General features: G+C 42.5%; 1 protein-coding gene and 1 non-coding gene across 4 annotated transcripts; one reads left to right on the plus strand and one right to left on the minus strand.

The window, feature by feature from the left end:
• Positions 1 to 18,961: 18,961 nt before the first annotated feature.
• On the plus strand, positions 18,962 to 100,129 carry NGF (nerve growth factor). 3 transcript variants are annotated; one of them, XM_055139365.1, is made up of 3 exons: positions 18,962 to 18,995; positions 71,725 to 72,420; positions 99,196 to 100,129. In XM_055139365.1, the coding sequence occupies exons 2-3, from the start codon at positions 71,737 to 71,739 to the stop codon at positions 99,256 to 99,258; spliced, it is 747 nt and encodes a 248-aa protein (XP_054995340.1). In that variant the 5' UTR covers positions 18,962 to 18,995; positions 71,725 to 71,736; the 3' UTR covers positions 99,259 to 100,129. The 3 variants fall into 3 exon arrangements, with proteins under 3 accessions (XP_054995340.1, XP_054995341.1, XP_004616292.1); XM_004616235.2 differs by lacking the exon at positions 99,196 to 100,129 and adding an exon at positions 63,691 to 63,814 and having other exon boundaries at positions 18,975 to 18,995; positions 71,725 to 72,616; XM_055139366.1 differs by lacking the exon at positions 99,196 to 100,129 and having other exon boundaries at positions 71,725 to 72,616.
• A 33,023-nt stretch (positions 100,130 to 133,152) lies between these two features.
• Positions 133,153 to 133,315, minus strand: LOC129405347 (U1 spliceosomal RNA). Its single transcript, XR_008630511.1, has one exon. It is a non-coding gene; the product is annotated as a U1 spliceosomal RNA (small nuclear RNA).
• Positions 133,316 to 144,179: the final 10,864 nt, after the last annotated feature.

The raw sequence follows: 144,179 nt of genomic DNA on the forward strand, positions 1-144,179 counted from the left end.
TGACTTGGAGTCAGTGGGCTTCAGAACTGGTTGCTTCATTCATTCCATAAGCCTCTATTGAGATACAGCTGTGTGCCTGGTCAGAGGCTTGCTGAGGGCCTTTGGGAGTGAGTGCCCCATGCTCTCATTTTTGATGGATTCAGACTATGGCTAGATACCCATTAGCAACAAGAACATGCCTGCTGGTACAGTGGGAGCAGAATGCAAGGTTCGGGCTATGATGAGGCTATCCTGCCAGGTGAAGTGTTTGCCATGAAGGAGCAGTTCTGGTTTCATCTGTACCCTGAGATACATTATTATGCTTGGCCTCAAATTGCAGTCAGATGGGTCCTGATCAAATGAGACTACACCACCTTTACATATCATTGCTTCCAATGGAACTTCGAGCAGGAGTGGAGGCAGGTGCTTCAAGGACCCTGAGTAGGTGCAACCTGGCCTAGGTGGGGAGCTGAATGCTTCTGCAACCTCCCCCTGCTGAGATCTGGGGAACTTGGGGATCAGGAGGGGTCCAGAATAGAGACAGGGTTGGCTTGCTCAGCTGCCACACCTGAGTTCAAGCCAACCCTCCCTGATGCATGCCGCTCAAGTTTATGCTGTGCCCAGTATTACCAGGCACTTCTCTGGGAATCAAGCGCAAAGATGGACAAAGTCACTGTACCCTGGAGCTGACAGCCCCTAGTAGCCAGTCAAACAGCCAAAAGAACATGGAGTCCATTAGCATGTGCCAGTTTTCATTCTGTGTACTTTACCTGCTCACCTTCTCTCATTCTGTGTACTTTACCTGCTCACCTTCTCCACTGCCCAGGAGCTAGGCATTGACACCAAGGTACAGATCAGGAATTAGATACCAGGAAGTCAAGCACTTCCCTGATGTCACCAGCTAGAAACTGGAGAAAACCTGCATTTGAAGTTAAGTAATGCAGAGCCTGTGCTTTCTATAGCTATGCTATGCCACCAAATAAACAGTCAGTTAGAGGTTATATTTGAGGTGACAATATCAGGAGGAAAATACCTGGGTATGTGCAACAGGTGCACTCAGCAGCCTGTGTGGAAAGGAATGTCTTCTTATTTATTTTCTTTTTTGGAGATTTTGGGGTCACATCCAGCAATGCTTAGACCTTATACCTGGCTCTATTCTTAGGTATCAGTCCTGGTGGGATTCTGGACCATGTGGGTGTCAGTGATCAAACCCAGGTCAGCCATGTGCAAGATAAGTGCCTTACCCACTGTGCTATTGCTCTGCCCCCAGTTTCTATTTTTATCACTATGGTTATGGTCAGGAAAATGGTTGATAGGAAGCTTGGAGGAAGTGAGGAAGTGAACTCTGCAAACTTCTGGGGAAAGAATGTTCCAGGAGTAAAGAGCAAGTGCAAAGGGCATGGTAAAGGTCAGAGGCAGCCTGGAGTAGGCACTATAGAAATGAGAGAGGAGTAGAATGAAATGAGACCCAGGAGGTCAGACACAGGGTCATGGAAGGCATGTTGGGTACACCAGAGACTTCTAGGGGAAGTAGGGAGCTGGGGGAGCTATTATGTTCTGCTTTCAGAGTACTTCCAGACTTCCCCCTTCTGAGCACAAGATAAGATTACCCTTTCCCTCTGGAGCTGTGTGTGGCTTCCTCAGTCAACAGAACAAAAAGAAGTATGGGGGCTGGAGTGATAACACAGCTGGTAGGGCATTTGCCTTGTACGTGCCCGACCTGGGTTCAATTCCCAGCATCCTATATGGTCCCCTGAGCACCGCCATGGGTAATTCCTGAGTGCAGAGCCAGGAGTGACCCCTGTGCATCGCCTGGTGTGACCCAAAAAGAAAAAAAAAAGAAGTATGAGGCCTCTTTCAGTGTGGAACTCTGAATGAGAAATAAGCTTGGCTGGAGCAAGCCAGTGAGATTTTGGTGGTGTCTGTTACCACCTCACTGGTCATATTCCTAGAGAAGATTTTGGGGAGAGGAGTCCTGCAGTACTGATGTTCAGAACAGACTGGAGCCAGGCTGAAAGCAAAGAGAAAACAGTTAAGAGAATGTTGCTATAGTCTAAGTGAGAGATAAGGAAAATGCTCTATTGGGCCACCATTGAAAGTGGAGGTCATGAAAAGTGATCACATTCCAGATACATTAAATTGAAACGTTAGTGTTTAGCAATGAACTGAACATCACATAGGAAAGAAGTCAATGATGATCTCAGGATTTTTGGGTCGGCAATAATAGAAGAATGAAACCATATGTAACTCTCCAAACCACTGCCTCTGAGCAACACACACACGCACATCACACACACTTCGAAAAAAGAATTTTGTTTTTGTTTTCATTCAGCAGGCAAAATGCCTAAAAATTCACCATTAAAAAGTCATTCCTCTCGAATAAGTATTGCCCTTTTTGGGCAGCTTATTTCAAAATGGAAATACCTATCATAGAAGTTGCTTAATGTGAATTGATTTATTTGAACAACTTGCAACTCAAAGACACCCTTGAAATCATTAACCCAAGTTTCTTGTTTCACTTGGAGAAACCCAGTACAGGAAACAAAATGATCTTGTCCAAGTCAAGTAGAAAATCAGTCAAGATGAAGAGGCTGGAGAGATTGAACCCTGGATAGAGTGCTTGCTTTGCACACAGCCAATCAGGATCTATCCCTGACACTGCGTACAATCCACCATATCTTGCCAGGAGTGAGCAAGCACAGAGGCAAGAGTAAACCACACTGAGCACACTTGAGTGTGCCTGTCACCCTGCAAAAAGAAAAATTTGTCAAGATGAGATCTAAAGACAAAGACATCACTGGAGTCAGAGAGAAGGTTCAGTGTGTGGAATCATGTATTGTGTGCAGGGAGACTGTCTTTTTTTAATTGCTTAATTTTTTATTGAATCACCATGAAAAAAGTTACAAAGCTTTCAGGTTTAAGTCTCAGTCACACAATGATCAAACCCCATATCTTCATCAATGCACATGTTCCACCACCAAGAACTCCACTATACCTCCCATCCCACCACCCCCACCCTCACCTGTGTAGCTAATGATCTTCACTTTACTCTCTCTATACTTTGCTTACATTCAAAATTTCAACAGAAAACTCACTATTATTATTTGGAATTTTCTCCAACAATCAGACCTGCTGAAAAGGCATCATTTGATAATCTGTTTTCCAGTGCTGAAAATGAAGAATATATGAGGTTGCGAGGCTGTGACAGAAGCTGCGTGGTTTTGGATTTCTGGTATTTTAGTAATTAAGTCCAGAGAAATTTCTGTCAGAAGTTGCATCACTGCAAGCTTGCACCTCCGGTTAGTGGGCTTTATAAGATGGCGGTCACCATGTGGCCACCGCTGCCACTGCCACCGCCACCACTGTGGAAAGGAAAAGCCGAGAGAGAAAAACCCTTCCCAGGGTGGCATGGGCTCACAGCTCAGTTCAGTCTAGAGGCATTTCTGTAAGAAGCCGCTGGGTGCCGAAAGTAGTTAGTAGGCCTCTGGGATCATGGTCTTTTAGGAGCAGAGGAGCCATTCATGTGCGACCCCTCTGGGTCTCTTCTGGTCGGAGAGCGTGCGGGTAACGCCCCCCATCCCCCCATCCCCAGATCTCCTGCTCGCCAGTCACTGCCGAGACTGGGTTTTTTGTTTGTTTGTTTGTTTTACTGTATAGGTTTCTGGCTGGCAACTCTGGACGTCTCTATCAGAACTGACCCACAAATATGAGTGATGATTCCTTCGGTGGGCATCAGCACACAGCTGTTGACTTGCCATCAGTTTAATTTGGTAACTTTTTTATTGACTCACTGTGAGATAGGCCCTTACAAAACTGTTCATGATTGGGTTTCAGTAATACAGTGTTCCAATATGCATTTCTCCACCAGTGTACATTTCCCAGCACCAGTGTCCTCAAGATCCCTCCATCAAACCCACCCCTGCCCCACACTGCCTGCCTCTTTGGCAGGTGCTTTTATTCTCTCTCTCTCTCTCTCTCTCCTTTTGGGCATTGTGAGGGACTGGGTTTAATACCTATACCAGATGGCCTCCTAAGCACTACTGGACCTGGGAGCAATCTCTGAGCACTGAACTGAGATAGTCCCTGAGACTTCTGTGTATGGTCCTAAAACCACACAAACACACACGTACATACACACAAATCTCTCTCTCATACATGCAAGTAAATAAAATATCAAATAGAGAAATCCTATTCCCATTGAATTTCTTTTTGTGTGCGTGTGTGTGTTTAAATTTTATTGAACCACTATGAGATAGTTACAAGCTTTCATGTTTGGGTTACAATCACACAATAATAAAACACCCATCCCTCCACCAGTGCACATTCCCCACCACCAATATCCCCAGTATATCCCCCCTTTCCCACCCTCCCCCTGCCTCCATGGTGGACAATATTCCCCATACTTTCTCTCTACTTTTGGGCATCATGACTTACAACACAGACACTGAGAGGCAATCATCATATTTGGTCCATTATCTACTTTTGGCATACATCTCCAATCCTGCTGATTCTTCCAGCCATCATTTTCTTAGTGATCACTTCTGTATTCCATCTGCCTTCTCCCCTTCACTAATGAATAAGGCTTCCAGCTATGGGGCAATCCTCCTGGCCCTTGTATCTACTGTCCTTGGGTGTCAGCCTCATGTGATGTTATTCTATATTCCGCAAATGAGTGCAGTCCTTCTATGTCTGTCCCTCTCTTTCTGACTCATTTCACTTAGCATGATACTCTCCATGTCTATCCATTTATAAGCAAGTTTCATGACTTCATCTCTCCTAACAGCTGCATAGTACCCCATTGTGTAGATGTACCAAAGTTTCTTTAACTGGTCATCTGTTCTAGGGCACTTTGGTTGTTTCCATATTTTGGCTATTGTGAACAGTGCTGCAATTAACATATATGTACAGATGTCATTTCTACTGTGCTTTTTTGCATCCTCGGAATATATTCCCAGAAGTGGTATTGTGGGGTCATATGGAAGCTCAATTTCTCATTTTTGAAGGACTGCCAATATTGTTTTCCCATGGAATTTCTTTCCCTGCCTCTTGTTCACTACAGTCAGGGGGATCCTGGCTGGCCCGGGTCCTTTAGGAAAAGCCATTTATTTTCTCTCTCATTATTTCATATGGAGTCATTCTGAGTGGGACTCAAGGATATCTTCCTACAAGGTTGCAAATCTTCTCAACTCATTGATCTTAGTTGGTTTCAATCAAAATGTCAGAAGTTAAATGATTTAAAGAATCTGGAAAACAATAGTCTGTTCAGTGTTGTCTTCGTGTTTGACACCTCCCAAGCAAGGAACATCTTCAGTTCTTTCCTCCCACGTGTTGTGTTGATATTTTCCTGCCCTGCCACTTGTGTTCATGTGACAAAGCATTCTTTGGAGTTTCTGTTCACATGCTGCCCCTACTGAAAGAGAGTGCCAACATGCCTTTTTGTATCTTAGCACATTGTATCCAAGCACACCAACTAGAACATTTGTATAAGCATTTATATGTCATGATTTATTTGTGAAGCTGCCTATAATTTTTACAAAGTTTTTATTATTAGTTGTGCCTTTTAAAACAACAATCTGAAACTATAAACACAGAAACACCTCTCCAACCTTTACAAATCTTGGCCAATAACCATTTTTGAGTCACTATTTTTCTCAGACCTACTAGAGCCATCCTTTTAGGTACTGGGTGATCAAAAAATGTTCCCTGAGTGGCAGAGTAGTGAGAAGCAACAAGAAATTTTGGCTCAAACCTTCTCTTCTGAAAGAAGAAAAAACACTGCGAAAGAGATTCACAGTCTTCAAGGTCAAATAGCAACTCTCAGCGTTGAGAGACAAGTTCTTAATGTTTACCGGGACCCAGTGTTGGAAAAATGCATAGAATAAACTGAAATCATGTTACATTTTCCTTCTGAAGTCTAAATGAATATCTGTATTGCATAAAAGTATGTATCAAAAGCTATAAAAATGTTAACTTAGACAGAGCGTTTCCAATGATTTTGCTTTCATTGGAAAAGAAATGTCCTCATAAAAAGGCATACTTTGTGCCTCATTCCTCTGTTGAGAGCTTAGCAAATACTGCACTTGATGTCCTGGGGAAACCTCCTTTTCTTCCAGTGCAAACCTATTTTGTCTTTCCCCACATGAGTATAAGACATTTAGAAACATGGCTAAAGTCACATTTGGAACAATGTGACATCGTGCGCAGCTTTTGGATACCCGATCTAGTTTGTAGATTAACTGCATTTTAAGTTCCACTAACAACAATGCCATATTTACCCTTCTGACTTGTTTACCCCCATTTATACTTTTGGCCCCCTCCTCAAAAGATCCCAGCTGCTTTTAAAGAGTACACTTTTAGTTCCATGAGACCGAAGATTTTGTTATAACAGATTTGATTCAATTCAATGGAATCACTATTATCAAGGAACAATTTTGTTAGGTACTCTCATAGCTGCTCTATGCTGGGGCAGAGGGACCAAAGAAAAAAGTTACATGTCTTCTTCTTTCTTCTTTTTCTTCTTCATTTTCTTCTTCTTCTTCTTCTTCTTCTTCTTCTTCTTCTTCTTCTTCTTCTTCTTCTTCTTCTTCTTCTTCTTCTTCTTCTTCTTCTTCTTCTTCTTCTTCTTCTTCTTCTTCTTCTTCTTCTTCTTCTTCTTCTTCTTCTTCTTCTTCTTCTTCTTCTTCTTCTTCTTCTTCTTCTTCTTCTTCTTCTTCTTCTTCTTCTTCATCTCCTTCTTCTTCTTCTTCCTCTTCCTCTTCCTCCTCCTCCTCCTCCTCCTTTCTCTTCTTCTTCTTCTTCCTCTTCCTCCTCCTCCTCCTTCTTCCTATTCCTCTTCCTCTTCCTCCTCCCCCTCCTCGTCCTCGTCCTCCTCCTCCTCCTCCTCCTCTTCCTCCTCCTCCTCCTCCTCCTCCTCCTCCTCCTCCTCCTCCTCCTCCTCCTCCTTCTTCTTCTTCTTCTTCTTCTTCTTCTTCTTCTTCTTCTTCTTCTTCTTCTTCTTCTTCTTCTTCTTCTTCTTCTTCTTCTTCTTTCTCCTGCTCTTCCTCCTCATCCTCTTTGTTTCATCCCTGCAGCTTCTTGATTGAGGACCCAATATCTCATAGATATTACAACAGGGTTAAGAGCGTTTCAGCAAGTGCTGTGCTCCTGAGACCACATGGGACTCATTTCACAGAGGCATCTATTGCCCCATCCATGGGGGATGAAATGGGTATTGACCCATGCCTCCATCACTCACAGGCGCTTGTCCTCTCAGGCCTCTAGTGAAAGCACTTTGCCCCTCACCACAGAATGTTTTTCTTTTAAAAAATAAATTTGTTTCCCAAACTGACTTGGGACCTGGCACTGGATCCAAAACTTGAGGGAAAAGGTGAAGGTGAACCATGTTTCTGGATTCTGCAGTTTCAGAGTAGCTGCTCTCTACAAGCTGAGACAGACCCTTTGCTGAATTGCCCAGTGGGCCATGCCAGCCTCGATTCCCTCTCAGAGGGAGAAAAATGTATTCCAATCCTCAGGGATCACATTCCTGTCCTTTCCCAGAGCACTCAGAGTGAGCCAAAAAACAGCCCAAAGGGTCTTAACTCTGTTGTGTCTTCAAAACACCCCACATTTCCACAGATTATCAGATACTCAGAGATGTTAAAAAAACTTTCCTAAAGTCACACAGGCATTTAGTGGCCAAGACAAGCTGGGCTCAAACCTTGAGTACAAGAATTATCACTGTCACAAGTCCAGCTTCTATGTCTGTACTGTCATTGGTCAAATATCAGTCATAATCCTTATGCTGCCCTATACAAACCCATGTTCTTTTGTTAAGGGAAAATTCTCGGAAAAACAGTCAACTTGGCCTCAACAAGGAACTCCACCATGATCTGTAAGCCCAAATCTTTTCTCCCCTCCCATCCATGTCCCAATGAGCTCCCTGAGGGGGCTTCTCCCATGGCAGGTACTGGGGGTAATTCCCAGCTTGTTGGAGCTGGTGAAGCCTGTCTGTCAAGAAAATGCTTCCGCCAAGTGCACTTCCTTCTTAATTAAAAGAGCATTTTGAAAGTAAAATTATACGGTGTGTAGAATAAACAGTACAACAATAGCTGTGATTAATCTGTCAGAGGTTGTATAATGTGATGCTAATAGGAAGAAATAAACTCCTGCTGAAGATCAAAGTCATATCTAAACATAGAGAACTTTTTAAAATTAGAATCCATTAAATGAATCTCCATGGGGGGGAGGAAGAAGAATCTCTTGCAGCCCACCAGGAAGAGGAAGGAAAACAGTCTAGAGTTTCAGAAGAAGCAGCACTCCTATTCTGCTTGGAGTTGTCCTCACGCCGCTGGCAGCTCCTTTTTCTTGAACTTTGTGATAATCATGCCAGATCTCCAAGTTAATCTGTGTCCTAGACCTGTGATTTGTTCAGCTCAGCTCATAACAGGCAGTGGCGAGGTAGTGTGCATACATGGTGTGGGGACAATGAAGAGAAATGCTTCCCAGTCTCTGAAGAACACCTGCTAGAGAAACCCCCCTCTCATTTTTATTTGCAGGTGCTGGGCTCAATAAGCCAAGAAAAAAAAGTAGAGTAAGATAATGCAGATATTTCTGATTCTAAGCCTTGAGATTCTTTTTGTCCTTTTTGTTTGTTGGTTTGGTGAAAGGTTTGGCTTAGAGAGCAACAATAATTTCATATGTTTTACATATGTGCACGTTCTTTTACTTACATTCACAAAAAGATTAAAAAACAGTCCAGTGATATGACTCTGGTGAACAGACTAATAGGCAATAGCTAAGAATGTAAAAATTAGGGGCTGGAGATATAGTACAGCAAGAAGGGTGATTTCCTTGCATATGACCAACCTCGGTTTGATCCCCAGAACTATATAGTTGCCAAAGTTCCACCAGGAGTGAGCCCTGAATGCAGAGCCAAGAGTGAGCCCTGAGCACTGCTGGTTGTGGTCCCAAAACAAACAAAGGAAAATTGTATAATTGTATAATCGGGGTACATACACTAGAAGTGTCTCTTGGCTTACTTCCCCCAGTCAAAAAAATAAAAAGAAGAGAATGAAGCACCTAGTGGATGCATGCAGGGGAAGGGTCTCTGTCATGGCACACAGAGTCAAGCCAGAGGCCAAGACCCTAGCCCAGAATCCTGGCAGAGAGGAGGTTGGTGAAGGGAAAGCAGGCAATATATCCCAGGAAGAGGAAGGAACATGCCAGAAAGCCCAGAGACAGACAGGAAGACAGACAAACAGGCTGACAGTAGAGAGCAATCCACAGACCTTCTAAAATTCCCCATGAATAAGCTAGAAATAATTCCAGTACAGCCTCCATCCCCCAGACCAACCCGCCGTTCTCTTAAATGTCTTCCAAATTAGTGCTCCCAGATTTTGAGGCAGCTCTGTTGCCCACGAACACGCAGACCATGAGCAAACGAGGGGATTTCAGTTGGTCTCATCTCAGGGCCTGTGAGTTCCAGGGTCATTTTCTGAATATAGGGGTGAGTCCCCAGGGTGGCAGTCACTCCCTCTAGGGAGTCAGGTTGTTGGATGCACAGGTGAGTCTTGGGGTGCAGTGCTGTGGGAGGGGCTGTCCAACCTGTCCCCCAAGGCAGTTTGCTTTCCTGTGCCGAAGCACACCTCTGTTACCTGTTTGGGTCCTTTAAGTCCCTAGTGGTCCCTGCTGCTGTTTGCTTAGCAGGCTACAGTTAGGGGCGGCTGAGCTAAAGGAGCAGGAGCAAGGCCGCCGAGGGGTGAAACCAGTCAGCGCACCTGAGTGGTCAACTTAGTATCTACCTTACTAACCCAGAGTGACTTTAGTATCTGAAGATTGTACTCTTTAAAATTTTCTCCAAAAGATATAAGTAATATACAGTAGGAGGAAATACTGAGGGCATGGGTTTTGCAGCCAACAGGCTAGGTGAGTCATTAAGCTGGGTGGTCTAAGGCTGGTTATTCACTCTCTGAGCTTCAATCTATTCATTGTTGTATTAAACATGTATGGGGATCTATTATCATCCAGGTGTTAGGATAGACACTTTGTAGAATTTTATTATTTGTACTAGTGTGGGGGCATGGGGAGAGTTTGGACTTCACCCTGCAGTGCTCAGAGCTCTTGGTAGTGCTCAGAGAACCATAGTGGTGCCAGGGATACAAGCTGGGGTCGATTGCATGCAAGAAAAGTGCTGCAACTCCTGTAATATCTCTCAGATTCCCCCAAATTTTATGGTTTATTGGGCTCAAGACCAATTTTATGGTTTATTGGTCTGGAAACAATAGCACAGCAGGTAGGGCGTTTGCCATGCACGCTGCCAACCCGGGTTGGCCCACAAGTCCCTCAATGGAGAAGTTACTGGTGCCGGCTGGAGCAAATTGATGAACAATGGGATGACAGTGCTACAGTGCTACAGTATTGGGCTCAAGAAACTACTGCCCAGTGTGATATCATCTCCAGATGTGATAAGGACACACACACATATTCTCTTCCACTTCCCCCAGTTTTTTACTCTCTTCATTCTGCCAGGGGTCTGTGGTTGTTATATGAGACTGTGGGATTGCTGCAGCTGGGATACAAGGGAAAAGCATCAATAGGCCACTTTCCTAGAATAGGATTTTGAATTCATGGCAAGAGGACATTTCTGAAGGCCACACATTCTCTTGGGAAAGAATGAATCTTCTGGCTTCTGATCCAGCTTATATGCAGTATTTAGAATAACTGGACAATGAATGCAGTGTTTCTAAGGGAGATACCCAGATCACCCTTGGTTCTGGAGCATAGGGAGAAGGACAGAAAAGTAAGGAAATTGAGGTGGGGTGGTGGATAAGAGACAGACAGGAAACAATGGGGGACAGGGGGCAAGGGGATTCAGGTACACAAGTGGTGTAAAGGAATGGTAGAGCTAAATATCCAAACCATAGATCAACAACACTGAAATCATGAGACCCAAACTATAACAATCAAACCTAGAAAGGTACCTGTCAAGATGGCAGGCAGAAGTGGTGGCATCTCTGGGAGCACTGGTGGAGGAAGGTGACACTGGTGATGGAATCGATGCTGAAACACTGCATGTCTAAAACCCAATTTTAAACAACTTTGTAAATCATGGTGTTTTAATAAAAAGAAATTTTAAATCTCAAAAAATAATCCAAAGATAGACTTAGAGGATAAAGGAAAGAGATAAAGGCAGGTAAACCGCATTACCATGAATCTTGGACTATGAAATTGGAGCAGTGGGTACTATGATGGACACAGGACTCAGACCTGCTCATGACTTGTTTTATGCTGGCCTGCTGGAAGGCCACAAGCACGGAATTGATGGAAAATAAGTCCTCAGAAGAGACTGATCTAATGCCAGGTCTCCAAGAGACCACTAGCCCAGACATAGCTCCTCACCTGCAGACTTTTGCATCCCTTGAATGTTCCCCCAGGCCCCATATGACCCCAAGCTGAAGATCTGTAGCTGATCATATATATACAGCATCATACCTCCATCTTCAGTACCACCTGAGCAAGATCAGGAATCCAGGGGGCATCCAGGAGACAATTCCTTTCTTCTCCTTTGACTAATTTACCTGTTGGATGTATCTTAAATGGCTCTCCTTTCTTCACTTAGTTTCTCTTGCCTTCACTCAAACTTTCACAATTATCATCCCCTGGGTCTGAACTTTCTTTCAACCCAAGTGGAGCAAACTAGGAAGAAATAATGAAAAAAAAATTGGTGCACCTGGCTGCGAGTACATATTTAAGGTACTGGCTTCAACAACCATATCCGCTCCTATCTCATCATTGCCATGCACACTGAAGTCTTCTTTCTACAGGCACCTGGGGTTTTCTTTGGCTGAAAGAAAACTTTCAATGAGCATAGGAGGTAAACTAGAAATGCTAAAGGATTATTCTTCTCTTCCACAAAATGGCTTTTCAACTCATTTTGAATGAGGCTTGGAGGAAACATATTTCTGCTCCCTTGATTTTTGTGAGAGATTATGCTTAAGAATCACCATTCTGCCTGAAGTTCTCATATCACAGAAAACGTTTCCTCTAGATTGTTCTTTCCTTGCATTAACACAGATTCTGTAACCCGCTCAAAATCAGAGGGACTGCATTAAGTCAAACTGTTGAAGTGACAAAAAGTTAGCCAAGATGGGGGTGATTATAAACCCCAGGGTCTCCCTATGCTAGGTTCTGCCCTCTTATTTTAGGTCTACCTTGACTTCATCATGATTGTGCCACTTAAATCTGCCCCTCCATGTTCCATTAACTGGCTGTGGTTCACATATGAGTGCAACCTGTTCTCTGGGTCTGAAATAATAATGCCTCTCCCAACCTCCCCTCATGGTTCTTGCCTTCTCCATGGCTTCTAATGACTTTAATTTCTTCCATAGCTTCTATGTCCAGCATGGCCACTACTATTTCATTTTCATATATCTTTTGAGCATTTGCTCTGAGCAAAAGTCCTTTACAGAAGTACATAGGAAAGAACACCCTATCTTCACTTGAGAGGTCAGGATAGCACCCTATGAGAAACATTATCCAAGACTATCAGAGACACAGAGGAGTAATAAGCTAGATAAAGAAGGAGGCTAGCAGTGGGAAGATAACACTGGGAATGGAATGTAGGGTGCCAATTCAACTTAATGAAGGACGAAAAAACATTTTTTCTTCTCAAGGCTGGAACTACAGTAAAAGTACTGACTGGATAAAATAAAGGGGAATAAGGGCCAGAGGATACAAATTTTATAAGTTACTGTAAGAAACTTGGAATTCATGCTATGTACAGTGGGACAACAACAAAGAGATCCAGATGCTTCAAGTGTGCAAAATGATCCCCACCCCCGCAACTTGCATATCTTCCCTGATACGTCTGATGAGTTTATGGTATTATTTCCTGCTGGATATCAAGGATAGCAAGTTCCTATCTAATAGGAGTCATATCCTCTAGATTAACACAGATTCTGCACCATAACAGAAACAGGATTGTCAGAAAGACATCAAGCCATTTACTGGGAGGGGACAGAGAATCACCCCGATGCAGAAGAGCTCACCTACCCCTACCCACCCTCTCCCCCAGCTCTGACAGCTTATAAAGTGTCCCACAGGCCCCCTGGAGTGGGAGATGGTGCCAAGTAAGACGCAGAATGCCAGGGTTTAAAGGGGGGATGCATAGATTACCCTTACTCCAGAATATAGGGAGGGAAGAAAAGAAGTAAGGTGGCAGGGACAGAAGAGACAGTTGAGTAGCAACAGGGACAAGGGGATTCAGATACATCCATAGTATTAGGAAATGATAGAATCAAATAGCCAAACCAGAGAGTCAACAACACTGAAATCATAAAATCCAAATGATAACAGCCACACTTGGAAAGGCGCTTGTCAAGATGGCTGGATGCGGGGGTGTAGGTTAAGAGAGGAAACCTGGGAACACTGGTGCAGGGAAACCGACCCTAGTGGTAGAATCAGTGTTGAAACGTTTTATGTCTAAAACTCAATTATGAATAATCTTGTAATCACACAGTGCTTTAATAAAATAAATAATTTTTGTAAAAGAAAAAGACTCTGGAGCAGCATATCTGCTGCAGAGGCTCATGGGGTGCCACATGGATGGGCTCTAGTGACAGAGGGAGAATCTTCTATGATATGCTAAAGAATGTCCATGAAACAAATATAAACAAATGGGACTACATTAAACTAACAAACTTCTCACCTTAAAAGAAACAGTGACCAAAATACAGAGAAAGTCCAAGGAATGGGAAAGAATATTTACCCAATACCCTCTGATAAAGGGTTAATATCCAGGATATACAAGACATTAGTAGAATTGTACAAGAAAAAACATCCATCAAAAAATGGGGAGAAGAAATGAACAGAAACTTCCACAAAAAAAGAAATACAAATGGCAAAAGGCACATGAAAAAAATGTTCTACATCCCTAATCACCATGAATATGCAAATCAAAACAACAATGAGATATCATCACACCACAGAGACTGGTACACATCAGAAAGAACAAGAACAACCAGTGCTGGTGTGGATGTGAGAAGAAAGGGTCTCTCATTGTTGGTGGAAATGCCCACTGGTCCAGCCATTTTGGAAAACAATACAGGCATTCCTTCAAAAACTAGAAATTGAACTTTCAAATGACCCCACAATACCTCTTCTGGGAATATAACCCAATAGTGCAAAGAAGAACAGTAGAAATGACATCTGCACCTGTATGTTGCAGCACTATTTACAAAAGTCAGTATCTATAAACAACCCAAGTGCCTGAGAACAGATGACTGGTTAAAGAAACTTTGGTACAGCTACACATCGGAATACTATGCAGCTGTTAGGAGACATAAAGTAATGAAATTTTCCTATAAATGGATGGACATGTAGAGTATCATGCTAAGTGAAATGAGTCAGAGAGAGTGGGACAGGCATAGAATAACTGCACTCATTTGTGGAATATAAAATAACATAATATGAGATTGAAACCCAAGGACAGTAGACACAAGGGCCAGGAATATTGTCCCATAGTTAGAAGCCTGCCTCATAAGCTGGAGAGAAGGTAACTAGAATAGAGAAGGGATAACTGAGTCAATGATGGTTGGAGGGATTGCTTGGGATTGGAAATGTGTGCTTAAAGTAGACAAAGGACAAAACATGATAGCCTCTTATTATCTGAGTTTGCAAACCATAAGAGAGTATGGAGAAAATTATCTGCCATAAATTCAGGTGGATGGTTGTGATGATGGGCAGGGGAGGGGGACATTGGGGACATTGGTGGTAGAAAATGTGCACTGGTGGAGGGATGGGTGTTCGATCATTGTATGACTGAAACTCATACATGAAAGCTTTGTAACTGTATCTCATGGTGATTCAATATAAAATAAATAAAATAAAGAGTGTCCATGGAGTCCTTACCTGGGCTAAGAGGAGGCCCAGATGACAGTCAGGCCAGGCTGAGAGCCGAAACTCATGACTACTTGGGCCAGGAGTCCTGGGGCAGCCTCAAGTCCTTAGAAACCACATTTCTTGCCCTGAAGGAGATCATTGCCTAAGTTTAATTCTCTTCTTCATGTCAAGCTCTCCCAAACCACACTTTTCTTTTTATGCCCCTTCTCTATAATGCATATGTCAATGAAATAAATATTAATTAGATGGGTGACGCAACCATCCACAATTGAAGTTCCATGTTGCTATGGGCTGTTTCCTTCACTGGCTGAATCCCCAGCACCTAGACTGAGACTGGCATAGCACAGGTGCTCAGGAGCCACTTGTTTAAAGCATTTAGAGCTATAATTAGCCATAATTATAGTCATCAAGGCTCCAAAAGGGATGGAACTTTCTCCCAAGGTCGTACCACCTTGAAAGAGATCTGGGGTAAACAGCTCAACCCTCCCAGTTACAAACTGGTGGCTTCTCTGGGCTGCAGTGCCCCTGCTGGACAAAAGCTCTGGAGTAACCCTGGGCCCAAGTGGATTTCAGAACTTACGCTTGTTCTCTAACTAAAACTAAAACAAGGACATTGCTAGCACTATACTGTCCAGATAGGAAGCTGGGGGGCATGCAGGGTTTGAGCTGAGAGGGTCTTTCATACAGGAAAGTCTCAGGAGAAGATACACAGGACTAAAAAAATCCATTGAATTTGGCTGGGAGAGGGAAAGGAGGAGGATTAAGGGCCTTGGCTGTTGACAGGCTTGCCTGGCTGTGGTTTGGTGTTTCGAATCTCCACTCAGCCACTGATTGGGCTTCCAGTGATGATGCTGAGCAAGATTTACCTCTCAGATCTGTTACTTCCTTATTAACACCTGAATGGTCTCTCCTCAGAGAAGAGAACAAGAGCTTGGTGAGGATGTTGGTGGCAGTATTGTTATTATAAGAAGAGACCTTTAAGAAGAAATTAAGTGTGGAAGAAGGAAGGGAAAAAGAGAAGATGGGAGTCATCAGGGGAGCTAGAAAACAGTAGTGTAGATGAGGAGCTGGTGGAGGAATTGTGTAGTGGAGAAAGTCAAGAAATCTAGTGGCTGAGAATCCTCCTCTCCAAGCAGTCTAGGAGAGGAAGGGCAGAGAATGTTGGCAAGGGAAAGTGGGCACAAGAGAGATAATGGGTCACAGGAGCTATCCCAGATGGGGGAGAGCCATCATGAGGTGGGGAGGGTGAGTCTATGATGATGTGAGCATGGTATTCCATGATGTGTTAGGAAGCATTTTCTCTTCTGAAGTTTTCCTCCCCTCTTACTAGAAGGAAGGAAGAAGGGAGAAATCTTGGAGTTGAAACTTACTTCTTCCAGCCATCATACGAGATACCTGCTTCACACACTGCTTGCTAAACCAACAGTTCCCTGAATCCTGGCAAATTGCTGCCGAGATGCTGGTGTTTTAGATAGCATGTACACTCTGTCCTGGGCTTCTGGAATTAATCAGGAGAGGCAGGAGCTAGGTGTTGGCTGAGAGTCACTGTTGATGTGGCTCCCCATGGCTGTGGCTTCTGAATCCTCAGAAATAACAATTACGGTGCATGCCACAATCTGTCCTCCAAAGCAGCAAAGGCATCAGCTGCTGGTTATTTTGATACCCTGGATAAAAAACTCCTTTGAGAAAATCTAGTACAGAATAAACAGTTTTACCCTCTGCTTGTCGGCACCATTCCTATAGCCTGCTTGTCCTCTCAGCTGTTTTCCTTCCTATGAATGTGGTTGGCCCAGCCCAGAAAGTCTTTCTCTCAGTGACCCAGGAGAAGGTTTTCTTTTGGAATCTTTTCTGAAAGTATAAAATGCCAGAGCAGAAATGCCTAACTGTGGTCCCTGTGGCAAGACTGGCCTGATGCAGAACCTGCCTGACCAATCCAGTGGACGGTGTATTCTGAGCCAGAAATGACTCTGATCATTCATTGCTAGAGGCAGCAAATATCTTCTTTATGCCAAAACCTGTGAGAGTCATGATGGGGGCTTAATCATTTAGACCTCATTAGATCTCTAGAGTTCTCTGAGAGTTGAGGGTTCAGCTTTCCTGGCACATAGTAAATGCTCAATAATTCATCTTTGGTGTCTGTTTTGTTTGCTGCTGACACATTCTTCTTTCTCCAGCTCTTTTAAAGTTCAGGGACAGAAACAAGCTCATCAGTGGTGGAAAGGAGCTCTTATTAAACCAACATGTGCCATCAGAACACAGTCAACAGCTTGGGGGGTGGGGGCATCCAGACTTATTTTTTGCTTACATCATTTTTTTAAAAAAATTTCCCTCTCACACACCACATGAAAAAGAGCCACAAGTGTCCCAAATCTTTTTGTCCTCCGGATGATGCCACAAGGACATATATAAAATGCCTGCCTCCACAAACCCAATTCTTTGCTCTTATAAAATTGTCAACTTCATTCCTCAACTCTCAGGCAACTGTTATATGAGGCTTAGGAATACTGGTGCTTTTAAACAAGTTCAAACATGACATGATTGATGCATAACTGGTCCTATTGTCTGGAAATTTGGTATGTTTAATTGACAGTGATAAATTTCCTAGTGGGTCATTCTCTGAGTCTGCTTCTGCAGAAAGGGCCATGGATAGTGACACCCCCAGATGCTTACACCCATCTCCAAAATATATTCATCCCCCAGTCTTTCTGAACAACTCAGAGGTAGTTTCGCAGGGCCTTGCTGGGAAATAATGGGTTCAGATCAAGACGAAAGTCTTTCAAGGAAAGACTGAAAGATGAACTTCCAGTTCTGGGATTTCTTCATGCTTTCATCTCTGAGCATGTATAAATATGGTGAATTTAGGAATGGTGAAAGTGAAAATGGAACTGAGACTTCAAACCTATTGATTTCAAGGCAATGGGAAGTGCTAAGCTTTACCCATACCAAGTGCCCTCCACTGGGGGGTGTGAAGGGCCGTTCCAAACTTATATCTGGAACCCCTGTGCCCTTCTTCACTGTCATCCCTTGAGGCATCAGGCACAGACTAAGGGAGAGCTGATGGACTCAACATTGGAGAGTTGGCACATGCATTTTCAAAGATCCTTGAATCCCCCCTGAACACTGTTATGGTTAGTGAGGTGTATTAGGTAGGAAATCTGACTCTAGAGAGACTCATCTCTACCTTATAGGCATGGGCAGGCCATGGGGGAAGGAAACTCTGGGTCCCCGAAGTCACAGAATCCAAAGATGTCTAAGTCAGCTTGAGCACTTTACTAGGGAGTAAGACAAGTTTGGGTCAATCCTGGGAGTGAGGCAAAAAGTCCGATGAAAAGGTTACTTTAGAGTCTCAGGCCTCTTGCAAAACTTTGAAAAGCTGCAAAGCCTCTACCCTGACAGCTTCATGTTCTGCACATAGGCATGTAAATTTGCCTGACATTTCAGAGTGGTCAAGGATCCCAGGAAGCCTGGACAGCACAGGATTTTGAGGCCATGCATCTAGGGCCTGAGACTTGAGTCCACTATGCCCTGGCCCTTGCTGGGTGTACCACTGCCCAAGCCTTCTAGGTAGCTCTGGTACCCCGAGCCGGTGGTTTCCTTCCTTCTGTTCAGAAGCGCCCCCAAGGGACCGTGGCTAGCTCCCCTGGGTGCTGACATGTGGCGTGAGGAGTGAAAATTTTTCTGATTGCCCGAAACAGCTAGAACCACAGACCCTGGCAGGCTAAAGCAGGGCAGAGTGGGAGGAGCTGGAAGTTCTGGGCTATACCAGCCACCCCAGTCTATAGGACTCCACTGGTGTTGATACCAGCCTCTCCCCACCCCCACCAACTCCGTAAGTCATACTGACTTCGGAAAATCCCTTCCAGCTTTTAAGAGCACCACTGACCCCGTGCTGAAGGGCTGCGCGTCCAGGTTGAATGAATCTAGTCCTGCTGGGAATGGTCCGTCTGGAGGTCGCAGGATCCCCCCTCTGACCGGGCACCTATGCGCAGCCTGAGCAGGTGCGGGCTGGGGTTGACAGGGTAGGGGTGCTGGGGGGAGGATCTGGTGAGTCAGATTCGAAGGAGGGGCTAAGCCTGTTTTAGATCAGCTCCGGCTCCCGCAAGCAGAGAGCGCCGGGAGGAGCCGAGGGGAGCGCAGCGGTGAGTCAGGCGACCCGAGAGGGGCGCGGGCCGGCGCGCTCCGGGCTCCCCGGGAGAAGGCGCGGTGGCACTGCCCGGTGCTGTGTGCGGGCGAGTGTCTCGCGTGGGTGCGGAGCGCGGGGCTCCGGGGGGATTCCGGTGCCCGGACGGCCCGAGTCTCACGGCAGCCCGGACTGGAGGGGACCGCGCACGGGCGAGGGCGCGCGGGACGCGGGGAGAGGGATGCGCGGGCTGGGGCGCGCGGGCTGGGGGTCGGCTGGGCTGTGAGCGGCCCCAGGTAGGAGACCCGCGGTCCGGGCGCTGCGGGAGGAGCCGGGCTCCGGTCCCCCTGATGCCGCGAGAGGAGCCAGGGCTGGTGCTGAAGCCGGCGCCCCGCACCTCAGAGAACCGCGCTGGCCCAAGGTCGCCAGGGCTTTCTCTGTCCACCCTCACCTACTACAGTCAGCTGCCGGGAGTACAGAAGCTGCATAGAAGGGTAGGACCCCCCATGGCTAAAAGCAAAGGTGGAGGGAGAAAGAAAACAGAGGTTGGGGAGCGGGAAGTTTGCACGAATAGAAACATGAGACTGCTCTGTCGGACGATTTTCCCTCCCAACATCTCCCCGATTGTCCGGATTGTCGGAAGGTGTTTTGCTGCTTGAACTTTCTCTTCTCTGGTGACTGGAGAGATTAAAAAAAGAGGCTCTTGCCAGGCTGGTTTTTCCAAGTAGTTCCAGGCTGGAAGTTGCAACCGTTTGAAGGATAATTTATGGGTGTTTCATACATTAAAAGTGTATCACAGCAGAGCCGTTTGGGTGCTGAGGGTATTAAGAAAAACTTAGAGCATGCTCCCAGCTAGAAACCAAAATTGTGCTCTCCTGGGTGCCTCTGCCTCATCTGTCATCCGAGGCCCATGGAAATCCAGGAGCAAAGGCACTTGATTAATCGTCCTCACTCCAGCTCACGGGCCGGCACACCCTCTGCCAGTGTCAGCCCCCTTCCCAGGAACTCATCACCAGCTGCATTCTGCAAATTCAAAAATGGCCGAAGTGGGCCAGCATACTTCCCCAGGGCTTGCAGGGTAGAAGCTGTCTGTCTGTCTGTCTGTCTGTCTGTCTGTCTGTCTGTTGAGGCTGCTGGGAGAGGCAGCTCAGCCTCTCAGGCTAGGCAGAGAGGGCAGCAGCCAGCATTCTAGCTTGGTGTTTATGGTTTCTTACAGTGTCTGAAACTTTCTGGATGGGAAAGGTTGAGCTCCACTTGGGAGGGGTCTCTTTTAGGTAATGAGTAAACTGCCAAATGTGGCTGCCCACTGTCCAGTGCCCAGAGGGCTGGGTTCAGGCCAGAGAGGAACTGGAATTTGGGGAGACAAGACAGGCCTCTCAAAAAACAACCCCAGAATCAATGATGCCCCTCAGGCCAGGGCCCTTAGGCCCTAGGAGGGAACTAAGTTTCACTAGGCACTAAGAACTAGGGTGCCCAGTTCCAGCCCCTGCTCCCCACAGTCTTCTTAGGCAGGTGAATAAGAAAGAAACCCTAGGGCCTGGAGAGATAGTACAAGGTGTAGGGTGCTTGCCTTGCATGCAGCTGACCCGGGTTCCATCCCAGGCATCCTGTGGGGCTCTCTGAGCATCGCCAGGAGTGATTCCTGAGTGCAGAGCCAGGAGTAAGCCCTGAGCACAGCTGGGTGTGGTCAAAAAACAAAATTGGGGGAAAAAAAACAAAATCCCAACCAGGAGAGAGGAGATATGAGGAGTTCTGGGAACACCTTATGAACAGTAAGGACAAGATCTCAGATCCCCAGGAACCTAAGTTTTCATGGAGTTATAGGGGGGAGGCTACAGGAAGGGGCAGTCTTAAACCAGCTTTAGGACCTGGGTGGAACCTAAAGCTCCTGGGCTCCCTAGGGAATTGGAACTTAGGGCTAGTCATCCTGGTCTACATCCATCATGGCCCACCCCACCTCCTATCTCCAGAGCAGGTCCAGGCTTCACACTCCCATTTCCTTTCCTTCCATGAAGAAATCTTTGGCCCCAGCAGCCAATGTCATCAGGGAGGCAAGGCAGGGCCACGCTGGAGCCCCAGGGAAGTTTCTCATCACTCCTAAGAGAGCACTGATGAAAGAGTTGTTCCACTTCACTTTCAGTGAGCACAGCGGTGGCACATTCGTGGGATGTCTGGTTGTAGCAGGAACTACATGGTGACTCAAGTGAAACTCCTGGCCATCCCCAGGGGCCCAGACATAAAGGTCAGAGCAGAGACCAAGACACCCAGACAATTTCTCTTGTACCAGTAAGAACAAGCAGGAAACTCAGGCCTCAGAAAGGACTTTGGGGATGTTGGCGACAGATAACTTCCTGAGCTGAGGAGGCCATAGAAGAGTCTTTGAGGAATGACATCAATTTTCTGGATAATTTTAAGTAATAACCCATATTCCTGAAGGCTTTCTTTTTCTTTGACTGATATCTTGCAAAGCAACAATATCATCTATCGGGCTTGGCAATTTTGAGACATCCCCTAGTGATAGAGAAGTTTCATAGAGCATCTCCAAGCCTCTAATGGAGTGAGAGAGAGCCAACTCATCCTGGGACCCTATCTCCAGGAGGTGGGGAGATAGTTAACATTCTAATAGCATCCAAATATAGATCAAACTAGTGGCACCCTGAGACTGAAATGTGGCAAGACAAATTGAAGCTCTGGGGTGGGGGTGGGGTGGTCAATGGCCCTTGGGTTGTGAGTATATGGCATAGGACAGCTACTGTGTGCACAAGGAAAGAACTTAAAGCTGCAGAGACTGGAATAATGCAGACAGATAATAAAGGGAGTCTCTCAGCTTCCTGAGGTTTTGGTTATTAAGCTCTAAGAGACTGGGCATGTTTTTAAAGTCTCTGGATGCTATTGGTTTCAAATAGTGGCATGGAAGAAGACAGTGGAAACATTGAGATGAGCCCTTGATAGTTTCTTTCCTGTATTTTGTTGCTTTCCTGAGTTGGAAAGCAACAGAAAAGAAAGTGCCTGGAAGGAAAGTGCCATAATAACCTTGAGCCTGTCTATCACTAATCTGTAAGAGGTGTCTCCTGGCTCTGTTGTGTCTATCAACGGGGCTGTAGCACTCTTGGCTGAATAGGGCCTGTTTACATAATCCAGGAAGTCCATGTTCCTGTTTCATGTACTAAGTACCAGAAGTCACAGTGACAACCAGAACTGGCCTCATCTTCCCCACTCACCATATGGATGGCTATGAACTTGTAAAAGAAGGTAATGCTGGAAACAAACTGATGGGACAGCAGGAGGGGAATTTGACTTGTATGTGGTAGACCCAGGTTCGATCCCTGGCACAGCATACACTCTCCTGAGCCCCGCCAGGAGTGATCCCTGAGCAGAGAGCCAGACATAAGACCTTGAGCATAATCAGGTGTGGCCACAAAACAAAAATAAAATAAAAAGTGTGATGCTGCTTTCTGCTAGGGCCTGCCATCAGGCCATCTATTTTATCAACTGAACTTGGGCTTCTGAAACAAACCCTAGGCTTGCCTTCCGGGATCCAGCAGATCAGGTCACAGGGGCCACTGACCAAACCTGAATGCTGTGTTTCTACCAGGCATCATCGTTTGATTTTGACAGTGGGGTACAAGTACAAACGAACACCATGTAAAGGGAACCAGGAAAAACAGAAGGTAGGGATGTGGGGGAGGGCAGGCAGGTGGTATTGGAGCATCGCTGCCTCCTCCCCCACCATCTGCTATGACAAGCACAAGCAGACTGCTCCTCTGGGGGCTCTACCCTTTACTAAGTGCATCACACTTGGGTTCCAGCAGTTCGCTGCCCTCCTCTTCTAGATAGGAGGCAGCAGACCCTTCCCCAGTCCTTGGTGTGGCCTAGATGTGTAAAGAGAGCAGCCGAGCATACCTGTGCCCAAGTTGCGGAACAAATGGGAATCAATAATGTGGCAACAGACTGAGAAACAAACTGAAACAGGGGCCAACAGTTCTTTGCTGCCAGGCAAGTCTAGCAAGTCATGGTTTCCTCTCTTCTGCTCACAAGGTCCTGTCCCAAGACACAGAATAGAATCATTTGTAATTCAAATCCAAGCCACTGGTCATCAAGAAAGGGGATAAAGTGAGCAATGTCTTTGGAGAGGAGCATAGACACAATGGCCAGCTGCTTAGCCCAAGCGGTAGCACAGAGGAAACTACTTCAGGGGCAGAGTTTGGAACTTGAAGTCCGAACCATAACAGACATGGGTGACACTGAGATCCTCCATGTGTAATGCTGTAGGGCCTAGGAGGTGGCTGCTGGCATATATTATGTCCTGAGTTCAAGTTCCAGCCCCTAAGTACCCACCAGTGGAAAGTAGCCTCTTCCATCCCTGTCGAATAACAATAATGTGGGGCAGGGAAGGGGAAATTCATGTGTGATGTGTAGCCATGTTTTTTGAGTCATTCAGGGATTTGGCTAACTTCTTTACCAGGCATAAAATCCATTTGCAATCATTGAATTCATCATAGACAAGGGTTATCCCTGAAAATTTCTGTCGGGGGAGCAATGGTGAAGGTGGCCTGGGCAGCTGTGGACTCAGTGAGTGGAAGGAGCTGCTGGGATGTCAGTGAGATTCTCACAATCACAAAGACCCCATCTGTCCTCTCCTGCTTCCTCCTATGCTAGGACTGGCCAAGGCTGCATCTTGTCTGCACCTAGAGCCCAGGAAGGACCTGAGAGTTTGTCCTGAGACCTCAGCCCAGATGCTGGATGCAGGGGACTCTTCTTCCAATCCTTCTCGCTGTGGTTATGGGGGTGCTTGTGGGGTTTGCATCTTGCCCCTCTGCTCCTGACCTGGCATTGAGCAGAGCAGGCTGAGAGGTGACCAGACTTTGGTACCCCTCACCCTCGGCCATGGCTGTGTATTGATTCCTTGGGAGTATGTGGGTGCCCAGGAGGGTGGGACCCCTCTAGGCTGTGGTTTCTAGAGGATTTGCTGCCATGCGGGGCTCTCGCCGCAGGGAGGAGATGGTGAAACACGTAGGGACATCTCTTGTATATCAGTTTCCCTTTTGTACAGCAGAGCGACCAAAAGTCTCTTTGCCCCTCAAGGACATGGGAAATAGGTTATGTGGGCAGGACACCAGCCTGGCCCACAGACAGCATGCACTCAACTAAAACTAGATCCCTCCCTTTCTGTCTATGCTTTTCTGTTTGAGGATGTACAAGGTAAGCTTTGCCTTTCTGTTTTTGGACCACAGCCAACGGTGCTTTGGGATTACTCCTGGCTCTGTGCTCAGAGCTCATTCCTGATAGGGCTCAGGCAACCGATGTGGTGGCCAGGATTAAACCCAGGATCTGCCTTTCTCTGTCTCTGTGTTATAAAGCTTTGGAGCATCAAGAGAAGAAATCAGGGTTAAGTAACACCAATGCCTTCTCTGGGAACTTAACTCTATGTCGACCTTGGGTCATTAACATTCTCACTTTGATGAAATTTTAACCAAACATGTCATCTTCTAAATTTTTTTGTTCCATTATATCCAGGTCAAAGGAGGCTGGTGAATATTGTCCTATAATTTTCTCTCCGAGGCAAACTTCTCTGACTTTTATTTCAAAAATGTGCTACGATGTTCTCTATATAAGGCATTCCTTGAGCATGGTCATTTGTACTGGCAGCTTCCAAGATATTCGAGTTCCTTAACCCCACATAACAACATCTCCTCCTCCTCTTCTTGAAACCGATGTCCCTGGGATCTTTTGTGTCTCGTCACTTTTACAAGGGAAAGAGAGGAAACCTTCTTGTGGCCTTTTCACCCTCCCATGAAAGAGCTGGTGTTTTGAGGCTCACCACTTCTGAATTACATGGAACAGTGGTTAGTTGGGAGATGGTCCCTAGCCTACTCAGAGGATAAGACCCTCCACCCTGGATATCAGGCTACAGGGCTGATTTGCTAACCAGGATCCTGGATACACTTGGGGATTCAGAACCCAATAAATCCTGGTCCAAGCATAAGCTTGCTCGGGACTCCAACTTACAAGGATTCAATGCTTCAGCAGACAAGGTCACTGAGGTCAGGGCACATAGGCTAGGGGCAGGGGCCATAGCAAACTAAGAGAGGGTTTAACTCTCGAAAGGGGACAGGTCACCTGCTGCTTGACAGGACAGGAGGGGGAACATGGCCATGTCTTAAAGCTTTCAAAAAGCGTCAAAATGTTTGAATTTCTTTTCTTCCAAATCATTTATGTTTACCAAAACAAAAACAAAAAACAACAACAACAAGAAAAAAAAACTCCTTTAGATTACCACAATTAACCTAGAGCAATTAAGAGCAGTGTCAAAGGGGAAGTAATGAAAATCATGCAGTTGCCCCCATGCATATCCTGGATTTAGAGTCTGCCACTCCGATGTGAATTTCCATCTGTACCAGAAAGATGAAATCAAAACAGTGCTGGAAATGTGTTTTTTCATATAATGTTTTTTTCCTTCCTTCCTTCCTTCCTTCCTTCCTTCCTTCCTTCCTTCCTTCCTTCCTTCCTTCCTTCCTTCCTTCCTTCCTTCCTTCCTTCCTTCCTTCCTTTCCTCCTTCCTATTTTTCTTTATCCCTTTCTCTTTCTTTCCTTTTTCTTTCTTTCTCTCTTTCTTCTTTCTTTCTACCCTTCTTACTTTCTTTCTTTCTCCCTTTTTTGGGGAAGGACCACACCCAACAATGCTCAGAGCCTACTCTGGCTCTGTACTCAGGGATCACTCCTGGTGGTGCTCAAAGGACCAGTGCCAGGGATCGAACACAGTTGAATGTGAGCAAGGCAAATACCCTTCCTGCTGTACTATCACTCTGGCCATTTCTGATGATTTTCTGAATGACATTTTCTTTTCACTAGCTTGCTTTAAGAATATATGTCCATCCACTGCTTGTTCTTATCCAGACTTCTAGGAAACAGCAGGCTTTCTTTCAGTACTCAGGTTTGGGAGAGTCAGAAGTCACACATGCATTTTTGAAGTTGAAGAGGCCAGCATGCCCAAACCCCCATGTAGTTCAAATACTGACAGTATTGTGGTTGTGCTAAGAGGGCTAAGAGGGAGTGGTCTAATCCATGTGATGTCTTCTAGGGGGGCTTCCTGGAGGAGGGGTATCTTGCAGGCAAATAGGATTTTGTAGAAGCAGCGCTGGACCCAAATCAGATCCAAGTAGCTTCGGATCCAAGCTCTGCCTTTTACTGGCTCTGGTCACATTTCTAAGTCTCTTGAAGCATTCATTTTCTCAGCTGTAAAAGGGAAACATAATGTTCACTTCAGAGGCCTACTATTGTAGGAGTGAGAAGAGGGATTTGCAGAGAGCCCTGGCTTAGTCCACAGCATGCTACTCAGCCAGGGCTAGGTCGTCTAAGCTTTGCTCCGAGTGCGGGGCGCAGGGACCCAGAAGCCTGCAGAAGAGCCTTCTCAGCGCTGTGCACAGCTGCCTTACTTCTTTCGCTATCCCAGGCACAGCCCAGAGGTGGGGGTCATCTTCCTGCTTCTCCCTGTGCTGGGTGCCCACCGGCACTACAGAATCCCACCACTGCTCACAAACTTCACCCGGGCTGCAGCACAGCACTCTGCTCCAAAGGAAAAGTCCCTGGAGAGGCTGTATAGACACGCACGACAAATATTCAAGGAATTTGTAGGAATAAAAAAAATTGTTAATTTGTGTTTTGCATGAGGCCAACCCAAGAACACGTTTTCTCAATTACAGCACGCATTGCTCAGAGAGGAGGCACTGAGGCCAGCCAGGCTCCTCGGGGTTGCTGCGTGCGGGGCCACCTGACCCAGACCTGACTTTCCGTGACTTCACTTGGATCCAGTCAACCCGCCACTGCCCCTCACTGCTGAAACAAACAGAATCCCGCCCCCCGCCCCCCCCCCACAGGATGAAGATCTTGCAGCCCTGAAAGGAGGTCTGATTTCAGATCCTGCCTGTGCTCAGACGAAATCAAAAGAGACAGCTTGACTCTTGATGGCAAATTCATAGTTGCTGGAGCTCAGGCCGCCCATGACTTCTTTCAGTTCTGAAAGCAAAAAGGTCCTTTTTTTTTTTCCCAAAAAAGCATGCATCCGCTGCTTAAAATATTACTAGTGGGTGCCTGAGATCAGCGATTATGTTTTCTGGATGGTTTCCTGGGCTGACTCTTTTCCAAGCACACGGCTTTGTCAGATCTTTGTAATTTCTGAACTATTTGATTAATGATGTCTCCTCCACCACCACGGAGATGGTTTGGAGTGCGTAATTAGCAGCATGCCTCAAAAACAAAGGCACTGCTCCACAGACATTGCACTCAAGCAGGAAACAAAAACAGCCCAGACCGATCGCCATCGAGTGGAGGGAAGGAAAATGATCTTCATAGTATAGGTTGGGACCCATAAATGGGATGGAACATCCACTTAGTGGTATGGTTCCCTCTCCCTCTAATTTCTTTAATGAGAGTCGTAGTTTCCAAGTCAGTCTGCTTTGCAGGGAGCAAGGGAAAGTACTGTTCGTGAGAGTTTTGTTTAGCTGTGTATGTGGGTCACTCACCCAGATGTGCATACTAGCTCATGAGAGAAAATGCATTTTTTCTTTCGAGTCATGTTTTAAAAAGATGAAAAAATGACTGTTAGAGAAAACAGCATGGTTTGGAAAAGGGCACAGCTGTGAAGCCAAAGATTTAAGGTTGAATACCAGGTCTGTGACCCCCATCATGCAATTGTCCCCCCATCTCTACACACACTCACACACACACACACATGTCACAATGGCTGAGTCACACATGCTTGGTTGTGGTACTTGCTGGTGCTTCCACATCCAGTTAAGGTGCTCACACACACCTGAGATGTTATACTAGGGGATGTGGCACCAGGGAACCCAAACAGCAGAACTGGGGGAGTCATGCTGGGTCCATGGGAGGAGCACAGAGGACAGAACAAACTCAAACTCACGCTTACACAGCTCAGAGCAATTCCCCACCCCATTTGTGTGACTAGGAAGGGTGGGGGTGACTTCAGAGCGTTGTGTCTTCACCTGTAAGGTCAAGCCATCCTCCTGCCTGGTGCTGCTGGACAGTGAGCGACCCAAGAGGAAACGGTCTGCTACTGTGAGGGCCTCAATAAGAACTGCTTCCTCCTCCTCCTCCTCTATCTCCCCCTCCATCTCCTTCACCAACTCCTCCATCACCACCTCCTCCTCTTCCCCTGCCTCCTCTTCCTTCTTTTCCTTCACCTCCTCCTCCAATTCTTCCTTCTCCTCTGCTTCCTCTTCACCCACCTCCACCTCATCCTCCAACTTCTTTGCCCCCCCACCCCGTTCAGTTTCTCCCTCTCTTCCTCCATCTTCTTGAAAGTAGGCAAATTTTATCCAACTCTCCACATTCTCTGACCACACCCCCTCTCCCAGCTGAGGCGGGAAAAGAGTGACTATATCAAGAGTCTGCTTTGAGGCCACGAGGGTGATGTATCACAGTTTTCCTGAGATCTGGACAATTCAGCCTGGAGGAAAAATCAAGAATGAGGAAGGCACACCTCTTGGTTCACAGGGAAGCTCCCCACCTTGAGAATTTTCCCATGCTCCATGAGGGATTATTCCAAATCTCCGCTATACAATGCCCTCCCATAGATCCCATTTTTAGCATGAAGTCTTAAAGAGAATTATTAATGATGTCTCAAAGGCAGAATCCCTGTCCAGACCCAAGATTTCATGTCCCTTCCCAGATAGCTAAGATGTTTCCATTAGAGGTCATAGGGCCATGGGGCCAACAAGCAGTGGGGCCAGTTCTAGAGCTCATTTCATCTTTGTAAGTGCATCCCTGTCTCCTCTCTGCACTCATTCTACTTTTACCTGGAAAACTAATGTCACCAACCCCAACCAGTTGCATATTAAATAAGCTTTACAGGGGCTGGAATTATGGTTAGCCAGTAGAGCATTTGCCTTGCATGTGACTGACCCAGGTTTGACCTCAAGCACCACCAGGAGTGATCCCTGAACGCAGAGCCAAGAGTTATCCTTGAGCATCACTGGGTGTGGCCCCCAAACAAAAATAAATAAATAAGATAAAAATAGGAAAATAAATAACTTTTATAGCATAAAGAGACAGCTCACAGCAAGCCCAACCCCCTGTGGTTTCCATACACATGGCACCAGGAACCTGTGTGGACCAGACCCCAAAAGGCAATTCAGGCTTATCATCATACCTATATTTGTTTTTAAATAGTTTTTGCTATTTTTGTTGCTGCTTGTGTGTGTGTGTGTGTGTGTGTGTGTGTGTGTGTGTGTGCGTGCACGTGCGCTGTGGCTGGTATTGAACTGTGGGCTTCACAATGAGCAATTGTCCCTTTTCTTAAAATAAAAATTTATTTCTAAGTGAAAATCAAATGTCAATTTTCCCATACCTAAAAGAAGGGGAAAAGAAAGCATTTTCCTACCCTTACTGAAACTTGCACCAACAAATGGAACCAATTGTCCCAGGGCACAACATACACCCACGAATGTCTCTGATGCATGAAATGAATTACCTTTTTCATCTGGGTTCCAGCGTGATGTTTGTCCTTTCAAAGGGAAAGTGTGAACACTTAGAAATGTTTTCATTGCCTTTCTTAGAGGAGGTCACACTGCAGATTCCCTACCCATGTCAGCATCTCTGGGTCTAGGAAATAAGAGACCAGCATTGTCTTATTTTGCTTTTTCTAAAGAATGAATCCGACACAACAGAAAGTGAAAGGCTTGCTAAAATACTAAATATGTCTCAAAGTTTCTTTACAAAAAATATTTATAATCATAAAAAGATAAAGTTTTTATATGTAATGTTCATATTAAAATTGGTTGAACTTCATGAACGATTATAGACCTGCTACAGAATTGTGAGCAGCAGCACTTATTCTTGGAAACATTTCACCCATCTGCCTGTAGCTTTTCTTCTCTGCATCAAGGAAGTTTTTGTGGAAGAAAGAAAAATAGCACTAGGTACATATTATTCATCTCCACCCAGAAATACCTAGATACAGGGAAACTACACTTTATTCCTGGCTCAGACTTCTTCTAATTCTGTACTTGGAAAAATCACAGAACCTCTCTGAGTCTCTTACACAACCTGCAGAATAATATTATCTACTACCTTACTTCCAGGGTGGGAAAGATAATACAAGGGTTAGGGAACTTGTCTTGCATTCAGCCAAGCCTACTTTAATCCCAGGCATCACATATGGTCCTGGGCACTGACAGGAGTGATTCCTGTGATCAGAACCAGAGCCTGAGCTACACTGATGGAATGCCAAACTCTCTGCCTTCAACTGATTTCTAAAATAATAAGATCCTCTCTGCCCAGTTAGGGCAATGGTGTCTTTGACAAAGGCCCCTAGCTGTGAGCAGTAGCAGAGGGGCATTGTGGAAGGTCTGGGCCAGGAGAGCACATTGCAGGTAAGAGAGTTGACTCCGCAGTGCATTGCATGAACAACTTTGTCACTTGCCTCCATCTACCTTCAGCTTAACCCACAGGCAACAAGATGTGAAGACACTTCATTCAGTCTAGGTGGAAGGGAAGCTATTCCTGCTAGACGGAGGCCAAAAATTCTGTGGAATCCAACTCTCGGGGGCAGACCCAGGAGTGGGGCTGGAAATGCACTCCACTGGGGAAACTCTGAGTTCCTCCACTGTAAAATGGATTCATTCACTATCACATCTACTATTGAGTAGGATTAAAGAAGTCATTTGGGTGTCCCAAACCTGGATGTGGCAGTAGCCTTGCTGAGTATAATGGTGTCTGAGGAGCTCTCAGCTACAGGGTCACTCACTGAGGACAGGGGAGGCAGGTGTGCATGCAGTGCCAGAAAGTCCTGGGACATGAAGAAGCAGTCCTGGTGGTCTCCCTCCTTTGTCTCTTTTGCTGGCCTCCTGTCCTCCCCTACCATCGTCCCTGCCTCTCTATCTCTAAGGCCTCGAGCTCTGTCCAGGAGCCCACCCCCACAAGGTCCCCTTCTTTCCTATCCCTCTCTTTCCAGATGATTTCATCCTCCCTACACAATACTTTTCTGGCTTCTAGATGTCTCTTTCCAGTCTGGATCTCTCCCCTTAGGCCCTTCCACTTGGATATCTAATCTTCAGTTGAGATATACTGACACCACCACCCCCATTCTGACACTATGCTTCCCTAAGTCTTATTTCAGTCTTTCCCATGTCAGTAAAGGAATTACTAGCTGCCTTCAGACCCCACATTGAGAAATCATCCTGAGTGTTCCTTCTTCAAGAGCCTTCGTATCTAATCCACCAGCAAGTTTTGTTGGCTCTAAATCAAATCTCCTCCTACCATCTCATGCCCCCTGTAGTGCAGACCATCCTTACCCTGACTGCTGTGCAATTTCTGGATCTCTCTGTCCCTGCCTGCCTCCCTACACTGTGTCCTTGTAAAAATGAGAAATCATGTCACAGTATTTCCAATGGCTCTTCTATGCTAGATAAAATCCACTATCTTTCTGTGAACTTGCCCTAATTGGGATGTTTGTAATGTTTGGGAATATCTGAAGATGTTTTGTTGTCACTCACATCTAGTGGGAGATTATAAGGAGGCAGCTAAACATTTCAGAATGTCCGGGACAAGCTGCAGCAGCAAAGGATTATCTGCTTCAAAATGTCAATAGGGTTGACATGGAGAAATATGTTTTTTAGGGTCTGAATCCTGACTCCCAGCTTTTTTTGTCTCTCCTCTCCTTGCCTACTCTGTTGCAGCTACACTGATCTCCTTACCTCAGCACTTTGATCTTGTGATGACCTCAGGGCTTTTACACTTTCTTCTCTTTAGGACACTTCTACTTCTACAGGCTTTTGTCACATGATTATCTTTGCTCATCCATTAAGTCATCTGAGGACTCACCTTTTGATCTCTATAATTCAAAATCTCTATTCTCCAGCTCCTCAGACTGGAGAGTGGACTCTTCTTTCCCCCTACTTTAGGGATTTAACAGCACCAAATACAGGGATTTCTCATAATGTGTCTCTCCCACAGGAGTGTGGGAACGAGGAATGGAACTTGGTTCGACTCATCACATTGCAGGGCCTCAATCTGTTCAATGTGTTGAACAAGTGAAGGATTTATCAGTAGGGCACAGACTTAGATTCTTACAAAAGGACTGCGATGGAATAAAGTAACGCGATCTATACTCTCGGTAGCTTGCCGGGCTTTCTGAGAGGGGTGGAGGAATCGAACTCAGGTCAGCCGCATGAAAGGCGAACACCCAACCGCTGTGCTATCGCTCCAGCGCCAACGACAATCTAACATTTGGGAAAAGACTTACACTGGGGAAGGTATGATATTGTCTGTATGACAAGTTTCTTTGAGTCTCGCTGGCCCCAAATAGAGCAAAGCCTACATGAAGTTTCTTTCGCATGTATACCTAGGGGAACCTCATGTAAGATTAAAGCCAACTATGGACTTTAGTTTGTAGTAGAGTAGAGGGCAAAGGGGATCAGGGGTCCAAAGCAGGTGATTAACAATGAGTCAAGAAATAGAAAGCGTGTAAGAGCAGGAACAAGAAGGAGATATCTGAGTGAAGTGAGATCTGATCAGGACAGCTCAGAAGAGAGGAAAAGAGGGGACTGGGAAAGAAGAGCAGCAGATCCAGAGGAACTTTGTGGGTCAACTTTTGGTCAACTTTCCAAAAGGCTTCTGGTAGTTCTTGGAGCAGGAATGGAGGGTCTTTTGCCATAGGTTTCCCAGAAGTTGAGTGAGGGATTGGAATGGTACTAGCCAGGTCATAAGTTGGGAAGAAAACTTCTTGCATAGTCAGGCAGAGTCTTTGTTCTGAAGGGACATAATGACCCCCAGAAAGAGCTGAGCTTATTGACCCAGAAGACAACGATCAAAGTCAAGGTTCCAGGCTCGATTTGAAACACTCTGACCCACTGTCAAACTAAGATCCTGTGCTTCAGTTAATAAGAAGTTCTGGCTGTCAAGCCACAATTGAGAGTGTGGTCTGTATGTGGCACAGGGCAGATGAGGAGCATTTATTTAGCCCGGGTCAGGCCTGTGCCACACACCATAAGAAAGTAACTATAATTCTTGAGGGTGATGAATTGGGACCTGAGGAGAGCATCTGTTGCTCTGAATCACTGTTTCAAGGACCTACGATTCTAGGGTATGCAAATCCTAGAGGCTCCCATGGAGGGGATTCCTGGAGACCCTGGCACCCCATTCACCCCAATTACTCTTTGATGTGACCCCTCATGGTCAGAATTTGTGTTCAAAGGGCCAGCTTAGGATGCTTACTCATAAGCTCAGTTTGTTTCACTGCCCGGATATTTCTGAGGCTATGACTACAGGAGATTAGCCAGCCAACGCCTCATTTTATGGGTCTATTAATGTGGGTTTAAAGTAATACACCTCCGATGTAGACAGCTTACTCCAACCAACCAAAAATATCATTATGAACATTTACAGGGTCTAAAGAATGATATAATGGTGATGCAATTCAGATGTGCTGGATAGCTCTTGTGTCTAATTTAGTCCTGACTCAGGCATAGAAACATGGATTTCCCCACAGGCGTAGCCTCATAGCAGGGTGCTTCCTAGGGGAGAAGTGAATAGCTTGCCTTGTACAGGACAGCGGAAGTCATAAAACATCTCCCAGCTAAGCATCCCTTCTCTGCTTTTCATTCACAAAAACTGAGATTTTTCAAAGGGCCCTTTCCTTTATGGATCCCCCTGGTACATGGAGATTTGAGTCCAAAAGGGATGCCCCTTCCTTAATACTCTGCCCTTTCTTTCATACTCTGAAAGATGTAATGGATCAAGGCTTAGTACTGCTGCTTGTCCCAGGGAAATTGCCCCAGGAAACATTTAGTCCCAGAGCAATGAACTGACAACAGAGCTAGTAAAAGGGCAACCTTGGTCCTGCTTCCTACTGATTGTGTGACTTGCAACATATTAGTCGAAATCCTCTATGATTCTCTGTTTGGAGACTGTAAAAGTGGAGTTATAATACTAAAGTTTCCTTTGTAAAGGAGTGGTTGAAGTAGTCTGTGGAAAAGTCAATACTCATCCCATGAATGGCAACTACTCACATATCTTGGAAAGTCAAATTTCAGACATCAGCCCTAGACTTATGGAGATACTTGGAAGCTTGTGATTCATGTAAAGTGAGAGAATAGGAGAATGACACGTTAAGCACTGGGAAGAAGTCCTGGAACAAGGAAGGCAGAAGTTCAAAATCATGGTATGGATTTGTATGCTGTATGGAGTTGCTGCTCTGTATAAGTGAGGACAGTCTCAGTTCAGTCATCCATAAAATGGGGTTAAGAATAAGGTTGCTGTGATACCTAAATGCAAAAATGTGAATAAAATAGTAGTATAGAACCAAGCACATAAGCGTCCAAGAGTTTAGTTCTTTCTTTCTTTCTTTCTTTCTTTCTTTCTTTCTTTCTTTCTTTCTTTCTTTCTTTCTTTCTTTCTTTCTTTCTTTCTTTCTTTCTTTCTTTCTTTCTTTCTTTCTTTCTTTCTTTATTTCTTCCTCTCTTCCTTCCTTCCTTCCTTCCCTTTCTTTCTTTCTTTCTTTCTTTCTTTCTTCCTCTCTTTCTTTCTTCCTTCCTTCCTTCCTTCCTTCCTTTCTTTCTTCCTTTCTTTCTTTCTTTTTTCCTTTCTTTCTTTCTTTCTTTCTTTCTTTCTTTCTTTCTTTCTTTCTTTCTTTCTTTCTTTCTTTCTTTCTTTCTTTCTTTCTTCCTCTCTTCCTTCCTTCCTTCCTTCCTTCCTTCCTTCCTTCCTTCCTTCCTTCCTTCCTTCCTTCCTTCCTTCCTTCCTTCCCTTTCTTTCTTTCTTTCTTTCTTTCTTTCTTTCTTTCTTTCTTTCTTTCTTTCTTTCTTTCTTTCTTTCTTTCTTTCTTTCTTTCTTTCTTTCTTCCTCTCTTTCTTCCTTCCTTCCTTCCTTCCTTCCTTCCTTCCTTCCTTCCTTCCTTCCTTCCTTCCTTCCTTCCTTCCTTCCTTCCTTCCTTTCTTTCTTTCTTTCTTTCTTTCTTTCTTTCTTTCTTTCTTTCTTTCTTTCTTTCTTTCTTTCCTTCTTTCTCTCTTTTTTCCTTTCTTTCTTTCTCATGCCACAGTGGCTGTGCTCAGGGCTTACTCTTGGGCACTACTCCAGATAGGATTCAGAAAACCTTGAACCCAGGTCAACCACATGCAAGGCAAGTGCCCTATGCATGGTTCTAACTCTCTAACTCCAAGGTTAGCTTTCTTGATATCACTGTTACCACAATATATTTTTTCTGTTAGGTGCTCTGTTGAGTCTTGCTTAAAGCTTTGGCACCAAATATTCTACATCAAGAATTGCAAGCTGGGTTCTGAGCACTATTTTAGAGTTTAGGCTGGAAAAAATCTACCCCAAAGTATCTAAAGGTCAAATAAACATCACTCCCACTGATTTCTAGGATCCTCTCCATGCTTATTCTATGAGAAAGTCAATGTCATGCTCTGCACAGGCAAGAATCAGTCCCTTCCCCTCCCCCCTCCTCTTCTCTCCTCCTTCCTCTCCCCTCCTTGTCTCTCCCTCCTTCCCTCCCTCTTCTCTCCTCATCTCTCCCTCCCTCCCTTCTTTCCTTCCTCCCTTACTTCCTCCCTCCGTTGCTCCCTCCCTCCCTTTCTTCATTCCCATTCCTTCCTTCCTTACTTTTTTCTTTGCAGAACTGTGGTAAAATCTAAGGCCTCAGACATGCTAGGCAAGTATTCTACCTTGCCCCCACTTCCCTTTTAAAGGAGGGCTCACTTTTTACCAGGTTTCAATCCTGGAAAGGAATAGTCTTCCTGAAAAGACTCAAGGATGTCAGGACTCTGAAATGAATGAATTCAGCAATTGCATAAAGAAAGAGGTGGGGAAGGAGCCTTTGCTGTTGTTCCTATCAGAAAGTACAGGACCAGTGCAGAAAAGAAATCTGATCTGCAGAAGCCCATGGCGTCCTTGAATTCAGCAATATAACAAAGTTTTCACTGTAGTTGTTAAGCAGGCTACAAGGATATGTATGACTTAGGCCTACCTACAACGAGCTAAGTGACTGGTTGACAACTCTTCCATTTTTATTTCAAGGAAAATTTTATTCATTTCAAAGAATACCATAATGAATTTAATGTAAGAGGGCTTGTTTTCAGATTAATTCTTCTCTGACTCAAAAGCTTGAACTTGAAAATGAAATATTTAGTACGAAGATTTTCTTCTCCTCCCTTTTTACATACTTCTGACATTGTAACTATATCTTCCATCGCACACACATATATGCATGCACATACAATCACACACATTACAACCTCACACAAACACATGTATATACAAACAATCACACACGCTATAACCTCACACAAACACACATGCACACACATGTGCATGCTCACACAACTACACATATCACAACCAGTTTCAGGCATTCAAGAACTGCACATACATTTGATCCTAAGATTCATAGGCACCTAGGATGAAAGAATCAAAAACTCCAGTGGTTCTTTGTATTTATAGAAAGAAAACTGACTCTTGAACATCATGGAAACTGTAACTGTCCACTTTCATGGATATATGTCCCCCTGAACACAGTTGGTTTTAGATACCTATGTAGTGGGTCTCCATTCATGGATTCAACCAACTGAGGACACAAACCCACAGACACTAAGGACCAACTATAAGAAGCTTGAGCACAAAATTTTCAGATTTTAGTATTCATAGATTCTTGAAATCAATCCCCTGGGTCAAGGGACAACTATAGTTAAATTTTGGGGAGTCAGCTATTATTCATGGGGATGGAGATATAGCTAAAGGGATAGAACACAGCTTGAGCAAAGCTGTGAGTTCAAGTCCTGGCACTGCATGGCCCTCTACAGCAGGGCAGAACACAGACCTGATAGACCCCAAGAACAGCTGACTCATCAGGTACAGCTCTGCTGAGATTGGTTCTTATTTGTTTACAAAAAGATCCACATGCAGTTTTGGCTATGTGAGGGTCTGTTTCCCTAAATCTGGAGCCTTGAGTTGTCCAAGTGTCAACTGCAAACAGTGTGTGGGGGGAATTGGGAGGGTGACAGCAAACAGGGTTAGAAGTAAAGAAAATTCAAAAGCACATGGTTAGGAGCAAGTCTCAACTCATTTCCTTTAATATTTCTGTTCTGCTTTTGCATAGCTAGGGATGAGACCCAGGGCCTCACATATGCGAGGCATGTGCAAATTCCTGGCTCATCCATTCCTTTCTTTCTTTTATTCTTTCATCCACTGCTTAGTTTGCTCTAGCTATTGGTTATGCAAGGATGAACCAAAAATACAAAGGTCATGGGCCTTCCAGGGCACACAGATCAGTGATCACACACCAGCATTCATGCTGTGCAGTGCCATGAATGAAAGACCCCCATATCAGGAAGGTAAAGAAGGCTCCCTAAGGGAAGGCCCGACTCTCTTGAGATCAGACAGGTAAAAGGAGGAGGTGGAGTAGGGTTGCTCCAACAGTAGACGCCCACCTTCCTCAACCTTTCAGACACTGGTGAGCTGGCTTCAACTCATATGATTCCTGTTCTCCAGTGTGAGCTTCTCTTCTCAACTCCACCCCAGTGAGAGTGTGCCAGGAACTTGAAATTAGCTGTGGTGGGAGTTTTGATACCACAGATAGTGGCAGATGCTACAAATCCCCAGTACTCACAGGACTTATCTCAACTTTGGTTTGCATACACACTGCCATTTCAAGCCAAATGCCTGGTGACTTTCTGCAGAAACTCTTCCAAGAACTGGTTCCCCAAAAGGCACAGTGAACAAGTGATTGGGCCTTGGGGCTGTTTATTTCAGACCTGGGGTCATCTGGCTCCTCAGGCCCCCACTGCCCTGCCCCAACTCTGGATTTCCAACGAGGAATAAAGAGCTTGTTATTATGGTCTTCATCACCCCATACCATTGAATGATATTTATCAGCCACCCACATCTACCCAGTGTGGTTGGAGACTCTCAGTCAGGCAAGCCTCAAGTCAGGCTTTGACCCCTCAGGAATTCGGGGCCTGGCTGAGGTTGCTTGGCTGACATTGTTCTTCCTTAATATAGCTCAGGCCCCTGAAAGCCCAGCCAAGGGAAAGGCTGAGTTAGGAGGTGGCCCCTTGGCACTGCCCCTTGATTCAGACACAGGAAATTGCAGGTGAATAAGGGTCAAGCTCATAATACAATTTGGCCAGGTTTTCAAAAACAACCAATTTTGCCATCCTCACACCCCTGCTGCCACCATGCTATTCTCGTTCTCTGAAGAGATTTGCCAAATAAAAAGTTGAGGTTTGAGTTCTTTGAAAGACTGGTAAGGGGCAACGAAGGAAGGAGGTACAGAGGTGAAGCTTGGCAAAGGAGAACCTTTGTTTCCAGAGAGTTGGTTTCTCTCTGGGCGTTTGCTTCTGCAACTTACCAAGTGGAAGATGAAGAAGGGTGCAGAGAGCAGGGAAGGGTCCAGGGCAAGCCCTCAGACAGAACTGTGAGAAGGAGAATCTGAAAGGAGAAGCACCACACAAGTGCCATGCTGGGAAGGCCCCTGGAGCTGGGCATGATTCTTATCCTTCTTACCATCTTTGCACTCCTGAAAGGGAGCTTACGACCATCCCACTGGATCTGACTGTGAGGTGGGAGAAAGAGCCTCTGTGAGCTTGACCTTGAATCATATTTGAAAGCTGGGGGATGGTAAAAAGGCTCTGAGCCAGAACTCCCAGAGAGAGCCAACTGTCAATTGGCAGGGAAGGATGTAGGGGGGCCTGTGAAGACCCCTCAGTAAATTTGCCCACTGCCTACTCTAGCCAATGCCACTTGGTGGACAGTGAGGCCTTTTCACAGAGACCCAGAGAAGGGGAAGGCAGCTTTCCCAGATGCTGGCGGTGGGGCTGAAGTTCACATCCACGTGATTACATAACAGTCCCATAGATTTGCTTCAAGACTTGTTTTTTATTTTTATTTTATTTTATTGAATCACCGTGACAAAAGTTACAAAGCTTTCAGATTTAAGTCTCAGTCATACAATGATCAAACCCCCATCCCTTCACCAGTGCATCTGTTCCCCCACCAAGAAACCCAATATACCCTCTACCCCCACCCCCACCCCACACCTAAGTGGCCAATGATCTTCACTTTATTCTCTCTATACTTTGGATACATTCAATATTTCAACAGAGAACTGACTATTATTATTTGGAATTTTTCCCCAACAATCAAACCTGCTGTAAAGGAATCATTTGATAGTTTGTTTTCCATTGCTAAGAATGAAGATTATAGGAGCTTGTGCGGCCGCAATAGCGGCCACGCGGTTTTGGATTTCTGTTGTTTTAGCTCAGTTTACAGTCCAGATGCACTTCTATAAGTCTCTTGGTGCCAAAATGGGTTAATAGACCTCCCTGATCATAGTCTTTAAGGAGCAGAGGGGCCATGTCATGCGCGGCTGCTCTGGATCTCATCTGGGCAGAGGGCGTGCCAGCAACACCCCCATCCCATGATCTCTTGCGCGCCACATCACAACAAGCTAGTACCTCTGGGTTGTGAGTCCTAGAAAATGGCAGATGCCACGTGGGCACGGCTGCTGCTGCCACTGCTATCTTCCCCGTAGGAAGAAAGCATTGGAAAAGAAAATTCTTCCCCCTCCCCAGGCGGCATGGGGTCATAGCTCAGCTCACAGTCTAGATGCATTTCTATAAGTCTCTGGGTGCCAAAATGGGTTAGTAGCCCTCCCAGATCATAGTCTTTGAGGAGCAGAGGGGCCGTATCATGAGCGGCTGCTCTGGATCTCATCTGGGCGGAGCTCAAGACTTGTTTTTGATGAATTGGCTCAAGTTACTTTTTGTATGCTTTTTAATTTTATTTATTTATTTGCTTTTGGCCACACCCAGTGGCGCTCAGGGCTTACTCCTGGCTCTTTGCTCAGGAATCACCTCTGACAGGCCTCGAGGGATTGTATGGGGTGCTGGGATCGAACTCAAGTCAACTGCATGCAAGGCAAATGTCTACCCACTGTACTATCTTTCCAGCCCCTGGTTCAAGTTACCTTTTGCATGAGACTCTTGGGAGAGCTCTTTGACACTGACCACAAGAGGAGGGCACCTATGTTCTTATGGAATTTCTGTAGTGAATGGGAGTCAGTCATAAAAGAAGGTGTGATGAAGAAAGGCACCGTAGGCAGGACAAGAAAAAAGGACAGAAGGAGTGAGACTCCATGCACAGAACATCTTCTAATGATGTTTTCTTATATTCTTTGTTTGCTTAAATAAAATTCTTTATTTAAACACAGTTTACAAAGTTTTTCATAAAACAGTTGTTACAGGCTTTGGATGTTCCAACCAGTTCCACCTCCAGAGTGACTATCCCTCCACCATTGTCCCCATTTTCTCAGTCACCTCCCCTAAGCCTGCACCCTTAGCAGAGACATGGTAATTTATTTTATACTGCTTGTTACAACTAAATGGCTAATAAAATTATCAAAAATACTTTAGTAAAAGAAAATTTGTGAAAATTGCTCCATCTCACCACAGGGTTGTATTCTTCATGAGAGAAAAAATGTTTCTTATAGGGGCCACTGTCGGCAGAGTTTCCTGTTCTCCCAAGTATGCTTAGGACTTTTCTCTTGGTTCTTGGGTTTCCTCCCATGTCCACAGAGCACCATAGTACCACATTTTCCAGATGTGGCCACATACGCCCAGTGTATGGGAAGGGTAGCAACTGTGTGGAAGGTGCAGGCGATAAGCTCGGATCAGAGACAGAGGTCAGGATAGGGAATTGGCAGTCAGAAATGCAGACAAGAGGCAGTGGGTGTGAAAAGGGTTTTCGCCTCTTTCCCTGTGCCTTTCATGACCTGGCCTTGGTACCGGAGTAGATCCACAGATTCTTCTGGGAGTAGCAACTCAGCACTTACCCCCGATGCTGCAGATCTGTAAGGAAGTCTCTGGGGAGCCCTGTCCATGATCAGGGAGTACTGTAGGATGTGTCCTGTACAGAGACTCAGCTGAGGGACAAGGCTGTGGGGGGGTCCATGGTGACCATTTCACAAGATTTTCCAGAGCTGATTCACAGGGATCCAGCCAATCCCCCAAAATGTTTGCAGTCTGAGCTTGAAGGGATGTTTTCCTTGTTAACACTGAAATGATGAACTTGTTGTGTTATAATACTCATTGTCTAAGCATAGTTGGACGAGAACATATTGCAGAGCATTAGCCCAACATTGCAATGAGCATGAGGACCCGGCCGGGCCAGATGCAGGGTGTTTCCAGGTAGGCAGCAAGCACCAGTGTCACAGTCATGGATCTTCAGAGTGGCACCGCTGGTCGTGGCTCCAATTCAATGTCAAGTGAAGCGTGTCTGGATAAAGAGCAAATTATTCTCTCTGGTCGGATCCCAAAAGATGTTGGGTGACAAACACAGTTGGCTTCGTTTCCTTGAGTGAGTTTTGTTTTCCATATGTGGGAGGAATTCCAGACTTGAGTATTCTGCACCTGAATTCGTAGATATTTTTTCTCTCCAATGTAGACAACAGAAGTAATGATAAAGAGTAATACCTGCTTGGCTTCCATGCTCCCAAGGTTCTGGGCCAAAGCTTGACCTCCACAAGGATACAGCAGGACCCCAAAACAATTATGATCTTTTGTCCCCCCGGACCAGAGGCTCCCCAAGATCAACTTTGTTTTGACTTTGGAGTGTGGAGATGAGCAATCATGCCTGTTAACGTGCAATAAGATGGAGACACTCTCCCAACTTATTAATATCAGATGCAAGTCTCTGAAGCTATCCTGCATATAGACGGGTAGGTGGCAGGGTAGCACAAGCATCATCACACTGGTAAAGGACAGAGTTCAACTCTTCCTCACCCCCATGTGTAGCCCCATTTTTGCCAGCTGGGATAGAAAAAGATGTTCTTGTCCCCTCACACATTTCAGTATAGATAGTGTTTCTAAAAACCTAAAGAAGGGTCAATTTTGGAACATCAAAAACCATTATAGAAGCAAGGAATCTCAGTGTTAACATTACTATTTTCTGAGTTGATGGGATTGAAATAAAACACAGAATGGCTTTTCTGGAGTTTCACACACACATTAGAGAAAATTACACCTGATCACCCTATATTGTTCAACTTGTCATAAACAAACCCTGGTGGTATAGAGAAATCTTTTTTCTTTGAAATATGCAATATGCTGCAAAGAAAATATATATGAGAATTATAGTTAGTTAATAGTTTCTGTATTCTAAAATGTAAAAGTTTGAGCTAAAATGAGTTCCTTTTATATATTCTAAGTTAAAATGTTGTAATATGGGTAAAACAATAAGAGAGACTTTGTTGGGCTGACTTGTTGATTTTTGTGACATTTTTAAGCATATATATATACATATATACATTATATATACATTTAAGCATACATATACATATATACATTAGCAAATATATCTATATATTTACTTAGAATGTATATGTATTTCTCTTCAGCTTCTCTTCATATATATCTCTCCAGTTTTCTTCTCTCTGAAAAAGACAAACTACTCAAAGAGCTACTGTAAGCTTAGTGAGATAATCCACTTAAAATATTTACTATAATTCCTGGCACATACACTATATTAGATACATTTTGACTGTTACTTTATACATATGAAATATGTCAGTATGTGTTTATAAACATAAAGACTTAATTTTTATTTTCTTTGAAAGATAGTATATATCTTTCATTTATTTTTAAAGCTGACACCAAGATGTGCAAAAACCAAATAGTCAAGAACTGTCTTCTTTTCTAAACTGCCCTGGGGCAGATGAATGTGAATCTGGATTCATAGTCCTTTGGGAAGTTTACCAGCCTCCCCATGAACTTAGATCTCATCATAACTGCCCTATGTAATGATTGATTGGATAAGACAGGAACTGAAGACTGGAAAGAAGCAGTGGGAAATGACTCCGATCAGTTTCCAGATTTGGTGACTTCACCCACCTGTGATATGGCTTAGTCAAAGTTAAACTGAACAACAGAGACCCAGAATCCTGTCCATCCTTGCCGCTGTATTTACTCTGATGGGTGCGTCCTCAGATCCCTGCTGGCTGTTGCATAATGATGTTAACTCCCCATTGGTGGCTTCTACTACTTTGTAGAGGTGCACAAAGGTGCACAAAAGGAGCAGCACAGCCTAGGACAGGGAGAAATTTATGACAAATGATTTTCTTGCTCCAAGTTGATAATGTTTTGTTGTGTTAGGAGCTTGTAAATCAGTACATGGAAAATAAAGTTAAATAAAACAGTCTCTGCTTTTAGGAAGCTTCTAAAGATATAAGAAGGAAAACACAGGAAGCAAGATGAGGGGTATCTTGGAGGAGATAATTCTTCCTTTAATAAACATAAGAAAGATCCAAAACTGAAGCATACCATCAACCTTCATGAGCCGGCTCTCCAGGCTCCTTAAGCCTAAAAAAAATAAGCTTTAATTCTTCCAAAATTGGCATTTTACCTTTTACCCTTTCCTTAACTCCAAATTCCTCTGTCAACTGTCCAGTCAAATTTTCTACTTGTTTTGGGATGTCACATTTAATATGTCTAAACCTAAGTGCTTGTATGTTTGTGTTTGTTTGTGTGCGTGCATGCCCAGGATCAAACCCAGTGCATCACATTCAAGGCCAATGCTCTAACACTGTTCTATACACCCAGCTTGATTATGTTCTTGAAACTTGTCCCTTCTATGATTTCTCCATCTGAGTAAATTGCATGTCCATTCAGGTGGACACTAATACCTTTAAGTCTTTTTTGATTCCTTTCTTCTTATTCCTCCACATCATGAATTCTAAAGGAACCTAATTCTCCAGTTACTTCAACACAAACCCTTACAAGACCCTCACACCTCTGTGTCATTGCCTGCCTAGCCAGACCATCACTCCCTCTCACCAGATTACTTGAGGAGTTGCCAAGTCAATTTTCCTTTTTTCTACTCTTGCTTCCCATGTGTGGGATCAAAGTGTTCCTTTTACAATTGTCAAGTTATATCACTTGCCTGCCACAAACTTTCTGATGTCATCCTTCCTATAGGCAAAACCTCAAAATCCTCACAAAGTTCCTTCAGTCCTAGAAGAGCTAGTCCTTGTCACCTCTCCCATCTCATCTCCTGACACTCCTCCATGATTGCTCTGATCCAGCCAAGATCCTCTTGATGTTCCCAGCCAAGCTCGCTCCTGTGAACACCCTTACACTGATTTTCTCTCTATCTAGAATGTTGCTCCTGTGTTTCTTTCTAGCTCTCTTCTTTGTTTCATTCAAATATTTGCAAGCATACTATCAGAAACATCTTCCCTGACCAAATACTTGCCCAATTTTGAATTTGCAAACCTTTACCTGCTTTATATTATTATCTCTAATTGATATTATGTTGACTCTGCCCAGTTTCTGTCCACCCCTGCAGTACTTGAAGTTCTCTGAGAGCTAACAACTTTCTACTCTGTTGTTTCTACTGTATTTCCAAACCTAGAACCATGCTGTGACCAATAGCAGTTACCAGTAGTTAAAGTTAAGCAAATGAATTAAAACAGACTTTTATAATGTATTTCAGTTTAGTTGTCATGCCAACTAGATCAGTCTCATTCTCCTCTATAATTCCTGCATGAGACCATGCTCATTGAATGCTTGCTTAATTAAATGATGCAATTCCCAAGTCCAAGCCATAAGTTATGTTACTTAACTCCAGTTCACATCTCCTACAAGAGGCATTATGCCCCAGTGGTCTGTTAATTTTCCTGAGAGGTGGTCCTAGCATTTCATTAGAACTGAGGCAGCATCTCTGGGGAGAAGGGACAGTACAAACGGAGCTTTGTGTGACGGAGAAAACAGGGCGTGTGGTCAGAGCAGTACTGTTGACAATGACCTTTTACCAGGCTGGGCATTCAGAGCTAAGCACTGGGGAAAGTGGCAGAAGTCATTGTGACCAAAGGAATGATTGGGCCTGAGTCACTAGTCACTTGGTCTGTCTTGGTGGAAAGGATCTTCACAGCACTACATGGATGAACCATGGTCACCAAGGTTTTTGCACCTTTTGAAGGTACTAACCTTCCTCAGAAATTATACCCACTTGTGGTAATAATGCAATTGGGACTCCATAATGTCATGCCACAGTCCCAGTTCTGACACAAGAGATGTTGGGCTATGAGATGACTCTTTGCCAATAACTGGCTCCCTTAGAAGGGCCCCAGGCACAAAATTCAGGGTTCTAAAGTCAAACATGATATTCTAGGAGTCATCTTGCAAGTATTTCTTAAAATTAAAGCTATTTGAAAACAGTGGCTTTAACTCTGCCTTCACCTTTATCCTTCAGTCCAAGTATTGAAACATAAATAATTCACTAAATATGTCACTGTCTACTTGCATTTTCTCCTGATGACCATAGAATGGTACTCAACTCCCCAGCTCCAGCATCAATTATTTTTCAACTACTTTTTCTTTAAAAGACATCTGGTGCGATCTGAAAGGTTTTTTTAGATGGTTTATCAGAAAAGAAAAATCAACAGTACATTTGAGAGGGGTAATAAAGAAAAAAAACCCTCTTTTTAATTTTTTTATTTTATTTATTTTTTAAATTTTATTGAGTCACCGTGAGATAGTTACAAGCTTTCATGTTTGGATTACAATCACACAACGATCAGAAACCCATCCCTCCACCAGTGCACATTCCCTACCACCAATATTTCCGGTATACCCCCTCTTTCCCACCCTCCCCCTGCCTCCATGGTAGATAATATTACCCATAATCTGTCTCTACTTTTGGGCATTATGGCTTGCAACACAGACACTGAGAGGTCATCATGTTTGGTCAATTCTCTACTTTCAGCACACATCTCTCATCCCGACTGATTCCTCCAGCCATCATTTTCTTAGGTCCACACCCATTTTAATGGGACTCATCTATCCTTATTTTACTTCCCACAATTTTCCATTTAATGTTGAACTGGGGGAATCAGAGCCCAGTGGGTAGGGTGCTTTTCTTGTATGCTGCTGACCCGGGTTTGATCTGAGGTTCCCCTTGGTCCTGAGCCATGTAGGAATCATCCATGAGCACAGAGCCAGGAATATGTCCTGAGCAGTGCCTGGTGTGGCCCCAACTAAAAATCAGGCAAACTATATTGAATTGAAAAAACCCTCTTTATAAATTAAAGGAGCAACATGATAGGCATTTCAGCTTTCATTTTTTTGTGAGGTGGTGCCCATAAGTGATCCTTATAATTGGAAACTGTGCATTAAACCCACCAAAATCAAAGCAAGTACACATTTCCAGAAAGACAAACAATACCTTTCCCAAATAATCTTGGATTCTGAGGCCACCGACTGCCGAGACTTATCAAGTTCTATTGAACAGTTCAGAGCAAAGGATATTTAAAAATGAAAATTACAAGTCCATTTGGACTATTAAGAAAAGATTCTTCCTTTCTCCTTTTAATCTGCACCTAAGGCCCAAGCCAGTACAATAGGTCAAAACCAGAGTCGTGAATAGGCCATTTATTAAAGTTTTTAGAAACAGCAAAAAAAGAAAGAAAGAAAATGTATTCTGGTCTATTCCTCACATTGGTTGCTTCAAGAAAGACTTCCTTTTTCTTTTTCCTAGAAAATACCCAAGTCACACTTCTATAGTCTTCATCTTACTGTCTTTTAAGGCACTGGCCAATTCAAGAAGCAATTTGCTTTGGATACTTCAGACTTATTTTTCTAAAACTTAATTTTTGATATATTGGGTCAAATTACCAGATATTTGATTAAAAATATGTTTCTGTGGTCAAATAAGTTTGACCTCAAATAAAGGAATCCTTCTTAGAGACTCCCAATGCACGTTGGCCAAGGAAAATTCAAATTGAGGAAAGTCATTTCTGTTTTGTTGTTGTTTTGCTTTTTTCGGGCCACACCTGGCAGTGTTAATGAGTTGTTTCTGGCTCTGCACTCAGGGATGACTTTGACAGTTATTATGAGTGAGACAAATACACTATCAACTGGACTATTGCTGGGGCCCAAAGAAAAACCATTTCTAATCCAACAGTTTCCAAACGTTTGATCATGAAACCCACAATCTCTTTTGATATCTCAAGGATGGAAAAGCTTGGACTAGACATTTTTGTGACTTCAAGGTCAAGATCAAGATCTGCTTCTCATTGAGATCATCTATTTATTTACTAAGTGGCTCTTTATAAAGTGACTTCTTAGAGGTCTAAATCTGCCTATCACAAAAACAGATACAACTGGAGACATTGACGGTGGGAAATGTACCATCACTTCATTAATGTGAAGGGAAGGGTGTTGGAATATTGTATGAAGAAAACCCAATTAAGAACAACTTTGTATATTTCATGGTGATTCAATTGAAAAAAGAAATAAAGATAGGTGTCTAGTGCCTGTGCTCTGACAGCTGTCAATTTAACAGGAGAGATGAACATGTAAACAAATGTCACTTATCTCACGTGATGCAGGCTTCTCTGAACTCCATAATTGCTCATGATCTGTACAGCACAATTTAGAATCCAAATGATTCAGTAAATATTTCCTGTAGACTTCTCTTGTTCATTTCCCTATGTTATTTATTACTTCATGGCAAATATCATGCCTTCGCCATATCCATTATTGTCTACAGTTACTTAGCATGGAAATTAACATGTAAGAGGTCACCCATTGACCACTGATTGCTTGATTTAAAATGGTATAATCCCTTAAGTCTTTTAGTTTTGTGATTTTAATCATTTTTCTTGAATATTGATGTAAAAGCTATGTCTATAAAATTATGGTAAACCACAAAATTATTGAATAATTCATTACTTGTAGACTCCCAAAAGCTATCTTAATGCTATGGTATGTACCAAATTAATGTGTGTAACTCCTCCTAATAGGTAAGCAATAAACTAAAACAATTTATTCTCTTCTTCTAGGTACAGCTTAAGTGTGAAAACTTAGGAATGCAAATACTTGGCAAGTCTAATTTTACATATGGGAATTCTGACACTCAAATGAAAGTCTAACTATTCATAGTAGAATTTAATACAGATTAGGGTTAGCCACAATTTGTAACACTTAAGGAGTTGTAAATTTCTTGCTGGCAATTTCACTGTAAACTTCTGTCATAAATTTTAGATTTAAACTTGGCATTGTCATTCAGATTTTATGCATATTTCTTTGGTTTACATATGTTGACCGGTTATATTATATGGTTAGTAAACTGACAACACCTCAGATGCTTTATAGAGTTGAAAATTGTTCAGAGCCATGGAAACTTAATTTTGTAAGTGAATAAGGAAAAAGAATTAAAGGTCTAAGTTACATTGGTTTCCATTACAATATGACAGGGTTACTCAACTTCAACATTTTGACCCAATGACTTGACTGACAACAGACCCAACTATCAACATTTTCATCAAAGGACCCTTTGTTGTAGGAGATGGTGTTGTGAGTGTCTAGCAGCATCCATGGCCTCTACGTACTAGTAGCAACCTCTTACTCTGTAAACACAACCAAAATGTCTCCAGCTGTTGTTTGATATCCTCTGGGGTGAGATTGAGGTTCAATTCACCCCTAGTTGGGAACTGCTGATGATTACAGAACACCTTTTGAATAAAATCAGTTCTAGATGAATGTTTATGGGAATCATGTGTGTGTATTATAGGTTAGTAGGTGCCCAAAGAAACCACTGCCTCCTGTGGAAGTGCCCAAAGAAACCACTGCCCCCTTTGGAACTAGATCATTCTTTTCCTAGCCCATATGTAATGGGACGTTACCTAACCTCTCAGGGTCTTGATTTCCTGATGTCTCCTAAGTGTAAGTGAACTTTCACTGAAAAGCCCCAGTAGAATGGGGACAAGAGACGGTCAACTCTTCTCTAGTCCTCCTTTCACTTCTCCCCACCTTTCCCCGAAAGCCTGGCAATAAGAGACACACAAAATGGTTTGTGATGGTTTCTTTCCTGTTTTTTCCCCCTTCAAGAGCATAGATAATCAAGAGCTGACATTATATCCAAACCTTATGTGGACTTTGGAGGACAGACAGCCTAATCTGTAATGAGTAAAGGAGGACTCGCACTCAACTCTTTGCACTCTTCCCCAAGAGCTGCTGGTTGGAGGAAGTATGTCCACACATGGCAATCATTCATCAGTGTCTTCTCTATGCAACAAGAAGAAACTGGAACTTGGGTGAACCAAAGGGCTGGTCACATATTGAGAGAGAGTGTGCCCCTCATGTGCACTTACCTCCAGTCACCAAATAAGTTTAGTGGCCTCCTGGACCATTTCCACCATGCCACTGCTGAAAAAAAAAAGTGCAACGAGGTACTATGGAGACAGAGAGCTAGTTTGCAGAGATAGCCATTGTCTGAGCCTTGACGGGTTTACAGAGAGAACATATGGAAAGGCTTAAGGACCTTATTTTCATTATAAAAACATTATAACAACATTAGGAAAATGGAGGAGAGGAAGGCAATCACCCAAAGCTTTCACACTCAATACAACTGTTTTCATTTTATATATTTACTTGCAGGCCTGTTTCTTATGCACTTATGATTTCCCTTGACTGCAATGATTTAATTTATAGTCTTCTCTGATTTACTTTGTCCCCATTTCTCACAAGAACTCAAGCATTTTTCCTGGTTCTTGTCCCTGCAGTTTTCCTCTTTAGCAACTACACAGAAGTTCTTGAAATGGATTTTACACAAAGGAAATCATTCATTACCTCATTATCAAAGAACACTCAGCTCCTGATTTTCATGAGTAAAGCCTTTTTTCCCTTTTACAATTACTTCCTCGGCATTAAGTTTCTAAAGTATAAAAAGTCTTATGGAAATTTCTATAGTCTAAATTATAATATTGCCAAATTGTGTTGAACCTATTCTAACTGTAAACCAATTCATGGCTTATTTCAAAATATTTAGAAAATAAAGACAAATATAAAGAATAAAACAAAAAATCACCAATAATCATTAAGCTCAATTGCAGCTAACATTTGCCATATTTTCTTCAAGTATTTATTTTTTCTGTCTGTCTTCCATATATTCATCTATTTAATATTAGTTTTGTTTTAATGTTATTAAGATCAGATTTCCTAAATGATCAGTCATATATGATAATAGCCTCAATTAAGACAGTCAGATGAATGATTTTAGTCAACAAACAAACCTGATTTGGTCTTGTTAGAGCACCAAGGATGGCTCAAAGGCCCATGACTACTTCAGTACACTGACAGCCTACTGCACCTCCTCTTGAACCTTCTGTTCGAGACTAATTGCCTACTTATTCCCTCCCCTCCTTCCTGTCCAGCCAATTGTATTCCCTTCTCCAACATTCCTCCCACAGGAAGCCTGGCTGATCTCTGGCAGGGGTTAATCTAAAGTCAATGTGTATCAGGGCTAGAAAGCATAGTCAAGTCTACCTTCAAACAGCCCTTGGGAAGACCCCATGTTACAGAATAACAAAATGTCATCTCTCTAAATCTAACCACTTCGGTTTTCTTCTGGAGTGGGACCAGATTGTTCAGCAGTTGAGTACTAGATAAAGTAGTTGACTTTCCAAGGCCCATTTTGCTGAAAACCTAGACATTCTTAACACAGATTCATACAAAGGCTTACATAAAGAGAAGTCAACAAGAACCCACTCTGATGAAATAATGATCTATCATGTCCCCACTTCACCTGGTTATTTGGTAAAACAATTTAAAGAAGTACCCCCATAACTTAGGGCTGGGGAGACAGTCCAAGGTCCTGGAGCACCCAGACTCATGTGGATGGCCTCTGGTTCAATCCCTGACATCATGTTCTCTTTAGCCCCAAGAATAACTTCTAAGTAACGATGCAGGAGCACCTCCCCCCAGTGCTTTCACCACCCTCCTCACCCCAAACCACTGCCAGGTGTGACTCCAAAACCTCCAAAAACAAATAAGTCAAAAACAAAAACACTGCCCAGTATAACTTGCTCTTCATTATCATTCTCTCCTCTCCCTCTATCCTTCCTCCCCTTTGGTGTTTTTATTTTCTCTGATCATTTATATGTATGATAATATTCTTTTGGTGTTTGGATCACAGTTGGTGATGCTTAAGAATTGCTACCAGCTCTGAACTCAGGGATCACTCTCAGCAGAGCTCCAGTGACCCTCTGAGGTGTCAGGGATAAAACTAAGGTTGGCCTCAATGAAACAAATGCTTACCAACTGCCCTATCCCCTGACCCAAGGACACTCTTGCCCTAGAGCTCATTAAAAAAAAACAACTTCAGTTTTAAATGAACACTGATCACAGCAGGCAGCCCCCTTTGTTTGCTGAATGAACTTAGAGACCTTATGTCCAGGAACTACTACTACTCCCGGAACTAGAGCAGCTCCAGGATGGTGTGCACAGGCTGGATGGCAAAGTACATGCTCCAGGGAAGTCTGCCTATAACCCTATCTTCTGCAGCACTGCAGGCTCATGGGTAAGCACTTGGGAAAGCAATGATGCAAGTGCGATGGGAAATCAGAGTCAAGGGTCATGTCAATATATTTGTATTTTGTTTGTGGCTTTATTCATGACAGAGGATTTTATTTTTCAAAGTTTACACTATAAGCAACATCAGCTGGATATCAGCATCAATGGGAAACCCTAGCTGCCCAGATGGCGTCCGTTTTTAACTTTTCACTGATGATTTCTCTTCCAAGTCATTCTCTCTGAACAATAGTGAGATCATGCAATCTCATTTATTTTAAGGGTCAGTCTGGCACGCCCAACACAGCAGCTCTAAGATGAAGGACTTTTGTGTTGAAGATGCTCTATGCTCTGGAATGTGGCCTTGTCTTAACCTATGGAATGAAATCACTGTCATTCTGCCAAAGCAATGTTATCATCGGGTTTGGGCTCAAACTGGTGATTATTTTTTGCAAAAATCACATTCAATAGACTGTTAACTGAAATATCATTGAGTTTATCTTATAAGATTAGCAACAGTTGGTTCAATAAAATCTGGGTCCTTTGGGACAAGTTGTCAATATTAATGGTTTTGATGATCTGCTTCTTGGGCTTTTACTTGAGAAAAATCCAAGAATCCCATCTCACTGACACGGGCTGAAGAACATAAGTTTGTAACTTATGTAGAGATTTATCCCACCTTATTAGAGTGGAGGTCAAAGACATCTTCAAAATCTTCTCCCAGCCTCATCTCTTTCTTCCATTTTCTTTTCTCTGTTTCCTCCCCTGGATCTTCTCCTTCCCCTTACTATTGCTGCCTTGTCCCTGATCTACCTTTTTATGCTCCTTCTCCTTTATCCTATCCCCTCCATGGTTTTCTTCCTCTCCCTCTCTCCTCTCTTGTTTGCTCTGTCCCTACTTTCCTCTTTCAGTTGCTTCTTGCCGAATTTCCTCCTTCCCAACCCTCACTTGCGTGACATCAGCTTCCCTAAGGGCCGAGCAAATGCCAATTCACTTCATTTGTCCTAGTGTCTGCAGGTGTGGGGCTGGTCTGAGTCCAGCTATTTAGGACTTATCAGCAAGCTCCAAGCTGATAGGAAATGAGATAGGCATTTCTCCCTTTAACCCTACCTGCTTTTGGCACGAGCCTGGCCCTGAATTGGAAGTTGCAGATCTAGCCCCAGAGTCCTGGCTGTCTTCTCTACCAGCATTGCATAGACTCCCCATGCTGTTACAAAGGACAAGACCAAACCACGTAATCTATAGTCAGTGTGCGAACTTCTGATGTACTGCAACATATCATTGTTAGCTGAAGAGCCTTCATATGCAGGTTGTTCTTGAGAAGTTTAAAAAAGACAGTGACCTGTCCCTTTATTAAACAGATTCTGCAGGAGCAAGACGTAGCTGTAAGATGCGACTGTTCAATCATTTATTTGCTTGATTCAGTATGGAAACCCAGAAGAAGGCTATTCTCTTTTGTCTGAGTATCCTGATATTTTTCAGTGTAAGATTCTTATTCTTCCAGAAAAAATACCATTTCTTCTATTAAAAATAAAATTATTGTCTGCCTACAAATACAAAAACAAAACAAAGAGCATCAACAACAAAAAAGCCCACTAATGACACCAGCATCTTGCTCTTTACCTTGGACTCACTTCCATTGTCTGAAATGCTCACTGCTAAGAGAGCTTGAAGCCTGCACAATTGTGATTGAGTAATTCACACAGTTCTGAGAAATAAAGTCAACAATCCACAAATTGAATCCATTTCTCAATGCTCACCTACCAAGCTCCCCTGACATTTGATCACTTTGCAATTCTGTTCAGTGTTTATTGCTTTCTACTCATTCCTTAAACCAGAGTCATAACTTGGTAACTTCTTGTTGTAGACAGTGATAAACAGAGCAGGCAGAGAAAATGCTGTATATTTTGGACTAAAAATAAAATCATTAGGATACATTGCTATTCCTGGTGATTGGAATTTTTCTCTGGTTCTGATTAAGTTCAATAAGGATGTTATATCCAATGCTTTCCTGTAAATGTATGAGATGATATACTATTGCATGCCCATGAATGAAAATATTAACAGACTTCTCCTGGCTCAATCAGCCTCTTGCATGTTCTTCACACCCCAAAATAGAGAACCAATAGGGGGCCAAAGCAATAGTACAATGGGTAGTACAATGGGCAGAGTGCTTGCCTTGCTTGTGCCAACCTAGGTCTTACCTATCCCCTGTATCTATCCCATATGATCCCTGAGCTCCAGTAGGAGTGATTCCTGAGCAGAGAGTCAAGAGTAAACCCAGGCACCACTGAGTGTAACCCCAAAAACGAAAAGTAAAATAAAATTTCAACCAATAGAATCCTATCCCATTCCAGAATGAGCAGCTCCTGTCTTGCCTATTATTCCCTCCCCCACTGCCAACATGGTCTCACAATGCATAGCAAGTCCTTTTTTTTGCCACTGATTAATATTTATTTATTTATTTAAATTTTTATTTTTATTGAATCACTGTGAGATAGTTACAAGCTTTCATGCTTGGATTACAATCACAAAATGATCAAACACCCATCCCTCCACCAGTGCACATTCCCCACCATCAATATCCCTGGTATACCCCCCCTTTCCCACCCTCCCCCTGCCTCCATGGCAGATATATTCCCCATACTCTCTCTCTACTTTTGAGCATTATGGCTTGCAACACAGACACTGAGAGGTCATCATGTTTGGTCCATTATCTACTTTTGGCACTCATCTCCCATCCCGACTGATTCCTCAAGCCATCATTGTCTTAGTGATCCTTTCTCTATTCCATCTGCCTTCTCCCTCCGCTCATGAAGCAGTCTTCCAGCTATGGGGCAGTCCTCCTGGCCCTTGTCTCTACTGTCCTCGGGTGTCAGCCTCATGTGATGTCATTCTATACCCCACAAATGAATGCAGTCCTTCTATGTCTGTCCCTCTCTTTCTGACTCATTTCACTTAGCATGTCCATGTCTATCCATTTATAAGCAAATTTCATGACTTCATCTTTCCTAACAACTGCATAGTAGTTCATTGTGTAGCTATACCAAAGTTTCTTTAACCGGTCATCTGTTTTAGGGCACTCGGGTTGGTTCCAGATTTTGGCTTTTGTGAACAGTGCTGCAATGAATATATAGGTACAGATGTCATTTCTACTGTGCTTTTTTGCATCCTCAGGATATAGTCCAGAAGTGGTATTTCAGGGTCATCTGGAAGCTCAATTTCTAGTTGTTGTGTTTTTTTTTTTTTTACTATTTGGGTCACACCCAGTGATGCACAGGGGTAACTCCTGGCTCTACACTCAGGAATTACTCCTGGCGGTGCTCAGGGGACCATATGGGATGCTGGGATTCGAACCCGGGTCGGCCGAGTGCAAGGCAAACACGCTACCCGCTGTGCTATCACTCCAGTCCCTCAATTTCTAGTTTTTGAAGGACTGTCCATATTGTTTTCCAGAAAGGCTGGACCAGTCAGCATTCCCACCAACAGTGAAAGAATGTCCCTTTTTCCCCACATCCACGTCAGCACTGGTTGCTTTTGTTCTTTTGAATGTGTGCCAGTTACTGTGGTGTGAGATGATATCTCATTGTTGTTTTGATTTGCATCTCCCTTTTGATTAGCTATGTGGAGCATTTTTTATGTGCCTTTTGGCCATTTGAATTTCTTTTTTGAGAGAACTTCTGTTCATTTCTTCTCCCAATTTTTTGATGGGGTTGGAGGTTGTTTTTTTTTAATACAATTCTACTAGTGTCTTTGTATATCCTGGATATTAATCCCTTATCAGCTGAGTATTGAGTAAATATTCTTTCCCATTTTGTGGTCTCTTTCTGTATTTTTGTCTCTGTTTCTTTTGAAATGCGGAAGCTTCTTAGTTTGATGTAGTCCCATTTGTTTATGTTTGCTTCCACTTGCTTGGTCAGTGCTGTTTCATCCTTAAAGATGCTTTTAGCTTCAATGTCATGGAGAGTTCTGCCTACATTTTCTTCTACGTACCTTATAGATTCATGTCTGATATTGAGGTATTTAATCCACTTTTTGATCTGACTTTTGTGCCCAGCATTAGACAGAGGTAAAAGTTCATTTTTTTTGCAGGTAGCTATCCAGTTTTCCCAGCACCACTTGTTGAAGAGGCTTTTCTTGTTCCACTTCAAATTTCTTGCTCCTTTGTCAAAGATTAAGTGGCCATATATTTGGGAGTCTGTGACAGGATATTCAACTCTGTTCCATTGGTCTGCAGGTCTGTTTTTAGCCCAATACCATGCTGTTTTAATTACTACTGCTTTGAAGTAGAGTTTGAAGTTGGGGAAGGAGATGCCACCCATCTTCTTTTTTGAATAGTAACTCTTATCCAGAAAATTTATCAGAGTATAAGGAAATAGCTACATTTTAATGTTTTTAACTTGTGTAGTACCAAACAGCTGTAAATTCTAAGAATCTACTTTGTATGTCTCTATTTCCATGAGGAAAGTATTCCAGAATACAGTTCCTGCTGATTTAGAGTTTTTCAGTGAGGAAAGAGCATGGCTCAGGGATACCCTGAAGGTTGTATACAAGGACAATCTCATGACAGACATGTGAATCTTCTAGAAATTAGAAAATCAGCACAAGTATTATTAAAGCAATTAATACAAGAATAGAAAATATTTTGATTCCCACATAGACATTCACCGTATCACAGGAGCAGAAGTTGCCTCTAGGACAAAGTCCAGAGGAAAAACCTCACTACTTTGAATGGTCAAACATAAAAGCAATCCAGATGGAGGTACAAGGGGGCGATCACAAAGGACCTCCCTTTGCTTTGGGCTAATAAGTGAATGGAGGAACTTGGCATGTTTAATTTCATGCTGAGTTGAAATTTTCTTCTCTGTAAAATGAAACTAATATTGACCTCAGAATATTTTTTGAGAAGTACTTTAAAAGGGAATATCTAGAAAACCCTTACTTTTATATGTGGCACATGAAACACAGTAAACATATTTATCACTAATAGAGATGTTCTATTTGTTTTAGATCATAGTTTATGTTAGGTAAAGTACTTAACATGTCTTAAGTTACTATAATACATTTAATTTTCATTTAAAATATAGGCTATCGCTCCAGTCCAGGACTGGAGTGATAGCGCAGTGGGATAGGGCATTTGCCTTGCACGTGGCCAACACGGCCAACCCGGGTCGATTCCTCCATCTCTCTTGGAGAGCCTGGCAAGCTACTGAGAGTATCCCGCCCGCAGAACCTGGCAAACTACCTGTGGCATATTGGATATGCCAAAAACAGTAACAAAAAGTCTTACAATGGAGACATTACTGGTGCTCGCTTGAGCAAATCAATGAACAACAGGATGACTGCTATAGTGTTCAGGACAGGGAGATTGCCCCATAGCTGAATGACTGCTTCATGAGCGGAGGGGAGAAGGCAGATGGAATAGAGAAGGGATCACTAAGAAAATGATGGCTCGAGGAACCAATTGGGATGGGAGATGCATGCCGAAAGTAGATAATAGACCAAACATGATGACCCTCAGTGTCTGTGTTGCAAGCTATAATGCCCAAAAGTAGAGAGAGAGTATGAGGAATATTGTCTTCCATAGAGGCAGGGTGAGGGTGGGAAAGGGGGGGTATACCCGGGATATTGGTGGTGGGGAATGTGCACTGGTGGAGGGATGGTGTTTGATCATTGTGAGATTGTAACCCAAACATGAAAGCTTGTAACTATCTCATGGTGATTCAATAAAATTTAAAAAATAATAATAATAAATAAATAAATAAATAAAATATAGGCAGGTCTGTTCTTTCTTTTTTTTTAAATTTCATTGAATCACTGTGAGATAGTTGCAAGCTCTCATGTTTGGGTTACAATCATGGGCAGTTCTGTTCTTAAAGTGCCTCTCAAACAGTCTAATGGAGAGCACTGAGAAGGCCATCTCACCTACCTAGGCCTTTCCTCCCCTCCTCCTCACATTCAAACTCCCCATACTGGCATATTCATCCTGTAGCCCAGATAAGCGATCTGGAAATCTGAACAAGTAGATGGGGAAGAAGCACTGGCTGAGGCCTGGCTGACGCGTGGGCCAAGCCTCTTCCAGGGATAACTGGCAGGCCCACTTTTCTTGGCAGCCAGTCCAGGAGAGAGCCATAGTCAGGGACTAGCACTTAACTTTTGGGTAACTCCCTCTCTGACAAATAGAAGCCAATCACTGCCATGGAATAGAACTCATCAAAGAAGACACACTTCCTTCTGGAAGCTAGGGAGGAAGGTTCAGAAAGATTTTCCTCCTTGCAGCCACCTAAGTACAAAGTCCACCAGACTTTGGCAGTGAAGAAATAGAAAAACTCAAAGATGGTCAGCAAAAAATCACATACTTATTCTTTAAATACTGCATCAGGCAAATGGAAGAGCCTGTATTGTTTTAAGGACCCAAGCTATATAATACCTTATCTAACCATGTAGAGTGTGTGCGAGAGAGAGAGAGAGAGAGAGAGAGAGAGATCTCCTTGCAATAGTCATAGATATTCCTCTATTGAGAAAATCTTAGTGTCTTACCTGAATAATACCATCTGCATTATTAGAAACACACACACATTTTCTAGAAGAGAAAAAAAAGAATAAAAAACTTCTAGAGTGAGTGTCAGAATATAGTATAGTTGAGCAGAAAGGAAAAGAGGAATATTGGTTTCTAGACCCAGCTCTATTCACCCACTCAGTTGGAGATAACTTATACTAAACCATTTATTGAACAACTCAAAAAGAGACTAACTGATCCTTACTTGGACTCTCTCCTGGATCTGCTGTTTCTACTGATGACCAAAGATGCATTGGATAATATTGATCAGACTTCCCTGACTCCAGAAAATTCCTTAATCCTTTGCTGGTGGTGATGGTGGTGATGGTAGAGGTCCATGAGAATGGTAGTGGGCCTAATGGTGATGTGATAGAGGTGGTGGTGAGGGAAGTAATGATGTTTAGGGAGGTAATGGTGGCAGCAGAGGGTGTAAGTGATTACACTGTGGGTGAATGATGGTGAGGGCACGGTGGTGGTCACAGTGATTACAGAAGCAGTGCTGGTGATAATGAAGGTAGTGAACATTCTGCCAAACTCTATGGATCTCAATATGAGATTAAATGTGCATCACTACAGTGAGACAATTTAGAGCAGGGCAGACAGCAGACAAATAGAATACTTGGAGTCGACTTAATGAACACAACTACACAGAACATTTATGATAGTTCTCAACCTATTACCACACCTGCCTTTCAAGGTGATTCTGGGACAGAGCAAGCAAAACAAACACACTTAGGCAGACTTTTACTAATTCTGCTGGTTGTGAATTATTTTGTTTGGGTGTTCAGATTTATTTTTGCTTCATTTTAAAAATTCAATTGGCTTTTGATTTCTACCCACACTGGGCCCTTAAAGTTTCGATCTCTGTTTTGGGAATGTGGAAGTAAGGTGCAATAGAAGAGATAAATAGAAATAGTACAAAAAGAAGTTGGGGTCAAAAGTCCTGTACACAGATGGGTGGCAGCAAGTCAGGCAGAGAAGGAGCCTCTTACAGAGTATCCCCAAGTCTGGTTTATAAAGAGCATGAAAGGAACTGAGGTCAGCACCCCATTACACAGGATATTGAGATGTCCTGGGACAGAGCGAAGGGCTAGAGCCTGGTCTGGTGTTCATGGCCTAAAGGTTGTTGAGGTGGTCAGCCATATGCCTTCATTCCTGGCCACAGAGGGCAACACTCCCCTGGACATGGCCCAAAAGGCCTCCAGTGGTCTTGGAGAGGCAGCTCCCTCTCCAAGACCGGGTGCCAGAAATTTGGTTGATTCACAAAGAAAGAAGTGAAACACTAACAAATGGTTTTCATTATCATCACACAGCCTCCGCCCTTGTTCTCTAAGTGCACTTTGCTTTTTTATTTCTTTTTTTCATCTTTTCATGGGCTGTAACTAAACAATGAGGTGATTGCCATCCCCATGGATTGTGCAATGTAACCAGCAGCTGGACTAGACCAAAGACTTCTCCAAAGAACTTCTGGACAAGAAAAATAAGCAAAGCTAGGAGGAAGGAGGAATTTGTTTTGCCAACACCTATATGGACATTAAGCATTTGAGCATTGTTATGAAGGGGAGAATGAGGGGTTACTGGGACCTATGACACTTGGTTCTCCAGCAGTGCACCTGTGAGCCCCCAGAGAGGCCTTTTCCTTCTTAAACCAAATAAGGCATTATGAAAGAGAAGGGGGGGTTCTCCCAGTGACCTAGGAATATACACCAGGACCACTTGCTATTCTCTAATGTCCTATGAAACAATGATTTACTCTGGTTGAAACCAGGTATGAAGAAATTTTTCATTCTGGTCAATAAACACTTGCCAGTGTCTCTGGGGAGCACCTCCTAGAAAAGTATCTATGATCTCTGGAAGACCACAAACCGCAGAGGCCCGAATTTGTACCAAATCACCAATTAACCAAGCATGAATCTGAACAGGAGGATACCTTGGTGCTGTCATGGAGTGACCAAGGTTCCTGGCGAGAAACAATCCTAGTGAAGAAGCTCCCCGAGCACAGGGACAGAGAGAAGTGGCTTGTTTCCCTTCTGCCCGTGACGTGGATGGAGAAGGACAGTTCAGAAACAAGCATTTCCATTACTCAGCATCTCTGTTGCAAGTCCTTGTGGATAATCATCCCACAGCTGCAGATGGGTGTCTACACGTGCACTTGGCCCACGTGCGGGGGTTCCTGCCAGGCCAGGCAGATGGGGGCACAGGACAGACAGGAGGCATTTCTTTCCAATCTGTACTCCAGTTTCTTATTAACTGCCAGATTTTAGCCAAAATTCTTTAATGATGTTAATAACAATGACTGATGCTTATAGGGTTCCAGTTAGGTGCCAGGCACTAGGCTAAATGTTTTGCCTAATCCTCATAATAACCAAAGGCAGCGTTATTGTCTTTGAGAAAGGACTCAGAGGCTCAGAGATGTTCAGCTACTTGCTGCAGGTCACAGGGCTAGTGAGTGCTGGGGGCTGAAAGCAACCAGCCCCAGACCTTGGGGCCTCATTTGGAGTTGTTTGTCAAGGCAAACAACTGGATGGCACAGTCACTAGGAGTCCTTTCTTTATAGGGCTAGCAGTAAGCAATTATATCAAATCAAATCAAGTTCCAGAATAAGGTCATTTATAGTTCTGACTCTTGCATATGCAAACTTACTTATTTGGAAGGAACAAACTTAGTGACTGCTCTCTCTCTCTCTCCCTGTATTTCCCTCCCTCCCTCTTCCTCCCTCCCTCCCTCCCTCCTCTCTCTCTCTCTCTCTCTCTCTCTCTCTCTCTCTCTCTCTCTCTCTCTCTCTCTCTCTCTCTCTCTCTCTCTCTTTCTCTCTGTTGGGGGAGGGGATTGAGTGGAGAAAAATCTCTGGCCTCATTATTGGAATTTGTGATTTCCACAATGTTCTGGGTCCATGGAGATAAAAGCACTCTGCAGATCTCTTGTTAGTGCTGGAGCAAATTTCCCCAGTGCAGTTTTCCTTTTGTCCATGAGATCTTGGTCAAATGAAACCCCAAAGATGAAACAGTAAAAGATTGGAAATGTTCTAAAATACGATTACATGACAATCAAGTGACTTGAGACATGGTAGCAGGTTTTCATCACCCCTGACCTTTCCTCCTGAAATAATGAAAGAGTTAGATGAAATCCCTTACCAATATCTTTAAAATACCCATCAAATAGCTCATGATTAGAGTTAAGCTTCCCGATGACATGACATTCCCCATCAAGCATGTTACCATATGGGAGGAGACCTTTGAAGGCTATGATAGTTATTGCCAGATCCAGGAAGTTACTAAAACAGCACTAGGTCCCCTGACAAACTGACACAAGGAAGTAATTGATCTTAGCCTCAGGTTTCCTTGGATTTGCATGTACTACGTGCCCAGGCAATGCTGGGCTGAGTTATCTCTTTCATGCCTTGAGTCAGATTTTCTGTGTGTGAAGCGAGCAGACAAGCTAAGAAATGTCACTGCAGAAGAGCCAGCGAGCTGCAGAAGGTGGCAGCTGTCACTCCAGGGTGGTGTGTCATGGGAAGGCTCCTCATGAGGCCCTCCTGGGACTCAGTTTCCTACCAGTGTGTGCTCCATGCTGGCTGCTCCTGATTTAAGTTTCCATGGTGCAGGCAATTGGGGCAGTGAATCTGACGTTGACGTGCCTCGATGTCACTTAAGGGTGACATTTTACTGGGATCCCTATGTTCAAGTAGCTTAATTCATCTCTCATTCCCCTTTGATGGAAACTTGGCCTGATGACCCTTTCAAAGATTCTGGGATACTGTGTTTCTGTGAAGCTGGGATGTTTTTCTGGTCCTTTTTCAGGACTATGGATCTTTCACTTGTTTTAATTTCTGAAGTTACATCTGAATTGCATTATAGACTTATGTGTGGTAAGATTTCTTGACCTGTTATTGCTTGGAAAACATACCACACACAGGGGAGAAGGCTAGCTCAACAAGAACTGAGGGCATTTAATCCTATAAAGCAAATAGAGTAAAGGGCTTGCTGGGGACTTAGAATTCACTGTAATGTTTTGTTTGTATTCATGAATTAGATCCCAGGTTGTCATCTGAGGACTGGAGTAGGGGTGGACAGTTAAGACCTCAGTAGGTGCTGGTATGATGGGCTGTCATCCCAAGAGTGCCCCTCACCCCAATATTTCCCTCCACTCTTAGATCCAAGTGTGGGAACAAGAGACAGCTTAAGGCCAAAAGTCTAGCTGAAATGATTCTTTTTTCTTGTGGTTTAGGGGTCAGCCAGCTGGAGCCAAGAAGATGTTTTCTTAGGGTCACAGAAAAGTTTGAAAAATGATTGGATTGTTTTTGGCACATGAATGAAGATGATAGATAGAGCAGTAGTACAAATAAGTGCATAGGCTATACTGCAGAGCCTGTTATTTATTTATTTGTTTATTTATTTATTCCATTTATTTCAAGTTGCTTGCTCAGCAACTTGGGTTTTTTGTTTTTTGGTTTTTAACCTCAAGGTCTTTGCACTTGTTCCTTTTTCCTGGAATGTTCCTTTACTTGTTCCTTTCTCATTCTTCACATCTCAACTTGAAGGTTACTTCTTCAGAGAATTCTTCTATGAACGGCCTGTCTAAAGTGACCGCTTTGCTGGGGGTCTTATTTCTTTTAGGGCATGCAACCAAGATACTGCTAATAGCTTGATCATCTCCAGGAGACACCAAGTTCTGTGAGGGCATAGAGCTTTATTGTCTTCTCCATTACAGTATCTCCAGCACTGGCATCTAGCAGGCACTCAGGAAACCTTGATGAAGGGATCAGTAAGATGTATGTATAATGTTTATTGAATTGAGAGGGGGTCTGGAAACCTTCCTAGGATTCTAGAAATGACAACCTAAATCAGACTCAAATTTCATTTTTAAAAAAATAACTGAAATTCTTTCATTACAATGCTATTAATAATAGTTTTTCATGCCCATAAACCCAATACCAGCACATCACCAGAATGGCCCCTCCCCAGTCCCCTTCCTCCCAATTCCCTGCCATATCAAGTGTGTGGATCAATTTTCCCATTATGTTGCCTTTATAACTTTCTTGCTACCTTGCTATGGATCAAGAAATTGTCGCATATATTCACAATTGAATACTACGCAGCTCTAAGAAAGAGCAAATTTGCAGCAACATGGATGGAACTAGAGACTATCATGCTGAGTGAGATTAGTCAAAAGGAAAGGGATACATGCAGAATGATCTCTCTTATGTGGAATTAGATTCTTCTCCTTGTATCTTCTTTATGATTTCTGATTCCTAAAGCCTGATCTTTGGCATGGTGCTCTGGGAGTCATACCAAATTCTCAAAGGGCGCATCAGTATTTGTCCAGAAGTAGGGATATCTTCTTTGTTGCCATTGCTCATCTGGATTTCTTTCAATGTGCCAACCGATTCTCCATTGGTGAGACTTTTCCTTCCATATAATTTATCATAGGCTGGTCCAGAGTCAGATCTACTATATTTGATTGTGTGTCACGTAGAATAAATTCCATTTGGATTAGAATCAGAACTCTGGCTGGAGGTTGAGAGCTACCATCTGCACATAAACGGCACTATGTAGCAGAAACCAGGAGCTGTGCCCCAGAGCAAGAGGCAGGTGACACCATGGGTCTTTAAAAGGTCAGTTCCCTGGCAATGCCAGCAGCAGACTCCGGGCTACATCCTGATGCTCTTAAAATCCCTGACCTTGGGGTAGTGGGGTTTATCCTGTTGGCAGTCCCTCCCCTTCTGCCCAGGTAAAGCTATCCACTTGCTAGAGAAGGTGGTGACATGCCCATCTCATGCTGGGCCTCTCCTCCTACAGTATCCAGGCCCTTGGTTGTGCAGTCCAGAGGACTGGATGGCATGCTGGACCCAAGTTTGGCTCAGCATCAGGGCCCAATAGCGGCTTTTCCAAGGGAGCAACTTTCTGTCCTGGGAACTCTGAGGTAAGCACCTGAGGAGATTCTGCTCCACAGTTCTTGGGTCTGGGGTTTTAAGGAGGCTGGAATGAGCCCCAGGCTAAGGAAGAGAGGGAAGGCTGGGAGGGAAAAGGCACCTCTTAGTGAGCCAAACTGTGACTCTATTAGCTGCTGGTAAAAAGAAGCCCCTGGGCTTCTTGGGGCACCACAGCACAGGACATGAAAACCAGAGGGTCTAGTCTGATGGTTCTTCCATCCAGCCTTGGGGAAGTCTGGCATGTGACCTTGTGTAATCTGAATACTCTTGGCCCTCATGGGGACTAGGGGGAGGGAGTGACAGAGCTGGAGCCTGAAGCTGCTTTGCCTTCTGCCTCCCCAGCTGTGAACTGTAGTCATTATGGGCACTTCCTGCTCCTCTGTTCCTTCATCTGCAAATTAAGAATGCCTACCTCCAGATGCTTTGTGCTGGTTAATGTGACAACGTGCCCAGGAAATCTCAGAAAAGATAATTAGAATCTCACCTCAATCATTTTTTGAGGTGTCTTTTAAGAATCCAGACCAAAAGGCAGGAGAGACAATGCACTTGCCTTACATGCAGCTGAGCCAGATTCAGTCTCAGTGCATGGTCCCCTAAGCACTGTCAGGGGTTACTCAAGCAGAGTGCCAGCAATAACCCATGAGCATTGTCAGACATATTAAATAGTAATCATATTCACAATAATTATAGTAATACAAACTTGGACAGAATTAGAGAGAGCTTACATTTAGAGCACACCCATGACTGACATGTAGGCTGTGAGGCCACAACTCTGATCCTAGGATCACAGGCCCAGCCTGACAGCACCACTAGGTATAGATATGGTAACCCTAAGCAACAAACCATCAGCTCCTCACAAACCTGGTAGCCTTTGAGCACTGAGTGATCCAATAAAAGCAAAGAAAAAACAGTTTGGATTCATCAATTATTCCCCATTCACTCTGGAATAGAGAATGGAACCACAGAGGGGAGTGGGGCTTCCTCTGCTCGTGCTTTCTCCCATGGGCTTTTCAATCAAGCTGACAGGACCATATGAGCCAGATACAAACCCAGTTAGGTGCCCAGCATTTCCCTGGGAAGGTAGCACTGTGCCCAGAATCTCTAAGAGGACTTTTTTCTTTTGAAGTCAGAGGTTGAGTGAACATAGCCCAGGACACTATCAAGCCTCTCTAGCAGGCTGAGAAGCCGCAGCATCAACCTGTGAGCCCTATCATTCCAAGTCACCATTGGCCACCTAAAGGTTATGCTTCTCCTCTGTAACACTCAAGAACTTGCTTGAGATGGTTCTCGAAATGTGAGCCCCAGACCAGCGGCTGCTGGAAACTTAGGGAACATGTAGATTCTCAAATCTTCCACCCCTCACCCCACTCCCAAACTGAATCAGAGACTTGGGGTGTAGGGGGAGTGCCCTGGAAACTGGTTAGGAATGTCTCCAAGAGACTGGGATACAATTACATGCACTTGATCATGGCCATCTTTTCTTATGGCCTCTAAGGGGGCCAACTTGGAGCAGTCCCAGAGACCAGGGTTTGATTCTCCCCAAAACTTTCTTTGCTGCAGCCTCCCAGGTACCTTCTTGGGGAGTGGAGGAGCCACAGGGTTCCTCCCAGGCTCCACACAGGCCCTGGCAGCCCAGGGTCCAGTCTTCATGGTGCAGATGGCAGTTTCCATTCGGAGCAGAGGTCCAGGGTACAAGAAAGGCCCCTTGACCCACTTCCAGTGCGGCCAGCAAGGCCCTTGCATTTCCTCTTCCAGAAGAATTTCCTCTCTGATAACACTGGTGACCCTGGTTGGCTGATCCCGTCTCTCCACCCACACTCCCTCACAACTCCTGGCAACGACCTCATATGCCAGGGGTTGGTTCTCTTGTTCCCTCCTACAATGCTCAGCAAAGGCTGGGTGCCCAGACTCCCCAGCCACCATTCTAGGCTTGTCACTGAGCTCTATCCAGCAGCTTTCTCACCTATGCAGGGCAGCCAGAATCTGGGTGATAAGCACCATGCAGGCCATTTCTCTGCCATTGGAGTGTGTGTACCACTGGGAAGGCACAGAACATTGCCATTACCAATGGGAACTGGTCACAGACTAAAAGACATTTGTCACTCTTCCTGGGCGGAGGACAGGACAAATGCAGAACTTCCAAACCTTCAGCAGAACAGGATCCTTCTCACACCCAATCCACAAGCACAGAACTTTGCTTTGAGAAGCCCCAACTAAAGTGTTTTGAAACAAAGGCTTAAAAACAAAAGTTAATGATTAAATGATATACATACCCCCCTAATTTACTTCACTTAGGGAGAGGATCTTCCTTTGTAAACTGTCTTTCTGTGTTACATCATTAGATTAGAAGACACATTGGGTTTTTTTTAAATTTCTTTTTTAGCTACTTATTTTCTTATTTTCATTCGTTCATATTTTTGGATGGGAGTCTTCCAAGCAGTGCTCAGGAAGCTTGGGGGGCCTTCCTGGTGATTCTCTGTCAATGAGCCACTGATTCAATGAGGGCTGAGGGTGTGCAGCTAGGGGTTACCCAAGGCACCCCAGGCTGCCTCCAGTGATGCTTAGGGAGCCAGGTGGTGGCAGGTCTTGAACCAGGCCCAGCTATATATTAAGGCATGCACCTTGACTTCTGCTCTACATCTCCATCTCTCAGATGATTTTTCAAAAGAGTAATAGGAAGCGTGTTACTATGAATAATAAGTTAAATATTCTTTAAACATTTTTCATCAAAATTCTGAGACACATATTTGGCACATTTTCAAATCTCCCTGAAACAATCTGCCCGTAATGCAAATCTCCACTACCACAACAGGTCCCAAGACCACCTGGTATCTTGACAAGGAATGAGATGAAACATTTAACTTTCAAACCTTTTTAAGGTCCATTTGGCAGAGCTGAAAGAGTAATAAGCAGAGTAAAAACTTAATTTATTCAATTTACTTTTAAAATTAAATCATTGTGAGATACACAGTTACAAAGCTGTTCATACTGGGTTTCAGTCATACAATGTTCCATTCTCGTCCCTTCTCCACTGTACATTAGAGTGGAAAACTTTAGACTATTTCAACCCAGAAACTGTGAGAGTCAGAAGCAACTTTCAATATGGCATCTCCAGTGGAGAAACCCCAGAGCTCGGAAGGACAGAGATTGTTCCTCATCGTCCTTAACTCTCAGGGTATTCAGGCATCTTGACACCACAAAGAGGACTTTTCTATTTTCAGGGACTTTGCTCACCAGGTAGGAGACTCTGAGAACACAATCACCCAAAGAAAAGCATTCAAGAAATGCATTTGGAAATCGAGAGCACTTGTATTAAGAGAACAGGAAGAGGGCTCTAAAAGCAGAGACGTTGGGTAGAGAAAGCCCTGGGGAAGGGCAAGAATGAGAATGCCTGGTCCAGAAGAGCCTGGACCCGGAGCAGTGGTGGGGAAGCTGAGAGCAAGCACTACCTGTCAATTCTGCTTGCCTGGATTGTTAACCATGAGAGAGGAGGAGAAGGAGGGAAAAGCCTGACTGTGGCACTTCACAGTCCCACTGAATCCTCAGTAACTGAATCCTCACTAGAGTCTGTTCAGGGAGATGCCATTAGGACAGGGCCCTTAGAAATTAAATGGGGCAGCCAGGGAGAAGAGACACAGGAAGAAGGACGTCATTCGAGAGATTGGTCCATGACAAGAACCAGTAACACAGAAGTGAGAGTCGAAAATCAGTTCAAGAGATGCTTCTAAGAGTCAGGGATGTAGCTACATAGGCAGGCATGTGCCTTGCATAAGTGAAACCATGACATTCGAGAGCCAGAATCATGCACACACACACACACACACACACACACACACACTCACATCCCCCGTGAAATCTCTCTAAAATAACATTATTTTCTTGATAGCAAGGGCTGCTACTGAAGTAGCCCCAAAGAGGGGGATGGAGATCTGATCTCAGGGATAAGCTGAGGCTTAACTTTATTAATTTGGTAAATAAAGGAAAGGTGGTCCCTGGAGCAGAAAACAGAAAACATGAAAAAATATTTAGGAAGATGGAAAGAAACATTTATAGGAAAGACCAGTGGCACAACATGTGGTCTAGAAAGGAATCACTGCTGTTGAATAGAGGAGGTGTGAGAGGTGATAGTCCTAATGAGGATTATAGTGTGAAGATTTGGACTTTGGTGTCTGGCATTTAATACATAAGAGCAGTCCATCTGGAAACTTGAGGTTCAGCACCAGCTTTCAGAAGAGAAGCTATAGAGGCAACTTCACTTAAATTGCAGCAGCCTCCCAAAGGGGAGCCTGAGATAGATCCCTTATTTATTATTCATAGAATCAATAAAGTGTAAGTTTAGTCCTATTTCTGGTTCATTTTTTTGTTTGCTACTTTAAGTCTGTTAAGTAAGTGTTCTAACTTCTGGTCATAGGAAGTAGGGAGTAGAATGTCCCTTATCATCCAAATCCTAAGTTTTAGTACTTTTTTAAAAAAAATTCTATCTTCAAATTCTGAGTTGCTGATTTGGATATGAAGGAATGAATTTTAGTTTTATTTCATATCCCTTCCTTCACCTCATTAAAAATGTCTATGCTTATGAGAAGAAATGAACTAGGAATAAAAGTTTGCTGCCAGCTGAGCATGTAAGAGTTGGCTGGTCACTATCTCAGGCCCATCATCCAACGAGACCAGTGATGGACAGAGTGCAGATATACCTCCATTTCCAGTGCACAACAGGCTGCATAAATGCAGCAAACACAAATATTTTTTCAAAGTTACCAAAGGGAAAAGAATTTGGTGGCTATATTCTTGGTGTCTCACCAAAAAGCTGTCTGGTTCCACTGAATAAAAGTACAGTGTTGAAAAGGAGCTAGCATTGCTCTAAAACAGATTAAGAATGTAGTATGTGGCCAGACACACAAATTCCAGAAGAAACCAAGCACCATGGTTTTGGTTAAGGAGCTTGGTTAAGGAAACATTAAGGCGCTTGGAAAGAAAGAAAGAAAGAAAGAAAGAAAGAAAGAAAGAAAGAAAGAAAGAAAGAAAGAAAGAAAGAAAGAAAGAAAGAAAGAAAGAAAGAAAGAAAGAAAGAAAGAAAGAAAGAAAGAAAGGAAGAAAGGAAGGAAGGAAGGAAGGAAGGAAGGAAGGAAGGAAGGAAGGAAGGAAGGAAGGAAGGAAGGAAGGAAGGAGGGAAGGAAGGAAGAAAGAAAGAAAGAAAGAAAGAAAGAAAGAAAGAAAGAAAGAAAGAAAGAAAGAAAGAAAGAAAGAAAGAAAGAAAGAAAGAAAGAAAGAAGGAAGGAAAGAAAGAAGGAAAGAAAGAAGGAAAGAAAGAAGGAAGAAAGAAAATTCTCTGGCCTTCCCAGTTACCTCTCTGTTCCTTCTTTTTTCCTCCTTCCTTCCTTCCTTCCTTCCTTCCTTCCTTCCTTCCTTCCTTCCTTCCTTCCTTCCTTCCTTCCTTCCTTCCTTCCTTCCTTCCTTCCTTCCTGTCTTCCTTTTGAGAATCTACTATCTGCCACACCCTTCACATATTTCTAGAAATAGTAAAATGCAAATATCAAGGCTCCTAAAATGCTCTCAGAAAGACAGATATAGAAAGGATTCTTCATATACAAGACCCCTGAATGACAGGGTTGAGGGGATTCGCTACGTAGACGGATGAGACCCAGTCCTGCCCTATGGGACCTTGAAGCTAGTAGGAAGAAAGGAAGAAATGAAAGAGTCCTGATAGAGGTATACACACACACACACATCCTGTGTCAAGAAAAACATGAGGTGTATTAAGACAGGAAATCAGTAGCAAGGTAATAAAAGAAGACAAAGATTTTGACAAGGAAGATTGGAGGAGGGGGATTGAAAATTAACTGAAATCTTTTAAGCCTTAATCTATTTAATCTTAACCATACCTCAATGAAGGTTATTGCCTGCTGCTTTTTTGTCAATGAAAGAACCAAGATTCAGAAACATTAAGGTGCTTGCCCTCAAGTAGCCTACTTAGAAATCCACTGAATGACAGGTTTACTAAGCCAAGGCCCTAAGACCGATGGAGAGTTATTTTCATTATAATGATTTTGTAGGAGAAAACGCACACACAATTCACCCACTCACACACACACACACTAACTTTTGATGGGGATAATCCAGAAGGAGGTTGCATCTGTCAGGCAGAAGAGTAGATGGGGAGCGGAAGAACCTACAGAAAGGGAAGAGAGGTGAAAGAAGAAATAGAAGTGGGTTTTCATCATGCTCTTTAGGGGGAGCCTCTGATCCTACCAGAAAGATCTGGAGATGCTTTCTCGAGAAGTCACGTACTGTAAATACACAGACTTGCACAGGGCTTCCCAAACATCAGCTCAAGACAGAGCTAAATTCACAATTACTTCCCCTCTGGGAAGGATAAGGGCTGGGGTGGAGTTTGGGAGGTGCAGATGGTCATTGATAGGCAACTTGGATGGAGCAGAAGCCATGCCTAGTATGGACATGACCTAAAGGGGCTGGTAGTGTCTCTTGAGGACAGAAAGATTTCGGTCAGTTTCTTATACTCACATAAAAGAAAATAATAGAAAGAAAATACATGCTTAAGGGAGGGAGGAGGGAACCAGAGATAATACATGGGTAAGGTACTTGAATTGCCAGTGGATCACCTGGCTTCAAACACTGGCACCATATTTGGTTCTCCAAGCACTACCAGGAATAAGCCTTGAGCACCACTGGCAAAAAGTGAAGCAGAAGAAAAGTTGAAAGGAGGTGAAGTGATATGCATGATATCCTTTCAGCAACAATATTACAAATCAGAGTGCCTAAAAGGAAAATGTGGGGGGGCAAGAGAGAGAGAGAGAGAGAGAGAGAGAGAGAGAGAGAGAAAGAGAGAGAGCCAGAGAGAACTCATGAGTGAGAGAGAAAAAAATGTGTCTGCTATAGAGGCAGGCTATGGGGACAGGCAGTGGGGGCTCTGGCAGGGGACAGAAGGAAACTGAGGACATTGGTGGTGAGAAATGTGGACTGGTGAAGGGGTGGATGTGGAACATTGAATGACTGAAGTTCCATCATGAACAACTTTGTAACTGTATATCTAGCAGTGCTTCAATTAAAAAAAGCAAGAGCAAAGGGGAAAAGGGAACAGATGGACTGACTTAGTAGGTGGGCAGATTCCAGTTGTACATCTGATGTAGTGTTGTGTTTGTGAAGTTTGACCTGAGAGTTCATTTCCTCCTGGATCATTTTCCTTATATATGAAGGGGAAAGGTGACAGCCTAATAGCTCACCAGCCAGACTGAGGCAATTCAAAGAGAATGCAGTTGAAAGGTGTAAATGTGCCTCACAAGGCAGAAACCCTCTCGGTGCCCCTTTGCCATGTGAGGCTGGTGGCTGCAGGAGTGCACTAGGGCAAGGTCTAGCTAGGTCAACAGCAACTGAATGCTTTGTGGATTTGTGATAGGAGTCTAAATAGCCACCCCCTCCCCATTTATGGGCTGAAGAGGGTGTATCAGACCTTGGAGCCAGCAACTCTTCCAAGACCTTTGGAGGGAGGTGCAGAGGGACACAGCACTGAGGAGCGGTGTCAGAGCCATCACTGGTGGACAGGCAGGAGAGTAAAGATGCTCCGAATTTTTGCCATATAACAAGACAGCATCTCAAAGTCCTGGCCCTTCCTGAGACCCGTGGACGGGTGCCAATGGGTGCCTCCAGGTGCTCCAGGTGCCTCCACAGGCATCTTCTGCCTTTTGTCCCTGTGTCATTGCAGATACCTCCTTCACTCTCAGAGGTGTCCCAGGTGGCCGACTGCAGGCACTGCCATAGAATCCCAGCTGAAACCACCTTGTGGCTCATGGTTCTCTTGGGAGGTACATCCTGGGAGCCAGAACCTGCCTTTGGTGCACACATATCACCCCCTGAAATAATCCTAGTTTCTGTTTCATTCCAGGTGCATAGCGTAATGTCCATGTTGTTCTACACTCTGATCACAGCGCTTCTGATTGGCATCCAGGCAGAACCACTGGCAGAGAGCAATGTCCCAGCAGGACACACTATTCCCCAAGCCCACTGGACCAAGCTTCAGCATTCCCTTGACACAGCCCTCCGCAGAGTCCACAATGCCCCAGCAGGGGCGATAGCCGCCCGGGTATCTGGACAGAGCAGCAACATCACCGTGGACCCCAAACTCTTCAAAAAGCGCAGACTGCATTCTCCTCGTGTGCTGTTCAGCACCCAGCCACCCCCACTGTCTGCCGACTCTCAGGATCTGGACTTAGAGGCTGGCAGCACCTCCCCTTTCAACAGGACTCACAGGAGCAAGAGGTCGTCCCACCCCATCCACCAGCGGGGCGAGTTCTCTGTGTGCGATAGTGTCAGCGTGTGGGTCGGAGACAAGACCACAGCCACAGACATTAAGGGCAAGGAGGTGATGGTGTTGGGGGAGGTGAACATCAACAACAGTGTCTTCAAACAGTACTTTTTTGAGACCAAGTGCCAAGTGCCCAATCCTTCAGACAGCGGGTGCAGGGGCATCGACTCCAAGCACTGGAATTCCTATTGCACCACCACACACACCTTCGTCAGGGCTCTGACCATGGACGACAAGCAGGCGGCCTGGCGGTTCATCCGGATCGACACAGCCTGTGTATGTGTGCTCAGCAGGAAGACAGGGAGAAGAGCCTGAGCCCCACACCAGCCCCACTCTCCTCCAGCCCCTCCACACGCTCTTGGGCCCCTCCCTACCTCAACCTGTAAATTATTTTAAATTATAATGATTGCATGATAATTTATAGTTTATACAGTTTTTAAAAATCATTATTTATTAAATTTTTGGAAGCATCTGATGGGTCAACACTTCAGTCATTCTCCCCTCAAATCCCTCCCCACCCCAGATTTGTAAATCCTGGGGGGCTGCAGGGTAAATCGTACATAGCAGCCCCTAGATTTCTCTTAGGCCCACCTATCACCTCAGCCCACACCAGCCAATGGTGCCCCTACAGAGAAGGTTGGTGCACTTCAGACTAGGCGGGAGTCAGTGGGGTTGCCACGCTAGTCAGCATTCAAGAGCAAAGCTCCCAACTCCTCATTACCTGCCTCGTGGCCTTGATCCACAGCCTGATTGCTCTACTCAAGGACATTCGAACTGGCCCACCAGAAGCAGGTCTCTGCTGGGCACCCCCTGCACACCTCCCAATTCCAGACTGTTTCACGAGGAATCAGTTTCTGGAGAGGAGGAAATTTGCACTCAAACCTTGTGTGCCTAGCTTGTTTCTAGAGGGGAGGTTGGCTTTTGTTTGCTGAAGAGGAAAGAGATGTCATTAAATAATGGGAGATTAGCCACAGCTGGCCTGACTTCCAGTTGAGTGGCCTAGTACTAATGACTGCTCTTCTGTCTGTCCTTCAGAGGCTTGTAGCAGAAAGACTTCCTAGCCTGAGAGAACACAGGCCTGAAACACTCTGTTCCCCACCCCCATGCCAGCCACCCACAGCACCTTCTGACTGCTGTGTTCAGGGAAGCCCGGTGCTTGCTAAGAAAGAATTCTCTTATTCCTAAGAGGGTAACTTCGAGTAGCGGCTTGAAGCAGACAGTAGTAGTGGGTTCTGCAGAGAAGATAGTTGGAGGAGAAAGACAAAATATATAAGTGGAGACAAAGGAAGTTGGGAAGACAGGTAGGAGAGGTGGGCCAAGGGGAAAGGAACAGAGGTTAATGCTCCTCTCCTCAAGGGGAGGCACGGTGAGAGAGAAAGGAGGGCAGAGTATGTGAGGAGAGGAAGCTCAGAAATACAACATGGTGAAGGGTGGTGGCTCAGCAACAATGATTTTAGCAAGGCCTTAGAGAGAGATGGAGGGGACTCTAGTACATACTACGTTGCCGGTAGCACCTTCCCCTACAACTTTTTTGGTATGTATAAGACTCTGTGTGTGTGTGTGTGTGTGTGTGTGTGTGTGTTTTCCTGAAGGAGTGATTCCCCCACCCCCACCATTGCCTAGACCAGAGTACTTACCTGAAATATTGAAATAGAAATTTTATTTTTTCTGGCTATCTTTTTCCTCCCCAGTATGAAATGCCTACTTAGTTTATTGTTGTTGTTGTTGTTGTTGTTTTTATGAGAACAGACCTAAATTGTCCCCATATTAAAAAAATAAATAAATAAAGCCCAACAGTCATATCCCCCCACTCTGTAACTCCCCCAACTCAGGCTCCCACTCCTGCAGAGAGGACAAATTAGAACCACAGAGCACTTTGGCATGAGAAATCATTGATTAGGGCTCCCACATCCCAAAATGCGCCCTGGCTTTCCTATCAAGGAAGGTTACTGTATCCGGAATTAAGATTTATGTTCAAGAAACATCAACCAGAACATTCTATGCTAAGATTCCTGGTCAGCTAGAGGCTTCAGGAGGGATACCTCCCACAGGCCTGTTGTTTCTGGTGGTTTTTTGTTGGTCCAGCTTCCTGGCCCCTCTTACAAACAGTTCTGGGGCCCTTTCTCCCAGGGTTGGACAGGCCTACTGGAAGGCAGGTGTTCTGGAAGCTCTCCACCAGGAGTGCCCTGAGAGCTGCTCCCAGGGCAGGAAGACGGGACACCCAGACAAGATCCCAGGGCCAGCCTAGAGGAGAGGGTGAGCTGAGGAACACTTGGCAGTGCCTCTCCCCCACCACATCCCTGCCTGCCCCAAGACAACACTTGCTCTAGGCAGAGGCGCCAGAGCGCAGCATGGGGGCCAATGTTCTCACACACAGTGAGGGGATGTCAGTCAGCTGGAGCACTCTGAGCAGTCCAAAAACAACCCGAGCCTGGGGCTCTCTGCCACGGACTCTGCCCCCGTTACAGGCAGGGCTCGGCTTTCAGCCCCACAAGAACCACATCTCCAAAGGGCAGATTGGGTCAGGAGGCCTTCACACTGGGACACTGACAACAGCCCACCCCAGTCTGCAGCTGGGCGCCCACCCGCATCACCTTCCCCAGCACACTAAGCTTTCCTGCCCCACTCCTACACGTCCCTTCAGCTAGGTCCTTTGCCTGCAGGCGACCCTCCCAGGCAAACCAGAGAGCCTGAGTGTGAACAGCAGGGCGCTGCTAGCCTGCCTTGGTTTGCTCTGGTCTGGAACTCATGGCATTAGGGTGCCCGTTCAGAGTCCAGGTGTGTCCCTGGGAGCCCCGTCCTCTGTGTGGCACCCTCCCTCTGCTTCCCTGACCACCCAAGGCTGCTTGCATTCCCCTGGAACACCCAACATTTCTTCTCCTTTCTCCTTGCACCAGAGTAGCTTTCTCCACTGCAATATGAGAAAGAGCTTTCTCCCCTGACACCCAGTGCACTTCGGATCTCTTTGTTCTTGGAGAAAGAACACAGTTGGACAGAAGACTTTAGTGGACATGGGGCACCCAGAAGCCCCTTCAACTGTGTTTACTGTAGGAAAGCACCATCTCTGTTGGCATCATTTACTGTTTATTGGCAGGTTGGAATGCGACAGTGGGGAGCCCAGTGTCCCAGGGTAGGAAGTAGTGCTCAGAGGATACAAATTTAGAAGCTCCGCAGAAGCAGAGGGTGTTCTAGACCCAGCTCTCCTGGTTTCTATCAGTGCAGTGTTGGCAAGCCACAGCTCCTCTCTGACCTTGGTTCCTGCAGCTGGGAAATGAAAATAATCATCCCTAGAGCCGTGGTTATGAGCACGAAGAAAAATCAAGGGTTGGAAAGGAATTAGTCAAAGCTTATGCAAGTGTCAGGCAAAGCAATTTATTCCACACTGAATTCCTGTGTTGACTGTAGCAAAGCACCATCTCTGTTGGCATCATTTATTGTTTATTGGCAGACGCACAGACTGGGCAAAGAAAAACTCTCTCGTCTGTGGACACCACGAGATCTGGGCATGGCAGAGCCAGGCTCTAAGTGAGGCAGACAACTTTGCAGCTCCAGAGTCTTCTGGAACCTGGGCTAAGCTCAGGAAAGCCCTCCCATTCTCGACATCCTACTGCACAAACTTGGAAGTCAGACGGTCAGGTCCTTCTATTGAGATTCTGGCCACATTTCTCAGTTTCTTCATCAATGAAGTGGGGAGAAGAATGCACTTTTCTCAAGAGGTTGGAAGAAATCATTAAATGAGATCATATATGTAAAGAGACACAAGCATTTGGTATGGAAGAAGCAAACAATACATTTTAGTTTTGAAATATAGATTATGGTCTGGAGAGATGGCTCAAAGGACTAGAGACATTTGGCATGCAAGAACATAAGGTTTGCACCCCACTGTTGCATGGTCCCCTAGCTCTGCTGGGAGTGGCACCCCTCACCCCTGAGTGAGTGCAGCCCTGTCTATGGAATAGTCCTTGAGCATTTTCAGGTGTAACCCCAAAAGAAAAAGAAAAGCAGAATTGACAGAATCCCTGAAAGCGGAGAAAGGTGTTCCTGTTGGAGGAAGGTGCTTTTCAAAAAGATAAGGAGGGACCTGGAGCACAGTGGGTAGGCCATCTGCCTTGCCTGTGGCTGACCTGGGTTCAAACCCTGTCACTTCATATTGTGCCAGGAGTGAACCCTGAGTGCAGAGCCAGGAGTAAGCTGTGAGCACTGCAGGGTGTGGGGCATCACCTCAAAAAATAAAAAAAGGGATAAGGAGGATGCTGCACAATTTTGTAGCTATGCCATCTGTTCCTCCTATGTCTCACAAGCGTTACCCCACCAGTGCTCTATGTGGCCGCGCTCTGAGCAAGCCTCTCCAGTCTCAAATTAAAATACCTCAGAGAAAGCAGAAAGCTGTGCTTGCCTTTTTGCTTGCTTCACAGCCAGAGAATTGCTCCAGGGTTCTCTGGAAAGTGATTACTCCCCCGGACCTTGGCAAGTTTATAAACCATTGGCTCTGAGCATGTCCACGTGTCAAGCACGTGGGCTCTGTTTTGCTCCAACTCACTCAGGCTGCAGCTGACAAGCTCTGACCTTCTCAAAGTTCACCTGGGTTTGTGAAGATGGCTCAGGGGACCTGGAGCCAAGATTAATTGACAATGGCCCTCCCCCCGCAGCAGTGGGAGAAGACTCCCCCTAACCCAGGATTGCTCCTTAAAATCATGCTCCATCTGGGTCCCCTCAAAACCTGGACCCTATCCTGCGTGGAGAGGAAATGCAGTCTGCCTCTTGAGACAGCATTCAGTTGCCATCTTATTCTTCACCCCTTTCCCCAGTCTGTCTCACCTGCGGTACCAATAGATAAATTTAGGGTCTGGGAGACAGATGGCAACTGAGTTCTTCCTGAGACTACTGTGGGAGGTCTTGCACATGGCGTTCAGAGATGGGGGCTCAGTCAAGCAAGCACACCATGAGCTCCCGCCCTAGCCTCCCCACTAGCTGGGTTGAGTGATCTTGGACAAATTACCTTGTCTCTCTGCACTTCAGCTCTCTTATACGGAAAGGGGATGATTATACTAGAGCTTACTTTGTTGATTTCTCAGGCACTTAGTCCAGCGCTTGACACATAATAAATTGTTGTATAAAACCTATGTAAATATACACACAGCTATATAGACTTATGTTCCCACATAGAGACTCAGCCTACAAGAGCCCCTTGGCACTAAGAAGCAGACAGAAAGTGCACACTGGACACTCACAGGCCCCCAAACACAGAATCACATATGAGTTGAGACAAGTAAATACACCGGATGATATCTATAGTGATAATAAGGAGCAACCAGGTAGAAAAGGTTAACCAGGAGAGATTTCCTGACAGAAACACATTAGAACAATGTCTAGATAAAGGAGCTGAGTGATATTGCTGTTTGTGCTGGGACTACTTTTGGATTTACAAACAAGGTCAAATCCATGCAAGACGTTGCCCAGTCTGGGCAGGATAGAAAAAAGAATTGCTTTTCTTCTTTCACTTCATTCTGACCTACAAAACTGGCAAAGGAACTAGCTTCTCCTGCAACCTCAGGGCACTTGAAAAAATAACTGTGAAAGCTTGTGGATAGACACAGAACATCTTTGTGTTCAGACTAAATGCCCAAGAGCTAGTCAAACGGCTTCTGAAGATGGGCCCTCCAACTTATCAGCTGGCTTTGCTTGACCCTCTACAGTAGTAGGAAAAAGAGTTACATGGAGTGGGTAGCAAGCACCCCTGGCTCTGGGGCAGCCTTGGGTTGGAGACCTGCTTAATGCCTCAGCTAGCAATTGGTGCCACGGCTAACTGCTGTCTCCAGCACACCAGCCTCTTCCCCTTTATCTTGCCCTCACCATTCCTTTCACTTTGACATCATGAAAGTGCAACTTGTGCACTGTCTCGAGGTTGCATATGATAATTGGAAACATGTGTCTAAGCTGGCACCCCTTCAAAGGACTCTAGCGCTCTGACTTCGGCTGTCTCCTGATTGCAACAGCAATCCCTCGAGCTGGCTTTCCAGCCTTCACATTCTTCCAGCTGTACCTTAGTGTTAACTCTTGCCAGGAGAAGCGGCTGCAAGCAGAGCTCATTCCACAGGGTCTGTAGAGGCTGCCAATGATGATTCCCAAGTGCACAGCAAAGGCATCGGACATGGGTCTGGGCTCTACCTTTTCAACTCTGGTCTCAAGTGTCAATGAGTCCGTGTTCCTTTATGCAGAAATGGTGCACTGACAGCTTAATATCAAGGTGAGGCTTGGCTCTCCTGGGGAGCTGCCTGGATTCTCAAGGGATTTAATGTGGGATCCTCACTAATTCAGCAGGGCGGATTTTGTGAGAAAATACCCTGCTGAATTTCTTCACCAGGAGACTCTTTGGAAATGCAAAATGAATGACTGTTCACCTCTCTAAGTTCCCAAACTGACTGAGAGGTCAAAGTGGCTCCGTCTGTGAACTTGGCAGACACCAACTACACGTCTTTCACATGAAGATGCTCTGCGTGGGCGCTGTACAGACCGAAAATGCCCTGGCATTCAAACTGGAGGCTGAACAGATTTGGCACTTTAAGCTTTCAGTCTTGGTATAACCACATGCCACAGACCCACAGCACAGGGCACAGATTTCAACACTCCTGGTGTGAGCAACAGCTGACCAGACCCCTCACTTTGGCTTCCACCTGCTGTCATGCCTGTCTCATCCTGACTGTTCCCAATTCTCAACCTCATGCCTCTGACCCGAATCCTACCTGGCATGCTCCAGGAAAGAGCTACTCGACTTCTAAGAGCTTCTTTTCCTCTGCCTGAAGGGTTTGGTGCCTATGGCAGCAAGGTGGGTGGCTGAGAATTTGAGCTCCTTAAAACTGCTCTTCAAAGCTGGTCCAAGAACCTTTCATGGCCTGTCCAGAGTAACCTGACCTCTGTTCCCACCAAGGAACTTGGTTATGTTCTCAGAGTCATCTTTGGCCATGAGTACAATAGTCCTAGCTCTCACTCCAACCACTGGGAATTTAACACTGCCCAGCCTGGTGTCCCACAAGGTCAAGACTCCCTTGACAAGGAGACTGTCAGAAATTGGCTCATATTATTCTGGAGATGTGATGGAGTCTCAAGGAGGTAGCAGCAGAAACTCATCCAAGGGGAAGTCAGAGACAGAGATGGGGTGTGTTGATTCAAGCCCAACAGGTATGGTCAGCAACAAGCCCCAGTAAAGGCTTATACCAAGCAGCACCAAGCTTGGCTTTGCTTGTAGGGAAAAAAGATTTGAGAAGAAGCAAAGCACCAACGGAGATGCCAGATGCAAAGCATTTCCCATCAAATCCACTCCATCTTCCTTTCTTCTCTGACCCTGCTTTATCTCCATAGTAGAAGGATGAAAATCACCTTCCTCAGAGTCTCATACTCCAAATGGGTTTAAACATCCCAGAGCAGGAATATTTTTCCCTGACTCAGGATGGCTTCCATAACTCTTGTGAGAGGGTAATCACTGTGAAAAATAGAAAATGTCAGTTAAGTGTATAATACAAGTAGCTTCCATAAGCCTCAGAGCTTGAGTCCCTTCAGCTTTAAGTAGATGAATTCCGCAGCCAAACCATGTCAGGAGTCACTTGAAGCATCTGAAAACTCCAGGCTAGATCCCTTGATGACCATATTTGGAGTTTCCACCTCTGGATCTCCCCCCATAAGAAGCCATATACAGTTTATTTACAGTTGGTCACATTTGAAGAATGTCATTTAAAAATAACAGCCAGTTCCAGTCCTTCCTTCTCTCTTTAGTTGGCTCCTTTCTGCATTTACAGCAGTTGATGATGTAATTGCAATCTCTCTTCTATAATACAATTTGAGTAAAATAGCACGCACACATACACACACACACACACACACACACACAATGAGACTTCAATTGCCCTAAGTGAAGCCTTTGCTAGAAAAAAGTTTGCAAAGAATTCAAGGCACTTAAAGTTATCAGAACAGATGGCCAGTTAGTTCTCTCTGAATTAATAGTTGCTGGAAGCACTAAAATCAAAGCAAATGTTTTTTGCATGTACTAGAAATTATATGTTAAGATAACTCAGTGAATTTGCTTGGTTTACATCTAGACTGTTGGTCCCACAGACTTGAAGCCTTAGGTAGTAAATGTAAATTTATCTCTGGAAAATATTTTATTTCAGAGATGTTTGAAGTTGTTTTTTAGGGTTTTCGTTTTCTAATGACATGATTCTAAACAGGAAAAGAGCCCAAAGACCAAAATGTGGGCAAAATTCCCTTTAAATTAGTCTTGCTTACTGGTTGCCACAGTCTCTGAATTCAGCACAAGCAAGGTCTTCAGCTGGGAAAGCTACCCATTTGCTGTTGGTTTTTTTCTGGACTTACCTTTCAATTGGTTCATTTTCCTGAGTTTTCTCCACATTTCAGGAAGCTTTTCCTTGGTACCTCCTATTAGACAAGACTTCTTTCCACTGAGAAATTACACTGGTATAATATTCATAACTGGAGAAAGTGATGATAAATCAGAGGTCTGTGAGCAAGAGGGCCCAACATACATCAAAGGGTCTGGATGACTTGTGGTAACAGAATGCAGAGCTCTACTCATTGAGAGATTTATTCTGCATCAAAATTAGTTGGGGCTTTATTGCACTGTGGCATGTATGTTACTGGCAAGACAGAAATTTAAGAGGGAAAATGATGTTTGACTTTTTATTCATTATAAAAGGATTTCTTCTACATAAGGCAATAGAGATACAATTAAAATGGAAAACCCAGAATCCACTGGAATGAGGAGAATATAAGGGAAAGATCAATATTTGAGTTACTATCATGGCTGCAATTGAATGAAGAGGGCTCTTTCTGGTGACTATATGACCTATAAGCAACGGAATGACCTGAGAACTATTTTTTATATGCCATGTACATTTTTTAAAATTTTACTGAATCACCATGAGATAGTTATAAGCTTTCATGTTTGGCTTACAATCAGACAATGACCAAGCACCCATCACTCTACCAGTGCACATTCCCCACCACCAATATCCCAGGTATACCCCCCTTTCCCACCCTCCCCCTGCCTCCATGTCAGACAATATTTCCCATACTCTCTCTCTACCTTTGAGCATTATGGCTTGCAACACAGACACTGAGAGGGCATCATGTTTGGTCCATTATCTACTTTTGGCACTCATCTCCCATCCCAACTGATTCCTCCAGCCATCAATTTCTTAGTGATCCCTTCTGTATTCCATCTGCCTTCTCCCTCCGCTCATGAAGCAGTCTTCCAGCTATGGGGCAATCCTCCTGGCCCTTGTCTCTACTGTCCTCGAGTGTCAGCTCATGTGATGTCATTCTATACTCCACAAATGAATGCAGTCCTTCTATGTCTGACCCTCTCTTTCTGACTCATTTCACTTAGCACGATACTCTCCATGTCTATCCATTTATAAACAAATTTCATGACTTCATCTTTCCTAACAGCCGCATAGTATTCCATTGTGTAGATGTACCGAAGTTTCTTTAACCAGTCATCTGTTTTAGGGCACTCGGGTTGGTTCCAGATTTTGGCTCTTGTGAACAGTGCTGCAATGAATATATAGGTACAGATGTCATTTCTACTGTGCTTTTTTGCATCCTCAGGATATAGTCCCAGAAGTGGTATTCAGGGTCATCTGGAAGCTCAATTTCTAGTTTTTGAAGGACTGTTCATATTCTTTTCCAGAAAGGCTAGACCAGTCGGCATTCCCACCAACAGTGAAAGAATGTCCCTTTTTCCCCACGTCCATGCCAGCACTGGTTGCTTTTGTTCTTTTGAATGTGTGCCAGTTACTGTGGTGTGAGATGATATCTCATTGTTGTTTTGATTTGTATCTCCCCTATGACTAGTGATGTGGAGCATTTTTTCATGTTCCTTTTAGCCATTTGTATTTCTTTTTTGAGGATACTTCTGTTCATTTATTCTCCCCGTGTTTTGATGGGGTTGGAGGCTTTTTTTCTTATACAATTCTATGAGTGTCTTGTATATCCTGGATATTAATCCCTTATCATATAGGTATTGGGTAAATATTCTTTCCCATTCTGTGGTCTCTTTCTGCATTTTGGTCACTGTTTCTTTTGAAACACAGAAGCTTCTTAGTTTGATGTAGTCCCATTTGTTTATGTTTGCTTCCACTTGCATGGTCATTGCTGTTTCATCCTTAAAGATGCTTTTAGCTTCTTGGTACCAGCAGCTGCTCACAGAAATGTCTCTAGACTGTGAAATAAGCCATAGCCCACACTGGCCGAGGAGGGGAAAGGTCTTTCTTTCTTGTTTTATTTTTTTTCCCTTTTCGGGGAAAGATGGCGTGGCGTCCACCATCTTATGAGGACCATTAAAGAGGTACAAACTTGGAGGCGCGGGAAAGGGGGAAAAAAATGAGGTATGAACTCGCAACAGCAGGACGGGGGCGATACTGGGCGCTCTCCGCTGAGATGCGACTCAGGTGGCCACACGTTTGTGTGGCTGCTCTGCAGCTGATCGACCATGATCCGGAGGTTAGCTAGTCTACTTTTGGTGCCAGCAGCTACTCACAGAAATGTCTGTAGACTGTGAACTAAGCCATAGCCCTGTGCTGCCCCAGGAAGAGAAATGATGCAATTCCTAACATAAATTTCCCTGGACTTAGTTACTAAAATACTAAAATACAGAAATCCCAAACTGCGTGGCCGCAATAGCTCTTCATTCTCAGCTATGGAAAACTAATTATCAAATGCTTTCTTTTCAGCAGGGCTGGATTTTTTTGGGGAAAACTCCAACAACAATAGTGAGTTTTGTGTTAAAATATGGAATGTAATCAAGGTAAAGAGAAAGTGGAGTGAAATTTATCAACTACCCAGGCGGGGGGTGGGGGATGGGAGGTATACTGGGGTTTTTGGTGGTGGAATATGTGCACTGGTGAAGGGATGGGTGTTCGAGCATTGTATAACTGAGACATAAGCCTGAAAGCTTTGTAACTTTCCACAGGGTGATTTAATAAAATTAATTAATTAATTATTTTTTAAAAAGGTGGTTTTAGCTTCAATGTCATGGAGAATTCTGCCTACATTTTCCTCCATGTACCTTATGGATTCAGGTCTGATGTTGAGGTCTTTAATCCACTTTGATCTGACTTTTGTGCCTGGCATTAGACAGAGGTCAGAGTTCATATTTTTGCATGTAGCTATCCAGTTTTCCCAGCACCACTTGTTGAAGAGGCTTTCCTTGTTCCACTTTACATTTCTTGCTCCTTTGTCAAAGATTAAATGGCCATATATTTGGGGGTCTGTGGCGGGGTATCCAACTCTGTTCCATTGATCTGCAAGTATGGTTTTAGCCCAATACCATGCTGTTTTAATTACTACTGCTTTGTAATAGAGTTTGAAGTTGGGGATGGTGACTCCACCCATCTTCTTTTTCCCAATGATTGATTTAGCTATTAGTGGGGGTTTATTGTTCCAAATGAATTTCAGGAGTGTTTCGTCTATTTCTTTGAAAAATGTTATGGGTATCCTGATAGGGACTGCATTAAATTTGTATAGTGCTTTGGGCAGTATTACCATTTTGATAATGTTAATTCTCCCTATCCATAAGCAGGGGATGTGTCTCCATTTCCCAGTCTACTCTTTTATTACTGGAAGTAGTGTTTCCTTGCATAGGTCCTTCACCTCTTTGGTTATGCTGATTCCAAGGTACTTGATTTTCTGAGGTACTATTGTGAACAGGATTGTTTTTCAATGTCTCTTTCTTCTCTTTCATTATTTGTATATAAGAAAGCCATGGACTTTTGGGTGTTGATTTTGTAGCCTGTCACTTTACTATATCAACCTATTGTTTCTAGGAGCTTTTCTGTATAGTCTTTAGGGTTTTCCAAATATAGTATCATATCGTCTGCAAATAGTGATGACTTGACCTTTTCCTTTCCTATCTTGATATTTTTTTCCTTGATATCTTTTTCTTGTCTAACTGCTATGGCTAGGACTTCCAGTACTATATTCAATAGGAGTGGTGAAAGCAAGCAACCTTGTCTTGTGCCCAATCCTAGAGGGAAGGCTTTTAGTTTTTCCCCATTGAGAATAATACTTGCTGAGAACTATTTATTTTTAACAAAGGTACTATTTTCAGGTGGCAAGTAGCAAAAGGTCCAGGAAAAAGCACTGAGCTTGGCTTCCCCCAGCACAAACATACTAGCTTACTAGCTGCCTAATTATTTCTGCCCTATACTTCTATCCCTGACCCTTTTTATTTTTTTTTATTTTTTGTTAAATGTTTTTAAGAGAATCACCCTGATAGAGTTAAAAACTTTCATGATTAAGTTTCTGTCATACAATGGTAGAGCACCCATCACTCCAGTGTGCATTTTCCACCACCAATGTTCCCAGTATCTCTCCCTCCACTCCTACCCCATTCCATCTTCCGCCTCTGCTATGGGCACCTTCCTTCTTATTGTCTCTTTACTTTGGGCATTATGGTTTTCAATATAGAAATTAAGAGGCTATCATGTTTGGTCCTTAGTCTACTTTCAGCACACATCTCCCATCCCAAACGATCCGTCCAACCATCATTTACTTAGTGATCCCTTATCCATCCTAACTGCCTTTTTGCCCAGCACATGAGGCTGTCTTCCAAACCGTGGAGCGATCCTCCTGGCCCTTATCTCTACTGTCCTTAGGTGTTAGTCTCATATTATCTTATTTTATATTCCACAAATGAGTGTAGTCCTTCTATGTCTGTCCCTCTCTTTATGACTCATTTCACTTAGCATGACATTCTCCATGACCATCCACTTACAAACAAATTTCATGACTTCATTTTTCCTGACAGCTGCATAGTATTCCATTGTGTAGATGTATCAAAGTTTCTTTAACCAGTCATCTGTTCTCAGGCACTCGAGTTGTTTCCAGATTCTGGCTATTGTGAACAGTGCCACAATGAACATACAAGTACAGATATCATTTCTACTTTTTTTGTAACCCCTGGATATAGTCCCAGAAGTAGTATTGCTGGGTCATATGGGAGCTCAATTTCTCAATTTCTAGTTTTTGGAGGAATGTCCATATTGTTTTCCAAAAAGGCAGGACCAATTGGCATTCCCACCAACAGTTAATGGGAATCCCTTTCTCCCTGCATCCACGCCAGTACTGGTTGTTCTTGTTCTTTTTTCTTTTTAATGAATCACCAAGACATACAGTTACAGACTTACAAACTTTCATGATTATGTTTCAGTCACACAATGATGGAGTACCCATCCCTCCACTAGTGCCCACTGTCCACCACCAATGTTCCCAGTATCCTTCCGCCACTTCCACTCTATCCCCCCTCTGCCTTTGTGGCAGGCACAATCCCTTTTACTCTCTCTCTCCTTTGGGATGTTATGGCTTGCAATATAAGTACTAAACAGTCATCATGTTTGGTCCATAGTCTACATTCAACATACATGTCCCATTCCGAGTGTGCCATCCAAGCATCATTTACTTAGTGATTCCTTTTCCCTCAGCATGTGACGCTGATTTCCAAGCTATGTAGCAATCTTCCTGGCCCTTATCTCTATTATCCTTGAGTGTTTGTCTCCCATGCTGTTACTTTATATTCCACAAATAAGTGCAGTTATTCTATGTCTGTCCCTCTCTTTCTGACTCATTTCACTTAGCATGATATGCTCCATCTCCATCCACTCATGTACAAATTTCATGATTTTATCTTTTCTAACAGCTGCATAGTATTCCATTGTGTAGATGTACCAGAGTTTCTTTAACCAGTCATCTGTTCTCAGGCACTCGGGTTTTTTTCCAGATTCTGGCTATTGTAAATAGTGCTGCAATAAACATACACGTGCAGATGTCATTTCTACTGTATTTTTTTGCATCTCCAGGGTATATTCCCAGAAGTGGCATTGCAGGGTCAAGTGGTAATACAATTTTTAGTTTTTTGAGAAACGTTCATATAGTTTTCCAAAAAGGCTGAACCAGTTGTCATTCTCACCAGCAGTGAAGGAGAGTCCCTTTCTCCCCACATCCACGGCAACACCGGTTGCTTTTGTTTTTTGGATGCGTGCCACTCTCTGTGGTGTGAGGTGGTATATTATTGTTATTTTGATCTGCATCTCCCTGATGATTAATGATGAAGAGCATTTTTTCATGTGCCTTTTGGCCATTTGGATATCTTCTTTGAGAAAGTTTCTGTTAGTTTCATCCCCCCCATTTTCTGATGGGATTGGATGTCTTCTTTTTGTAGATTTCAACCAGTACCTTGTATATCCTTGATATCAACCCCTTATCCGATGGGTATTGGGTAAATATCCTTTCCCATTCTGTAGACTGACTTTGTATTTTGGTCACTGTTTCTTTTAAGGTGCAGAAGCTTCTTAGTTTAAGATAGTCCCATTTATTTCTGTTTCCACTTGCTTGGCCAGTGGCATTTCGTCTTTGAAGATAGCTTTAGCTTCAATATTTGGTCGTGGTGTATGATCTATTTGATAAATTGTTAGATTCTATTTGCTAATATTTTGTTGAGGATCTTTGCATCCGTGTTCATCAAGGATATTGGCCTGTAATTTTCTCTTTTTGTGGTGTCTCTGTCTGCTTTTGGGTTTAGGGTGACATGTGCCTCATAGAAACTGTTTGGGTAAGTTTCTGTTTCTTCTATTTTCTGGAAAAGCTTTAAAATAACTGGCAATAAGTCCTCTTTAAATGTTTGAAGAATTCTCTAGTGAATCCATCTGGACCTGGACATTTTTTTCCTGTAAAGTTCTACCAGTGTCTTCAATACCCTGGATATTAATCCCCTATCTGATGGATATTGGGTAAATAATTTTCCCATTTCATGGGCTCTTTCTGTCTTTAGGTCACTGTAGTCACATTGGTTTGCCTTGGTTTCCACTTGCCTGGTCAGTTGTGTTTCATCCTTGAAGATGCTTTTAACTTCAATGTCATGGAGAGTTTGCACATTTTCCTCCAGGTACCTTATGGATTGAGATCTTTAATCCACTTTGATCTGACTTGTGTTTAGCCTTAGAAAGAGATCTGATTCATTTTTTTGCACTTAGCTGTCCAGTTTTCCAAGCATCACTTGTTGAAGAGGCTTTCCTTGCTCCACTTCATATTTCTTGCTCCTTTATCAAGAATTAAGTTATCATATAGTTGAGTGTCTGTGTCAGAATATTCAACTCTGCTCCATTGGTCTGTGAGTCTGTTTCTTTTTCTATAGCATGCTGTTTTAATTACTACTGCTTTGTAGTAGAGTTTGAAATAGGGGGAGGTGATGCCATCCATCTTCCCGATTGTTTTAGATATTAGTGTGGGTTTATTGCTCCATAAGAATTTCAGTAGTAGTCAGAAAGAGAGGGACAGACATAGAGGGACTGCACTCAGTTGTGGAGTGTAGGGTAGCATCATATGAGGCTGACACCCAAGAACAATAGATAAAAGGGCCAGGGGGATTGCCCCATAGCTGGAAGACTGCTTCATGAGTGGAGGGGAGAAGGCAGATGGAATAGAGAAGGGATCACTAAGAAAATGATGGCTGGAGGAATCAGTCAGGATGGGACATGTGTGCTGAAAGTAGATAATGGACCAAACATGATGACCTCTCAGTGTCTGTGTTGCAAGCTATAATGCCCAAAAGTAGAGAGAGAGTATGAGGAATATTATCTGCCATAGAGGCAGGGGGAGGGTGGGAAGGGGGGGTATACCTGGGATATAGGTGGTGGGGAATGTGCACTGGTGGAGGGATGGGTGTTTGATCATTGTGAGATTGTAACCCAAGCATGAAAGCTTGTAACTATCTCACGGTGATTCAATAAATTTTTTTTAAAAAAAAAAGAATTTCAGGAGGTTTTTTTTGTCTATTTCTTTGAAAAATGTCATGGCAATCTTTATAGGGACTGCATTGAATCTGTATAATGCTTTGGGGAGTATTGCGATTTTGACAACATCAATTCTCCCTATCTGTAAAGAACTACTCCTGTGTGTGAGGGATGTGTGTACATGGGTTCTCCAGGCAGCTCTCTCTCACTGCCCACTTTCGGTGCTCTTAAGCCTCTGTGTATGGACAGGATTTGGATGGCTGTAGGCGATGGGCAGGTGAAGGAATAATGAGGACCAGGCTGGTTGCTGCTTAGTTACCATTTATTCAATCTCTCATGTTTGTTCAATCTTTCATCTCTCCCATCTCACGCATTCTTCCTTCCTTGCCCCTCATTCCTCAATCCCAGCTCTCTGGATTCTGCTACTATTGCTTCTCTTGGATTCAGCCTCCCTGGATTCAGAGTCTCACTACTTCTCTTGGATTCTGACCCCCTTGAGAATCACTCCACCCCTATTTATAATCTCTCCACCTTGCCCTCCAGTCCAAGCTCTACCTGGTCTGGAAGCAAAAACAGCATAAGGAAACTCTTTCTTAAGGGTCAAGGAAAATACCACTTAAGTTGTTGTTCTCCTTTAGTTATTTTTGTATGGACACAGTAAGAGATGCATTGAAGCTTGTATTGTAGCTCTCCTGGGAACATCTTGCCACAGACTCAGACTACAGAGCTCAGGCCAGATTAATCATTCCTAATCCTAGAAGGGGCCAAATCTAGTTATTACTTTGTGGGTCATGACAGCATCTGTCCATGACCAAGCTCTTAACCTATAGTTAAGCATTAGGCACTTTGTCCAGGCCCATCTCGATGCCAGGGTAGCACAGAGCTCACCACTTGCCCTGGGTCCATCAAGTCCCTCGCCAGGATCCTGCTTTTGGGGGTGCTAAGAAGTAAGGGCATCTGAGGCTTAGGTTGAGATAACAGATGCCCAGGAGGAAAGTATCATTTAAAGTCAAATGACCCCCACATAACAAAAGCATAGCATTTACTACTGTCTTCCTGTGCCCATACAAAAAGGACATTGCTCTGAATATACTATTCAAAGAATTTAAGGAGAAGAGAAAAACAATATTTACAAGTCAACCAAGCACAAAGAAAAAAGTTACAAATAAACACAGAGGAAAGGGAGCACTGTGATGGGAACAACCCAACAAACCTAAACTACTTGAGGCTATGTTATCCTACACCTATCCATGAGCAGGGGATGTGACTCCATATCCTGGTGTCCTCTTTTATTTCTTAAAATAGTGTTGTGTAGTTTTCTTTGTATAGGTCCTTCACCTCTATAGTTTAGCTGATTCCAAGGTACTTGATTTGATAAGGCACTGTTGTGAACGGGATTGTTTTTTAATATCTCCTTTTTTCTCTTTCACTATTTATATATAGGAAAGCCATGGACTTTTGGGTATTGATTTTGCAAACTGCTACTTTACTATACAAAACTATTGTTTCTAGGAGCTTTTCTGTAGAGTATTTAGGAATTTATAAGCCTAGTATCATGTCATCTACAAATAGTGATGACTTTATTTCTTCTTTTCCTAGCTGGATGCCCTTGATATCTTTTTCTTACCTAATGCTATGGCAAGTACTTCCAATACTATACTGAATAGAAGTGGTGAGAGTGGGCAATCTTGTCTTGTTCCTGATCTTAGCGGGAAGGTTTTTAGTTTTTCCCCATTGAAAATAATGCTTTCTGTGTGCTTAAAGTAGATGGCTTTGACTATATTGAGGAAACTTTCTTAGACTCACACTTTGCTGAGAGATTTTATCCTAAATGGATGCTGGATTTTGTCAAATGCCTTCTCTGCATCTCTTTATATAATCATATGATTTTTATCTTTCCTTTTATTGATATGGTGTGTTACGTTGATTGACTTGCAAGTGTTGAACCATCATATATCCCTGGTGTCAATTCTACTTAGCCGTGGTGTATGATCTTTTTGATGAGTCGTTGGATCCTATTTGCAGTATTTTGTTGAGAATCTTTGCGTCTGTATTCATCAGGGATATCAGCCTGTAATTCTCTTTTTTTGTGGTGTCTCTGTCTGCTTTTGGCATGAGGGAGATATTTGCCTCATAGAAACTATTTTGGAAGTGTTTTTGATTCTTCAGTTTCTTGGAAAAGCTTAAACAGGATTGGGAGTAGGTCCTCTTTAAATGTTTGGGAGAATTCATTAGTGAATCCATCTGGGCCAGGACTTTTGTTTTGGGGAAAGACTTTTTATTACTATTTCAATTTCCTTGATGGTGATAGGTCTGTCCAGGTCTTCTTGGTTCAGCCTCAGGAGGCTAAAAGGAATCCAGGAATTTATCCATTTCGGCGAGGTTCTCTTGTTTCATGGTATAAAGCTTCTCAAAGCAATCTCTGGTTATTCTTTGAATTTCTGTGGGTTTTGTTGTGATATCCCCCTTTTTGTTTCTGATTCTTTTTGTTATTTATTTATTTATCTCTCCTTTCCTTTGTGAGTCTTCCTAGTGGTTTATTGATCTTGTTTATTTTCTCAAAGAACCAGCTCTTGGTTTCATTGATGTTTCAAATTGTTTTTTGGGTTTCCATCCCGTTAATTTCTGCTCTAAGTTTTATTATTCCTTTCCTCATGCCTGGTTTAGCTTCCTTTTGTTGGTAATTCTCCAAGATCTTAAACTGTGAGGTTAAGTAACTTATGTGTGCTTGCTCTTCCTTCCTGAAGAATGCTTGTAGAGCCACAAAGTTTCCTCTGAACACAGTTTTTTCCTTGTCCCATAAGTTCTGGTAACTCATGTCTTCATTCTCATTTCCAGGAATCTTTTTATTTCCTCTTTGACTTCTTTTCTAAGCCACTGATTGTTCAGTAGTGATCTGTTTAATTTCCAGGTATTTGGTTTGATTTTCTGTTTGTGTGTGCGATTCATTTCTATTTTCAGTGCATCGTGGTCTGAAAAGATCATTGGTAGAATTTTTATCCTCTTAATTTTATGGAAGTATGTTTTGTGGTCTATCTTGGAGAATGTCCTATGTGCACTTGAGAAGAATGTGCATTCAGCTTTTGGGGGATTAAATGTCCTACACATATATCTACTAAACTTATGTATTCCATTTCTTCCATCAGATAAAATATGTACTTGCTGAGCTTCAGTCGGGTTGGTCTATTAACAGGTGTTAAAGCGGTATTAAAGTCCCCAACTCTAATCGTGTTGCTATTAATGTCTTTCTTCAAGTCTATGAGTAGTCATTTTAAATATCTTAAAATAATGGTTCTTCATTAGGTACATACACATTTAGGAGTGGGAGTTTTTCATGATGTACAGATACTTTGATCATTAAGAAATGATCTTCACTGTCTCTTGTAACCTTCTTCAGTCTGACTTCTATGTGGTCTGATACTAGTATGGCTAGTGCACCTCTTTTTGAGGGAGTTATTTGCTTGTAGAATTGTTTTCCATCCTTTCACATTGAGTCTGTATTTACTCTGACTGTTCAGATATGATTTCTTGCAGGCAGCAGAATGTTGGGTTCAATCTTCTGATCCATCATGTCACTCTGTGTATTTTAATTGGTGGACTTAGCCCATTGACATTGAGAGAGATGATTGTTATGGAGTTTGTCCCATCTTTCTGCCAAAGTTTGGTGTATTTGAGGAGCTTGTCTTGTCTTAAAGTAGCTTGTTTATTTGTTCTTGCAACCATGGTTTTAAATCTATGGGGCTGTAGCAATAGCACTGTGGGTAGGGTGTTTGCCTTGCTCGTGGCCAACCCGGGTTCGATCCTATGTCCCTTTCGATTCCTATGTCCCTCTCAGAGAGCCCGGCAAGCTACCGAGAGTATCTCACCCACATGGCAGAGCCTGACAAGCTACCCATGGCATATTCGGCATGCCAAAATCAATAACAAAAAGTCTCACAATGGAGACGTTACTGGTACCACTTGAGCAAATTGATGGGATGACAGTGACAGTGACAGTGAAGTTCCTGAGTTGTTTTTTGTGAAGCTGTGTGTTATTCCTTCTTATCTGAATGAGATTCTAGCTGGGAAAAGTATTATTGTTAAGACATTTATTTCATTGGGTTTTTTTCATTATATCCCACCACTGTTTTTGGGCCCTGAGGGTTTCATCAGATAAGACAGCTGTGAATCTTAAGGATGCTCCTTTATAAGCAATTTCTTACTTTGATCTTGCTGCTTTCAGAATTTCATCTCTGTCTATGGTTTCTGTCGTTCTGGTAAGGGTGTGTTTGGGAGTATTTTTATTTGTATTTCTCTCAGCTGGTACTCTTTGAACCTCCTGAATCTGTTTGCATATCCTCTTCAGCTCTGGGATGTCTTAGCAATGAAGTCTTTGACAGTTCCTCTTCATTAGGGTTTTCTTCCTGTCCCTCTGGGACTCCAATGATGTTTTTATTATTACTCTTGGCTTTATTCCGATTTTCTCTTGATATCTATTGGCTTATTTTGAGGCTCCTTTCCATTTTCTGCTGTTGTCTGGAGATTCTGTGCACCTCATCTTGGAGCTCACCGATTCTGTCCTCAGCAGCTGTTACTCTGTTGTTGAGGTTTTCCACTGAGTTTTTCATCTCACCTACCAAGTTTTTTAGGTAGGTGAATTTCTGCTTGTCATTTCTGCTTGTATTTTTTCTAGCATTTTCCTCACTTCTGCTCTCATATCCTCTTGTATTATATCGGCAGTGCTTTTCATTACTTCATTGAACTCTTTATACATTCTTAACAGCTCCATTCTAAATTCCTTATCTGAGAGGTTATGTAGTCCATTATTACTGTTTAATTCATGTGGGCTAGCAACTTTGATCATTAAGCCTGGTGAGTTTCTGCATTGTTTTACCATTGTGACCTTTGCGTTTTGTAGGTTTTTTCCCCGTGACTTGTATGTGTTGGCCTTTGCAGTTGGGCTATCTTTCTGTGTTATTGTGTCTTATTGATAGATAAAGAAATTTGAGGTCTGGGTTAACTAATACCTCAAATGTGGGGGCAACTGAGTAACTTCTTTGCACAGACCCAATTGTGTCCACGTGGTTTTGTGGTTAGAGATTTTAAGGGTACACCATGAGGGGTAGATCTGGGGGTGACACTGGGGGTCCACACACCTGGTTGGAGAAGTTAGGTCGTGTTCCAGGGGTGGTGTCTGGTGGGGAGGGCGGTTCCCAGGCGAGATGCTGAGAGAAGGAGCTTCCCTTCGGATGAAGAGCCAGGTTGGGAGCCGGGGTGCAGCGCAGGCCACTGGAGTCCACATACACCTGGTTGGAGAAGTTAGTTCGGTGCTCTAGGGTCAGCAGTTCCTGCCCCTTTTTACAAGAGCAAATGAAACCCTAGATCCCAGGAGATAGTAGAGTTAGTATAGGGGTTGTATATACCTGATTCCAGTTCTATCCCAAGAACCATATTACCTCCTTAGCACCATTGGGGTGATCCTAGGGTGTCTGGCACTACAGGGTCTGAGAAGCATCATATTCTTGCACCCAATCATTCAATTGAATAGCCTGATTGGTCAAGAATAACCAATAGTGGCCATTGGGACGCCCAAACACTGCTTGAGAATCCTGCATGAAAGAAACCTTATTTCATTCATTCATTGTGTCTAGACTTTGATCGGCTTTTGTGCACCCAGTGTGATATTGGATAGCATGGATGCGAGAAGGCACATACTCATGTTGAACTCAGAATCTTTCCCTGACATCTCCACCCATTTACCTGTCCTCAAGAGGAAATCTCTGAAACAATGCATAGAGCAAACCCATGCCTCTTTCCATATGACAAATCATTGGAAATGGCTATTATGTTCCACCACCTAAGTCTTTTATTTCCCAGACTAAACATTCCAAGGTCCTTCCATCATTCTTGTGTGATAGGGTTTCCAATTCCCTCACCATGATGACCAGCTTCCTCGGGACATACTCTAATTTGACTACGTTCCTTTCAAAATGTGGTGTCTAGAGGAAATACAATACTCCAGATGTGGACTAACTGGCACTAATTATAGTGGAACTATTAACTCCTTTGATCTACAGAGAATATTTCTTTTAATGGAGTCTAACATTGCAAAAACCTTTCCAATGACCACATCACTCTGAAATTTCACTTTGAGTTTATGATAAATAGCATCTCCTTGGTTTTGTTCTGTTCTTATTGTTAAACCAGGACTCCTCCATATTGCATTTTTGTTGATGATTATTTAGCTTAAACACAGGAATGTGGCTGACTACTGGTGAGACTTAAAGTCTTTGTGTGCAGAAACTGTGTATAATGCATCATGGGATTCCAGAGTCTAGCACAGTGCCTGAATCACTGATCTTGTGCTATATCTTCTAGAAGTTGTCTCCTACCACAATAAGAACTTAAAGAGCAAAGATACCATACCAAGAATGCACTTGATCATATAGCATTGGCCTTGAATCCTTATATAACCTGCCACTCTGCCAACCTACACTAGAACACTTCTGCCCTTTGTAGGTCTGTTGTGAATTTATCCAAACAAGCCCAAATGATGGAAAACACACACACACACACACACACACACACACACACACTGAAACTGGGTTGACTACAACAGTGTTTGTTCAGCTCAGCCCTATTTATGATTGCATTATTCCACCTGATAGGAGTCCCTCCCCTTCTATACTGGTCACCTAGAGAGAAGAGGGGGGGAAGTCTTGAGCTCCCTCTAGAGGTTCAAGGCCAGGACTGGTGAGAGACACTCAATACAGGGATTTGATCTTGTGTTCATCCTACAGCTTGATCTGGGAATCCAACATACAGGTCACTTCCCTCAACCATTCAGAGGATCATGACTTGTGAAACAATCAGGCTAAAATAGAGGATGTGAAGAAAACACCAATGTTTGTGGTCTTGGCTCAAGGAAGCCACTGCAGAGGGATTTTGCCTGAACATTAGAGTGTTAAGAGCTAAATCCTCATTTGTTTGTTCACTTGCTTTGGTCAGTTTAGGACCAGAGGCAACTACCCACTAACTTCCAGGTCTCCAGTTTTCTTAATTTGAACTTTAACTTCTTACTTATTTGTTTATGCAAGCAAGTCAATGGTTGTAAACTTTATGGGGAACAGTGAGAGAATGAGACTTACCTGCTAGTAAGGAGAAAGATAACCCACAAAGTGCTTAACTCTGCAAGTAAAATGCATTTAACCTGAGGCTTGGAAGAGGAATAGGATTTTGAGTAGGAGCATATTACCAGGCAAATAGACATCCCAGACAGAGATCACAGTATTTTTAAAGTTATGGGACAAAGAAAAGCATGGAAAAAAGAATAACTCAAGAAAGGTGCCAGAACAGAGATTATGCCTGAAATAAATGTAGGTTTCAGTTGTGAAAACTTTTGAACACCATTTTCTAGAGTTCAAGTATTATCTCCTAGGCTATGTCAAACTTTCAAAAAGTGCTAACATATGCTTTTAAAAGGTCACCCAGGCATCCATATGGGGGGTAATGTATACGTTATGTGCAACATATAATGTATAATGATGCAGAACCAAAGCCAGTATAACTCATTTGATGTCACAATGGGTCAGTACATAAACATTTGGTGGTTCACATATGATGTTATCTTGATTTGTTTGACATAAACATCTAAACCTTAAGGAAAATTACTGAATCTTAATAAAGGCAGTTAGAGTTGGTTGAGTTTTCCCAGAATTTGTTAATAAGATACTAGTTCTATGAGATATAAGTCAGGTAGGAAGAGAATATCTGCCAACAGAGTTTAGGGAAAGATATTATATGTTATTGTCCATAGAGAGTGAGGTGACCTGACAGGTAGCCTAAAGCAGAAAAAGTGCTTCCATATTTCTGTAAAAAAATTTAAGGGACACATATCTAGCTACTGGCTTCCTTTTTATATCACCTTTTAAAGACTACTATATCACCTTTTAAATTATATATATCTATAAATACTATATCACCTTTTAAATTCTACTTCATGGAGCGGGGAGAAAGGGCTGCAAAGTTTAAGATGAGAACTCCCAGAACAACCACCAACTGGGTGCTGTTTGACACTATTGACACAATATGGGAAGATGCCATCTTTGACAACATCGATGAGGAATATGATCGACTGGTTCAGCACCTCCATGATTGTATGAGGAATGCCGAGAGAGAGAAAGCTACAGAACGACTCCTGTCTTTGGAAACTCTTGAGCTCGTACACCAATGTGGTCTGGTGTGAGCCTCAGGCAATCACAAGCTAGTGTCTGATCTCTCAAAGCTGTGCAGAGAAGTGATAACGGAAGACCTCGAAGAGAAGAGCAGTAGTGCTGACCAATGAGGCAGAAGCCAGGAAAAGTATTTGCAACACCCGCCTGCATTTGCCAACTATAGTATTTGCCAACTATAAGACCAAGATGACTGCCCTCCGACATCCTGATGGATGTATCACATCTTCCAGAAAGCAATGGAAAAGGTTATCCACAACTTCTACTTGGATCTCTTCGATAGCCACGTCCACCTGCCCACTGACCAAATTCCACAGGATGGATATGTTGTTCCTAGCGTTCTCCCTTCCAAAATCCTCCATGCCATTTTGTTAGTGAAGAAGCTTACAGAACCCAGTCCAGACAAGGTCAGACCCAAACACCTAAAGAATCTGCTGCTAGTACTCGTCAATACACTGGCTTGGCTCTTCACATGCTACTAGTCTGAATGCAAGTTTCTGTCCCAATGAAAAACCAGCAATACCATCCTGTTGTACAAGAAGGGAGACATCCACGAAATCAGCAACTATTGCCTGATCTGCCTGTTGTCCGTTGTCTACGAGTTATTCACTCAAGTCATCCTCAATAGAATTGGTAGAATACTAGACAAAGGACAACCATGTGAGCAAGCTAAATTCCATAAATGATTCAGCACGATCGACAATATCCACACGGTGACCAAGCTCATTGAGGTTTTGCGAGAGTTCAAGATGCCACTCTAACATTCATTGATTTAAAGAAAGCCTTTGATTCTGTTGAGACTGAAGCATCATTGAAGCCCTAGCCAAATAGGGTGTTCAAACTCAGTACATCAGGATCCTCCATGAGCTATATTACAGATTCACCACCAGGATCTCACCATTCTACAAGTGATCATCAATGTAAAGAGAGGGGTTCAGCAGGGTGACACCATTTCATCGAAACTCTTCAGTGCCACCCTCAAGAACATCATGTGATGACTGGAATGAGAAGGAATGGGAGTGAAGATAGATAGTTGGCAACTACACCACCTCCGCTTTGCTGATGACATCATTCTAATAACACCAAACATTAGCCAAGTGGCACAAATGCTGGCTGACTTCTGCCATGAGTGTGGAAAGGTCAGACTACAGCTGAATCTCATGAAGATAATGTTAATGAGAAATGAACTAGTTCCTGACGTTCCACTTGCTTGCAACAGAATGAACATCTCCGAATGCACAGTTATGTGTACCTAGTTCAAGAACTCAACATGATGAATGACCTGGCACTTGAGATGTGCAGGAGGAAGAGAGTGGCATGGAATGCCTTCACAAACATCAAAGAAGTTGTTAAGAGGATGAAGAACCTCCGGCTCTGGGCACATCTTTTCCAACCAAAGAAGTTGTTAAGAGGATGAAGAACCTCCGGCTCTGGGCACATCTTTTCCAACTCCACCGTTCTTCAAGAACTAACATACACACTAACCTGGGCCCTACGAAAACAGGATAAGGACGCTATTCGGGTCTCCCAAAGAGAAATTGAAAGAGCTATGCTTGGAATATCACATTTCACTCAATTGAGAGAAGGAATCCGGAGTTCCAATCTCCATCGATGATTGAGAATGCTGTCCCATTTGCCAAGGCACCAAGATGGGCCAGACATGTAATGTAATTTGGAGGTGACCACTGGACTAGAGCTGTTACCAACTGGATTCCATAGGACATCAAAAGAAGACATGGCCGCCCACCTACAAGATGGTCAGATTTTTTTTCAAGACCCTGAATGAATGGTTTGAGGTTCTTCGTGTTCCTGGAGCAAGCAGACACTATTGGGCTACACTAGCACACAACAGGGACAAATGGAGAAGTTACTGGCACCCGCTCAAGCAAATCGATGAGCAACGGGATGACAAGGGATACAAGTGATACTAAAACAAGTGATATTGGCATTGTCTGAGCACACATAGCTTCCAACAGGAAAGTACATGGTCTCAAATTCAGGCGGGCAGCAGGAAAAATTAACAATTTGAGTATTGATTGTACCACAATCAAACCATCTTCTAGATAAACGACTATGGTTAGTACCAGGCAGGCAAATCAAGGTAAGGAGCACATTCAAGAGTCCAGGCTAAGTTTGAAATAAGAGTGAGTACTGAGCATGTGACTGAGTGGTAGAGCACTTTTTCTGCATGCATGAGGCTCTGGATTCAATTTCTGGCATGGTGTAGTCCTCCAAGAACTGTTAGGAACCACCCCCAAGCACTGACCTAATTGCATTTCCCTAGCACTGCTGGGTATGTCCCAAAATTTAAAAACATAATTAGTAACTTTGGAAAAAATTATAAGTGACCAGGGCAGAGAAGAGCAGAGAGGTCCAGGAAGTAAGTGTGCAACAGTGACCCTGTGATGGGAGAGTCCTTGACTAGCAAGATAAGGAAACTGAATCTGTTGTTGGTCCTGGTCTAAAAAGAAGATCCCATGGAAAAACAGGTCCGAAATCAAGCAAGGACAGAATAGATTGTTTAAGATCAGGGTGTGAATAAAACCAATGTGCCTATATATTTTTCCATTAATGGAAATGGGTATCTTAGAACATTCTTTTTTGGAGTGGGGATAGAGACTCCCAAGTAGTATTCGGAGGACTGTGGGGGGACTCCCAGTGATACTCAACCAACCTGGATAGATGGTTCAGTGCAATATAGTGCTACTCTGGCCCAGTAATCTTGAGGACCACCAAAGCCACACCAGGCAGTATTGATACAAGGGGTAGGGGGCCATAGGTTTCTGAGGATAGAACTCAGATATTTGTGTATGTACCACTGAGATATCTCTCTGATCTTCAAAAAATCATCTTCTGATATGTGAGTGTATAGTGGAAGACCTGGAAGGGGGGTGGTGGACTGTTCCTTTGCATTAAGGCACAGCACCTGCTTAGGCAATGTTAGCCCCACAGAGATGACTGAGTCCTTCCCCTGGACTCTAAGTTTCATGATAGAAATCACTGATTTCTTTTCTTTTTTTTCTTTTTTGGGTCACACCCAGTGGTTCTCAGGACTTCTGGCTCTGCACTCAAGGATCACTCCTGGAAATGATGTGGGGGATTGAATCTGGGTCGACCATATTCAAAGCAAGAGTTTGCCAATGTACTATCTTTCCAGCCCCAGGAATCATCTGATTTATCTCAATTACTCCAGCTTCCCACATAGAACTTGGTTCAACTCTAGGCACTCCAGTAAGGTTTTCTGAACACAGGATTGGTAAGATGATGTAATCATCCACATTGTCAAGCTGCCTTGACCTATATATTCCAAAGGGAATTCTACCTGGTCATCAGATTTCTTCTCAGAGAGACCCTCCTTTACAGTGGAAATATCTGAAGATTTCATGATCCTTGAGATGTCAACTTCCAAACTCAATAGAAGAATGGTATCAAAAGAAAAAGCTCATCAACACCCATATGGACACTGGTTAACCTCTTCTGCCCCTTCTTTGTGCTATCCATTTCAATTCTAGGAAGCTATGTGAGCAGGAAACACAGGCTCACATGAAGCCTTCCCTATAAGTTGTCTTATAAAACTTTTTATGATAATCTAGAGTTTCATCAGAAAAATATAAACTTACAAATTCATATTGTGTTATTTTAAAGTATTTTGTTCTGCGTAGCATCTATAAGCAAGAAAGTGTTTGGGACTGATCATCCTTCCACATAAGGGAGGGGAGGTACCTGGACTCACAGTGGAGACAATTCATCTCCCACCAACTGCCAAGAAAAAAAAGTGGGCACCCAACAGGCCAGTTGCTGGAGGCTTTAAAGCATAGGAAATCTAGCAGTACCCCTCCAAACAGAGCAGGAGTGGGTTCAGAACGATCACCATGCCTCCAACAGCTGTGTCTGCAGAGAGACAAGGACTTGAAACTGCAGTTTGTATTTTCAGACATGAGATTAAAGATGGAAACCAGGTCCTTGGCACACAAGTTAAAAATAAATGGATTCTGTCATACTACTAGGTGAATGTACTTAATGTCACTGAACTGGGTACTTTTAAGAATGATTCAAGTGGTTAGCTTTGTTATATATATTTTACCATAATCTTTCTTAATGAGTAAGTAGAGGAAGGGAGCAGGGAGGAAGAATGCAATGAAATTCTGTATGACTTACACAGAGGGAGGTAGACCATGACATAATTATTCCAGACAACTTTTATTTAGTTTTAAATTTCAACTTAGACCCCACATTGTGATTGTATTCCTTGCATCTATTTTCCTGGTCACTGGACATATGCTGTCCAACAAGAAGCAAAGAGAGAACCACAGACACTGAGGTCTCTGGCAGGAGGAGCAAAGGCTCCCACCAATCCCTCAATATATATATATATATATATATATATATATATATGTGACAGACGGTAACTGGTCAAGCTCTGTGTTGTGCTGAGCTCAGCCAGGTACTGCTCTCTTGACCCACCACATGAGTATCGGGTCTGGTAATGACTGTCTAATACTCAGGGACACACAGACACTTCTCAATGTGCACACCTGGCATCTTATCCTCAGACAGTCTCAGTTTTATGAGTCTATCCATGTTTGAAGAGATAAGCATTCTCAGCTCAGGGTCATTCCCTGTTCTCAGGAACAAACTGACATAAGTGATTGTATTTATCTGAATGTGTGCATATTTCTGTGTCTGTGTTGTTCCAGGGATCGAACCCAAGGCCTCACACACCCATACAAGGCAAGTGCTCTCCCACTGTATCCTATCTCTAGTACAAAAATGAAAGTATTTAATGTCTGTAGAAGGATTTACAAGAATAGACTTGAAAAGATCTACTTTCAGATGGTGGTGATATTTGCTGCCTACTGCTCCCAGTTGAACATTGGTGATATGACAGTATCTAGTGGCATTGAGAAAAGGACTTCTCAGCTCCTTTCCCTGGAAGAGGCTCACTTCCCACTTAGCAAATACGGTGCCAGGTCCTGGAACTATAGAGATAAAGTGGGCAAGACCCCATGGTAAGAATGCTGCTTGGCCTCAGACCTTGTGCCTACAGGCTTTGACTTCTGGTAGAAGATCTAGAAATCAAGGCTGACTAATCTCAGATCAATTCATATACCATTACTCAAAGCCCCGATAGGTAAGCCCCCTGCTTCAGACTCACAAAAGAATCCTCAAAAACCTCATTTATTACACTTCCCTCTGGACTTAACCAAAATTTGACATTTCCTGCAGACTTTACCTCCTGATCCCAGACAAAGGTGGGAGTGGAAAAAGTGGTCTTGTGTCCCACGGTGCTTTTAGAATATTGTTCCTCTCATCTCCTGCAAGAGTCTTTTTTAAAATTTTATTTTAATGAATTGCTGTAAGATACAGTTACAGACTTGCAAACTTTCTTTTTTTTTTATTGAATCACCATGTGGAAAGTTACAAAGCTTTCAGACACACAGGCAGGGTGGGGGGCACACTTTCTTTTTTCCCCTATGTTGTTTTGTTTGTTTTCCGTTCCATTTTATTTTACTTTATTTTATTTCTTATTGAGTCACAGTGAAATACAGTTACAAGCGTTCATGTTTGAGTTACAACTATACAATGATCAAACACCCATCCCTCCACCAGTGCACATTCTCCACCACCAATGTCCCCAGTATCGCCCCTTTCCCACGCATACCCTGCCTTCATGGCAGACAATTTTCCCTATACTCTGTCTCTACTTTGAGGCACGATGGTTTGCAATACAGGTATGAGAGGCTACCATGTTCGTTGTTGGGGCTAGACTAGGCAGTCAGGATGAACCCATATAGACTGTCCCGCAAACAGGCAGGCACACAGGACCCATGAAAATGGGCAAGATTACTGTGTCCTGACTGGTTTGGATGAGGCTGAACATCTCTTTTTTTTTTTAAGCTGCTTTCAGTAAATAACATAAATTTCAGTATACTGAGAGAGTCAGTCTTCCTCTTCTCACAGATCCCAGGTGCTTGCCAGCCTGTCTTTGACATGCAGATCCCAGGTGCTTGTCACAGTAAGATGGTCACAAAAGGAGATCTCAGTACGCTCTCTTTTGTCACAGGATCTGAGTAAATCAGGGCCCTCTGTGAAAAACAATGTCCTTGTCTCAGTTCCTCTGACTGAATGAATATTCACACATTTAGTCCTTTATCTAGTTTCAGCACACATCTCCCATCCTGATCCATCCCTCCAACCGTCATTGACTTAGTGATCCCTTCTCTGTTCCAGCTGCCTTCTCCCCCAGATCATGAGGCAGGCTTCCAACTATGGAGCAATATTCCTGGTCCTTGTGTCTACAGTCCTTGGGTGTCAGTCTTATGTTATTTAATATTCCATAAATTAATGCAGTCCTTCTGTGTCTGTCCCTCTCTTTCTGACTCATTTCTGTTAGGGCGCAGATCAAAATCTCCCTATAATGACAAAGAGACTCCAGAGACTGTAAACAGCAAGCAGGGTTTATTGTAAGACTGGCTAGCCAGGGTCCAGCCACCTACACGGAGACGCAGGTCCAGCAGGTTGGGCAAGACCCCGAGCTTCTCCAAAGGAGATCTTATATAGGCCTTCCCCGGCCATTACAGCAGAGCCCGCGCATTTCATAGCCAATAGATTTGTAATATTGCAAACTTTCTTAACCAATCCATTTAAAAGGACATCACTCCTTAGCCTATGGTTTTAGAGATCAGTATTCGTGCCAATATTCAGGAATGTCCCGGTTCTGGGGGCAGTCCTGGGTCCTGTGATATGGGTCTTGTGATATGGGTCTTGTTATCTGGTCTGACCACCACCCTTCTTGCGACCCAGGGTGCCTGTATCCAAATTCCTTGCTCAGGGACAGATAGACAAGTTATTCTACAATGCCAGCTCCTGTAAAAAGAGTCTTAAGAAATCTAAATAGATTCCTGTGGTCTGTCCTCACAATTTCACTTAGCACAACACTCTCCACTTATAAGCAAATTTCATGACTTCATCTCTCCTAACAGCTGCGTAGTATTCCATTGTGTAGATGTACCAAAGTTTCCTTAACCAGTTGTCTGTTCTCAGATTTTGGCTATAGTGAACAGTTCTGCAATCAACATATAGGTGCAAATGTCATTTCTACTGTGCTTTTTGCACCCACAGGATATATTCCCAGAAAAGGTATTGTGGATATGGAAGCTCAATTTCTAATTTTTGAAGGAATGTCTATATTGTTTTCCAGAAAGGTTGGACCAGTCTGCATCCCCACCAACAGTGAAAGAGAGCCCCTTTTCCCCACATCCATGCCAGCACCGGTTGCTTTTGTTCTTTTGAATGTGTGTCAGTTTCTGTGGTGTGAGATGATATCTCATTGTTGTTTTGATTTGCATCTTCCTGATGATTATCAATGTAAAACATTTTTTCCTGTGCCTTTTTGCCATTTGCCTTTCTTTTTGGAGGAAGATTCTGTTCATTTCTTCTCCCCATTTTTTGATGAGGTTGGAGGTTTTTCTTTTGTACAATTCCACTAGTGTTGCATGAATATTCGTGAGGTCGGCGCTGAGACAAGGAATGCGGAAGAAATTTGTTCTTGGAGGGCCTAGGTTCTCTCTGACTCTTTTTTTTTTTTAAATAAAAATTTTATTTTATTAAATCACCATGTGGAAGATTACAATGCTTTCAGGCTTAGGTCTCCGTTATACAATGCTGAAACAACCATCTCTTCACCAGCACCCATATACCACCACCACCAACAACAAAAAACATACAGTACACCTCCCATCCTCTTCCCCCACCCCCCGCCTTGTAACCGATAAGTTTAATTTTACTTTCTGTTTACTTTGGCTAAATTCAATATTTCAACACAAACATCTCTATTGTTGTTAGGAGTACCCCACAAGATTCAGACCTACTGTGAAGACAAATGATGTCATTCCCGGCGAGAGAGAGAAATACCTTTCCCCTCCTGGGTGGGCACGGGGCCGTGGCTTAGTTCTCAGGCAGGAGATATTCTGCGAGGAGTTGCCCATGCCGAAAGAGGTTTTGCTGGGTCTGGATTCACACTCATGCAGCTGTGGAGAGGCCGCACATGCGTGCGCCCCCGGGATCACATCTCGGCTGTGGGAGGGGCCGGTGCCTCCCACCTTCCCAAGAGCCTCTCTCTGACTCTTAGACAAAGGTAAAGAGCCCTGTGATCTCCTTTTATTGATCATGGTACCTCTAAAGGGCGCAAAACAGTGATGTCACCAAAGGCATCAAAAGAAGTTACAGGAAAAACATTGAGGCAGTAGAATATGCATTATTTCCTTGCATCTGCAGGCCGGTAATATTGGCCTCTGGAAAGAAGATACAAAACCAAAACTGAAACCTTTCTTGGGCTAAAAGCACTTGAATTTACATCCCAAAGACAAAACTGCCCCCCCACGACCTGAAATCTACATCCCAAAGACTAGGCTGGGCCAGAGCCTACAATTTACAATAACAAAGGTCAGACCTGACTAACACAGGAGATCTGCATGTCAAAGACCAGCCAGGCTTCTGTGAGAGAAGAAAAACTGCTCTTTTCAACATACTGAAATTATTTTCTGAAGGCAGCTTGAAGGGGAAAAATGTTCCTGTCTGTAGTACAATCTATGTGGGCTCGCCCTGATAGCTCAGTCCATCCCCAACACACTAGTGTCTTGTATATCCTGTATATCAATCCCTACAAGATTGGTATTGAGTAAATATTATTTCCCATTCTGTAGTCTCTCTCTGTATTTTGGTCACTTTTTCTTTTGAGGTGCAGATGCTTCTTAGTTTTTCATTAGAGTTTTCCACAGTGCTTCACTCCTCTCTTCATGCACCACGAAGATGTCAGAGAGAATTTAAACAACCCAAGATACAGCTCAAAATTACTGATCATCCTGCCATTTTCTGCTCTTTTCAGATTGGTCACTGTTCTCTCTACAACCATGGATGCTCATCCTCTCACCTGGACTTTTATAATTTCCTCACTAACAGTCTGTGTCTTATCTCACCATCCTCCTAGTTGTCCCCTCCCAAACTGAATCAACCTATTTCAAAACACATCTATTCCTCTAATGATTCCCAAGTGATTGTGACCTCCACTCACACAGAGGAGCCAAACCCAAGGACAAGTGCTTTACATGTTACTCTTATAGCCGCCAATTGACACAAGAGGAAGCCACAGTTGAGAGATAAAGTCAATATCACATGGCCAATACCAATTTTAGGTAGAATTCAAATATTTTCTATTTAACTCCAGAGTGGAAATACTTAGCCATTTGCCATTAAAGATGTTGCTCGTACTCATACTTTCCACTCCTTTCCACTTCCAGCTTTCCACTTCTACAGGCATGAGAGATGACTACAATGCCTTGTCTCCTGAGCTTAAGAGTGAGTGCCTTCTAGGACCCAGGCAAAAAGAATAGTGGAGATAACATGGGTTCCTTCTGTCAGTAGCATCTAAGCACTAGTGTGCAAGGCTCCATGCTTTGTTTATGTATTATAGGCAATCCTGAAGCTTTGTGCTAAGAAAACGAATCATAACATGGTAGTACCCTTGTCAGCTTGGACACTGCATCACCAAGTTGAACTGAAACCCTTGACAATGAAAGGATTTAAGCATGAGTGAGAAATAAATCTTTGTTGTGAATCTTCCAGTCACTGAGACACTGAGATTTGCTTAGACTATAGAAACACTCTCTCCACCCCCCTTTCTTTCTCCCTCTCTCTCTCTCTCTCTCTCTCTCTCCCCCCACGAGTATACACAAGTAGCCTGTCTTGGTTCAGATACACAATCTCACTTCAATTAATCAAGCACTTGTATTCTTTCAAAAGCCTTCTCTGCTGTCCATTTTTCTTATATTTTACTTAGTAGTTCTGCAAACTCAAAGAAGGCTGCCTCTCTGAGTCTCTTTTGCTTCATTGGAAAAAACATTGAAGTATAGGTAAAGTTCAATTTTACTCAAAATCACCAAAAGAGAATGTAGCAGGTCACCAGACTGGTCACTAGTTAATTTGGACCACTCCTTCTCTATCTGATGGCATGAACATCTGCCTTAAATTATCCTCCAGAATTATAAGTGGAAACAAAGCTGAGGTCAAATTCTGGCCCTATCACTCACTCACTAGCTGTGACTGTGGGCAAACAATTATTCACTGTCACCTATTCCCCATTTAGTTAAGCAGGGATAGTTACTCCTATCTTCACGGTCTGTTGGGAGGGTTAAATTATGAGTGTATAACTCCATGGTCAAATCTATTGGTGACATAAACAGATATGGCTCTAGACATAGTGTCACCTCTTGCTGTGTGACTCTGAATATGTGACTCAGTCACTTCCACTCCAATCTCCCTATTTAAAAAAGAGACTAATAAGAGTAATATTCACCTCCACTGTTTTGAGTGTAAAATATTGAGCTATTGACATATAGTGACCCTAAACAAATATTATTTATTCCTAATGAGCTGCTTTTCTTATATACAAGCCTATTACATGGATAGGTATCTAATATCTATTAGATTAATGACAAATATATTGATAAATGATATATAGATAAAATAAAGCGTGCTTTTTAAATTTTATAAAGTAGTTCACAATATTTGATTACATTTAATATTCAACCACCAATCCCACCACCATTACACCATCTTGCCACATATTTCGGGTGTTTCCATCCTGAATCCCAATCCCTGCCCAAAAGTAGAACCAAAATAATATATTTCCCTCTAAGGTTGGTTAATTTATTAATGCTAATAAATTAATGCTAATTTATTAAGTGGGAATTTCTCCCACCTTGAAGATGAGGACTAAATCTTATCCTTTCACTTTCTCCATGCTTAGAGGAAGGAAACAGGCTAAATAATTATTTGAGGGGAGGAACTGAGTAAATGTATCATGTTTTGCTTTCTGTTCTATCATCTAAAAGAAAAGTTCAACCTCTTATTTTGAGGCAGCTGTAGGCTCTTCTGAAAACTGTACTGCTGTCAAGAAGTTGTTTCTTACAAATGTCATATTTGACCTGACTTCATCCCTTCTGGATTCAACAAATGGAGAGAAAGGCAGAGTGAAACACACAGCTCCCCAAATTGCCCAAGTCTCTGGGTTCCGTTTTTCTGCAGTCTGGAAGGCTTTGTTTTTTGATTTAAGGCAACAAAACAGTTTCCAAGGAAAACTCATTTTGTTATGGTTCAAATCATTTAATTTGTGATATGACTTCCTCTGCTGAGCTTTCAACTTTGGAAACTCCTCCTGAGTCTGGAAGAACTCAGAGGCTCTGAGAACTCTTGAGAGTGTGATAGTTGCTTCTCTACACAGCCTGTCACGGACCTGCACAGCCCACAAAATAAATCACTCTTCCAGTTTCTATTCAGATCCATGTCAGAAGCCTCTTTACAAGTGTCTCCTGAGTCTTTTAATCATAGAGGAAGCTCAGAGGCTGAGATCAGATGTGACCCAGCTGAGGTCAGGGCTGATGAGGTGAGTGTCTCTTTGTGATTTTGTGGCCAACACTTGGAGTTGCTTTATCACCACGGAGAGACAAACAAATGAAATCCCACATTGTGATTATTTGTCCTTATAACTTATGATCATAGAATGCTCCTGCTTTTCCTCAAACCTTCACCAAAGTGTCACACATCTTGAGGGCGACCAAGGAAGAGCTCTTCCTACAGGGACAGCTGCTTCTCAGCAGGATGTTTCAAAGCTGTTCTGCCTGTGGCCTGTGGTCTTGCAAGGCTTTCCTTGAAAAGGAAGAAAATTCTGTCGGGGTCATGGAAGTCACTGATTCACATTTGCTCAGGTAAGAGGATGCCAACACGGTGAGGAGCAGGACTCATGAGTTGGTGTTTTACTGACAGCTTGAGAGATTTCTGACCAATGGCAGGATGCTGCATGAGATCAGTGTTGGGTTGATGAAAGATGGAATGTTCTAGCCTCATTTTAATTATTTTTTTTTGCTTTTTGGGTCACACCCGGTGATACACAGAGGTGACTCCTGGCTCTGCACTCAGGAATTACCCCTGGTGGTGCTCAGGGGACCATATGGGATGCTGGGAATCGAACCCGGGTCGGCCGCATGCAAGGCAAACGCCCTACCCGCTGTGCTATCACTCCAACCCCACCTCATTTTAATTTTAAAAGCAGATAATTTCAGACCCAGAGGAATAGTCAGAATGTATGTCATTCAAACAGAAGGCCCAGAGTTCAATCCTTTGTGTTGCCATATGTGCCAACCATGATTCTGGAAACTCTGCTATTTGAATCTGACAGTTCTGCCATCTGTGATTCCTGATGTAGCAAGTGATTTCCAGCCTCTCCATAGCCAGGCACTTGTGAGCCCACAACTGACGGGTGTGATTCCCCAGTGAGAATTACCACTAAAAAAAATTGTGGGAGCACTATGGCCAGGAATTATGAGCTGGCAAACACATATGTGAACTTCATGACCCCTGACAAGCCCTACAATGAGACTATGTGTGCACATGTCTAGTGAATGTGACCCAGTGAGTGGGTCAATGTGCAAGCAATGTAATTAAAAGAGTACAACCCTCAACAAGCACCACAACCAGGAGTATGTGTACAACACTAATCATCACAACAACAGCAAAGGGTATGGAAAGGGGAAGAAAAACTAAACCAGATAACTTACCTTGAATGGAGTGACTCTCCTGCCACTGGAATGATCTTAATAGATCAAACATCAAGCAGAAAAGTAAAGTTATCAAGGAATTCAAACAAATGATGATGGTGATATTAGAAAATCTCAGCCATCCCTTTCAACTTCAAGGTACTATGATTGGATTAAAACATATTTAGTTAGGAAACTAACAGGCACAGGTCCCCCTGCTGCCACCATGTAAGCTCATCTATGGGCTCTGTTCCTGAAATTCATAATTAAATTATGAAAGAGATCAACCAGCCACAAAAATTTCTCAGATACACCGATCTCAAACTTCCAGAAGTCCTGGCAGTCATAACCACATTCCATCACCATGTAACTACACTGCCTAATCAAATATTCTAGATTTTCCTGGAGCCTGTGGCCACACAGTATCTCCAAACTCTACAATCCCAGTAGGAGCACACTATATTAGATGGGAATGTAACATAGAAATCAATTAAGCTCAACTAACAAAAACATTAACACAGAAGACTTTGCAAGCTTAGTAAACCATCAGACAGGACTCAATGTTCTCATGGTAAGATACAACAATTTTTACAAATTTTTTTTTACTGATGAATTTTTTATCATTTATTATTCACTTAGTGTTTACACACAGTATAAAATAAATTGTTGTGGGCCTGCTGCAGGGGCAGGCTTGAGGGGTGGTTGGGAAAATGGAGACAGTAGTGGAGGGGAGGTGACAGTGGTGGTGGGATTGTTGTTGGAATATTGAATGCTTGCAATAAATCATCATGAAATCTTTGCAAATCCTGGTGTTTAAATAAAGTGGGAGAAGAGGAGCTATTAGAATCTGACTGGTGTGGGTGCTACACTCCTAGCAATGCCAGGAGTCATGTCAAAATAAATAAAGTTTCAGATCTGTGCTCAGTCTTCTTTGGGAAACAACTGTGTTACATAGTTCTACTGATTTTAGACTCAAAAACAAAACAATCAGTGTTTAAACTCACATCTATGCTACCTTTTTAAATTCAGAGAGACAGGAATCCAGGTGAATAAAGGTCCAACTTTGTGGATTATCACAGGTGAATAGTAGGACAAAAGGGAGAAGCATGCAGTGACTCTTCATCATTTGCCTGAATGTGATGTGTGTTCATTCAGCATAACCTGACTGACTCAAATAAATCATAAATTAGGATTAGCTTCAAGAGGTGAGCAAACACAATCCTATGCCCATAAGTAGGAGATTCAGAAATACTGAGCAGGACTCATCTGTATCCTAATCCAATACATGTGATAACTGAATAATAATATATGATAGTATATAGTCAGGTACTAAGGGAAGACATTCTAAGTTAGTTCTATGTTAGTTGAATATCACTTGTATCACTTGTCATCCAGTTCCTCATCAATTTGCTCAAGCAAGCACCAGTAATGTTTCCATTCGTCCCTGTCGCGTTAGTGTAGCCCAATGGTGTCTGCTTGCTCCAGGAACAGAAAGAGCCTCAAACCATTCATTCAGAATCTTGACGAAGAAGTCTGACCATCTCATAGGTTGGTGGCCACACGTTCTTTTGACGTCCCATGGAATCCAGTCAGAAAAAGCTCTAGTCCAGCGGTGGTCTCCAAATAGCATCATGTGTCCGGCCCATCTGATTTTTGACAGCTTGGCAAAAGGCACGGCGTCTCTGATTCTCGATCATCAGCGGAGATTGCAACTCCAGATTCTTTCTCTCACTTGAGTGAAACATGATATTCTAAGCATAGCTCTTGCTCTTTAGATTCCTCTTTGGGAGACCTGAATAGCATTCTTATCCTGTTTTTGTAGGGCCCAGTGAGTTGAATAATAAGGAAAGATTTTGTTTTGGGGTAGGCTGTTAACACACCATTAAATATGCAAAAATAAGTAGTTCTGAGATCCAGAAAAAGGGGAAAACATCCCAGAAAAGGTAAGTACAATAGAGAAAAATAGGAATGGAATCAAAATTTATACACTTTCTATCATGTTCCAAATATTTGTGGTAAGTTTTTCATTTTGTTATCCCCACTTATAGATGAGGCCAGGTCCCAGATTGATCATTAAGCTTACTCTCCCAAAAACACCTTCAATAAATATAAACCTTGCCTTCAAACATAGATAGCCTTGGCTCCAAAGCCTGTGAAATTTCTTATACTACCATCAGAAAGCAATAAGCATAATGTTTTCCCAGGACCAAGAATAGACTAGATTGTCTAAAGCAGCCCTGGAGAATAGTGGAAGATAAAGTTGATAAAGGACTTGGCTGAGAGCTGAGTTTGGAACTGATAAGAAAGTCAATAGGGAATTATTGAAGTTCAGTTGAAGGATATAAAATACTCTTTTGGAGCACCTACTATGTAAGATTGTAAGAGGCAGAAGTATTAGTAAAATACTCATTGCCTTCTAGGAGCTTGCATAATCTTATCAAATTAAAGAGTTGTAGTTTAATATAGGTGGAATTTACTTTTTCATGACAAAAATAGACATACAATGTGTTAGAAGGGAAACGCACTGTAAATGCAGGAGAAAGGACATCTGAGAAAGAGTTGCCCCTGACCTTCTCAGGCAAGTAATGAATAAATGGGCTACGAATAACAATGGAGTCCAATACAATATTAAACTAGTGTTTCCCACCAAAGTCTTCTCAATTGTTTCATGACATTGCTTAGTTATGATTAAGCTGTGCTCCCAAACACTTGCTTACTGTAGGTTACCCCACTAATTTATTCCCTGTATGGACTCTTTAAAATGAATTTCACTGTCCTGATGTATTAATATAAGTAATTATAATCATAGCACTCAACCCTTACAGAAAGCTAATGATGTGGGCAACTCAGGCACAGTGTCACATCCATTTCTCACAAAAGTAGATGAGAAGCCTGAAGTTTGCAGGTTATGTACCTTAACCACCATTAAGATACACAAGTAAATAGCACAGTCAAATGCAAATCCAGATATCTCATACTCCATAGAACTGCCTTGAGACCAAGGGCTATGTCATCTAGAATATTGGCTCATTAGCAGAGAGCACAATGCTGAACATTGTGGAGGAAAAAACAGAGAAAGTTACAGGAATAAAGAACCAGGAGGCCAGTAAAGTCACATTTCAGTAGTGGCAAATATTTTCTCTCTTTCACAACAAGGTGCTAAGGAATCAGGAATATTTAGGTGTTGTGAAGGGCTTGTATGTGGATGGCAAGTCCTGAAGCCAAGGAAGATGAAGTAGGCACTGCTTGGTCAGTCCATACTGTAACTGCCTGAGCAGCAGAGCAGGACCTTTACCCTAGTTGCCTGGAAAAAGTAAGAGGGAATTTGGAGCCAGAGAGACTGTACAGGAGGTGAACCACTTGCTTTGCATGCAGTCTGTTTTGTAACTGAGATCATTATAACTCAAAATATCTCAGAAAAGGACCATCTACACCAAACTTTTTGTATTTTTATAATCATTTTTTCATTTTGCAGATATGGGCAAAAAGATGGAGGTATTAAATATACTCTACTAATTTAGAAGGAAACCATCAGATAATTTAAGTTCCACGTTGAAAACTGTTATGACAATGCAAATTCAGCATTTGGGAAGAGCATCTTCTGTGAAGACGAGAAAGCCATGAATTTAGTCTGAATCTAGGGAGAATGGTTCCAGCACTTTGTGAAGAAATGAAAGTCATGAAGAAAACAAATTGTGACAGGAGAGAAATAATCACTGCACAATATTAAAATCTATAACAAAATATAATGATTATGTGTCTTTGGTTAATCAAATCCAATGCCCCTATGCCCATGTTCTAAATGCAAGAGACATAGCAAGAGCTTTTAGGGGTAAGCCAATGATTTTTGTGTAATTTTCCTCCCTTTGCATAGTTTTCTCTTCATGGAAAACATTGTCATTAGTGAGGTTCACGAGGCTTGAACAAATAATGACATAACCCTTTCAGATGGGTAATTATTACCAGATAGACAAGGGACAGTCTTCGTTTTCCCAACCTTAAATGAAACATGGTACTTGTCACTTCCTGTCAATGTTTTCTTGCTTCTTTTTGTTCTTTTTTTTATCACCATGTACTCAAGGTTTGAAAATTCCATGTGGAATACTTGACAAGCAAAGCAATCCTAGGGCATGTCTTAGTGTACAGCTGAAAACTTGGGTGTTATTATTTATTCTTTGTATTTGACACATTAGAATATTTGTTCACACGTTTGTATCCTCCCTGGGAATAAATCCTCCCTTCCAACCAGATAGCCTGACTTTTCAGATATTAACCTATAGACATTCAAAAACTAAATGTTAAATGACAATATATATCAACACATCTAATAGCATCAGCTAATACACTTGTCTGAACCTTCCTACTCCTACTCAAAGACAAGAGAAAAAATGTTGTCTGCTGACAACAGGAATACTTCAAGTTCCTCCCTGATGTGTATTTCTAACTTGCCCTCTGAGGTTATGAAGCTAGTAAGAAGACTTGTATTGGCTGGTGGCATATTGAGATTTTTATAGCACATTTTGGAACAATCCCTCTCTTTAATTGTGTTTTCTAAGAAGCTGCCACAATGTAGGTTGCTCTCAAAGAAAATGTTTTGGCATATAAGGTAGTAAGCCTGATTTGACTTCCTCTTTGCCATGGACAGGCCTGTTAATTTCCTTATGACTTTCTACAAGTCACTTCCTGTGGGCAAAACATTTTTTCCCAGTTTGGATTTTAAATTTCTGGAAGACTTGGGCATTTTTGTGGGAGAGAGGACACAGGGGAATTTCCTGCTTAACTATATAATCCCATAAGACCAGAGACCCAGAATCTTATTAGGTTCACTTTAAATGAAGAAAGGTGGGAGGAAAATCCTCCATAGGGGAAATAGCATGAGGGCTGATCCTTTCTTGTAGAACCAGTTCTCTTTGGTCCCAAGTTTCAATAGCACTAAAGTTCTGTTAATCTCCAAGAAGAAGTTAGAGTCAGGACAGGGAGTTAAAAGTGTTCTTTTGTACAAACATATAATATTTTAAAAATATTCCACTGAAGCAAATTGTCATACTACTTGAAAACGGTTTTTCACTTTAAAAAGCAGCTTCAGACAGACTGTTTAGATTCCCAAAACATCTGTACCCATGATGCTCGGAAAGCCACATTGCGGGCCCTGGAAGCTAGGTCTCCAGTAGTCTGCTGCCAGGCTGCCTTTAGAAAAGGAAAGCAAGAGAGAGAGAGAGAGAGAGAGAGAGAGAGAGAGAGAGAGAGAGAGAGAGCAGATCATGCTCCTCCTGAGAGCACCTTTTCCACCAGGTAAAAACTTGCTTTATTTGTCTTCTACTCCTCCCAGTCCCCAAAGGCTTTGTCTCCCAGATGTTCTGCCCCTGGTGGAAAGAAGTGTCCTGTAGGCGGGAGGGCTGAGATGTGAAGGTCTCTTTCACTCTCACTCTCATCTTCCCAGGAGCAAATAAATCCCCCTGAAAATGTCCCCATTATTTCTCAATACGATTTTTCCTCCAGATCAGACTGTCCTATCTTAGAATCACCAGAGACCTGAGGTTCTACTGGGGACATTCCTCCCCTTTCAGGAACCTCAGCACCAGGATTTTCTTGGTTGGTGGGGCAGGGTCAGGGCTCATCTCCCCTCTGCCGGGGCCTTCCAATGATAGGAGCTTGGGGCAGTCCAGGTCTCTTCTTTATTAGGTTTTCATTTTCCACCCCAAATTGCATTACTCAAACCATCAGATCCTTTCTATCCTAAGAAACCTCAGAGGATAAATAAAATTCCTCTTATCCATGGCAAACATTCAAATAAGTTTAAACAGTTGTTGGACCTCATCTGAGTCTTCCTTTCTTTGGGCTAAATAGTCCCAGTTTTTGAAACTGACCCACAGGTGATGGGGTGGTCAGATGGCTCCCAACTCATGAAGCCCCACTGGCCACGCCTTTGCTTGAAGATGTCTCAGAGGCAGACAGGGATCTCCCGATAGGAATCAAATCCCCTGGATGTGGTCTGCTGAGCACGGAGGAAACTGGAACCCGTATCTCTCATCCTTTGTTCTTGAAAAATGAGATCATAGCATTCCATCACTGATCTGAGGTTAAAAAATACTTCCATAAGGGGAGGCAGGTTAAGTTCCCTCCCCACCCCAGCAGAATCCCGGCAGCTGAAAACCTACAGAATTCAACTACAACCATGTTCAAGGCCGCTCTCCACAGGCTAGGAAAAGCCTCTCCATGAGAGAATCTGCAGAAAAACCCAGGACTCATGACTGAAATCTCCAAGCTCACTCGTAACACTGGGCCTCCTCCCCCCAGCTCCCAAGTTTTCCAGTAGCTTGGCAGTCACACCCACAAACTGCCCCCAGCACCACGTAATCTCATCAACAGCTAAGAAGTGGCATAAGCCTTACCCATGAGTGAATCTGCTCTATAATCATATTCAAAGTTTCAGAATTCCTGGAGAACCTGGCCATGGATATGGCCTTACAGCCTAGTCCACTGATGTACCAAAAATAGCACGCATTTATTTGATTTTAACATACATGCTTGCAATCTCTTACACAAGGGCTTAAACAGCTCCAGAGTGGACACAAAAATCTTCATATACTTTCATTTTATGGTGGTGGGAAGGTGCATGATGGTGGGATTGGTGTTTGAATATTAAATGTAATAAATTATTGTGAACAATTTTATAAAAATATTTTTAAAAAAGAAAAATACCTCCATAACTTTTAAGTCATCTTCACCTCAACCTGGACTTTGATGTTTTTTCTGAAGCCTAGATATGGTCTTGACCTTTGCCTATAAAATGTTCACTTTCATAGTTTTAAAGTTTCATTGAAAACTTTTTGAATCTTAATTATGTTATAATTAAGAGTGATGTAGAATCTCACACAGCAGAGCCTGGCAAGCTACCTGTGGCATATTCGATATGCCCAAAACAGTAACAATGATGGGTATCATTCCTCTGACTCTGAACGCGACAGGGATGAATGGAGATGTTACTGGTGCCCACTCGAGCAAATCAATGAGCAACGGGATGACAGTGATACAGTGAATTATGTTATTGATTCCTTCTAGGAGTGAAGTGGCTTTTATGTCTTTACCCAAATAAGTCTGAGTTGTGTTTTTTCCCAGATGCCTATCTATACCAGATCCAAGACTGAATACACAATAGTAGACAATATTTATTGAATGTTTTACCAAGCCCCAGGCTCTGTCTTAAACATTTCACTGAGTTAACTCATTTAATTCTCTTATTAAGTCTAATATATAGGTACAGTTAGAATCTACACTTTAGTGATAAAGAAACTGAATTCCAGAGAGACATTCAATAACATCCCTTAGTTACTTGGCTAATAAGTAGCAGAGGTAGAACTTAAGGGCAGGCATCTGGCTCCAGAGCCTCAAGTCATACCCACTGCTCTCTGTTACCCCTGGTAGAAGGTATCTAGAGATATCCCTATACTGTAACATCATTAGCACCAATGTTCATTAATAACTGGGATAATGTGCTCAAAGTCCCACATTTGTATCATTTAATCTATGTTGACCCACCCTTTGCATAAGAATATTATATGGAATTTTGCCAACTGCTTTTCTAAGGCCAAAATGTACCTTTGGTCTGTTGCATTGCCTCCATCCTTAAATTTAATAAATCTTTGAAGAAAAATGATTTTATTTGAAATGACTTACTCTTAAAGAACCAGCTCTCTCTATCCTATTAAGCTGCGTGGCTCCCCTATCCCTCATCCTTCCCCAGCTGCTCAAGGTTTTCACAGATGGTGACTCTTACTAATTCTAGTCTCGTCTACTCCAGTCTTTTACTGCCTACTCTAATTCCTCAGCATTCTAAATCTTTGATCCTTCTTTCTCACATACTGTACCTGCAAGTATGTTTTATGGGATACTCTTTCCACCAAATTTGGGGTTCATTTTTTTTTGCTTTTTGGGTCACACCCAGCGATGCACAGGGGTTACTCCTGGCTCTGCACTCAGGAATTACTCCTGGCGGTGCTCAGAGGACCATATGGAATGCTGGGATTCAAACCCGACCTGGCCACGTGCAAGGCAAATGCCCTACCCACTGTGCTATCACTCCAGCCCCTGGGATTTATTTCTTTAAGGAGTCGTTCCTGGTTTAAAAAATTAATCTAGCCAATTTTCTATGAGACTCAATATGCTGAGTATGAAGCTAGGTAGAGTGATATTTTTGTTTGCTGTTTGTTTGGGGACCACTGCCAGCAATGCTCAAGGTAACGCCTGACTGTGTGCTCAGGAATCATTGCTGGCAGTGCATAGGGGCCATATGGCATGCTGGAGATTGAACCTTGTAGGCAAGTGCCCTATCTATTGTATTATCTCTCAATCCCCTAGAGTAATATTCTATGTAGAATTTCAATTTAGATGTGTACTCCTGTTGATCTTCGATTTGCTCGAGCGGGCACCAGTAACGTCTCCATTTATTCCTGTCACGAGCTAGTGCAGCCCAATGATACCTGCTCGCTCCAGGAACAGAAAGAGCCTCAAATCGTTCATTCAGAGATTTGACGAAGAAATCTGACCATCTAGTTAGTGGGTGGCAACAAGGTCTTCTGACGTCCCATGGAATCCAGTCAGTAACAGCTCTAGTCCAACGGTCATCTCTGAATCGTATTACATGACCGGGCCATCTGATTTTCGACGCCCTGGCAAACAAAACAGCATCCCTGATTTTTGACCGTCGACGGAGGTCAGAACTCCGGATTCCTTCTCTCACTTGAGTGAGACATGATATTCCCAGCATAGCTCTTTCGATTCCTCTTTGGGATACCCTAATAGCATTCTCATCCTGTTTGCGTAGGGCCCAGGTCTCTGAGACATATGTTAGTGCAGGAAGAACGGTGGAATTGAAAAGATGTGCCCAGAGTCGGAGGTTCTTCGTTCTCTTAACCACCTCTTCGACGCTCTTGAATGCATTCCACGCCGCTTTCTTTCTCCTGCGCAGTTCTGGCACCAAGTCTTTCCTCATGTTGATTTCTTGACCCAGGTACACATAGCTGCTGCATTCAGAGATGTTCGTTCCATTGAGAGCAAATGGAGCTTCAGGGACCAGTTCGTTTTTCATGAACATCGTCTTGTTGAGATTCAGCTGCAAACCAACCTTTCCACACTTGTGGTCGAAGTTAGTCAGCATTTGTGGCGCTTGGCTAATGTTTGGTGTTATGAGAACGATGTCATTAGCGAAGCGGAGGTGGTGTAATTGCCGACCATCTAGCTTCACTCCCATTCCTTCCCATTCCAGTCGCCGCATGATGTTCTCAAGGGCGGCACTGAAGAGTTTCGGTGAAATGGAATCACCCTGCCGCACCCCTCTCTTTACATCAATGATCACTTCCTTGTAGAATGGTGAGATCCTGGTGGTAAATCCACAATACAGCTTGCAGAGGATTTTGATATACTGAGTTTGAATGCCTTGTTTGGCCAGGGCTTCGATGACTGCCTCAGTCTCAACAGAATCGAAGGCCTTCTTTAAGTTGATGAACGTTAGACAAATCGGCATCTTAAACTCTCGTGAAACTTCAATGAGTTTGGTCACTGTGTGGATATGGTCTATCGTGCTGAATCCCCTTCGGAACCCGGCTTGCTCACATGGTTGTCCTTCGTCTAGTGTTCTGCCTATTCTATTCAGGATGACACAAGTGAACAACTTGTAAATGACAGACAGCAGGCAGATTGGGCAATAGGTGCCGATGTCGTGGATGTTCCGCAGGATGGATATGTCGTTCCCAACGTTCTCCCTTCTGATATCTGACACTTCATTTCATTGGTAAAGACTCAAACAGCACCTGGTCCTGACAAGGTCAGACCAAAACACCTAAAGAATCTCCCGCCAGTACTCATCAATACACTGGCCCAACTCTTCACACACTACCTGTCTGAATGCAAGGTTCCGTCCCAGTGGAAAACCAGTAGGACCATTCTGTCGGACAAGAAGGGAGACATCCACAACATCGTCAACTATTCACACAAATATATGAAGTTATTAAGGCACATTACATCACGATCACGATCAAGAAATCCCATTGATCATCAAATTGCTTGAGCGGTCTCAGTAACCTCTTCATTCGTCCTATCCCTGAGATTTTAGAAGCCTCTCTCTACTTGGTCTTCCCAACGATGCCACATTGGAGGCTCTTTCAGGGCCAAGGGAATGAGATCCAGCTGGTTACTAGCTTTCACATATGGATACACCATGGGAAGCTTGCGAGGCTGTCCCATGTGGGCAGGAAACTCTCAGTATCTTGCTAGTTTCTCCCAGAGGGAGAAGTAGGTTATAAGATATCTTCTGGGAGCTTGCTTTTAACATCCAGAGATGTTTGTCGTTGATGGGATCACACACACCTGGGTTCCTCTGCCGGTACCTTCATGCGTGAGGCTTGTCCGAATGTGTGGGGAGAGGGGCCCTGAGCATGGCTGTGGCTAGGTTCCGGTGGTCTTTGGCCACCAGGAGCTCTGCTCGGGGTGGGGAGGAAAGCTGGAGCCCATCCCTTCCAAGGGGCCCCGGGGAAGACAGCCAGGCAAGAGACTCTCTGCTCTTTAGGCACTGATAGCTGTTTTCTTGTCTAAATGTTCACAAATCACCTTTTCATTAAAGAGTTCTAAATTTCTGTCAGAGACAATGATAGTTGGAAATGATCACTATTGACGAAAACTCTGAGTGCTGAAAGTAAAGTGATATGCATGATACCCTTTCAGTAACTGTTGCAAACCACAGTGCCTAAAAGGAAAATGAGGGGAGAGAGAGAAAGAGAGAGAGAGTAGAAAAGTGTCTGCCATAGAAACAGGCTGTAGGAAGTTAGGGGTGCAGAGGGAGATAAGGAAGGAAAACCAGGGGCATTGGTGGCAGACTAGTGAGATGGGTGTTGCAACACTGTTTGACTGAATCATGAACAGCTTTGTAACTGCATGGTGATTCAATTAAAAAAGTAATGAAAAAAATAAAATTCTGACAAACACACAAAAAAAGCTAACCAATTGGTCAGAGCCAGAATCTATCTTTTCCTATTGAACAATAGTAGCAATGATGCTAAGTGACTCTACTGGAATGAATGGTTCTATATGCATTCTTAAATTTTTTGAGTTGAATGTTCTCTGGGTTTGGAAATTTGAACCTAAAATAATTGCTAAGTGCTGACCCTTATAATTCCCCAAAATGAGGAAAACTTGACAGCATAATTTTTTTTAATTTTTAAAATTTTATTGAATCACCGTGAGATAGTTACAAGCTTTCACGTTTGGGTGACAATCTCACAGTGGTCAAACACCCATCCCTCCACCAGTGCACATTCCCCACCACCAATATCCAGGGTATACCCCCCTTTCCACTCTCCCCCTGCCTCTATGGCAGATAATATTTCTCATACTCTCTCTCTACTTTTGGGCATTATAGCTTGCAACACAGACACTGAGAGGTCATCATGTTTGGTCCATTATCTAATTTCAGCACACATCTCCCATCCTGACTGATTCCTCCAGCCATCATATTCTTACTGATTCCATCTGCCTTCTCCCCTCTGATCATGAAGCAGTCTTACAGCTATGGGGCAATCCCTCTGGCCCTTATATCTACCATCCTTGGGTGTGAGCCTCATGTGATGCTACCCTACACTCAACAACTGAGTTCAGTCCCTCTATGTCTGTCCCTCTCTTTCTGACTCATTTCACTTAGCATGACACTCTCCATGTTTATCCATTTATAAGCAAATTTCATGACTTCATCTCTCCTAACAGCTGCATAGTATTCCATTGTGTAGGTGTACCAAAGTTTCTTTAACCATTGACTGCATAATTTGTGGTACTTGAAGGACTGGGTTTATATTCTTCCCTAAGTAGAATAAAATTATTGCTTTTTTAAAAATTTACTTATTTTTTAATTAGTAAGTCACTGTGAGGGTACAGTTACAGATTAACACATTTTCATGCTTGTGTTTCCCTCATACAATGTTTGGGAGCCCATCCCTCGACCAGTGTCCATTCTCCACCACCAATGAACCCAGTATCCCTTCCACCCCCCCCAACCCCTTCCACCCCACACCACCCCACCCCGCCTCTGTGGCAAGGCATTCCAATTTGTTCTCTCTCTCTCCTTTTGGGTGTTGTGGTCTGCAATAGGGGTATTGAGAGGCCATCATGTTCAGTCCCTATTCTACTTTCAGCATGCATCTCCCTTCCGCGAGGGATCTCCAATCACATTTTACTTGGTGTTCCCTTCTCTATCTGGGATGGCTTTACCCAAGCATGTGAGGCCAGCTTCTAAGCTATGGAGCCAACCTCCTGGAATTATATACTACTATTCTTGGGAGTTAATCTCCTACTCTGTTATTTTATATTCCACAGATGAGTGCAATCTTTCTATGTCTGTCTCTTTCTTTCTGGCTCATTTCACTTAGCATGATACTTTCCATGTTGATCCACTTATATGCAAAGTTCACAACTTTATCTTTTCTAATAGCTGCATAGTATTCCATTGTATAGATGCACCAAAGTTTCTTTAACCAGTCATCCGTTCTCGGGCATTCGGGTTTTTTCCAGATTCTGGCTATTGTAAACAGTGCCTCGATGAACATGTAAGTGCAGATGTCATTTCAACCATACTTTTTTGTTTCTCTGGGATATATTCCCAGAAGTGGTATTGCTGGATCTAATGGAAGCTCAATTTCTAATTTTTCGAGAAGCATTCATATTGTTTTCCAAAGGGGCTGGACCAGTCGGCATTCCCACCAGCAGTGTAGAAGGGTCCCTTTCTCCCCACATCCTCTCCAACAGTGGTTGCTTTTGTTCTTTTGTATGTGCCATTCTCTGTGATGTGATATGGTATCTTATGGTTGTTTTGATCTGCATCTCACTGATAATTAGTGATGCAGAGCATTTTTTCATTTCCCTTTTGGCCATTCGTATCTCTTCCAACATCCGTTCATGATAAAAGCTCTCACCAAAATGGGTTTTGGAGGAACTTTCCTCAAGATAGTCAAAGCCATCTACCACAAACCTATGGCAAGCATCATCATCAATGGGGAAAAACTAAGGGCCTTTCCTCTAAGATCGGGGCCAAGAGAAGGATGCCCTCTCTCACCACTTCTCTCCAATATAGTACTGAAAGTACTAGCAATAGCTGTTAGGCAAGAAAAAGATATTAAGGACATTCAGATAGGAAAGGAAAAAATCAAATTCTCACTCTTTGCAGACAATATGATACTATATCTAGAGAAGCCTAAAACCTCTACTAAGAATCTCTTAGAAACAATTGACTTGTATAGTAAAGTCGCAGGCTATAAGATCAATACCCAAAAATCCATGGCCTTCTGATATGCAAACAATGAGACAGAGGAAAGGGACATGAAAAAAGCAATCCCATTCACAATCGTGCCCCAGAAAATCAAGTACCTCGGAATCAGCTTAACTAAAGATGTAAAGGACCTCTACAAAGAAAACTATAAAACGCTACTCCATGAAATAAAAGAGGACATGAGGAAATGGAAACATCTGTAGAATAACATGGGGTTTGTCCTTTTAGCCTTGCCGCAGGGAACTTAGTTTACCTTAGAGCAATGGCTTTTCTATATGGACACAGGAAGACAATTAATAATATGCTTTGTAACTTGGAAGCTGATTGACTCCAATAATATTTACTCCCAGGCATCTGCTTTCTCAACTCAGTTGCCCTTAGTTCCTAACACCGCAAAAGCAGGGTCCCGACGAGGGACGGAATGGACCCAGGGCAAGCTGTGAGCTAACCTAGGATGGAAATGGGCCAGGCCAAAGCACCACAATACTCAACTATAAGCTGAGAGCATGGTCATAGACAAATGCTGTCATGATCCAAAAGTAACAACGAGACTAGGACCCTGCTGGGGTTATGAAGACTAACCTGGCCTGAGGACTGTGGTCTGGAATATATAGTGAGATGTCCTCAGGAAAAACCAAACTTTAAGTCTGATATATTTCTTACCATGCTCATACAGAATGACATTGCTAGAAATATTAGAAGTAAATTTATTATAACTATTTAAGCAGATTATTAGCTCACACCCTGACACACCCTTGTTTGGACCCCACCCTTGAGCGAATCTCCTTAGATGAGATTTTGTTAATCATCTCAAGAAATGGTCTTACTTTTCTTTGTTGATTTATTAATGTTAAACACACCTTTGTGATACTACCCTATGTAATTTGCTATAAAAACTAAGACTGTTGGGGCACTGACGGGAGACAGAAGAAGAAGACGGGAGACAGAAGACAGAAGAAGAAGACGACACAAGAGAAGACACAGAAGACATAGAAGCGAAGGAGACAACACAGACAGAAGAAGACACAGAAGCAGAGACAGAGAGAGGACGGAAGAGACCAGAGGAGAGACTACAGAAACAGAGACAGAGAGACAGACAGAAGAGAGCACAGCAGCACACACAGAAGCAGAGCACAAGGAGGAGCCGTCCCAATCTGGTCAATACACAGCGGCTCGAGAAGACCGAACACGAGTGGCACGTGTGAGAGAGAACTGCCCCTAGTGCCCGCAGACAACAGAACACCACCACACATCATTGCGTCTCCCCCTCCCTCACGCGCCGCCTTTGTAATTTTTTACACATACCCCCTGCTCATAGATAGGGAGAATCAACATTGTCAAAATGGTAATACTCCCCAAAGATTTAATGCGATTCTTATAAGGATACCTATGAAATTCTTCAAAGAAATGGATCAAGCAATCCTGAAATTCATATGGAACAATACACGCTCATGGATAGCTAAAACAATTCTTGGGAAAAAGATGATGGGAGGCATCACCCTCTCCAACCTTAAACTTTAGTACAAAGCGGTAACAATTAAAACAACATGATACTGGAACAAAGGCAGAGCCACAGATCAATGGAACAGAGTGGAATATCCCTACACACAACCCCAAATGTATGATCATCTAATCTTTGGTAAGGGGGCAAGAAATGTGAAGTGGAGCAAGGAAAGCCTCTTTAACAAATGGTGCTGGCATTACTGGACAACCACATGCAAAAGAATGGGCTTAGACCTCGACCTGACACCATGCACAAAAATCAGATCAAAATGGATTAAAGACCTCAACAAAAGACTACAATCCATAAGGTACATTGAAGACAAAGTTGGCAAAACCCTCCACGATATTGAAGATAAAGCTATCTTCAAAGATGACACAGAACTAAGCAATCAAGTAGAAATAGAGATAAACAAATGGGACTATATTAAACTAAGAAGCTTCTGCACCGCAAAAGACACAGTGACCAGAATACAAAGCCAATCTACAGAATGGGAAAGCCAATACCCATCTGATAAAGGGTTGATATCAGGGTATATAAAGCACTGGTTGAACTCTATAGGAAGAAAACATCCAACCCCATCAGAAAATGGGCTGAAGAAATGAACAGAAACTTTTCCAAATAGTTGCTTTTTATATACCTAAGTTGGGCCTTAATATCCCTTAGCTTGTTTTCCTTTGAGAAGTTTCCTTTCCTTTTTCTCCCCCTTGCTTCTATACTACTTTTAAGACTGGTTTTGTCAGACTTACTATGATAAATCTGATTATAAGTCTTATTATGTTAAGACTTACTGTATCACTGTCATCCTGCTGTTCATAGATTTGCTGAGCGGGCGCCAGTAACGTCTCCATTCATCCCTGTCGCATGCTAGTGTAGCCCGATGGTGTATTGGCGGCTCTTTCAGGATCAGGGAAATAAGGACTGTCATTGTTACTGTTTTTGGCATAACGAGTACACCACGGGTAGCTTGCCAGGCTCTGCCATGTGGGAGGGATACTCTCTGTAGCTTGTCAGGCTCTCTGAAGGGGACTCCTATTATGTTAAGTCTTATTATGTTAAGACTTACTATTTCACATAATTAAGAAAAGAGGTCTCTTGATGACCACTTATTTTTAACTTTACCACCCTAAATAACATAAGGACTTTAATCCTTATGGAGAGTCTTGGGCACTGTGGTGTCTTCCATAAAGATAAGCTGGAGAGTAAGAGGGAAACTGGGGACACTGGTGGAGAGAAGTGGATACTGGTGAAGGGACTGGTGTTGGAACATTGTATGCTGCCTGAAACTCAATCATGAGTAAGTTTGTAACCACGAAGAGAAAGAAGAAAAAACAAGCAAGTAAACAGGAAGGAAGGAAGGAAGGAAGGAAGGAAGGAAGGAAGGAAGGAAGGAAGGAAGGAAGGAAGGAAGGAAGGAAGGAAGGAAGGAAAAAAGGAAGGAAGGAAGGAAGGAAGGAAGGAAGGAAGGAAGGAAGGAAGGAAGGAAGGAAGGAAGGAAGGAAGGAAGGAAGGAAGGAAGAACGTCAGACTAACTATAAGTCGAACTAATGAACTATGGACTATGGTAAAGAATGTGGGGGTTTTTTCTGGCATGATGAATATTTTGAAATATTGGAAACAAAGAAATGATAAGATTTATTTATTTTTCAAAAACATCACCTTTCAGGCATACAGAGATTATGTGATTAGTGGAAAGAGTGAAACAAAGGACAAGTTAAGGAGCTATGGGGCAGGTTTAAGTGAAAAATAATTGTAAGTTCAGTTGAGGAAAAAGTAGTAATAAGAAATTAGCAAATTAGAAAGTAGATAAAGGACCAAACATGATAACCTCTCAGTATCTTTATTGCAAACCATAATGCCCAAAAGTAAAGAGAGAGTATGGGGGAAATGTCTGCCATAGAGGCAGGGGGTGGGGTGGAATGGGGGGTATACTGGGGACCTCAGAGAGTGGAGAATGTGCACTGGTGGAGGGATGGGTTTTTAATCTTTGTGTGATTGAAACTCAAACATAATAGCTTTGTAACTGCATCTCACGGTGATTCAAGAAAAAAAAGAAAAAAGGAATTAGCAAATTAAATGCTAATTTGGAATAAGTAAAATAAAAAATTAAAAAATCCAATACCCTTCCATACTCTCTACCCCTTTTTCTGAGTTACGTTCTTCAATAAGCTTCAATTCCTTTCAGACATAGTATGCCATTGACTTAGTTACTTGGTTGATTTTGATTACTGTGCCACTCTTTTTTCTCCAGCAACTGAAATAATACCAACATAAACAAGATTCCCAATGTTTACTCATTAAATTAATGGAAGAAGAAGCAGCAATCATTTAAAATATAATAATTTGTACCTTTGCTGTACCAGGACATGTGTTAGTGATTTTATGTTGAACACACCAAAGCTGGTGCTGCAATTTGTGCTAATTAAGCCACATACAAGTGTGAGCCACAGGTGCTACATATCAATGTCAACATCTCAGTGACTTCCATCCCACCTCCTGGGTTAAGAACTGCCTGACATATTCATTGCCTCCTTTGCTTTGTTTTTATAACATTTCTCATATTTTGGAACTATACTTGCACTTGTGTGATTATTTAATTGATTCATAAGGACAACCATGCACTCTATTTTATCATTTTAACCCATGTCTAGACTGGAGTAATAAATTGCATTTTGTACATTTTAATGCTGAAGTGTTGACCTCAAATTCCAGTGTAGAATTCCAGAATCAGTTTAGACCATGTAATTATGTAATTATTTAACCAAGGCTAAAGGTCTGAAGATGCCCAAGAAATTGTGAAATAAAAATTAGTAAAGGAATGGGCCAGGGAGACAGCACAAAGTATATGTGTAGCATTTAATTCTTGGTTCATTCCTACTGATTATAGCTAGCACTACTGGTGTAGCCACAATTTTTTTTTTCAAAAATTCATTACTTAAATTTAAAACAAAAATTGAGGAGGGGCGCACACCCAGCAGTGTTCAGAGCTTATTCTTGTCTCTGTACTCTAGAATAACTCTTCATGAGGCTTGGGAAACCATACGGAGTGCTAGGATCGAACCAGGGTCAGCTGCATGCAAGGCAAACACCTTACCTGCTGTACTATTTCTCCATATTAACTCTACACTACCGGCCTTATTTTGAATTTAACGTAGTTTAAACTTAAATCTTAAAAGTTTAAGGGTACATCCAAAGCGGAGTGAGAAGTCATAAAAATGAGTGGGGATTGTCTGCCATTCCTCATCTATTGATGACTCAATTTTATGGCCACATGAATCATCAATAAACCAACACCCTGACATCTCAATTTGAGAAGATTGGAGACACCCACCAATTCTCAGAGTGAAGACTGCCTGGTCTTAGCTTCAAAGAGCATAGTTTCTTTCACCTTTCTTAGCATGCAGAGATCCCCCCTTTTACACATTTTCTGTCCCCCTGTAAAGACTTTTATTAGCTTACCTACAGAAGACATTTCTGCCTATATAATGTTTTTTATTTTTCCTCTGACATTGGAGTATTCATTTAAACAGCTAGGTAGTGATCTCCTAAGGCCCTTCAAATAAAACCTTGTTCTCATTTGCAAATAAAGTTCTGACTCACCAGCAAGTGAACTATATCGCAAAGTCTACTCAGCCTGGGGCCTGGACCCAAAGAACTTGAAATCAATTTGATTGAGAAAATGCTCTTGTGGGTTTTGCTATTTATATAGGTATATATTGCTTTACTGTATCTGCTACCTACTGTTGAAGAGAATCAGAGACAGCTCAATCTTAATGTATTTGTAGAATATTGTTTTTCAGTGTTGTTATTTGTAGTATTCTTAGTTATTCTGTAATTCAAAATTTAAGTCAAAAATATCTAACCAAGAAACACTATTGTTTTTCTTTTCCTGGAAAACAATAAACTTTTGTAATTTGCATACAATAGAATTTTTTCCCAGAACAGAAAAAGATCTTTCCGTTTTCTTTTATTACACCTTCAATTAGTTCTTCTATTTTTTTTCTGGTCTACTTAGAAACATCAACTATTCAAATGTCAGAACTTTGATTAAAAGTAATTAATGCAACAAATACTTACTGCTGTTTAGAATGTACAATCTGACTGCACAGTCAGTAGCCTCTTTCCTCTTCTTAGTGTTCACAGAATCCCAATTTTGTTTTTAGCATCTGTTCTTCCATCAATTCTGCTTGTTGTAGAACAATCATACCTTCTTTGTATCATGTTAGATTAGGGAGTAGTTTAGGGGTGATATAGTCACCTTTGACCAATAAGAAGTAAGATAAAATCTTCTCAAAGTGGGGGGTGGAGATATTAATTCCTTTAAAGAGACACAAGAGTCATCCTTTCTTGCCTCTAGACATTCAACCTGGCACTCTGGCAGCCAACTTTTGACCAGAAGGTAACTAACATGCTGGTTCATGGAAAAGATATCATAATACCTCTGAAATTCATTATCACTAATGTAGTAAATTCCATTATTACCAACTTTTATCTGTAAAGGAGCAGAATGTAAATGTTTTTCAGATCATATGGTCTCTATAGCAACTCTGCCATCGCAGCATGAAGCAGAAATAGTACATAAATGAATTAGAGTGACTGTGTACTGATGATACATTTCTAAAACAGGCAGCAAGGTGGATTTGGTCTGTGGACTGTAGTTTGCTGTTGCTTAGTATAAGGTATTTGAGTAGGACTTTCCACTAGACAAAACTGGCTGCACCCTAAAGAACACAGATGCAATACAGCAACCCTCACAGATGCTGGGTAATAAATCATAAATACAAGAGATTCTATATATTAGAAACTAACCTCAGGGTAGAAAAGAAAAGAAAGAAACTAACCTCAAAGACAGGAGATGTTGGCAAGAAAACAAACACACTAGTGTGATAAATACTTCAATAGACATATAGATTGGCATGGAAGCTCTGGAGACAGACATTAAAACTGTTCCTGGAGAGGTCCAGGAGGAATTGAAAGAGGAAACCTTACTCATCCAATGTATTTCCTCATATCAGTTTCATTTCTTTGTCTCTTTCATCTGACTTTTGGGAGGTTTTAAGTTTGTTCTTTACATTGTTGGTTGTTTCCCAGACTACAATATCATCTCCTGATTGCTTCCAAATGTATTTTGACTAGGCTATTACATATTAATTTTTCTTCATTTTAAAAATTATCTCACCCTTCCAAACTTATGTCTTTTTGTACTATATCTTTGAATCTCAAACTTCTGTCTTTTTGTCTGTTACAAACCAAAATGTATCTGGATACACTTAGAGATCTAACTGGCTTTATTAAATGGCTGATGAATTGGGCAACATCCCATTTAATAAATTGTAAGGCTCTACAAGGAGTTATACAAAATGAAAGTTTTTATAATCAAGTAAGAAGTGGGAATATTCAGACAAAGCTACCTTCCATCGGAGGAAGGCAGGCATTTTTATCATTTAGGTCACCTCACTAATGATGACAGGAAACCCCATATTGATTAGCTTAAAATTCCACCTTGGGGAGAGGCAAAATTGTGATTAGGTTAGGGATTAAGTCTCAGCATGGTTTGGTTTACAGGGCTTCTCTCTGTCTGTTTATTTTTTGTTTTTAACACATCTCACAGTCTGTTGTCTCTTTACAATTTTCTGTTCCTTTGGTATAGAATCTCATCTTGCATTTCCCGAAAACTGCCAAGTAATTTGTTAAAATTTGTATGTGAATGTTTTGGGGTATCATTTTCAGCGCATGGTCTTCCATCTTTAAATAAAATTGATTGTATCACAAATAAGAGTGTAATATTTGTGAGCTACATGAAGATTTTTGTTAAATAAATGCACCATTTTGTTTTAAGGGTGGTACCTTAAAATTTAAGGCAGTACCTGATAGTCTAGGTGAGCTTTTTCCTTATCACTGTCCATGAGACAGCTGAAGTCCTGAGTGTATTGCTATTTGTCTTTACAGCCAAAGTGATAGTACAACAGGTAGGGCACTTGCTTTGGACATATTCCACCTGGTGGAATTCTATCCACCAAAACAAAAGCAAACAGAAACAAATAAAAAACTTATTCCTTGTTTGTCTTTACATTTTTACACACCTATCTATCCCCACAATAACTTGTTCAACTTGTTCAGTTCAACTTGTTATCACTGTCACTGTCACTGTCATCCCGTTGCTCATCAATTTGCTCAAGTAGGCACCAGTAATGTCTCCATTGTGAGACTTGTTACTGTTACTGTTTTTGGCATCTCGAATACGCCACAGGTAGCTTGCCAGGCTCTTCGAGAGGGGCAGAGGAATCGAATTGGGTTGGCCAAGTGCAAGGCAAACACACTACCCACTGTGCTATCGCTCCAGCCATTAATTTACTTATTTAGGTATTTTTTTCTTTTGAGGTCACACCCAGCGTTGCTCAGGGGTTACTCCTGGTTCTGTACTCAAAAATTACTCCTGGCGGTGCTTGAGGGACCATATGGGATGCCGAAAATTGAACCCAGGTCGGCTTCATGCAAGGCAAATGCCCTACCCACTGTGCTATCACCCCAGCCCCTCAACTTGTTATATTTATGATAATTGATTCTTATTGTATTGTAGTCTTTTATGACTTTTTATTTTTGACTCAACATGAGATTCATCAGTGTTGATACATATAATATAGCTCATTTACTTTCACATTGGTAGTATTTCATCACCTGCATGTACTACAATTTAGTTATCCACACAGCATTGATGGATTTTGTGCTCTTTCCAGCTTTGCTGATAGAAACAATGATGCATTTAATAATCTCTTCTCTAGTTCCCTGTGCACTTGTTCAGGGTCTCTAGGAAACAGACTTTTATGTGGAATTCCTATTTCACAAAATGTGTGCACCTTCAGCTGTTCCAAGGAATGTCAAATGGATTGCCAATGTGGTTGCACTGATTTATAATCCAACTAACAATGTCTGAATGTTTTTGTTGTTCCACTCTCCTGATAGTACTTAGTACTGTATGATTTATTCATTTTGTAAACCTGGGTGATCTGAAGATCTGGTTTATTGTCATAATACTTATGCAGCTGAACAACTTATTTCTTCTCTATAAAAGGTTCTATATTATTGCCCATTTTTTCCCTAATCAGTTCTTAATTTACAAAAAAGTTTTATATAAGCTAGATAATATTTTTGGTTAATGTTGTAATTGCACTGTAGCACTGTCACACTGTCATCTTTTGTAATTATTTTCTAATAGTTTATAAATAATATTTTACTTTCTTTTGAACTAAACTTTTAATATTATAAGGAAGTTTAGTTTTGTGTATGTATGTGTATGGTCCTGGGTATCAAACCAGGAATATCACACCTACAAAGCAAATTGTCTACTACACAGTCACATTCCTTGCTTAAGGCAATTAGATCAGTTTTATTGATCTAATTTTTATACATTTTTCTCCTTTGAATTTTAAAATAACCATACCCACTCCCAAAGTCCAAATATTTTTTAACTTTTTTTGGAAAGAATTAGTGTTTTCCCTTTTCAATTAAAGTCCTGCACTTGTTTAGAATTTGTATATGCTTTAGAGAGCCATTTTTTTTTTCATGTGGATGACCAATTGTTTCAATGTCACATGCCAAATGATTCCTCTCTTCCCGGCTATTCTTCAAGGCCTGCTGTTCATAGAGTGAGTTTGTATCAGACATGTAGAAGCTTGTTGTGAGCTCTCTAGCTGGTCTTCTTAGGAACAAATACTTTCCTATTCCTGCATCTTAACCACCATAGTTTGATATAATACATGACCTGGCAGAGAAAGTCATCTATCTTGACTTCTTTTTCAGGAGTGCATTTTGCTATGTATGGCTTTTTGTTCATATATATGCATATTAGAAATAGCTAACTAAACTCCCTGACACCTTTTTCAGAGTTTTATTAGAATTGCACCATTTTTATGGCTTAATTGTAGGAAAATGAGTATCTAAAATGTTGAGACTGCCTGCCTGGATCTATGACAAGTGTCTTAATTTATTTAGTTTTTCCAGAGCATCTCACAATACATTTTTATGTGCCTTTTCATAAAGATCTTGCATATCTTTTATTACATCTATTGCTAGAGACAGGGAGCAGGGAGACATTTTCAGGGAGCTCAGAATATTTACATGATTTCTTTTTGAAGGAAAAGAGTGAGGAGCTGCTTCTCCTCTTATATTTTCTTTACAAGGAGGGGCCATCACCTGCAAAACAATTCTGACCTGTATTCACTGCTCACTCACACTGATCCTGGGGGAGGAGAAGCCACATAATCTGATTAATGGCTTGGAAGGACAAACTTGGCTTTCTTGCCCAGCCCCTTCTTCCCTTCCTCCTGGGAGTTGCTCAGTCTATGAGAACATGTGGTCTTAATTACTGTAAGCCATGCAGAAAGCTTAACAGAAACGATGCTTCCCTATAGGAGAGCCTTTTGTAGTTCCTATGCTGCTAGAGACTTATTGGATAAGGCTGTCTAATTCTGGAATTCAGGCTTATGAATCACTCTTATGTATAAATATGTCACACTCTCAAAAATCAGTGTTATTAATAATCGAAGTGTTTCAGCCTCTTTCTTCCTACTGTTTGGTCTGGTTCCGCATTCAGACCGAGAAGAAGAATGCTGCTAATTAGGCTCCTTTCAACTTTAATATAAATTAATAGAAATGCATTTTATAACCAGATACTGCCAGTGTAAAAGATGCACAATAGACTTGATCTTGTATTTTGGCAAACTTCATAAACCTTTTATTACTTGTGATAATTTGGTTATAGATTTTAGTTTTCTCTATTGATAACAATACTGTCTGAAAATATTTTTCCTTTTCCAAACATTCTAAGTTTCGTTTATGACTCATCTTATTTACTGGTTAGATTATGATAAAATGCTCACTAAAACTGTTGATAAATGGCTTACCAATAAAACATTCTGAATATGATAGTTTATTTTAAGGAAATCTTTAAATACTTAATTTGATAAATATAAGAAAAATGTTTTCTGGGTTTTGTTTGTCTTGTCTGTTTGTTTGGTTGGGGTATTTTTGCTTTCTCTCAGCAACCTGATGCTCTTTTTTAAAATTTTTATTTTTATAAAGTTGTTCACAATGATTTAGTATATTCAGCATTCCAACACCAATCCCATCACCATTATACCTTCCCACTTAGTCATTTTTTTGTTTGGGGCGGGGTCATACCTGGTAGTGCTCAGGCTTACTGCTAGCTCTATGCATGAGTCACTCCTGGCAATGCTGGAGGGACCACATGGGATGCTGTAGATCAAACCTAGATTGGTCATATGAAGCAAGGCAAGTAACCTAACCACTGTATCATCTCTTTGGCCCCTCTGCTTTCTTCCCCCCACCCCTCCACCTTAAATCAGATTTTACTCAGGCTGAGTTCAGAATTTTTTCCCATTCACTTAAGATTTAAAATTTTGTTAGAATAAAGTTTAATATTATATTCTTTTATCTTCTATATAATTATTTATATATGTCATTTATATATGTCACTTCTACTTGCTTGTTCAATCTCACCAACACTTCTTCATTTTCTCATTTATTCCAATGATTGACTTAGGCTTTGTAAGTTTTCTAGTTTATTTTTTTTATACAAGGGAGAGCTCGAACACAGTACCACACTAACACAAATTATGCGGTCGAGTTTCCCACATTTGGGGAAATCACAGGAGTCAGTACATCCAGAGTGCAATGGATAAGACTTGTCCTGGGAAAACCACCTTTGTGATCATGGTATCTCCCTGCCTGGTAAGTACCTAGCTTAATTTTTAAGTTAAATGTCTGTTCCTCTATTTATTATTCTCCTCACTCTACCATTTTATTTATTTATTTAATTTATTTATTTTAATTTATTTTTTTAATTAGTGAATCACCGTGAGGGTACAGTTACAGATTTATACATTTTTGTGCTCATATTTCCCTCATACAAAGTTTGAGAACCCATCACTTCACCAGTGCCCATTCTCCACCACAAATAAACCCAGCATCCCTCCCACCCACCCTCAATCCCATCTCCCCCTACCCCACCCTGCCACTGTGGCAGGGTATTCCCTTTTGTTCTCTCTCCCTAATTAGGTGTTGTGATTTGCAGTAAAGGTTTTGAGTGGCCATTGTGTTCAGTCTCTAGTCTACATTCAGCACGCATCACACTTCCCCCGTGTGGCCTCCAACCACATTTTACTTGGTGTTCCCTTCTCTATCTGAGCTGCCCTCTCCTCAGAATGTGAGGCCAACTTCCAAGCCATGGAGTCAACCTCCTGGTTGACTTATTTATACTATTCTTGGGTGTTAGTCTCCTAATCTGTTATTCTATATTCCACAGATGAGTGCAATCTTTCTATGTCTATTTCTTTCTGACACATTTCACTTAGCATGATACTTTCCATGCTGATACACTTATATGCAAAGTTCATGACCTCATTTTTTCTAACAGCTGCATAGTATTTTATTGTATAGATATACCAAAGCTTCTTCAACCAGTCATCTGTTCTAGGGCACTCGGGTATTTTCCAGATTCTGGCTATTATAAATAGTGCCGCGATGAACATATAAGTGCAGATATCATTTCGACTATACTTTTTTGTTTGTCTGGGATATATTCCCAGCAGTGGTATTGCTGGGTCAAATGGGAGCTCAATTTCTAATTTTTTGAGAATCGTCCATATTGTTTTCCAAAAGGGCTGAACCAGTCGGCATTCCCACCAGCAGCGTAGAAAAGTCCCTTTCTCCCCACATCCTCTCCAACAGTGGTTGCTTTTGTTCTTTTGGATGTGTGCCAGTCTCTGTGGTATGAGGTGGTATCTCATGGTTGTTTTGATCTGCATCTCCCTGATGATTAGTGGTGTAGAGCACTTTTTCATGTGCCTTTTGGCCATTCGTATCTCTTCCTTGGGAAAGTTTCTGTTCATTTCTTTGGCCCATTTTCTGATGGGGTTGGATGTTTTCTTCTTGTAGAATTCAACCAGTGCTTTATATACCCTTGATATCAACCCCTTATCTGATGGGTATTGTGTAAATATCCTTTCCCATTCTGTAGATTGTCTTTGTATTCTGGTCACTGTATCTTTTGCGGTGCAGAAGCTTTTCAGTTTAATGTAGTCCCATTTGTTGATCTCTGTTTCCACTTGGTTGGCCAGTTGCATATCATCTTTGAAGATAGCTTTATCTTCAATATTGTGGAGGGTTTTGCCAACCTTGTCTTCAATGTACCTTACGGATTGTGGTCTGATATTGAGGTCTTTAATCTATTTTGATCTGACTTTTGTGCATGGTGTCAGGTCGAGGTCTAAGCCCATTCTTTTGCATGTGGTTGTCCAGTTGTGCCAGCACCATTTGTTAAAGAGGCTTTCCTTGCTCCACTTCACATCTCTTGCTCCCTTATCAAAGATTAGATGAACATACATATGGGGTTGTGTGTAGGGATATTCCACCCTGTTCCATTGGTCTGCAGCTCTGCCTTTGTTCCAGTACCATGCAGTTTTAATTGTTACCACTGTGTAGTAAAGTTTAAGATTGGGGAGGGTGATGCCTCCCATCGTCTTTTCCCCAAGAATTGTTTTAGCTATCCATAGGCGCTTGTTGTTCCATATAAATTTTAGGACTGCTTGATCTGTTTCTTTGAAGAATGTCATGGGTATCCTTATAGGGATCGCATTGAATCTGTATAATGCTTTGGGGAGTATTGCCATTTTGACAATATTGATTCTCCCTATCCATGAGCAGGGTATATGTTTCCATTTCCTCATGTCCTCTTTTATTTCATGGAGTAGCGTTTATAGTTTTCTTTGTAGAGGTCCTTTACTTCCTTGGTTAAGCTGATTCTGAGGTACTCGATTTTGGGGGGCACGATTATGAATGGGATTGCTTTTTTCATGTCCCTTTCCTCTGCCTCATTGTTTGTATATAGGAAGGCCATGGACTTTTGGGTATTGATTTTGTAGCATGCAACTTTACTGTACAAGTCTATTGTTTCTAAAAGTTTCTTAGTAGAGGCTTTAAGGCTTCTCTGGATATAGTATCACATCCTCTGCGAATAATGAGAGTTTGATTTCTTCCTTTCCTATCTGGATGCCCTTAATCTCTTTTTCTTGTCTAATAGCTATCGCAAGTACTTCTAGTACTATATTGAAGAGAAGTGGTGAGAGTGGGCATGCTTGTCTTGTGCCTGATCTTAGAGGAAAGGCCCATAGTTTTTCCCCATTGATGATAATGCTTGCCGTAGGCTTGTGGTAGATGGCTTCGACTATCTTGAGTTAAGTTCCTCCAAAACCCATTTTGGTGAGGGTTTTCATCATGAACGGATGTTGGATCTTGTCAAATGCTTTCTCTGCATCTGTTGATATGATCATATGGTTTTTATCTTTACTTTTGTTGATATGATGGATAATGTTGATTTATTGCCGAATGTTAAACCATCCTTGCATCCCTGAGATGAATCCCACTTGGTCATGGTGTATGATCTTTCTATGAGTTGTTGGATCCTATTTGCTAATATTTTGTTGAGGATCTTCGCATCGGTGTTGATCAAGGATATTGGTCTATAATTTTCTTTCTTAGTGGTGTCTTTGTTTGCTTTTGGTATTAGGGAGATGTGTGCTTCATAGAAACTGTTTGGGAGAGTTCCTGTTTTTTCAATTTCCTGGAAAAGCTTGAGGAGAACTGGCAACAGGTCTTCTTTAAATGTTTGGAAGAATTCACCAGTGAATCCATTTAGACCTGGGCTTTTGTTTTTGGGGAGATTTTTGATTACAGTTTTAATTTCCTTAATATGAATGGGTCTGTTCAGGTATTTCAAGTCTTCTTTTTTCAGTCTTGGGAGATTGTAGGAATCAAGGAATTCATCCATTTCTTTTAGGTTCTCTTGTTTCGTGGCATACAGGCTTTCGAAGTAGTCTCTGACGATCTTTTGAATTTCATTGGTTTCTGTTGTGATGTCCCCCTTTTCATTCCTGATTCGGTTTATTAGGGTTCTCTCTCTCTTTCTTTGTGAGTCTTGCTAGTGGTTTATCAATCTTGTTTATTTTCTCAAAGAACCAGCTCTTGGTTTCATTGACCTTTCGGATTGTTTTCTGAGTTTCCATGTTGTTAATTTCTGCCCTAATTTTTATTATTTCTTTCCTTCGGTCTGGTTTGGGTTCTTTTATCGGGTCCTTTTCTAAGGCCTTGAGCTGTGAAGTCAAGCTATCTATGTATGCCCTTTCTTCCTTCCTAAGGAATGCTTGCAGAGCTATAAATTTTCCCCTTAACACAGCTTTAGCTGCGTCCCATAGGTTTTGGTAGCTTGTGTCATTCTTGTTTTGAGGTATCTCTTGATTTCTTCCTTGATTTCCTTCCTGACCTACTTATTGTTCAACATTGAGCTGTTTAGTTTCTAGGTGTTTGTTTTGATTCCTTTCGTCTGTGTATGATTAGCACATCTTTAGCGCATCGTGTTCTGAGAAGATAGTTGATACAATTTCTACTTTTTTGACTTTATTGAGGTATGTTTTGTGGCCCAATACATAGTCTATTTTGGAGAATGTTCCATGTGCACTGGAAAAGAATGTGTATTCTTTCTTTTTTGGGTGTAAAGCCCTGTATAGGTCTATTAGGTCTCTCTCTTCTATTTCTTCCTTCAGAGTCCATGTTTCCTTGCTGAATTTTGTTCTTGTCAATCTATCCAGAGTTTGATAGGGCAGTGTTGAAGTCTCCGACTACTATTGTGCTGTTATTGATGTCCTCCTTAAAGTCTGTTAAGAGTTGTTTTAAGTATTTAACTGGTCTCTCATTAGGTGCATATATGTTTAAGAGTGTGATTTCTTCCTGTTGCACATATCCCTTGATAAATGGGAAGTGACTTTCATTGTCCCTCCTAATTTCAGGTTTTTCAACCTGAAATCTATGTTGTCAGATACTAGTGTGGCAACCCCAGCTTTTTTGAGGGCGTTGTTTCCTTGCAGGATTGTGTTCCATCCTTTGACTTTGAGTCTTTGTTTGCTCTGACTGTTCAGATGTGTTTCTTGTAGGCAGCAGAATGTTGGGTTTTGTTTCAGAATCCATTTTGCCACTCTGTGTCTTTTAATTGGTGCATTTAGGCCATTGACATTGAGAGAGATTATTGTCATGGGTTTTGTGTCATCTTTCCGTGGGGTTTGTTGTTCTTGTGCGGTTCTTCCTTGACTTACAATAGCCCCTTTAGTCCTTCCTTTAAGTTTGGTTTTGAGCCTATGAAGTTCCTGAGCCATTGTTTATCTGAGAAATAGTGTATGGTTCCTTCAAGTTTTAATGAGAGTTTAGCCGATAAAGTATTCTTGGTGAGGCATTCATTTCATTGAGTTTTTTACTATGTCCCACATTGTCTTCAGGCTCGGAGGGTTTCCTCTGATAGGTCTGCTGTAAATCTGAGGGGTGCTCCTTTTTATGTGATTTCCTTCTTTGACCATGCTGCTTGCAGAATTGTGTCTCTATCCACTGCACCCGTCATTCTGACTATAATATGACTTGGAGTCTTTTTTTTATTCGGGTCTCTTTTTGCTGGTACTCTTCGGACTCCTCGGATCTAGATGCCTACCTTCTCTAGATCTGGGAATTTTTTGGCAATGATGTCTTTGACTGTGTTTTTTTCATTGGGATTACTTCCCTGTGCTTCTGGTACTCCAATGATTTTTATGTTGTTCCTCTTGAAGTCATCCCCAAGGACTCTGATTCACTCTATAGCCATTTTGAGGTCTTTTGCCATTATTTGTTGTTGTCTCTAAGCTTTCTGCAGCTCATCTTCAAGCTCACTGATTCTGTCTTCGGCTGTAGTCATTCTACTGTTGAGGGCACCTACTGAAATTTTTTATTTATCTACCGACTCCTTTATTTGTGTGACTTCTGTTCATAGCTTTGTGACATCTGTTTGTAGCTTTGAAATTTCTGATCTCATTTCTTCTTGCATTTTCTTGGTTGACCATTCCAAAGCATCATTCATCTCCTCCCTTAATTTATTGGATGTCTGTTCCATGGTTGCTTTGAGTACATCGACTCTCTTCAAGATTTCTTCTCTGAATTCTTTTTCTGAGAGGTCCAGTATGTGGGTAGACCCTTTTGATATTTCTGGAATCTTTACTTCATCTTCTCTTCTCTCTTCGTGGAGGGGATTTTCGCTGTTTCTTCATATTGTTATCGAAGTCTAGAGTTGTAGCCTTCTAGTTGTCTATCCCTGTTCCCTCTTTCTGTGGGGGGGATTCTGTTTGTGCTAAGTTGATGTTGGTGGCTTTGTTCCAGTTCCAGAATACTTCCTTATTCTCAGGCTCTCCTCTTGGTTTATGTGGGGCCTTTAGTGATGACTTGAGGCTATGCTGTCTTTACGGGGAGTTTGTGCAGATTCTATTGTTCACTGACAGCTTTTGTGAAGTTCAAGTCAGCTAAGAACTATTTTGCAAAAAAATGACTTAGATGGCCAGGGTTATTTTCCAAGAAATAGGTTATAGAGTATATAATGTAAGAAAAATTACAACTGCGGCCGCGGAAGCAGCTGCTGCTCAAGCAAGTGGCCACGCACCCTGAACTACAGGCCATGCCCCCAGTAATCTCTTGGGGGACAGGGCGGGGTAGGTGGGTGGGAGAGTGTCCCTCTGGTCAGTAGGTAGAGTCCCGATCCTCTTTCTGAGTACCTGTTTGGTTGGGAGTTCGGGCATTACAGAGGAGCGGGGAGGCGTGTCCACGCATCTCAGGGAGTTAAGGTGTTCCAGGGTGCCCCCGCAACCCGGGAACTGGTAGGAGAGTGCCCCTCGGGCCCCACTCTACCATTTTAAACTTGTTATGTTTTCTCTAACTAAATTTACTAATTATCACCTAACTTCTTTTTTCATACACACACTTGAAATTATGTATTCCCCTCTGGGTCTAACTTTAATATTGCAAAAGTTGTTACTTTGTTGTTATTTCTTTCTGAGAAAGGAAAACATATGCAGAAAACAGCATAGACGTGTATAGCTAATTAAATGAGATTAAAGTCAACATCTTTGACTCTACTACTGAGGTCAAAAAGTTTGTCAGTCACACTGTATTGAAGCCCCAACTTGTGAGAGTCAGCTTTTATCCTGGGCAGGAGAGATAGAATCTCTGGCACCACACATGGTGCCCCAAGCACAGCAAGGGGTGATTTCTCAGTGCTGGTGAAGCAGGAGTAAGTCTTAAAGCCACTTCGTATGGCTTGAAATAGAAACAAACAAAAGTATAGTCTGACTTTCAGACACACTTTTAAGGGTTTCTTTTACTCCCACCCCCACCTGTATATATTCCTTTACATTATAACAGTTAGCCTTTTTGTTTAATTGAATCACTGTGAGATACAGTTACAAAACTTTCTTGTTTGAGTTTCAGTCATGCAATGATCTAACACCCATCCCTCCACTGGTGCACATTCTCTACCACCAATGTCCCTAGTATACCCTCACTTTTAAGCCCTCACCCTGCCTCTGTGGCAGATAATTTCCCCCTACTCTCTCTCTACTATTGGACATTTTGGTTTGCAATACAGATACTGAGAGGCCATCACGTTTGGTCCTTTATCTACTTTCAGCACACATCTCCCATTCCCGAACAATTCCTCCAACCACCATTATGTTAGTGATCCCTTCTCTATTGCATCTGCATTCTCCCCCAGCTCATGAGGCAGGCTTCCAACCAAGCAATATTCCTGGCCCTTGTGTCTACTGTCCTTGGGTGTCAGTCTCAAATTATTTTATAGTTCACAAGTGAGTGCAGTCATTCTATGTCTGTCTCTCTCCTTCTGATTCATTTCACTTAGTACGATACTCTCCATGGCCATCCACTTATAAGCAAATTTCATGACTTCATCTTACCAGCAGCTGCATAGTATTCCATTGTGTAGCTGTACCAAAGTTTCTTTCACCAGTCGTCTGTTCTCAGGTACTTAAGTTGTTTATAGATTCGGGTTATTGTGATCAGTGCTGCAATGAACATACAGGTGCAGATGTTATTTCTACTGTGCTTTTTTTGCACCCTTAGGATATATTCCAAGAAGTGGTATTGTGGTGTCATGTGAAAGTTCAATTTCTAGTTTTTGAAGGAATGCCCGTATTGTTTTCCAAAAAGCCTGTACCAGTCGGTATTCCCACCAACAGTGAAAGACCGTCCCTTTCTCCCCACATCCACGCCAAAACTGGTTGCTTGTGTTCTTTTGGATGTATGCCAGTCTCTGTGGTGTGAGATGATATCTCATTGTTGTTTTGATTTGCCTCTCCCTGATGATTAGTAATGGAGAACATTTCTTCATGTGCCTTTTGGCCATTTGCATTTCTTTTTTATGGAAGCTTCTGTTAATCTCTTCTCCCCATTTTTATGGGATTCGAGGTATTTTTCTTGTATAATTCTACTAGTCACTTATATATTCTGTATATTAATCCCTTGTCAGATGGGTATTGGGTAAATATTCTTTCCCATTTTGTGGGATCTCTCTGTATTTGATCACTGTTTCTTTTTAGCTGCAGAAGCTTCTTAGTTTAATGTAGTCCCATTAATGTAGTTTATTGGTCCATATGAATTTCAGGAGTGCTTTGTCTATTTCTTTGAAGAACGTCACAGGTATCCTGATAGGGACCGCATTAAATCTGTATAATACTTTGGGCAGTATTGCCATTTTGATATTGTTAATCCTCCCTATCCATGAGCAGGGATGTGTCTCCATTTCCTACTGTCCTAGTAGCGTTTTGCAATTTTCCTTTTATAGGTCCTTCATCTCTTTTGATAAGCTGATTCTGAGGATTTGATTTTCTGAGGTACTATAGTGAACGAGATTTTTAAAATATCTCTTTCATTATTTGTATTTAGGAAAGTCATGGACTTTGGGGTGTTAATTTTGTAGCTTGCCACTTTACTGTACAAACCTATTGTTTCTAGGAGCTTTTTTGTAGAGTCTGTAGGATTTTCTAAGTATAATATATCATCCGCACATAGTGATAGCTTGACCTCTTCCTTTCCTATCTGTATAGCATTGATATATTTTTCTTGCCTAACTTCTATGGCCAGAACTTCCAGTACTATATTGAATAGGAGTGGCGAGAACAGGTAATTACCTTGTCTTGTCCTGATCTTAGAGAGAGTCTTTTAGTTTCTCCCCATTGAGAATGATGTTTGCCATGGGTTTGTCATAGACAGCTTTGACTATATTGAGGAAAGTCCCTTCAATGCCAATTTTGCTGAGAGTTTTCATAATAAATGGGTGCTGGATCTTGTCAAATGCTTTCTCTGCATCTATTGATATGATCATATGGTTTTTTTTTCTTTTCTCTTATTGATATGCTGGATTATGTTGATTTACTTGTGAATGTTAAACCATCCTTGCATCCCCGGGATGAATCCTAGTTGGTCATGGTGTGTGATTTTTGATGAGTGGTTGTATTCTGTTTGCTACAATTTTGTTAAGGATCTTTGCGTCTGTGTTCATCAGGAATATCAGCCTGTAATTCTCTTTCATTGCGGTATCTCTGTGAATCAGCTTAACTAAAGAGGTGAAGGATCTATATAAGGAAAATTACAAAACACTACTTCAAGAAATAGAAGAGGACAGTAGAAAATGGAGACACATCCCCTGCTCATGGATAAGGCAGATTCACTGTCACTGTCATCCCGCTGCTCATCAATTTGTTCGAGCGGGCACCAGTAACGTCTTTCATTGAAAGACTTATTGTCACTGTTTTTGACATATCCAATACACACGGGTAGCTTGCCAGGCTCTGCCGCGCGGGCTCGATACTCTCGGTAGCTTGCCGGGCTCTCCGAGAGGAGCAGAGGAATCGAACTCTGGTCGGCCTCATGAAAGGCGAATGCCCAACCGCTGTGCTATCGCTCCAGCCCAGGGAAGATTAGCATTATCAAAATGGCAGTACTGCCCAAGCACTATACAGATTTAATGTGGTCCCTATCAGGATATTCATGATATTTTTCAAAAAGTATACAAAACACTCCTGAAATTCATATGGAACATTAAATCCCCAGGAATAGCTAAAGCAATCCTTGGGAAAAATAAGATGGGTGACATCACCTTCCTCAACTTCAAACTGTACTATAAAGCAGTAGTAATTAAAACAGCATGATAGTGAGTTATAAACAGACCCACAGACCAATGGAACAGAGTTGAATGTTCTGTCACAAGCTCTCAAATATATGATCACTTAAGCTTTGACAAAGGAGCAAGAAATGTGAAGTGGAACAAGGAAAGCCTCTTCAACAAGTGATGCTTGGAAAACTGGACAACTACCTTAAAAAAAATGAACCCATACCTCTGTCTAATACCAGGCATAAAAGTCAGATCAAAGTGGATTAAAGACCTCAACATCAGACCTGAATCCATAAGGTACATGGAGGAAAATGTAGGCAGAAACCTCCATGACATTGAAGCTAAAAGCATCTTCAAGGATGAAACACCACTGACCAAGCAAGTGGAAACAAATATAAACAAATATAAGCAACCTAAGAAGCTTCTGCACCTCAAAAGTAACAGTGACCAAATTACAGACAGAGCCCACGGAATGGAAAAATTTAATTACCCAGTACACATCAGATAAAGGATTAATATCCAGGATCTTCAAGTCATTAGTGGAACTGAATAAGAAAAAAAACCTCCAACCCCATCAAAAAAAAAAAAAAACTAAGGAAGAAATGAAAAGAAAGTTATTCAAAAAAATAAATACAAATGGTCAAAAGGTACGTGAAAAAATGCTCTGCATAGCTAATCATCAGGGAGATGGAAATCAAAACAACAATGAGACATCATCTTACACCACAGAGACTGGCATACATCAAAAGAACAAGAATAACCACTGCTGGTGCGAACGTGGGGATAAAAGAACTCTCATTTATTGTTGGTGAGAATGCTGACTTGTCCAACCTTTCTGGGAAACAATATGGGAATTCCTTAAAAAACTAGAAATTGAGCTTTCATATGACCCAGCAATACCTCTTTTAGAAATATATCCCAAGGGTGCAAAAAAGCACAATAGAAATGACATCTGCACCTGTATGTTCATTGCATATATGTTCACTGCATGTTCACAATAGTGAGAATCTGAAAACAACCCAAGTGTCCAAGAACAGCTGACTGGTTAAAGAAACTTTGGTACATCTACACAATGGAATACTATGCAAGTGTTAGGAAAGATGAAGTCATGAAATTTGCTTGTAAGTGAATGGCCAGGGAAAGTATCGTGCTAAGTAAAATGAGTCAGAAATAGAGAGACAAAGAATGACTTCTCTTATTTGTGAACTATGAAATAACATAATATGAGACTGACACCCAAAGTAGACACAAGGGCCAGGAATATTGCTTGGTTGGAAGCCTGCCTCATGAGCTGGGGGAGAATGCAGAAGCAATAGAGAAGGGATCACTAAGACAATGATGGTTGGAGGAATTGTTCGGGATGGGGGATATGTGCTGAAAGTAGATAAAGGACCAAACGTGATGGCCTCTCAGTATCTGTATTGCAAACCATAATACCCAAAAGTAGAGATTATGGGGGAAACTGCCATAAAGGCAGGAGATGGAGTAGGATGGGTGGTGGGAGGGATACCAGGGTCATTGAAAATGTACACTGGTGGAGGGATGGGTGCTCAGTCATTTTATGACTGAAATCA

Source organism: Sorex araneus, chromosome 5 (genome assembly GCF_027595985.1).
Source record: "Sorex araneus isolate mSorAra2 chromosome 5, mSorAra2.pri, whole genome shotgun sequence".
Lineage (NCBI taxonomy): Eukaryota > Metazoa > Chordata > Mammalia > Eulipotyphla > Soricidae > Sorex > Sorex araneus.

Coding starts and splice junctions, on each gene's coding strand:
- NGF (XM_055139365.1), top strand. CDS start 71,737: ATGTCCATGTTGTTCTACACTCTGATCACAGCGCTTCTGATTGGCATC. Junction 72,421..99,195: donor TCCGGATCGACACAGCCTGT/GTATGTGTGCTC, acceptor GGTCACACCCAG/TGGTTCTCAGGACTTCTGGC.